At 42.8% G+C, this 144,179-nt stretch overlaps 1 protein-coding gene across 1 annotated transcript; it reads left to right on the forward strand.

Moving 5' to 3' along the window:
* Window positions 1-11,232: 11,232 nt before the first annotated feature.
* Window positions 11,233-72,209, forward strand: LOC308512431 (centriole and centriolar satellite protein OFD1-like; the record flags this gene model as incomplete). The annotated part of the gene is given in 20 exon segments (XM_081082185.1): window positions 11,233-11,304; window positions 11,908-12,006; window positions 16,020-16,067; window positions 19,145-19,244; window positions 20,485-20,621; window positions 21,247-21,327; window positions 21,331-21,368; window positions 21,370-21,409; window positions 36,018-36,124; window positions 41,726-41,799; window positions 43,379-43,473; window positions 44,414-44,603; window positions 46,032-46,162; window positions 46,690-46,785; window positions 51,733-51,848; window positions 53,308-53,420; window positions 54,417-54,530; window positions 62,320-62,471; window positions 63,127-63,279; window positions 72,144-72,209. Coding segments are annotated over 20 exon segments (2,022 nt in total).
* Window positions 72,210-144,179: the final 71,970 nt, after the last annotated feature.

The raw sequence follows: 144,179 nt of genomic DNA on the forward strand, positions 1-144,179 counted from the left end.
CAACTTAAATAATTAGAAAGAGTGCAACAATAAAAGCCCATATTACCAAAAAAGAAAGAGATAATAAAGATCAGAGCAGAAATAAAAGCCATAGAGACCAAAAAAATAATACAAAAGATCATGAAAGCAAGAGCTGGTTCTTTGAAAAAAAGAAAAAAAAAATGATGAACCTCTAGGGAGGCTCACCAAGAAACTAAGAAAGGGGACCCAAATAAACAAAATCAGAAATGGAAGAGTTGAAGTAACAAATAACCCGGCAGATATACAAAGGATTGTAAAAACTATAAGAACTCTACTCCAACAATTGGAAAACCTGGACAAAATGGACACATTTCTAGACAAATACAAGCTTCCAATACTCAATCAGAAAGAAGCAAAAAACCTGAACAGGCCGATAACTACTGATAAAATTGAAACGGTAACCAAAAAGCTTCCGAAAAACAAAATCCCTGGACCAGATGGCTTCACAGGGGAGTTTTTCCAAACATTCAAAGAAGCACTAAAACCAATCTTTTTCACACTATTTCAAATAATTCAAGAGGACGGCATACTTCCAAGCTCTTTTCATGAAGCCAGCATTACCATAATCCCAAAACCAGAAAAAGACACCACAAAGAAAGTGACTTACAGGCCAATATTCCAGATGAACATTGATGCTGCAATCCTCACCTAAATTCTACAATCCGGATACAACATTACATTAGAAAGATCATACACCATGACCAATTGGATTTATTCCAGGGATTCAAGGATGGTACAATATCCACAAATCAATGCACATGAAACATCGCATAAACAAATTGAGAGAGAAAAACCACACAATCATATCATCTGGTGCAGAAAAAGCATTTGACCAAGTGCAACAGCCTTTTCTGATAAAAACAGTCAGCAAAGTAGGAATAGAAGGATCATCCTTCCACATAATAAAAGCCTTATATGACAAACCTACAGCCAACATCATACTCAATGGGCAAAAACTAAAACCATTTCCCTCGAGAACAGGAACAAGACAGGGACACCCACTTTCACCACTCCTGTTCAACACAGTACTGGAAGTCCTAGTCACAGTGATCACACAAGAAAAGGAAAGAAAAGGTTCCCAAATTGGAAAAGGAGAAGTAAATTGTCATTATTTGAAGATGACATGATACTGTACATAGAAAACCACAAACACTCCTTCAAAAACTTAGTAAACTTAATAAATGAATTCGGCAATGTAGCAGACTACAAAATTAACGCCAAGAAATATATGGCATTTTTATACACCAATAGTGAACTTACAGAAAAGGAGATTAAAAAAAGAATCCCATTCATCATCCCACCAAAAAAATTAAGATAACTGGGAATAAACTTAGCTAAGGAGGTAAAAGACCTCCAATCAGAAAACTAGAAGATGTTGAAAAAAGAGATAAAGGAAGACATAAACAGATGGAAGAACATACCTTGTTCATGGATTGGTAGAAACAACATCATTAAAATGGCTATACTACTCAAAGCAATCTATACATTCAATGCACTCCGCATTAAAATACCAACAGCATATTTCACAGACCTAGAATGAACTCTCCAAAAATCCATCTGGAATAAAAAAAAAAAGATCACGAATAGTGGCAGCAATCTTGAGTAAGAAGAACAAAGTAGGAGGGATCTCAATACCAGATATCAAGCTGTATTACAAAGCTACTGTGTTCAAAACTGCCTGACACTGGCACAAGAATAGACATATAGGCCAATGGAATTGAATAGAGAACCCCGAAACCAATTCAAACAACCAAGCTCAATTAATATTTGACAAAGGAAGCAAAAACATACAATGGGGATAAGACAGTCTCTTCAATAAATGGTGCCGGGAAATTTGGTCAGACAAATGCAAAAATGAAACTAGGCCACCAACTGACACCATGCATAAAAATAAGCTCAAAATGGATAAATAACTTGAACATAAAGCTGGAAACCATAAAAATAGTAGAGGAATCCATAGGCAGCAGAGTCTCAGATATATGCGGAAGCAATATCTTCACAGACACAGCTCCTGGGGCAATGGAAAATAAAGTTAAAATGAACAAATGGGAAGACATCAAAATAAAAAGCTTCTTCATAGTAAAAGAAACCATCAACAAGGCAACAACAAAGCCCACTGCATGGGAGAACATATTTGCCAATGTTCTCTCTGATAAGGGTTTCATCTACAACATTTATAGGGAACACATACTACTTAACAAAAGGAAGATAAACAACCCAATCACAAAAATGGGCAACGGACCTAAATAGATACTTTTCCAGAGAGGACAAAAGGAAGGCCAAGGGACACATGAAAACATGCTCAGAGTCACTAATCATCTGAGAGATACAAATCAAAAGGACAATGAGATACCACCTAACAGCTGTCAGAATGGCTATCACCAACAAAGGGCAAGTGCTGGTGAGGATGGCGAGAAAAAGGAACCCTCCTTCACTGCTGGTGTGAATGCAGACTGGTGCAGCCACTATGGAGAAGAGTATGGAGTTTCCTCAAAAAACTAAAAACGGAACTCCCATTTGACCCAGTGATCCCACTTCTAGGAATATATCCCAGGAACCTAGAATTACCAATCTGAAAGGATGCATGCACCTCTATGTTCACTGCAGCACAATTTCCAATAGCTAAGATTTGGAAACAGCCTAAGTGCTCGTCAGCAGATGAGTGGGTTAAAAAGCCCTGGTATATCTACATAGTGGAATAGTATGCTACATCAGAGCAAAAGCTGGCCCAGTATAAAAAAAAAAGGAGCGGTTGGGAGCTTCAGTCACCCGCCAGCCTGAACACAACCCTCAGCCCCTCACCCAGACTGGCCAGGAACCCCAGTGGGGACCCCCACCCTGAAGGGTGTGTGACCAGCTGCAAACAGCCATCATCCCTTCACCCAGGCTGGCCAGGCACCCCAGTGGGGATCCCCACCCTGATCCAGGACAGCCTTCAGGGCAAACCAGCCGGCCCCCACCCGTGCACCAGGCCTCTATTCTATATAGCAAAAGGGTTATTTGCCTCCCAGCACTGGGATCAGCGTGACAGGGCAGAGCGCCCAAACCCCCTGATCACCCAGCAGCTCTTTGTGTGACAGGGGGCGTGGCCCCACCCCCCTGATCAACCCTGCTCTGTTCATGACAGTGGAAGGCGCCCCAACCCCCTGATCGCCCTGCGGCTCTGTGTGTGACAGGGTGCGGCGCTCCAACCCCCTGATTGGCCCTGCTCTGTGTGTGACAGGGTATGGAGCCCCATATGGAGCCCCTCTGTGTGGGGTGCAGCACTCCAACCCCCCTTCTCTGTGTGTGATGGGGTAGAGCCATAACTTCCCCATTGACTCTGCCATGAGTGTGACAGGATGTGGTGCCCCAACCCCCTAATCCGTCCTGCTCTGTGTGGGACAGGGGGCGGTGCCCCAACTCCCCTATTGGCCCTACTCTGTGAGTGACAGGGGGGAACTCCTCAAACCCCTGATTGGCCCTGTTCTGTGCATGACAGGGGGGAGCTTTCCAAACCCCTGATGGGCCCTGCTCTGTGCGTGACATGGGGTGACTCCGCAACCACCCCATCGACGCTGCCTTGAGTGTGACAGGGGGCTGTGCCCCAACCCCCCAATCGGCCATACCCTGAGCATGACTGAGGGTGGTATCGCAACCTCGCAATCCACCCTGCTCTGTGCATGACAGGGTGCGGTGCCCAAACTCCCCAATCAGCCTTGCTCTGAGCCCGACCAGGGGCTGCACCTAGGGATTGGGCCTGCCCTATGCCACCCGGGAGCAGGCCTAAGCCTGCAGGTCATTATCTCCCAAGGGGTCCCAGACTGTGAGAGGGCACAAGCCAGGCTGAGGGACCAGCCACCCCCCCAGTGCACAAATTTTTGTGCACTGGGCCTCTAGTTCAAGTATAAGGGGCTTTCAAAGTTGCGGAGGGAGGTATGAGAGGAAATCAGGGGGAGATGTGACTTCAGTAGAGTCACAAGATGCAATATTCCTGGCTTTTAATGATGAAGGAAGCGGTCACCAGTCACAGAATATGGGTGGTCTGCAGAAGCTGGAAAGAAAGTCTCCCCAAGAGCCTCCAGAAGAGAATGCAGCCTCCTGATACCTGGATTGCAGCCTGGTGAGCCCCACACCAGACTTCTGTGCTAATAACTGTAACACATTTGCATTGTTTCAGGCCACTAAATTTGTGATAATTTTTTACGGCAGCAGTAGATAACTAACACACATGTCAAAGCTTAAAAAAACCTTGCAGGCATGAGGAAAAAATATTTAAAGAAGTGTCAGCAAAAAGGTAAAAGAAAGTGAGGATAGAGGGAGTTCATTTACTATGGCACATGGATTGTAAAACTTTGTCAGAAAGGTTGGTCTGAGCACAATGCTGCATCAACGTGGAGCTACTTACAGCAATATGGAGAAAGAGTATGGAAAAGAACAGCGTTGTGTTTTTTTCCAGCCTGATTCCCTAACACTGAGACCAGGATATAATAAGTGCTCAATGTTTGCAGAATGCAGCTGCAAGGAGGGGACTGTAATTTAGACAGTATAAGATGACCCTGAGATTAGGGCAGAGGTAATGCTGGCATGAAAGGCAGGGTGGGATTGACTAGCTCAGTTGAGGACCTTTGAGGGCATGGAGGAAAGGGGTGGTCTCAGGCCTGAGAGCTGAAGTCTGTGTTTGAACAATTATCACCACCTTTTTGAGAACCGGCTGAAGTTGTTAAGGTCCTTACATAAAGCAATCCTCATTACAAGGGACAGGGCCTGTTGCCTAAAGGTAGGGGAGCCCTGACTGGCTCCTGTGGGGAAGATAGCATCTGTCTCGAGTAGCTAGGGTGACTTTGTTAGGGGCAGAAATAGAACATTCAAGACTAGCTATCCTATATAATAAAAGGTTAATATGCAAATCAACGAAAAGGTGGAACAACAAGTTGCTATGACATGCACTGACCCCAGGGAGCAAATGCTCAATGCAGGAGCTGCTCTCTGGGGGTCAGTGCACTCCCACAGAGGGAGCACTGCTTGGCCAGAAGCCGGGCTCATGGCTGGCAAGTGCAGTGGCAGTGGCGGGAGCCTCTCCTGACTCCATGGCAGTGCTAAGGATGTCTGACTGATGGTTTAGGTCCACTCCCCAAGGGCTCCCGGACTGTGAGCTGGTGCAGGCCAGGCTGAGGGACCCCTCACCCCTGAGTGCCCAAATTTCGTGCACCAGACCTCTAGTTAATTATAAAAAACATTAGTCATGTTCTGCTCACTGTGATTGTTTTGTCCTGATTAAAGAAGGCACATTCTAACCTGGCTGGGAGTTGCAAGCAGGACCTAGGACCTCACTTGGAAAGACGGCCCATCCTCCACATCCAGTGATGCCTTCCCCAGGATATAAGTGACACATTTTCCCATGGAACTCTGAATTAGTACCTTTCCCTCTAACTTTCTTCAAATTAAGAGAATCTATGGAGTTCCCTATACTGCACAGTTTTAATGAAAGAAAATAAGACTTTCTAAGAGCATCAAATACATGTTTTTTTTTTAATTTATAAACATATATACTCCTCTCTCTCTCTCTCTCTCTCTCTCTCTATCTATCTATCTCTATCCTCTCTCTCTCTCTCTCTCTCCTCTCTCTCTCTCTCTCTCTTTCTCTTTAAAATATATTCTTACTGATTCAGAGAGGAAGGGAGAGGGAGGAAGATAAAAACATCAATGATGAGAGAGAATCGTTGGTCGGCTGCCTCCTACACACCCTGTACTAGGGATCAGGCCAAAACCTAGACATGTGGCCTGACCTGGAATCAAACTGTGACTTCCTGGTTCATAGGTTGATGTTAACCCACTGAGTCACACTGGCCGGGCTCAATTCTTATTTATAAATTCATTCCAAGGACATATACAGCTTGAAAAGCTTTGAAAGCAGTTTAAAAAAAACAACAACTAGCTTTTAAGTAGCAAGAAAACAGTTATAGAAGAAAGTTTAAATTAAAAGAAAAAATAATTGTTTTACTTTATTCAAGAGTGGGAACATCCTCCATGAAAATGTGTACCTTGACTGAGGATGGCTGGGTGGCCTTATCACACCTTAGGAAATCAAATGCTTTTTACAATGACAAGAAAGAGAGTTTCATCTAATTTCTCTCCCAGGGTAGATGTCTGTCAACAGAAGGTGGACATGAATAAAAGGAGGGGCTTGCACAATCAATCCAGAAAATCAGCAATCTATGAGTAATCCAGAACCCAGTATTTATCTCCTCTGCCACACACCCTCCCTCCCAGCCAGTGAGCAAGACAATTACTCTCAAGTCAAGCTAAGTGCCCCCCAGTCACAGTGGCCCAATGCTGACATACAAAGCATACAAATAATTCTCACTCTGGCATAAAAGTGACAACTTTCTTGGAAGAAAAGCAGATACTGTAAATTTCTCAAAGTCTTCCTGAAACATTTTCTAAAGTAATTTTTACTTCTTTAGAAAAAATGCATACCTGGCAAACCATCTGTAATAAAAGGCCCATTCTATAAAACCTTACCTGGTCCTACTCATATCTGCAATCATAATCATATTTACAGACAAATATATCTATACTAAGAAAAGAGCAATATGCTAATTAGACTGGGAGACCTTCCAGGAGACCTTCCAAATGTTCTTCTGGACAAAGCCATGGTGGTGGGGCCAAGGTAGAGGCGGTTAGAGGCCAAGAGGGGAGGGCAGTTGTGGGTGATCAGGCTGGTGGGGGGCGGGGCTGTTGGGGGTAAGCAGATCAGCAGGGGGGCCAGTTGGGGGCAAGCAGGCCATCGGTGGGGGTCAGTTGGAGGTGATCAGGATAGCGGGGGTGGGGGGCAGTTTGGAGTGAGCAGGCCAGCAGGGGGACAGTTGGGGATGAGCAGGCCAGTGGGGAGGGAAGGGAGGGACAAGCAGGCCAGCAGGGGCGGAAGTTTGTGGTGATCAGGCTCGTGGGGGGTGGGGGGGGCATGTGGGTGCAAGCAGGCCAGCAGCGGGGGGCGGGGGGAGGTCAGCTGGGGTCGAGCAGGCCGGCAGGCAGAGTGATTAGAGGCAACGAGGCAGGCAGGCAGGCAGGTGAGCGGTTAGGAGCCAGCAGTCCCAGATTGCGAGAGGGATGTGTGACTGCTGTAAACTGGCAGTAGGACATCCTTCGAGGGGTCCCAAATTGGAGAGGGTGCAGGCCAGGCTGAGGAACACACTGTCCCCCGTGCATGAATTTCATGCACCGGGCCACTAGTAAAAATATAAACAAACAGATAAAAACAAAGATAACATGCTAAAGACCACAAATTTATTATATGGCAAAAGTCAAGATTCAAAAATATCTCCCCTACTAGCAGAATTAGGTGGGAAATTAACAAAGTAGAATTTAATAGGATGCAAAATAAAGTCTCGTGCTAGGGCTTTAAAAAAAAAAAAACCTGCACAACAGGATAACCTAGTTTAAGACCAGTGCATCTACAAAAACACATTTTCCTTTATTGCAAGCTCAACAAGAGGCAGCAGTCTGAAACAGTGGTCCCAAAAAGCTAATGCAATTCTAAGTTGCATTAAGAGAAGACAATGTCCTCTTCACAAATAATATCATCCTGGGGACCATACTCAGTTCTGGGAATCACATTTTAAAAGAATCAATAACTGAACTGTGTGTTGGGAGAAGGGTGGGATCTAGCCTAGGGAATATTCTGCACAAAAGCTAGTGAAGGAACTGGGGATGTTTAAACTGTTTTATTTTGTTTTTCATCTCATCTGTAAAGAGGATATGCTGCATAATGGAAAAGGGAGTGGACTAGGAATGGCAAATGGGTTTCCTTTCCTGAGCCAGTTCTAATCAACTGGTAGTGACTCCCAGGACCTGGTGCTGAGAAAGATTCTGAGAGTAGAAAGGAGGGAGTGAGGGCGGAGAGAGAGACACCAACTGGTTGCCTCCCACATTATCCCAATCTGGGGATTAGGGGAGTAGAGGAGCAAACTGCAACCAAAGTAGGTACCTCTGACTGGGAATTGAACCCAGGACCCTTGGGTATGCTGCAATTCTCTAACCACTGAACAACACCCGCAAGGCTTCAGTGCATCTTAGTTCCTATACCATTCTCTGGCTATGTTTTTATTACCGTGTTAACATAAGAAACATTCAAACCTGTAAAGAATTTTGTGTTTATTTGAGCAAACTGTCGACAAGTGCCTGGAAGCAGTACCTCAACGGATTGGGAAAGTGCTCTGGAGAGTGGCGGGTTTTCTTCTATTTTTATACATTACAACCAAAGGAGGAGACATAGGTAGGTTACAAGAAATTCATTGGTGATACATTAGAGAGGCGGGAGAAACCAAAGGGGGCTTGGGGGTGAGGGAGAGAACCTGTGGGACTGGATAAAAAATAAAATGATAGACACATACTTAGAAGGGTGTAGGATAGCCAACAGTCAACAATAAACATGAGAACAATGAAGGAATTAGTGGTAACTGTCCGGGAGCCCAAGCACAGTAGGTTGTGCCACAAGGGGCCCAGAAAAAGGGAAGTTACAAGTTACCCAGATATTTCAAGGGTATCCTAGCTAATAAAAGACAAAAGGGTAATTAACCGAACCTCCGCTATGCTTCCCATTGGCTAATCAGGGCGATATGCAAATTAACTGCCAACAAAGATGGCGGTTAATTTGCATACATAGGCACAATGATGGGAGGCGAAAGGGGAAGGACAGAGGAAGCTGCCTGACGCTGACAGTGATCGGAAACCCAGGCAGCAGGCAAGAGCCGGGTGGCAGGGCAAAGGTGGAGTACCTCGGCTGCCTTTGCCCTGCATGAACTATGCAGCTGGGAGAGGGGTGTGCGGCCGCTGGGAGCAGGGTGGGAACTTCCCGGGGTTTGCATCAGGCAGCCGGGAGAGGGGCGAGAACTATGCAGCCAGGAGAGGGGCACCAGGTGGCTGGGAGCAGGGCGGGAACTTCCCTGGGTTTGCAGCAGGGAGCTGGGAGCGGGCGGGAACTTCTGCCGCATTGTCATGGCAATGCGGCAGAAGTTCCCGCCTCGTAGCTGCTTGCTCATTCACTTACTCGCTCATTCATTCACTCATTCACTCACCCATTATTCACTCACTCACTCACTCAGCAAACCATCTCAGGTCCCTGGCACCAGGCCAGGCACTGAAGTTGAAGCAGGATAAGACAGAGCAATGTCCTCAAGATGTTAGTAATTCAGTAGGGCGAAGCAGGCACATGAACAAGGCAGTTGTACGCACAGATGCAGTGTACTGGTTTCAGTGAGAGCAGTAACTAATGCCGACTTTGTTCTCTTGATACAATGGGGCCTCGGGAGCCAGGCCGCCCCAAGCCTGTAGGCCTGTGCCTAGGCCAGGAGTGGCTGGGGTCCAGGAACATGACAGAAGGCGCAGGTCGGGCTGAGGGGTCTGACCCCACCCCTCACCCTCACCCCCGAGTGCACAAATTTTTGTGCACCGGGCTACTAGTCTATCTATATAAAAGACTAATATGCTAAGTGTCCTGCCGTCAGGGTAATACGTTATGTCGCAATGCCCAGCTTCCTCTCCCTAGCGACTAGCCTCCTAGAAGTTTCTTCAGCCCAGGAACACAAGTTGCTTTATAGCCAGGTAGAAACATTCACAGTTAACCAAATGTCTGTGAAGTATTTTCCTGTGCCTCATCTCATTTGATCCTCACACAAGTCGTGGAGTAGGTAGATCGGAGACTTGGTAGAATCCTATTTTCTTTTCATTAAACAGAAAATGAAGATTTAGAAAGTTTAGAAACTCGACCCAACTGAAAAGAATTGAGAAATGGTGCCCCCCCCCAACCCCCCCTTCCCCCGCTCAAAAAGAAATAAAGAAAAGAAATGGTGGACCTTAAAAATGACTTCAGGTTTTTTCACTGCACAAAATATAGTCAAACACTGCTGCAAATTAAATATTTTACCCTTTGTTCTCCCTGCGTGATCTACAATAATAATGTGCTTCTTTGTGTTGATATTTACTGCTGTGTTGCTGACAATTACCTGAAAAGAAGTTGGAGTGCTTCACTGGGCTGGAAAAAGTTTAGCTAAATCAGAAACAGCTCTAATTAACAAGTTTGTTTTATATCTATAAAAGGCTAAGTTGACTCGCACATGGATGATACATATAAAGCTCTCATTGGCAGCAATCACATGCATTTCAATCTGTCATTGTCGATCATGAATTTGGTTGACACTTCTATTATTGAGAAAGGGTGAACAGGGATATTAAAATATTTCTTCTAATTAATTTCCTTTCAATGTGCACAAATTCATGCACCAGGCCTCTAGTGTTATTATAGATGCAAAAAGACAGATAGGCTCAGTGAAGATACTGTCCTAGAATGTAACTACCCACTATTACTGCTTTTGGTTAAAGTTTAATTTCCGATCGTCCTTTGTGGTTACTTCAGGTCTTTGAGTTTGCAAGACCATCATACAGGCCTTCCCTGAGCTTGTCAGGTTACCATGTGGCCCCTTTCACCCACAGCATCTTGGTAAGCCAGCTTACCTTTATCTTCCTTGGTATGCACAAGAGTGGGTACTTGCCATGGCCTGTGTTGCTCGGTGGTTAGAGCATCAACCTGAGCAGCAGAGTCACCTATTGGATTCCTGGCCAAGGGCACATACCTGGGTTGCAAGTCCAAGCCCACAGTGGAGTGGAATGGGGGTGCTGCAGGAGGCAACCTATAGATGCCTCTTTCACATTGGTGTTTTTCTGACTCCCCCCACCTCTGCTACCCCCCCTTCCTTCCAGTCTCTAAAATCAATGGAAAATATGTCCTTACTCCTTGGGAGAGGTACAAAGAAAACCAAAAACCAAAAAACGATAAAAAGGTAGATACTTAAAGTTTAGCTCACTGATTTTCAACCAGTGACTTTTGCCTCTCCAAGAACATCAGGCAATGTCTGAGACATTCAGTAAGGTCAGAACTGGTAAGAGGCGCTGCATTTAGTGGGCAGAGAGGCCAGGGATGCTGCTAATCACCCGGCGGTGCACAAGACGGAGCCCCCTACAAAGGGTTTTCGGGTCCCAAAAGGCAACAGTGCCGTGGTTACTGCGTGGCAAAGCCCGAGCTGGCGGAGCTCGCTGGGTGCAATGCCTGGGCTGTGATGGGACCAGCTGGCCAGGGGATAGCCAGGTTGGGTCCAGCGCCCTAGGCCCAACAGGATGAAGACACAGGGTTAACACCCAGATCCCGCAGGCCCCGGATGTGGTGCAGAGCACATGGCTTCTCCTCCAATCCCCGCTCTAGCCCAGCGGTCCTCGCGGGACTCGGAGGCCAAGCTCTCGCGAGAAGTGGGCGGAGCTTCCGGCGGTTGTTGGCATTGACTTGGCTGTAAAGCTCTGGGTTCCCGGATTCCCGGATTCCCGGATTCCCGTGCTGGGCTGGCTGGGTCTCGGGGAGAGGGCGGGATCGGCTGTGAGGCCCCCACCCGCCGCGAGGTGCCTCCACTTCCAGGGCCGCGGGTTTCACAGCCTCGCTCCGTATCTCTACTCTCCAGCCGCTGGTGAGAGTCGCGCCCGGTACACAACCCGCTCACCCGTGGCAAGCCGAGGGGAGGAAATGTGTTTATCCGCCATTTCCTAGTTCGAGTGGGCGGGAGAGCCTTGAGGTATACCCGTTCCTCTTGATTCCCGGCCCGCGGTTGGGCTCTGAGGACAGGTGAGGAAAAAGTACCGGGAGCACACGTGAGGAGATGTAGCATCTTGTTTGTTTCCGTTAAAGCACCAACCCGGTGCGCGGGTGAGGAGGCGAACCTTCTTGCTTGTTGTCGTGCAAGCGCCGTCCCCGCTGGGCTTTCGTGCTTTCCCGCTTTCCCGAAGGTCAGCCACTGTTCCGTCTTCAGAAATTCCCGTGCCCTCTGCCTGCCTGGTAACCGTTGGCATCTTCTCTTCCAGCTCACCGTGCCCCCCAAATATGACGTGTTGAGTCAAGACGAACTACGCACAAAGCTGTCCCAGACCTTCAAGCGCCGAGGTATCCTGGACTCCCTCAAGGTGTCGGCTTGAGGCATATCTGTTCTGTAACTTTTACAAGTGGAAGCGGTAACAGGGAGTCCGCATTTAAACCCACTGGGTCTTGGTTTTAAAAATAATATGATATGCAGGTGGTATTGGGGAGTGACGCTTTTATGTTTTGTAGAACTCGTTATCCTGGAGAGCATTCTCAAACGGTTGAGAGTTTGCCCGGTCTTCATATTCAAATAGATTTATTGACTGGCATTCAGGTAGGAGCGAGTAGCTGTATAAAATGAAAACATTTTAGCAACAAGGCAAGTTTTGTGAAACTGGTTTGTAGGTTCTTGAATTAATACGTGGTTTTGTAATAGTCATGTTTGGATGAAGGATATTGAGACAATATAATAAGCATTGTGTGCTGCTTACAGTACAATAGTCTGGAGAATGACAGCTTTTTTCTTTAAAATATAATGAAAGCTCTGAAGGTTTCACTTGGGCAGCACATACGTATTAGTATGAATTAACAGCAAGGAGTAGGGTTACCTCAAATGTGTTTTCATTACTATATACAGTTAGACGTGTATTTTACACTTATCAGGGGAAATACTGAGTTTTTCCTTCTCCCCCATTGTTTTCGTAACTTAAAAAACAAAACAGAACACTTTATACCTATCTGAAAAACCCATAAAAACATAGAGGAAGAGAGTCTTTTCTGATTCAGCTATTATTGGCACAGTGGTGTGTGTGTGTATTCTTAGTTCACTGTTGTATAGTGAGCATTTTCCTGTGACCCGAAAAGTTCCTTGAAACCCTCCATTTAAGTGTCCCATGATTGGATGTATGGGTAATTTATGTAGCAGTCCCTGGTGAATGTTTAATCTTGGCAGAGAATAATTTACTAATACACTTTACATGTAAAGTAACATCAGGAATAGAATTGGTTTAAATGTGTTTTCATTACTACATATATTTCAGAAGTATATCTGAAATATAAATGCTGAATAGGTTATAACCAGGTCTGTGCATCCTTCAGTTGCATTTCTCATTTTTGCCTAGGTTACGTGGCATTCTTACATTCTTGTATGACTTTATCTATATAGAAAAGGCTAATATGCAAAGTGTTTCCTTGGAGGTTAGCCCAGGAGACCGGGAATTCGATTGCTCGCTATGATGTGCGCTGACCATCGGGGGGTCGCACAGAAAATTGCAGGCAGCGAGCTGGTGTTGGCGGGGTACTGAGGGAGCAAGGAAACGGGGAAGCAGGAACAGGGGAGGGGGGAACCGCGTGGTGGTGGTGCATGAGGGAGCAGGAAAGCAGGGAACCTGATCAGCCGTGATTGCCAGCCAGGCCTAGGGACCCTACCTATGCACTAATTTCTTGCATCAGGCCTTTAGTCCTGGAAAATAAAAGGCCATAAGCATTTTTAAAAAAATACATTTTATTGATTTTTTAAAGAGAGGAAGGAAGAAGGGTAGAGAGTCAGAAACATCGATAAGAGAGAAACATCGACCAGCTGCCTTCCGCACACCCCCTACCCAGGTACATGCCCTTGACCAGAATCGAACCTGGGACCTTTCAGTTCTCAAGCTGATGCTCTATCCACTGAGCCAAACCGGTTAGGGCCGTGGTCGCCAAACTGTGGCTCGCGAGCCACATGCGTCTCTTTGGCCCCTTGAGTGTGGCTCTTCCTAAGCCTTAGGAGTATCCTAATCTACACTAATAAAAGAGAACAATGGTAATTGGCATACGGCGATACCGTTTTTATTGGCTAATCAGGGCCATATGCAAATTAACTGCCAAGAAAGATTGGCGGTTAACTGCCAACAAGATGGCGGCTAACTTGCATATGTAGGCACAATTCAGGGAGGCGAAAGGGAAAGCAGGAAGAAGCCCCCTGCCACTGACAGTGGTCGGAAACCCAGGGGGGAGCTAAGAACTGGGGGGCAGGGCAAAGGCGGCCCTGGGGCCGCCTTTGGCCTGCCCCCCAGCCATGATCGGAGAATCAGGCGCCTTTGCCGCCCTGGCCAGTGATAGCAGGAAGTAGGGGTGGAGCCAGCAATGGGAGCTGGGCACGGTCAAAGCTGGTAGTCCCGGGAGCTAGGGGTCCCTTGCCTGGGCCTAATGCGAAGCCCACGATCACGGCGCCCCCCGCTGCCACTGCAGGTCCCCGCTGCCCGGGACGGACGCCTAGGCCTGGGCAGGGGCGGAGCCTGCAACCGTGGGGAGCTGGGGTTCCCCTTCCCAGGCCTGACACCTCTGCCGGAGGCCTCAGGCCTGGTCAAGGGGCCGATCCGGTGATTTGTGATCGGAGGGTGATGAGGGTCAACTCCTCTGGCTGAGGCGTCAGGCCTGGGCGGGGGGTGGAGCAAGCGATCAGAGGGAGATGGGGGTCCCCTGTCCAGGCATGATTCCTGGGCCAGAGGCCTCAGGCCTGGGCGGGGGCCAGAGCCAGTGATCGGGGGGCAATAGGGGTCCCCTGTCCAAGCCTGACACCTCTGGCAGAGGCGTCAGGCCTGGGCAAGGGGCCGATCAGGCGATCGGAGGGTGATGGGGGTCAACGCCTGAGGGCTCCCAGTATGTGAGAGGGAGCTGGCTGGGCTGAGGGACACTCTCCCCCCACACACACACCCAGAGCACGAATTTCATGCACCGGGCCCCTAGTTACGTTAATAACAATGTACCTACCTATATAGTTTAAGTTTAAAAAGTTTGGCTCTCAAAAGAAACTTCAATCGTTGTACTGTTGATATTTGGCTCTGTTGACTAATGAGTTTGCTGACCACTGGGTTAGGGCAAAGCATTTTTTTAAGGCTCTTTGGCAGAGCATGTGTATTCTCAGTATAAATGTCTTTTGTACTATAGGATTTTTGATGTGTAAGTACTGTTCTGAACTTGCATTTATATACTCTTGTTCTTTTCAGGTGTAGGGTAGAAGATAGAGGTATAGCAACTCTATTTGTTTCCTGCTTGTATAGTATTGATATGAATACGTTGCGTGGATATAGGCAACATAGTCTTGAGCTCTGCTCAATTAATATGTTTCCAGATTATATGCAAAGTAGATTAGGACAATATTCAGTAGTTCAGTTAATTTAGAGGTTTTCTTAAAACTCAAAGGAAAACTAACACATTATAACCTTGAAGAAAATTACCCACTTTGAACCTAAGTTTTCATATTTATAAAATGTGGGAAAATTACTGTATTTCACAGTGCCTTGAGATGTAAATAATATATATGGAAGTGCATTTTTAAAAATATATTTTTATTGATTTCAGAGAGGAAGGGAGAGGGAGAGAGAGATAGAAAAATGAATGATGAGAGAGAATCATTGATCAGCTGCCTCCTGCACACCCTCAACTGGAGGTGGTGTCCTGCAACCTGGACATGTGCCCTTGACCAGAATCGAAACCAGCACCCAATATTTCTTCCAATATTATTTTCATATTCTTCATCAATCCACAGAGAGTTGAGGAAGCAACAGAATTTTCTCTTATACATGCTATCTGAATCAAAGACTGCTGAAATGGACTCATAGGGAAGATAGTTAGAGTCTTCATGTGTTCTGACTAAGCAGCAATTCACTTGGAAGCAGGTGAAAACAGCTTCTCTGGCCAGAATCCATGGGCTGCTTATCTCATAGAGTAAGACAAAGTGTGCAGCAGAGTAGTACTAACTTTTGGCCATGGATCTAAAACAACTCCCCCATCAGACCTGCCTTGAGTGTGACGGGGGGCGGTGCCCCAACCCCCCAATCGGCCCTACCCTGAGCATGACTGAGGGTGGCATCACAACCTCCCAATCCACCCTGCTTTGTGCATGACAGGGGGCGGCGCCCCAACTCCCAAATCAGCCCTGCTCTGAGCCGGACCAGGGACTGCACCTAGGGATTGGGCCTGCCCTCTGCCACCCGGGAGCAGGCCTAAATAAAACGATTCTAATAAAACGATTCTAATTTGTGTGGCAAATCTGTGTATTCCTAGTGCAGCAAACCTGAAAGTTTGTTCCCATTTGTTTTTTTTTTGTTTTTTTTCTTTTTTGTCATTGAGCTAGACACAACTGAGAAAGCAGGTCATTCACGAATTGATGCACCCTGTATTGAGTGGAAGTCCTCCACCATTTCAGTGGAAGGGAGTGCCCTCTTCTTTTTAAAACATATTTTATTGATTTCAGAGAGGAAGGGAGAGGGAGAGAGAGAAATATCAATGATGAGAGAGAATCATTGATTGGCTGCTTCCCGCATGCCCCCCTACTGTGGATTGAGCCCACAACTTGGGCATGTGCCCTTGACTGGAATCGAACCCGGACCCGTCAGTCCCCAGGCCAACGCTCTATTCACTGAGCCAAGCCAGCCAGGGCAGGAGCACCCTCTTAATAGGCAGGTATACCTGTGTCCCACATGAGAAACCAGAGTCTGCAGAAGTGGGTAATTTGCTTAAGGTCACAGGATTTCAAGATGGCAACACAGGGCAGTAAATCTAGATCTCTAAAATGTGCTCTTTAGATAAGAGAAATAAAGAATACATTAATTTTTTTTGAAACCTGTTTTAATCCTCAAGTATTAAAACATATGTTTACCACTTCTTAATTATTTTAACTGTATTCCTACACCATTGCCTTTGAACATATTAGTTACATTTTATCTTAAAGGCAGATATAGCAAACTTTCCATATATTTTTTAAATTGACTTAATATTTTAGAGCAGCTTCATAGCAAAATTGAACAGAACGGAGAGTTTCTGTATGTCTCCTCCTCCTTCATGCACAGCCTTCCCCATGATCAACATTTATACAGTCAATGAGCCTACATGGTGGCATCATTGTCACCTAAAATCCATAATTAACATTAGGGTGCACTCTTTATGTTGTCCCTATGTTTTAATTCTCTTTCTATTAGCTGTAGTTGTCCAAAAGTTTCTTATTCAGAAGTTTTAAGAAATCTTGAACAGTGTTAGTATTTGAAAAACTTGAAACTTAAATATGCTGTATTTAAGTTTGCCTGAGCATTAGTCAATTACATAGTTACTAGAGGCCGGATGCACAAAAATTTGTGCACTCGCGGGGGTGGGGGGTGTCCCTCAGCCCCACTTGTGTCCTCTCACAGTCTGGGACCCCTCGGGAGATTACGACCTGCTGGCTTAGGCCCACTCCCGGGTGGCAGAGGGCAGGCCCAATCCCTAGATGCCTGCACCGCAGCTCCTGGTCGGGCTCAGAGCAGGGCAGACAGGGGAGTTGGGGCGCCGCCCCCTGTCATGCACAGAGCAGGGCAGATCAGAAGGTTGCGATGCCACCTCCAGTCACGCTCAGGGTAGGGCCGATTGGGGGCTTGGGGCACTGCCCCCTGTCACGCTCAGAGCAGGGCCCATCAGGGGGGTTGGGGCTCCGTACCCTGTCACACACAGAGCAGGGCCCATCAGGGGGTTAGGTAGCTCCCCCCTGTCATGCACAGAGCAGGGCCGATTGGGGGGTTGGGGAGCTCCCCCCATCATACTCAGAGCAGGGCCGATCAGGGGGTTGTGATGCCACCCTCAGTAACGCTCAGGGTAGGGCCGATTGGGGGGTTGGGGTGCTGCCCCCTGTCACACTCAGGGCAGGGCTGATGGGGAGGTTGCGGCTCCACCCCGTCACACACAGAGCAGGGCCCATGTGGGGGTTGGGGCGCCGCACCCTGTCACACACAGTGCAGGGCCCATCAGGGGGTTGGGGCGCTGCCACTGTCACACTCAGGGCAGGGCCAATGGGGAGGTTATGGCTCTACCCTGTCACACACAGATTAGGGCCCTGCTCTGTGCGTGACAGGGGGCAGCGCCCAAAGCCCCTGATTGTCCCGGCTCTGTGCGTGACAGGGGGTGGCGCTGCAACTTCCCCATCAGACCTGCCTTGAGTGTGACGTGGGGTGGTGCCCCAACCCCCCAATCGGCCCTGCTCTGAGCCGGACCAGGGACTGCACCTAGGGATTGGGCCTGCCCTCTGCCACCCGGGAGCAGGCCTAATCCAGCAGGTTGTTATTTCCCGAGGGGTCCCAGACTGCGAGAGGGCACAGGCCGGGCTGAGGCATCCCCTCTTCCCCCCCAACCCCCCCCGAGTGCACAAATTTTTGTGCACCGGGCCTCTAGTACTAATATAAGGGTAATACGCTAATCAGACTGGATGTCTTCCAGACATCCTTCTGGACAAAGCCATGTTGGTGAGGGCCGAGGCAGAGGCAATTAGGGGCAATCAGGCCAGCAGGGGAGAGCAGTTGGGGCAATCAGGCAGGCAGGTGAGCGGATAGGAGCCAGCGGTTCCAGATTGGGAGATGGATATTGGACTGCCGGTTTAGACCCATTCCTGGCAGTTGGACATTCCCCGAGGGGTCCTGATTTGGAGAGGGTGCAGGCCAGGCTGAGGGATCCTCCCTCACCACTCCCTTACCCCACTCTTTCCCCCTACCCCGTGCATGAATTTTGTGCACCGGGCCTCTAGTATTATATATTTAAATGAATTAATCATGAAGAGCATAGTTAATTAAGCACCTGTTGATTGAGATTTTGTTGTTTTATTGTTTGGGTTTTGCCATTAGAAGCGGTGTGCAGTGTACACTCTTTGTTTCCCTGTGGAAGTGTAGCTGTGTGAATTCCTAGAGGTGAAAAGACTAGGTTAAAGAACACATGTCTTTTTGAATACACAAACACTAACAAATTTCCCTCCTGAGTGATTGAACCTGCCGACTTCCCCGCTTTCTTGCCAGCACTTCACGTATGATCAGAGTTTTAATCTTAGCAGTCTTATTGGGAAAATAGGACCCCTTTGTTTTAGTATTAACTTGCATTTTCTTAGGATTTTGTTTATCGACATTAAATTGTCTTACTGATTTATTAGATCTCTTTAATATTATGAAAGTTAGTGTGCTTTCTCCTCATTATAGCAAATATTTTCTTCCAGTGTGTCATTTGTCTTTTGACTTTATTTCATGCCATATATAAGTTCTTAGTTTTTATGTTATTAAATATTTCTCTTTATCACTTCTAGATTTTTGTATCATGCTTGGGAAGGACTTCCTTCAGAAATTATTCTTAAGAGATATATAACGTACAACAGGATAATGTCATAAGTCCAAAACTTATAAAGTGACTGAGTAATGGTTGAATGAAAGTTGTGAGACAAAACTATGTACATTGTGTTTTTTAGGTTTTCTCGTGGAGTTTTTAAAAGAAATGGCAGAATATCATCAGGCTAAAGAGACTTGTGACATGGACCCTCAGACAAGTGCAATTTTGCCTAGCAAAGACTCTCTTGGTAATTTCAGGCTTTTTTCCTGATTCCAGGTTTCTATTTTCTTTTTGAATGAAGAAAAAGATCTGCTTTCCTATGTTGTGTGTGTTCCTAAACTGTGTGCAGGTGGAGTGCTCATTTCCCATTGTGTCAGCACAGTCCTACCTTCAGTGCTGCCCCTCCCTCTGTGATCACCAGGTGGATGCAAAGGCCCATGTTCTTGTTTGTTGGGTCAACCCCTCAACTGGCAGGCTCTTCCCTGTGACTCATCTAACTTTATCGTATAGCCATTAACGTGAGAAGATCCTAGACTATTTGCATTGCGGAAAACTAGAGAAGTCAGTGGCCCGTCACTTCATGTTATAGTTGAGGAAACCAAGGTCACCAGATGAAGGAAAAGTGATACTGGAGTCCAAGTTTTCTGGTCCATGATCCAGATCCTTTTCCATGGGACAGCCTTTCTACATACAGTACCATCCTGCCTTTAGGCGTATGCTCAGAAGGGAAACAGGTGGCTAAAATGCTGTGATTAATCCTGGCTCCTCCTTACTCATTAAAAGCAATAACTTGTTAGACAATAAATTCAAATATCTTAATCTGATTCTGCCAGTCTTTTTTTCCTGTGCATACTTTTTAGTGGGCACTGGTGTTTACATGATTGAGATTGCACTCTCGTGTGGGTTTTGCACTCTGTTAATGTTTGATTCTAATCCACATTTGGTTTGAGGGCTTCGGGTCTGCTGCAGAGAGCACTGGAATGAGAGGAATAGCAGACCTGGCTTTTGTCCCAGTTATGCCGTTGTGTAGTTGCTAAGCCCTCTGGGAGTCACCTACACTGTGTGGGCACCTGTGTCCTCTGTAAAATGGAAGACTTAAAACTAAGAATCTCTGATTCATTTTAAGATCAGTGTTTTGAACATGTGACTCAGCTTTCACCAAAGACCATAAAAGAACTCTTTGGCACTTGGAGACTGGAAAAAGATGCCATTGTTTTCTGACCTACCTTTTGCTTTCTTTTCCCCTGACTTTTATGATGGAAATTTTCCAGCATTCAAAAAAGTTGAAAGTTTTACAGTTCACCAGTAAGTTTGTATTATGTTTGCTTGATCACTTTCTGTTCATCCAGTAATCTATCTCAATTTTTTGAATTGGTTCAGAGTAAATTGCAGATGCCCCCTGTCCGTATCCCTGTACTCTTTGCTTTTGAACAGACTTCTTGCTCACCTACCCTGAGTCCTCTGCCCTGTTTGTGTTTTTTTAATAGCTGAGAAGCTTCAACATATTGATGATCAGTTTTCAGGTGCTTACCCTCAGCATCCAACATTAGGAACTTTAGAAATAAAGTTAAATGAATATAAGAGAGAACTAGAACAGCAGCTTCAGGCAGAAATGCATGAAAGGGTAAGTTTATCTTGTTGCTGTTAACAAAAGTGATATTTTTGCTTATCTTTTCATTCTTAATCTTAGGTATATAGGAAAATATCTAGAATCTTTAATAAACTAGAGGCCCAGGGCATGTGTAGGTTCCCTAGTAGCTACCTGCTGGTGGGGCCTCCCTTTCCCTGGCCACCTGCTGCCAGGTGGGGCTGGTCTCAGGGGACGGGCTGCAGGTGGTTGGCCAGCCCCGCCCCTGCTTGAACTCCCGGTGAAGGGGACAATTTGAATATATGGCTTTTATTATATAGTTAATATGATATGTACTCTTGTGCATGTTATTATTTTTCTTTCCACTTGCTGTTGTTTCTTTTTGCCTTTTGAATGAGTTTTACAGGAACAGTTAATGAGACCAAAGATGAATTAAACTATAAATATAGGGTGTCCCAAAAATATATAAACACACCTTGAATAATTATAAAGGCAGTGTATATTAAACATCATTTTCACAATTGAGCTATCGGCTGTTAGAGTGTATATACATTTTGGGGGGGATACCCTGTATAATTAATGAATATTGAACTTAAACATGGAGAATTTGTTACTAATTGTTTAGTATTATTATTTACAATGATTTGTAGTTAATTTGCAGTTGAAGCATTTTAAAAATACTGAAGTAGTACAAATTAAAATGGAAGAGAAAGGAAAGTCTGAGGAGTTAGTGGTTTGGGAATGATGTTGGAGAGCTTGTCAAGCAAGATCGGAAGCCTTCTTGGGAAAAGATGTTCCTTGAGAGAATTCAAAAGCACCAGAAGGCAATATTTTAAAATCATTTACTGGATGGCTCCTTCCTGCAGCTGCTTGTAGATTTGCTAAAAGTCCAGGGGTGAGATGAGACATTTGCTGGAACACTTGAGGACCTAGATCAGTGATGGTGAACGTTTTGAGCTTGGCGTGTCAAAAATTTTGAAAAACCCTAACTTAACTCTGGTGCCATGTCACATATAGAAATATTCATATATTTTTTTGATATTTGCAACCATAATAAAAAAAGATTTATATTTTTGATATTTATTTTATATATTTAAATGCCATTTAACAAAGAAAAATCAACCAAAAATATGTATAAAATGAACAAAAACAGAAAAACAATGTACATTTAAGAAAAAATAATAATAAAAACAATGATAATCATTACCATTTGCAACGTCATGGATGGAACTGGAGAGCATTATGCTAAGTGAAATAAGCCAGTCAATGAAGGAAAAATACCACATGATCTCACTCATTCATGGATAATAGAGACCATTATAAACTTTTGAACAATAATAGATACAGAGGCAGGCCTGCCTCAAACAGATTGTCAAACTGCAGCGGGAAGGCCGGGGAGGGTTGGGGGGCAGGAGGTAGGGGGGTAAGAGATCAACTAAAGGACTTGTATGCATGCATATAAGCATAACCAGTAGACATAAGACATTGCGGGATAGGGGAGGCTAGGGGACTGTCTAGGGCGGGGGAATAAAATGGAGACATATGTAATACCCTTTGGAATACTTTAAGCAATAAATTAAAATAAATAAAATAAATAAATAAATAAATAAATTAATAAATAAATAAAAAATTAAAAAACAAACAAACAATGATAATCAAATGGTACGAAAACTAGAAATTAGTGACTTTTTTGGTGCTGAAGTTTGTCTGCTAATTCTTCGATTGCAGGTTCATACTTGGTGCACTTCAAAGCCAAGCAAGCGCCACTAACATCATGCTAGCCGGTTCCTTTTGTTCATTTTAATATTATTTAATGCTGAGAACAAAGTCTCACAAAAATATGTTGATGAAAAAATTGTTAGCAAAGCCATCGCTAGGTTTTTTATATTGCTAAAAGTGTCAGGAACTCTGTTGCAAGCACTCAAAATTTCTTCTTCATAGTTGCACTCTTCATGTTTCAGACGATTTCGTTCCAGATTTTCAAGTTTCGACCTTAAGTCGACAAACACATGAGTCCAAATGCTACCTTGAAAATCTGCAAGTTGCATCTCTAAATCATCAATTTGCATCCATTGGAAATTATTCAATTCCAAAGTACTGTAAACTACATCCAGATACTTAATTATTTTAATGGTCTGTTCTAGGCTTCTAAATTGGTTGAATCTTTCGCTGAACTTTTCAAAGAACGTGTTTACTATATTCTGGTACATAAGTATAGACTCCATTACACTTGTAGTAGCCTTCTCGAAATACTTTTTCATCTGAGGAAAATACGAGTTTTAGTTTCAATATCTCGCTTGAAAATTTTAAGTTTACTTTCAAAAGATTTGATGTATCCAAACATAACGTCAATATTTTTGCCAAAACCTTGTAATTTTAAGTTCAGTTCATTCATATGAACAGAGAGATCTGTAAAAAACATCAAATTGCTGACCCACTTATGATCATTGATCTGAGGAAAGTTTGCCAGATCCTTATTCTCAATAAATACCATAATTTCTTCAAAGCACTCCACAAATCGCTCAAGTAGTTTTCCTTGACTTAGCCATCTCACACGATTGAACATCAGTAGTCCACTGTAGGTTGAATCAACTTCCTGTAAAAGTACAGAAAATTCTCGCTTGTGAAGGGGTCGAGAAGCTATAAAATTCACAATTTTTGTTACAACTGACATTAAATCATTCAATTCAGAGAATCCCGATTTGGCACACAACACCTCCTGATGGATAATGCAATGAAAAGTTGCAAGTGGATGTTTAATAGCTTCCATAAACAATTTCAGGAATCCCACTTTTTTCCCACCATTTTGGTGCCCCGTCTGTCGTGACTGACACAATTTTAGAGATATCAATGTTTAGGACACTGAATGTTTTTATAACAACTTTACATATTTGGTTTCCTGATGTACTCATTGGCACTTAATCTAACTTTATCAACTCTTCTCTCATAGTGAGACCATCAGAATATCTAGCAATAATGGCCAACCGAGCATATGATGTGACATCAGTAGTTTCCTCAAGAGAAATCAAAAAATATTTACATCTATTTAAGTCTTTTTTTTATTGACTTTGTACGTTTTTGTCAAGATCTGTTATTCTACCTTTTTTTTAATTAAATCTTTATTGTTCAGATTATTACAGTTGTTCCTCTATTTTCCCCCCATAGCTCCCCGCCACCCAGTTCCCACCCCACCCTCTGCCCTTACCCTCACCCCCTACTGTCCTCACCCATAGGTGTACGATTTTTTTTTTCTATGTCCCTGATTCTATTAGGATCACCAGATTATTTATTCACTTGATTCTTAGATTCACTTGTTGATAGATGCATGTTTGTTGTTCATAATTTGTATCTTTACCTTTTTCTTCTTCTTCCTCTTCTTAAAGGATACCTTTCAGAATTTCATAGAATCCTGGTTTGGTGGTGATGAACTCCTTTAGCTTTTCCTTATCTGTGAAGCTCTTTATCTGACCTTCAGTTCTGAATGATAGCATTGCTGGATAAAGTAATCTTGGTTGTAGGTTCTTGGTATTCATCACTTTGAATATTTCTTGCCACTCCCTTCTGGCCTGCAAAGTTTCTGTTGAGAAATGAGCTGACAGTCCTATGGGTATTCCCTTGTAGGTAACTGAGTTTCTTTCTCTTGCTGCTTTTAAGATTCTCTCTTTGTCTTTTGCTCTTGGCATTTTAATTATGATGTATCTTGGTGTGGTCCCCTTTGGATTCCTTTTGTTTGGGGTTCTCTGTGCTTCCTGGACCTGTAAGTCTATTTCTTTCACCAGGTGGGGGAAGTTTTCTGTCATTATTTCTTCAAATAGGTTTTCAATATCTTGGTCTCTCTCATCTTCTGGCACCCCTATAATTCTGATGTTGGTACGCTTGAAGCTGTCCCAGAGGCTCCTTACACTATCTTCGTATTTTTGGATTCTTTTTTCTTTTTGCTTTTCCTGTTGGGTGTTTTTTGCTTCTTCGCATTTCGAATCTTTGACTTGATTCTTGCGCTCCTCTGGTCTGCTGTTGGGTGTCTGTATAGTATTCTTTATTTCAGTCAGTGTATGCTTAATTTCTAGTTGGTTCTTTATCACATCATCGAGGGTCTCATTAGATTTCTTGAGGATCTCACTACATTTATCGGCGGTCTCACCAGTCTTTTCGAGGGCCTTACTAAGTTTATCGGCAGCTTCTAGACAGTTCTTGAGAGACCTTAAAAGTGTGGTTTTGAGCTCTATATCTTCCATTTCTGACATTTGTGTCCTATTTCTTTGTCTCCGCATTTTTTTTATCTTTTCTTGGTGCACCCCCTAGTGGTCTTTGTGCGCAGTCTTGTTGTAGTTAAGCCTTGATTGTTGTCAGCAATACCGGGGGTGATTTGGCCTCCAGGCTAACTGGCTATGAGAGCTATTCTGCCTTTGGTAGTATTTCTACTGAGTGGTAACTTAGAAATTCTTTTAATAACATCATCTTTTTTTTCATATCGTGAAATAGAGCTGGTGCATCTCTTAGAAATGTTTCCTTACTAAATTCTCCGTCACTGAGGGCTTTTTCCATGCTGAGCTATGGAGAGAGCAATATAGTAACTTGCTGATATTAAATTTGTAGAGCATCTTACAAATTTAATGATGGAATTTGATTGACTTTTATAGAGGTGTAGCTGCCTAGAAATGCATTCCTTCCTCTCATCAATACTTTTTTTCAAGAACTGACAATGATTAGTTTCAAAATGTCTCTTTACATTCCACGTTCTGCTTACTACTGTTTCATTAAACAGTATGCACAATGAATTGTTGTTTCTGTTGACAATCCCGTACATCTCGGTGCATATGTCTTGAAAGGGTCGGCTACTGCTACTTCCACTTCCCTTATCATTCAATCTTGCTTTTTTATTTTTTTGATTCTCCATCACAAGGCTGCAAAAATAAATATAAATGACGGCATTTTTTATAAAAGGTTGATAGTTTTCTTACCTGTTAACTTTTTGCAGTGTTGTTGCACTGACTCCTGGTGCAAAACAATTCAAAAACAGTATGTATAACCAACAAATATATGGTGCTGTAATCAATTATCTGACATGCAGAATGTCTCGTCGAGCACTGTTGCACTGTATATCTTTTTGTTTTTTTTTATTAAGGTATTACAAATGTGTCCTCTTCCCCCCCATTAACCCCCAACCTCCCCAACCTCCCCGCACACTCGTGCTCCCATCCCCCTGTTGTCCATGTCGATTGGTTTGGCTTATATACATGTATACAAGTCCTTCGGTTGATCTCTTCACCTTACCCCCGCCCTCCCCTACTTTCCTTCTGGGGATTGATACCCTGATTGCTGTTTCTCAGTCTTTGGATCTGTCCCTTTTCATCAGTCTATGTTGTTCTCTATAATCCACAAATGAGTGAGATCACGTGGTATTTATCTTTCTCTGACTGACTTATTTCACTTAGCATAATGCTCTCCAGTTCCACCCATGCTGTTGCAAAAGGCAAGAGTTCCTTCTTTTTTACCACAGCATAGTATTCCATTGTGTATATGTACCACAGTTTTCTAATCCACTGATCTGCTGATGGGCTCTTAGGCTGTTTCCAAATCTTAGCTATGGTGAATTGTGCTGCTATGAACATAGGGGTGCATATCTCCTTTCTGATTGGTGTTTCTGGTTTCTTGGGATATATTCCTACCAGTGGGATCAGTGGGTCAAACGGGAGTTCCATTTTTAGTGTTTTGAGGTGGCTACATACTGTTCTCCACAGTGGCTGCACCAGTCTGTATTCCCACCCGCAGTGCAGAAGGGTTCCTTTTTCTCCACATCCTCTCCAACACTTGTTGTTTGTTGATTTTTTGATGATAGCCATTCTGACAGGTGTGAGATGATAACGCGTTGTCGTTTTGATTTGTATCTCTCCTATAATTAGTGACTTTGAGCATGTTTTCATATGTCTTTCGGCCTTCTGTATGTCCTCTTTCGAAAAGTGTCTATCTAGGTCCGTTGTCCATTTTTTTATTGGATTGTTTATCTTCCTTTTGTTAAGTTTCATGAGATCCCTGTAAATGTTGGAAATTCAACCCCTATCGGTGGTATCATTGGCAAATATGTTCTCCCATACAGTGGGTGGTCTTGTTGTTTTGTTGATGGTTTCCTTTGCTGTGCAAAAGCTTTTTATTTTGATGTAGTCCCATTTGTTTATTTTCTCTTTAGTTTCCATTGCCCTAGGAGCATTATCAGAGAATAAATTCCTTCGGCATATGTTTGCAATTTCGCTGCCTGTGGATTCCTCTAGTATTTTTATGGTTTCCCATCTTACATTGAAGTCTTTTATCCATTTTGAGTTTAATTTTGTGTATGGTGTGAGTTGTTGGTCTAGTTTCATCTTTTTGCATGTATCTGTCTAATTTTCCCAACAGCATTTATTGAAGAGACTGTCTTGACTCCATTGTATGCTCTTGCCTCCTTTGTCGAATATTAATTGGGCATAGTGGTTTGGGTCGATTTCTGGGGTCTCTATTCTATTCCATTGACCTATATGTCTGTTCTTGTGCCAGTACCAAGCTGTTTTAAGAACAGTGGCTTTGTAATACAGTTTGAGATCTGGTATTGAGATCCCACCTACTTTGTTCTTCTTTATCGGGATTGCTGCAGCTATTCGGGATCTTTTTTTTATTCCAGATGAATTTTTGGAACGTTCGTTCTAGATTTGTGAAATATGCCATTGGTAATTTAATGGGGATTGCATTGAATCTATAGATTTCTTTGGGTAGTATGGACATTTTGATGATGTTGATTCTACCAATCCATGAACACGGTGTGTTCTTCCATCTGTTTCTGTCTTCCTCTACCCTCTACCTCTGTTTTCAGTGTCCTGTAGTTTTTTGCATATAAGTCTTTTACCTCCTTAGTTAAGTTTATTCCTAGGAATTTTAATTTTTTTGGTTCAATGGTAAATGGGATTGCTTTTGTAGTTTCACTCTCGGTAAGTTCACTTTTGGTGTAAAGAAATGCCATGGATTTCTTAGCATTAATTTTGTATCCTGCTACATTGCTGAATTCATTTATTAAGTCTAATAATTTTTTGATGGAGTCTTTTGGGTTCTGTATGTACAGTAACATGTCATCTGCAAATAAGGACAGTTTTACTTCTTCTTTTCCAATCTGGATGCCTCTTATTTCTTCTTGTCTGATCGCAATGGCTAGTAATTCCAGTACTGTATTTAACTGGAGTGTTGAGAGGGGGTATCCCTGTCTTGTTCCTGATTTTAAGGGTAATGATTTTAGTTTTTGCCCATTGATTATGATGTTGGCTATTGGTTTGTCATATATGGCTTTTATTATGTTGAGGTATGATCCCTCAATTCCTATCTTGCTGAGAGTTTTTATCAAGAAAGAGTGTTGGATTTAGTCAAATGCTTTTTCCGCATCAATTGATATGATTATATGGTTTTTTTCTCTCAATTTGTTTATGTGATGTATCACATTTATTGATTTGCGGATATTGTACCATCCTTGCATCCCTGGGATAAATCCTACTTAGTCATGGTGTATGATCTTTTTGATGTACTGCTGGATCCGATTTGCTAGGATTTTGTTGAGGATTTTGGCATCTATGTTCATGAGGGATATTGGCCTATAATTCTCTTTCATTGTGTTGTCTTTATCTGGTTTTGGTGTTAGGGTGATGCTGGCTTCATAGAATGAGATGGGAAGTGTTCCTTCCTCTTGGATCTTTTGACATAGTCTGAGGAGGATAGGTTTTAGTTCTTCCTTGAATGTCTGGTAAAACTCCCCTGTGAAGCCGTCTGTCCCCGGGCTTTTGTTTGCTGGAAGCTTTTTGATTACTGCTTCGATTTCCTCCATAGTTATTGGCCTATTGAAATTTTTAGATTCTTCCTGATTAAGTTTTGGAATGTTGTATGTTTCTAGGAATATGTCCATTTCCTCCAGGTTGTCTAGTGTGTTGGAGTAGAGTTCATAGTATTTTCTAACAATCCTTTGTATTTCTATGGGGTCTGTTGTTATTTCTCCTATTTCATTCCTGATTTTGTTTACTTGGGTCCTCTCTCTTTGTTTCTTGGTGAGCCTGGCTAGAGGTGTATCAATCTTGTTTATCCTTTCAAAGAACCAGATCTTGGTTTTGTTGATCTTTTGTATTGTTTTTTTGGCCTCTATGTTGTTTATCTCCGCTCTGATCTTTGTTATTTCCTTCCTTCTGCTTAGAGTGGGCTTTTTTTGTTGCTCTCTTTCTAACTCTTTGCGTTGTAGAGTTAGGTCATTTATTCTCATTGTTTCTTGTTTCTTGCAGTAGGCTTGTAGAGCTTTGAACTTCCCTCTCAAGAGTGCTTTCACTGTGTCCCATAGGTTTTGGATTGTTGTGTTTTCATTTTTGTTTGTTGCCATGATGTTTTTTATTTCTTCTTTGATCTCTCTGGTAACCCAGTCGTTGCTTAATAGCATGCTATTTAGTCTCCATGTGTTTGATTTTCTTGGATTGTTTTTGTTGTAGTTGATTTCCAGTTTTATGCCTTTGTGGTCTGAGAAGATGCTGGATATGATTTCAGTTTTCTTGAATTTGAAGAGACTTTATCTGTGACCCAGTGCATGCTCTATCTTTGAACATGACAAATGTGCAGTTGAGGAGAATGTATATTCTGTGGCTTTGGGGTGAAATGTTCTGAAGATGTCAATTCCATCTGATCTAGTGAGTCATTTAGGATTGATGTTTCTTTGCTGAGTTTTTGTTTAGAGGATTTGTCCAATGGTGATAATGGGGTGTTAAGGTCCCCTACTATGATTGTATTGCTGTCAATCTCTCCCTTGATCTCCTCCAGAAGTTTTCTTATGTATTTGGGTGTTCCTATATTGGGTGCATATGTATTTACCAGAGTTATTTCTTCTTGTTGGACTCCTTCGTTTAGTATTATGAAGTGGCCTTCTTTATCTCTTTTTATGTCCTTCACTTTGACATCTAATGTGTTAGATATAAGTATTGCTACCCCGGCTTTTTTTTTTTTTCACTTCCATTGGCCTAAAAAACCTTTTTCCATTACTTCACCATCAGTCTGTGTGCATCTTTTTTTCTGAGTTGGGTTTCCTGTAGACAGCAGATATATGGGTCATGTTTTCTTATCCACTCATTTACCCTATGCGTTTTTACTGGGGCATTTAATCCATTTACATTTAAAGTTATTATTTATAGAAACTTGTTAGTCACCATTTTTGATCTTTACCGCTGCATTCCTTCTTTGTTTCCTATTTTTTCTTTTTACAGCAGACCCTTTAGCGTTTCTTGCATTGCTGGTTCGGTTGTAATAAACTCCCGTAGACCGTTTTTGTCTGTGAAGCTCCTGATTTGACCCTCAATTTTGATTGATAGCCTCTCTGGGTACAGTATTCTTGGATTCAGACCCTTCCTTTGCATGACTTTGTATATTTCATTCCATTCCTTTCTTGCCTGATGTGTTTCTGTTGAGAAATCGGTCTCTAGTCTGATGGAGGATCCTTTGTAGGTAACTTTCTGTCTCTCTCTGGCTGCTTTTAATATTCTTGCTTTGTCGTTGGTGTTTGCCAATTTAATTATTATGTGCCTTGGTGTCGGTCTTTTTGGGTTCATTTTGTTTGGGACTCTGTGAGCTTCTTGGATTTGTGTGAGTTTTTTCTTCCCTATCTCAGGGAAATTTTCCGTTATTATTTTTTCAAACAGGTTTTCTATTCCTTGCTCAGTTTCCTCTCCTTCTGGGACCCCTGTTATTTGGATGTTGTTTCGTTTAGTGTTGTCCCAGAGTTTTCTTAGGCTGTCCTCATGCTTTTTAATTTTTTTTTCTAGAAGCTGCTCTGTTTGGGTATTTTTTCCTACCTTGTCTTCTAGCTCGCTGATGTGGTCATCTGCTTCTTCTAGTCTACTGTTGATGCTTTCTATTGAGTTCTTTATAGCAGTGATGTCATTTTTCATTTCTTCTTGGTTTTTCTTCATTTCCTCTTGGTTCCTACACATATTGGTGAATTTGTCTTCCATTCTTTTCATCCACCTTATGGCCATTTCTCTGAATTCTTTCTTTGACAGGGTGCTTGCCTCCATTGCCTCCATTTCATTTACTTCCTTTTCTGATGATGCCTGTTTTTCTTTCATATGTGGGTTGGTTCTTTTTTTCACCATGATCTCTCTTCTCCAGGTGTTTGGTTATGTAGTTCTCTTTCTGATGCGTTGATTTAAAGGCACAAAATACAACACAACAAGGCACAACATACAAGGCACCGAAAACAAATGTATTTACGATATTAATAACCCCAAATAAAGGTGACCACTGAGCGAAGAGAATTAGGGGAAAAAGAAGAAAAAAAGAGAAAAAGATTAAAGAGAAAAAGAAAAAACAAAAATGAATGCCGAAATGCGATTGGGAAAAGGGAGAGAAGAAAGAAGAAAAAAAAAAAGTGAGAGAATGAATTAGAGGTGGGGAAGAGGCTATTTGTATGGGGAGAAAACTCTAATAGAACCACAACTAATCCCAATGAATTCCAGCAGCAGATCCCTGGAGATTAATGCAAACTACAATCAACCACTAATATCAAGCGAGGCAAGGGAAAACAGAAACACAAAAATAACCAGAGAAAGAAAAAGCAAAACAGAAAAATAAAAATGAAAAACAAAACAATCTCCCAAACAAGCATAAAAAAAAACAATATACTCAAAATCAAGCAAACACTAGCAAAACGACAGAGAAAAAAAATTGGATAGTGAAGAACGGTAAGAGAGAGGTGTATATGGATTTAGAGCAAGGGATTGGAAATTAGGTATATAAGTAGGGTGAAATTTAGACAGTGAGTAAAAAGAATGAATAGGGAAAATCTAAAGCAGGAATAGGGTAAGAGAAACAGGACAACAAAAGGGGAAAAGTGAGGAAGAGTTATGGCTTAAGGGTAAAGGTGAGATAGAGAGAAATGATGCTAAAGGAACGATGAAAATAGAGTGTAGAACACTAATTCCAAAATAAAATAACGAGAAAAAAAAATGACACTTGAAAAATGGTAAAATGATAGCAATAATACTGGTTAAAAAAATGTAGTAATTACAAAGGTAAAATCAGGTGATGAAAAAAAAATAATAATAGGTTTAATAATAGGTTCTTAAATGGTGAAAAAAGAATTAAAAAGAAAAAATGATAAAAATGTGCAGTAGTGAAGGTGCTTCAGATCTTCTACTCTTCTTTTTGGCACGCCTTAGTCCTGCCAGGCATTTAGGAGAGTGTTGAATTTCCCTGCGATACACTGTCCCTCCGTGCTGTAAACCACAATTCTGATTTTAAGGCAGGTTGTATTTTACCAGACTGCCTTTATTTGTATTTACAGAAGAGACAGTTCGTGGCTCTGCCTCTGGGTGGCAGTGTGTCTGGATTGACCTCCGAGGCTATAAGTCCTCTCTATCCAGTAGTTAGGGTTTATTTTCTCTATGTTACTTGAAACTGGTTTGGGAAAGTCCACTGCCCAGAGCTGGTTCTTTAATCATTACTCCCCGCTCTGTTTCCCAGGCTCCCCAAAAGAGCCTGAGAAGTTGTGCGAATTTGCAAGCCTCCACCTTCCAGGTCTGCGCACAGTCTCCATGCGCCCACTCGCCCCTGGCACCAAGCACCCGGCAGACTGGCAGAATCCGAGGCTGCTTTTTTGCATCCAGTCCAGCTATGTGCTTATTTTTATCGTTCCCTTCTGCCAGCAGCCCTGTGGGGCCCCTTCCCCACTTGAGGGTCACGCTGGTCCCAAGGGCCACGGACTCTGTGGGGCGCAGATTTCGCCCCGCGCGGTTCTCTCTCCAACCTGAATTGCAAACCGCACCTTTAGGGGAAGTCTAACCTTTCTGTGAGAAGAAGCAGTGCTCGTCTGAGTTCACGCAGTCACGCTGCTTGAGATCCCTTGTTTCCAGGTTAGTAGCTGATCTCTGGTTGTCTGTAACAGCCACTCAAGATGGCACAGTCTCCGCTGCTGAGCCGGCACACAGGGAGACGTTTCAGCCGCAGTCTCCAACCGTCCTTTTTTTTCTGGGAGTTCTCTGTCTTTCCCAGCTGCAGACTGTCTCTCAGCTGAATATCCTCTGCCTATTCGGGCTGTATGTTACCCGTTTCAGCTGCTCACCCTTATCTGCTCCAGGACAAGGCACAGGACACGTCCGTTTATACCTCCGCCATTTTTCTCCCCTTATATCTTTTTCTTCTAACCTTCCCACTCCTGTCTCCTAATGAACATGGCGATCAAGTGCATCCATTTGCCGAATGCACCGGAACGCACAGGAAGCTTACCCGAGGCACATGTTGACAATAATGAGGCCGTTTCCAGAATTGGGCATTTTGTCACTCGAGTAAAAATAAAGTGTCTTGAGTAAAGATTAATCTCTTTATAGTGCAATTCTTAACCTTTTCATATTAATGCCAATATTGGAACAGTGTATCTTGGATGTTTTCACAATGTATCTTTGCTACGCAACACTGATGTACATGCTTACATCTGGTTTTAGAATTGTGTAATTGATCATGAGTAACATGAGTAATAATATTACTCGAGTGATGCCCAACTCTGGCCATTGCGAGAGACAAATATATGAATACGCGATTTTTTGTCTCTGTCGATGCGTGTCACCCAAAATGGTACACGTGTCATAGGTTCGCCATCACTGGCCTAGAGGACTAGTAGGGACTGCGGTCAAGAATACACCTGGAAGAATCAGCTTTGAAAAGGATACTAAGACTTCTTTTTTCGAGATTACTGGAAGGAAGAGTGGAAGTGAATGTCCGAGTCAGGGGCGTGAGACAACCTCACTAAAATTGCAGCAGATGTGAGAATTAAGTGATAAGTGACCTTTGAGGAGAGGACCAGAGGTATGGAATGGCCACTGGGTGGCGGGGGGTTGCAGAAGGAGCAGAGCAGCTCTCTGAAGCTAACAGGATTCTCGAGCTGTTTTGAGGGTACTGCTGAAGTGGGCAACCTGGAATTGAAGTAGACCAGACCAAGTGCATGTAGGTCAAGAATTTCAAACACTAACACGAACCAAGTTTATGTGGGCTGAAAAGCTTCAATTTTCATAGAAGGTTTATTTCGGTAAAGACATGCTGAATACAAAGGGCTGAAATAAATGAGTAATCGTTAACAAAAAATAATAGAACGTTTTAATAAAAATTAGTATTTTGCATTGAACATTAACTTCCCAGACACTGAATAACTGGACACATTAATAAGCACAATGCAAATAAACCTACTTTTCTCATTCTCCAAAAGCAAAGTATTTCCTGTTGCACATACCAAACAAGTCAGTACAAGACTAATGATGTGGCCATCGGCTGCTAAAATATTGTCTGCTAGTATTAATGGAGAGAAATGGCACGCCTGCGCGTAAGGCGCACAAGGGAAATGAATGCAACACAATTATAATCAGTCATTAGCAAATGTAGTTAGTAATTAATAATTATGTAAAAAAGGTTATTGTAAAAATCAGGTTACGAAATTTTTATTAAAACGTTACATACTGTTATATTCGCTGAGCCACAAACATATTCATTGTGGGCCACGTGCGGCCTGTGGGCCATGCATTTGACATGCTTGTTGTAGGTGATTGTTCTGTTGCAGCTTTTGGGAGGATTTGGAAGGTCAATGAGGGCAGAAAAATGGTCGTAGTTGAGGAGTGTAGCTTTATAGAGCTGAATTTATTTCATTTGAGAAAGGCAGCCTGTTTAGTTGAAGACATTGGGGTTCAGCATGATGGTGAGCGGAACCAGAGCAGAGTGTGGATGACTAATAATCCAGGAGAGAAGGGAGAGCTACGTGGCAGTCTCAGACATCAAGGAGTAAGTCTGGGGATACAGACAGATGGAAGAATAAGGGTGGACCAACAGGACAGAGTTGCAGGTTGGGGTTCTAGGTGAAGTTGGAAACCAAATGCAATGTGCTTCCATCTGAGCAAAGGCAAAGGTCCCTGGAGTAGAAGGGTCTGGGGCTTATAAGTGTCATCCAGTGGCCATTTGATCTTGTCACCCAGAAAATGACTGGACAGGACATGAAGAGGTTGAGGAATGGTGGGGAGTGCATGCCAGCAAAAGAGATTGGATTGTTTCTTTTGGAAAAACAGTTCCTTTCCCAAGGGTTGTCAGACCTAACTAGGTTGGGGTCATGGTTTCCTCAGCCAGGACTACTGATACCAGGAGATGGTTGAAGTTAAAAGGCTTCCTCCCAGTGTCAACCTTTCTTGAAGCTTCTCAGTAAAACCCAGTTATTAATGGTGACCACACCCCCTCTACAATTTTTTCTGGCATTTCTGGGAATTGGGTTAATTTTAGCTATAAAAATAAATGGAAGCACTGGTCTTTGAGATGATGGGTTGTGTTCAGACTAACACTTTGAACCTTAAAATGAGTGACTGACTAGATCAGATCAACCAGTTGACAGCCTGTCTCCATTTAGTCAGATTCTCTGAAGGCACTGGAGAAGCTTGGCATCCTCATAAAAGGCACCATACTTTTACTCTGCCACCCGACTGTTCACCCCCTTCTCTCCCTGATAAAACTGTCCTGTCCTTCAAACTTTAGCTTCAATGATGCTTCCTGGTGACGCCTTCCCTGAATCCCATTGATAGACTCATTTAGGCATCATTCCTGCCGTGGAGACTGGACTCTGGTTGTGAAATTATCACATTGTAGTATTATTTCTCTCTCCCTAAGTAAATTGTGAATTTTTTAAAAGATGGGGACTGTAGCTGTTCATCTTTTCATATCCAGCTCACTGTGCTTTTTGACATGATATTCAGTAAATCCTTGCTCAGTGAACACACAAATGTAAGTGTGATCTATTTTTCAAAGTTTCATTCCAGCTTGTTCATTCTGAGTCAGAACCGCCCATGAATTGAAACTTTCAGACGACTATTGAACCATGGGGATTCTACTTTGTTAAGTTCCCCCATTTTTTTTTTTTGTTTTTTTTTTTCTGGAGAACTTACAAAAATGTTAAGGAAGTGTCAGGATATTCTGCACAAGGGATATTAGGGTAATATAGCGTAACAGTCATTGGGCTAGGGAAGCCATGGGCAAACTATGGACCGCGGGCCGGATCCGGCCCCTTTGAAATGAATAAAACTAAAAGAAAAAAAGACCGTACGCTTTTATGTAATAATGTTTACTTTGAATTTATATTAGTTCACACACACACTCCATCCATGCTTTTGTTCCGGCCCTCCGGACCAGTTTAAGAACCCATTGTGGCCCTCGCGTCCAAAAGTTTGCCCACCCCTGGACTAGGAGGTAAATTCTTGTGTAACTAGAATAGGCAAAATGCATACCTTGAGATGGAATGTTTTAAAAGTGAAATTGTTCCTCTAAATGTCTGTACTTTGTTCTCTGGAATGTAGGAAGCAGTCCATTAGCTCAAACCTGTCTTATTTTCCTCAGCTTGCTTGCTACAATTAATGCTTTCCTCTACAGATGGAAACAAAAGAAATTTATGCTCAAATACAGCTTCTGCTGAAAGATACCGATTTCCTAAGAGGCAGAGAAGCAGAACTGAAGCAAAGAATTGAAGCTTTTGATTTGTAAGTAATGTTTTCATTTTGACTATTCAGAGTCTGTGAGTTTAAAACAAATACTACTAATTATTCTAATGCTAATTGCCAAGTTGAGTTCTTGGTTGTAAAGGTGCATTCGGCTAGTTTTAAAAGGCATAAGTTGAGAGAAACAAAGACTAGGATTTTGCTTTTGAAATATTAGTTATTGGGATGAAAAGCAGTGAGACACCATCATCAGGCTACAGTAAAACCAGACCAGTACTTTGGAGAAGCTAACAACTGTTAACAAATTATGTTCAGTCACACACTTATGTTTAGTCATTGAGATCTAACGGTTCCATGTGCATGTAGTAACTCAATGCAGTGGCTCTGACTTGATTTGTACTGGGTGATGGATGTGTGTGTACTAAGTGCTCACCACTATTTCATTCTTCACATTGTACCTGCCATTAATGGCAAGCTCACCAGTCTAGTTTATGAAACAGGTTTCATTTCCATTAGTTTCTACTATTAGTTGACTCTTACTTCCTTAGTGGATTTGTCCTGGTCTTCGTTAATGTGGTTAGATCATTTATATAGGCTTTAATTCATTTTATTTTTCATCTCTGCTACATTACTCTGTTCTAAGCAGTACTGAAGTGGTAAATTGATCATGACAGAAAAGGAAAGTGACAAATAAGCCATCGATTTTCAACTGGTGTGCTGCAAGAATATATAAAACATGACATACCTGACTGTAGTCAAGGGCATTAACCTCTTTTTCCTTAGATTTTCAAATAAAAAAAAAAAAGACAACAGTCAACACAAAATAGCGGTTCATTGTGAACGATTCAAAAATATACCTGTTGTGTTTTTTTTTTAAATGGGCAACTATATTTTTGGCATGCTGCAGAATTTTAGTAGTTTATGTGTGTCAGAGATAAATAAGGTTGAAAATCGCTGATATCTTACGTAATAAAAGCCTAATATGCAAATTATTCACTCTACTGGAGTTCCACTGTGAGTTTGACCACTGGATCAGTCGATCAGTCACTATGACGTGCACTGGCCACCAGGGGGCAGACGCTCGGACCAGTAGGTTAGCTTGCTGTGGGCACTGGTGGGCTGGACTGGAAAGTGAGATGTGAGGTGAGAGCTGTCAGGAAGTTCCTGGGGTTTGTCTTGAGCCCTGGGCAGAGGCAGGTGGGGGCGGGAGCCAGCAGGGACCGGGTGGCTGGGGAGGCTTCTATGCTGAGAGCCTGGACTATGCAGCCCTCTGCAGCCTGTGGCCTTCTCAGTGCTCAATTTATAATCTTCAGAGATGCCTATATTTATTTGTTAAGTTTCACTAACTACTCCAGGAGAGTGGGTAACACCATTATAGGGGGCAGGCCAGGCATAGCTGCCCAAAGCCAAGGTGCAGCCTCAGGCTCCTGGAATGCAGCTGAGAGGGGGGTGGGGCTGAGTCAAAGAAACTGAGTCCAAAACTTGAGGCGGAGGCAGCAAGAGGTGGAGGATGATAGCTGTGCAGGGGCCTAGAAAAGCTGCTGTGTGGGGACAGCCAAGGAACCCAGTGCCTCTCCCACGGGACAAGGTCTACCTCCCTCCCTCCTCCTCCCGGTGACCTGTCACCCCAGCTCTTCTCCAAAGGTTGGACTTGGCCCACAGAGCTCTCCACCACTGCACACCCTGTACTGCCTTGTCTGCCCCACCCCACTCTGCACAGCCCACTCCATTCCCACACAGCCTTTGGAGAGCTCTGCCCCCAGAGGAGAAAGTGGGAGGCTGCGGACAGGAGGTCACATGAGGAGGGGTCAGAGCAGGGTCCACCAAGTTAGATGGAGGGGAAGGAGGGAGAAACCCCACAGGACTGGGGGCAAAGACAGTCGGGGAAGGAGGGCCATGTGGAAGCTTTGCCCTTGGTTGAAGTAGAAATCCTGACCCCATTTTACAGACCGCAGCAGAGTGTGTGTGTGGGGCGGGTCAAAGACTAAAGAGGGTTTGAGGGGACTGGATGGAGAGCAGCAACATTTGATTAATGGCCTACTTACTCTTTTTATTGATTTCAGAGAGGAAGGCAGAGTGAGAGAGAGAGAGAGAGAGAGAGAAACATCAATGATGAGAGAGAATCCATCGCCTCCTGCATGTGCTCCATACTGGGGATTAAGCCCGCAATCCAGGAATGTGTCTTTGACCGGAACCAAACCTAGGACCCTTTAGTTCGCAGGCTGCGGCTGTACCTACTCTACCAAACCATCTAGGGCGACCCATGGCCTATTTAAAAACCACTGCAGTAGGCTGAGCAGGGGTCTTACCATGATGGTGTTACCTGATAATGAGGGTGTCTGTCTTTATGTTGGAGTAATTGGAACTGCAACGAAGTAAAGACACAGCAATGGAGCCTTCAAAGGGTTTCCACGCACACAATGCAATTTACTTCATGTGGCAGCTGAATTTGGTGAGCAGAGCCTTAGAAGAACATGCGGTCTCCAAGACCAGGGGCAGGGGAAAGTTCATGCTGAACATTCTGTGCTGTGAATTACAACCTATATATATAAAGGCATGATATGCTAAGTGTCTGACCGAGTGGTCAACTGACTGGTCGCTACGACTTGCACTGACCACCCGGGGGCAGATGTTCCAACCAGTAAGTTGCTTGCTGCTGGGGTGGGGCCCATCAGGACCAAGCAAGACAGGACCAGACTTGCTCTGGAGCCCTCCTGTGATCCCACCCCAGCCCCAATTGGGACTGGGTGAGAAGATCAGGACTGTGTGAGACCACCGTGATCAGCCAGGTGGAGGGACCCCTGCCATTCATGAATTTGTGCACCAGGCATCTAGTAAGCTAATAAGTATAGTTTACTGCTCCTTTGCTTTACATGTTAGTCAGCAGAGGGTGCTAACACATAGAGCTTTTATCCTTTGCTTGGAATGGTCAGCATTCCCTAGCACTTACCTGGCTCGATCAAAGGGAAGACCATTCCATTCTTCAGTATTTGGAAGTTCTGATTGACCTATCTATCTTTTTCTATTGTTCAGCACTCTTCAGTATTCAATCACTAGATTATTAAATATCAGAAACAAATCTTTTGTCTTTCATACCTATGGGCTGATCAGTTAAACCTCACAGAAATAATCTTACTGAAGAAATAAGTACTAAAGCAAAAGTACACTAACTTAAGTTTGGTATGTAGCTTTTCTCTGAATTTATTATGGCCATTTATTACCTGCAATCATTTTTTAAGTGTTCATCATCTTCTATGAAAAGCACTTTGGTCTTGAAACTTGCACACTCCCTGCAGCCTGGTGCACCATGCTGCTCCATCTGCTGCTTCAGATCCCACATAACTTGGTCAGTTCATAAAATAGATGGAGAACTCCAGCTCTTTCCAGTTACTTCCCAGCAGTGACAGTCACATAACAGTTTTAGCTTGTGGAGCTAAAATTATGTTATTTTTTTCTCCTAAAGTCTTTACTTCAGCAATTACAGTTTTATTTTTTTTGCTTTTTATATTTTTGCTAATATCAGAGGCTACAGAAGAAAATCATAAAAGTGTGGCTGATGCACTTAGGAGACAGGATCCTGAATATAAAGAGCATGGAGGAGACCTGTGACCAAAAGCTCAAGAATGAAATTCTAAAGAAATTGTTTGGTGTTCTTAAACAAGTAATAGATTTGGAATAAGTTGATGGAAACACAGCAATACTAGTGAAGTAGATAAGACTTAACATTTTATGGTGATAGTGTTTAAAAAAATACGTGTTTTTTATTGACAGTCAAGCCTTTCCCATGAATATTTAAGATAATTTTACAGAGTTACAGTATAGGGAATAGCATCCTCTGCTCTTTCTTACTCATAGCTTTTCTAACATGTATTGATGGTCTGTGATTTGCTTTCATTTTATGGCACATTGTGAGTTGCTCAGCTCACATTGTAGATAAACTATAAAAGTGGTTGATCTAAGGCAGTTGTTCTCAACCTTCTGACCTTTTAAATACGGTTTCTCATGTTGTGACCCAACCATAAAATTATGTTCGTTGCTACTGCATAACTGTAATGTTGCTACTGTTATGAATCGTAATGTAAATAGCTGTTATGCAGGATGGTCTTAGGCGACCCCTGTGAAAGGGTTGTTCAACCACCAAAGGGGTCGCGACCCACAGGTTGATCAACTTTTTAAAAAATCACTTTTTTTAAAAAAAAATAATAATTTTAGGGAGGAAAGGAGAGAGACAGATAAAAATCAGCATGAGAGAGAAATATTGATCTGTTGCCTCCTGTATGTGCCCTGATCAGGAATTGATCCCATGGCCTTCCAATGCACTGGACAGTGCTTCAACCATCTGAATCAGGCTGACCAGGGCTGGAATTATAATCCCTTTTAGTTCTCTTTTCCTCTCCCGCCTCATACTTGCCACTACGATGGAGGTATCTATCCATTTATAAATTATTCTGCCTAGTGGTTTTAGTGCTTATCAGGTAACATGTGCCCTGTATTCCTTCAAGATTCTGCAAAGCCAGAATCAAAAGAAATAAATGGAAATTAACATTGGAGCAAAAAAATTATACAGGAAAAGGAAAATATGATAACTATGGTTACTATGACTTCCCTATAATCTGAGTTTTAATGTGTTGCAGTGATTAACTACTCAGTGCAGACATCAAGCCCATATGGTAACTTTTCTCTACAGTGCTCAGTAGTGTCTAGCACACAGGTGTTCATATAATATTCATTGAGTAAATGAATTTGTGGTGAAGAGATGACTCAACTAACTTTTGGTATGTCTTAATAAGTGGTCTCTTTTTACTGCCTTGCCCGTAATTTGTCATGAGATTACATTACATAGTACTTACATTACATAGTACTGAGCTTATTCTTTAAAAGAATTCTAATTAAAATATAGTACCTTTCCATGTATAGATTTTGAAATGATGACATACATATAGTATGTCAGCTTCTCGAGTATAATAGCAAATGCTGACATGTCTGTAGTTGTTAAACCCTTAGGACTAAATGAATGAGTAAATGTGTATGTTAATTTTCCCACTGCTTCGCAGATCATGTACTGTTTGATGTTGTCTGGTTTGGGTATCCTCTATGACTTGAGCAAGGGTGGGAATTCACAGGATACTCACCATCTCTCTCAACTGAAACGTCTGCTAGTGGCAGTTGGTGGAGATAAGTAAAACTTGAAAGTGTGCTTTTGGTATTGCTAACCCAGATATGAGGGTGGTCGAAGTTGGCCCCGAACCCTATGCCCAGCCCTTGAGGGCAAAAGTTCTTTGGGGTGGGGATGGGGTGCAAAGCAAGGCAGGTGGATGTGACTGACTTCTTGTTCTTGGGATTTAGAGTCAGTTGTACCAGTGTAAATTGAACTTAATTTACTTTTGTGTGCCAATCCAGACCACCATGGAATAATTGTTCTCAATAACCTCACAATAACGAGTTTTGGGGACCAAATTAAAGGATTGTAGCAGGTTTTATATTCAGAATTTGGATCTCTGGGCTTTGGTACTGATAGTCCTTGAAGTTATGCATGGCCATGTTCATGCCCTTAGGTGCCCGGGTGCCACAGAAACCCATACATTGATAGGAATCTGTTCAGGAAAGTGACAAGAAAATCATTTTGGTCATTCTTATTCTCAGGTATCAACTTGAGCTAAAGGATGACTACATCGATAGATCTAACAGACTGGGTGAAGAGGACAGGAAGAATAAAGGTGATTCTTGTGGAGAAGAAAGCTGCATTTGTAAATTTCTGGTATAGGTTATTAGCTTCCTAAATTGGGCCTGTTCTAAATTTATATGTGTGTGTGTAGCTTACATTTTACTTTTACTACAAAATTAATCATTATTTTGTTCTTTTAATTTTACGTATCAAAAATGACCTTAACCTGAGAGAGGTAGGGTATTCAGGAGGTTTTTCTTCCCCCATCTACTTTCCTCCCTCCCCTTTGACCACCACTTGCTTGTTATCTATATTTATGGGCCTGTCTGTTTTGTTTTGTTTATTTTTATTTCTTAAGATTCCACATGTAAGTTAAATCATAGGGTATTTGTTTTTCTCTGTAACTTATTTCATCATAATATCCTTTAGATTCATCCATGTTGTCACAGGTGGCAAGATTTTATTCATTTCAGTGGCTGAGTAATATATCACATCTTCTGTATCCACACATTCATTTATTGATGGTAGTCTAGGTTGCTTCCAAATCTTGTCTGTTACTAGTAATGCTGCAGTGAACATGTGGGTGCACATGTATGTCTTTTCAAATTGGCATGTTGTTGTTTTTTACATATACTGAGAAGGAGAATTATTAGAACATATGGCCGCTCTTATTATTATTTTTTGGGGGGGTGTGGGGGTGGGGAGAGTGACTTCACACTGTGTTTCCATAGTGGCTGCACCAATCTGCATTCCCACCAACAGTGTATGAGGATTCTCTTTTTTCCACATCTTGGCCAGCACTTGTTATTTATCCATTTATTGATGATAGCTGTTCTAACAGGTGGGAGGTGATATCTCATTGTGGTTTTAAGCATGAGAGACTTCATTTTTTACTTATGGAAAATTTTAACTTCTCCATTCCCTGTGACCTGTTTCCTTATTTCTTTTACTTGTAACATATGTTTATGCCTCATGATATTTTTACCTGACATATAACTCCCTAAACTGTTTTATAACTAACCCAGGAGTAGGAAAGTTGAATAATTTTTCAATCTCTTGATATTTTATGTCTCAGTATATTTGTAGAAACTTGTCTATGAAAAGAAGTGAACTTAAGTAGAAATTTCAAAGGAACCAGAGCTGGGTACTTGATAAAGACCCATAAGGTCACCCAGTGTGTGGCTGCTCCTCTGTGACTATCTTGTGAAAACTAGACTAATACTTCTTAGGAATTAGTACCATCATGTAGTCAGCTAATTTTTTTTTAATGATATATCTGCATAGACTCATATTGAATGAAGTGAAAATGATGAAATAGACACTAAAATCATAAGACAAATCTTTGTATTTAAGGAAATTCAGATCTTTGGGTATGAGGGCTCTGAGCAGCAGGTGCAACTGGTTGGTATGTGTAGTGGAAGAAAGTTCACAATATATGTGACCATTAATACTTCCCATCACCTGTTGGGTAATAGGACTTATTTCTTACTTTCCCTACTGATTTTTGACTCTGACACCTGCTATTTTAGATGATGAAATAATCGTCATTAGGTCTGACATTGTACATAAATTCTTAAATGAGTTTTTATTCACTAGAAAAACATCTTTAATTGGTTGGCTTTCTCTTTCAGTAAAACCTATTCTTTTGCAAGAGCAGTCCATGGCTACCAATTCAAAACAGGAAGAAGAATGCAATCATTCTGCAACTCGTGTGAAAGAACTTGAGGTAATTGCTAAGCCTACTGTTTTTTGAAGTCGGTAAAACTTCAAGGCAGTAGATGAAATTTTAGTTTCAGTCATACATTATTTTGGCAGTAGATGAAATTTTAGCTTCAGCCATACATTATTTAGCTTGATGTGTTTAGACTGTTTATTTTATGACTAAGAAGGCCCAACTTAAGTTAATTTAGTAGTTCTTCCTTTTAGTCCTTCCTGCTTGTTGCCTCGAACAAGTTCCTTAAACATTGGGGTGGTTGAGGTTCCGTGGTGAGCTGACCTATGTGCCTAGCCCATAGCAGGTGGCCAGTGCTTTTAGTTTCTGCCTTAGCCTCTCCTTCCTTCCCATCAGCAGAAGGTGAACATTCCTGTCATTACATTGGGATCTTACAGGATAAAACAGAATGAGATGTGTTTTTCACATGCCATTTATTTTCTTGCTGTTCATCACGTGTGCTCTCTGAAGGACAGAGCTGGAACTTGATGTACCTGGATATATCCTGCACATAAAATGTATTTTTGCAGCTGTAATGATCTATTTGAGAACATTGTAGACTTTTGTATGTAAACATGAAATGTATAAAAAAAGGAAAGCACCACAGCATGTTTGTGATAGCTCAGCTTTTCATTTTTATAAACATTGCTGCAGTCTGTGATTGCTATTGGGACCTTAGTTGTATCTGGAAAATGGGCAACAAACTTAATCTGAAGCACTTGCTTTGTAGGCCAGGGTTCTTCTGCATAAGTATAAGGTTGGATGAACTTCCCCCGCCCCTTCTAGGGCAAAGATGAGCTTCCATGTTGGAATCAGGTTCTTCTTACTGCAGAGAATGAGTCCTCTGTCCAGTGACCTTACTTACTATGACACCCAGTTTATAGCAGCCTGCCAGTTTTTGCATAAGAAGTACTGCAGTAACTGTTCAAATGCAAGTTTTTTTTTTCAATTCCAGCTTGAACTCGAATCTCTCAAGGCCCAGTTCTTGGCAATAACCAAGCAAAACCACCTGCTGAATGAAGAGATGAAAGAGATGAGTGGCTATTCGCTTCTAAAAGAAGAGAAATTAGAGCTTCAGGCTCAAAATAAATTACTTAAACAACAACTGGAAGAGAGCAGAAATGAAAACTTGCATCTTTTTAACCGTATGTCTTTTTCCTGATTTGCATGTCTTTGTAATTCATATTAGCTTAATATTATGAAACTATGCTTTGTATCTGTAAGGAAGGCCTCAATCAGGAAAATTTTTATAAAATTTAGATTCTCAATTTGAAGTTACTTCCTTTTTTTTTGCTTGCTATTACTATAGTATATTATTAGTGTCACTAAGAAGTATCTTTAAACTACAAATCTGCCTTCTTGGTTGTACAAATCTCCCCTCACTTTCTGCTGCTCAGATTTGGCCATTGAGAAGGAGGAATGAGAGTGAGGTTGAGGTTATTATTCCCTCTCCACCATTGCATCCTCACCCCCACTGTATATATTGGCTGTGGGCTGGCCCTGTGCCTCTCAGCAAGGCAAGATCCAGTGCTTACAGGATGACCTCTCACCATTGCTCTGTGCCTGTGCCAGATCTTTCTCTCCCAATTCTGGGAATTCTTCCCTCCCTGATGGTTTAGGCCAAGTGTGGAGACTGTCCTGCCCACAGGCTATAGAAGACCCATAAAATCTTTTGATCTGGCCCTGCCAAGGCATTAGGGGTGAGTTAATTAAATGTTTGACCAAATATAGGAGGCTAATTAAGTTGATAATTTTGTATGACCTGCAAATGATGTTATAAATATCCATGTCAAAACCGGTTTGGCTCAGTGGATGGAGCGTCGGCCTGCAGACTGAAGGGTCCCAGGTTCGATTCCGGTCAAGGGCATGTGCCTGGGTTGCGGGCACATCCCCAATGGGGGATGTGCAGGAGGCAGCTGATCGATGTTTCTCTCTCATCGATGTTTCTGGCTCTCTATCTCTCTCCCTTCCCCTCTGTAAAAAATCAATAAAATATATTTAAAAATAAATAACTAACTAAAAATAAATATCCCAATGGCCCTTGGCAGAAGAAAGTTTCCCCACTCCTACTTTGGGCCCACGGAGTTAACAGCATGGCCCCATTACTAGCCCAGAGAACTATACCACCCTTAGTGGCTAACCTACATGAATCACCCTTTAGTGGTTCTTCAGTGACTGAAATGGTGGAACTCCATCTGATGTCTGCTTGAACCCTGAGTGTTGCTGACTGGTGCACAGATCAGATTAGACCTAGGGGTACTTAACAGGTTTTGATGGAGAACTCCTTTTATGCCTCCTGTGTGTGATAGAGGAAAGAGGTGGGCTTTCAGGTTAGTTAAAGGATTTGAAAGAATTTCTTTCATTTGCATTAGAAAAGAGTAGTGAACTTTGCCTCTGCATGCATTAAACTCTTCTGAAATTTGTGCTCTTAGTCCATTCCATAGAATTAATATGGTATTAACTACATGTGTACAAAGAAAAGAAAGAACAATTTAAAATATCTTTAGCTGCTTTTGCTAAGTGAGATGGGAAAACTTACTGTTGATAATCACCAGGCTTTTTTACCTTCTTAGTTATAGCTCAACCACCTCCTGAACTGGTAAATTTGCAGAAACAGTTGAAGGAAGCAAGAGCTGCTTTCGTGTTAGGGCATAAGAAGTTTGAAACTCACAAGGAGGCTCTGCAGAGACAGCTGCAAAGTGAAGTGAGTACTGATCTTTATTTGGTCGGGTGTTAGTCTGATCCACTGTGTACACATGTAAGCCTTGTGTGTGTCACACCAGTGTAAATCAGATTGGTTTTAACATCAAAAATTATCCCCCCACTATTCTAAGGTAACCTTCTCACCTGAGAAATTCTTGGGTGATGATATAACTATATTTATAACAGTAATAAAATCCCAAGGAAAGCGCACTCATAAACAAAAATTGTCCCAGTCTCGATTGTGCCCTCTAGTAATGTCTCTTGATTCTTGCCCTGTGACTTAGAATTGTTGACACTCTGGTGTCTGCCTCATACCTTATAGAACTGTTCTTAGAGATGAGTGCAAATGGAGGTGGCAAACTTGTTTGTGTGCTCTATTGTTTTCTAGGGACCTGTGGACTACATGCATGAAGCTGCTCAGAATGGGCAAAATGGAAAAGAGAATAAGCCCTATAAAAGACTTGTTCCTTTTGAAGTGAACTGGGATTTCTTTTACATTGATTTCTTCCCTTCTTTAAATCTTTTCAGATTGAGCATTCTGCAAAGCTGAAGGCCCAGATATTAAATTATGATGCTTTTGTAAGGAGGTTAACTATGCAGGTGGCTGATTTAAAATTGCAACTGAAGCAGATTGAGACAGGTTAGAGAGATTTTTAACTTACAAATGTGTATGTGTAAAACTTCCAGTATATATGGAAATGTAATGATCATTACTTAAGTTTCAGTAATTCTCATAGTAGGGGAAAAGCCATAGAAATATGTCATCTTAGAAGTAAAAACTCTGTCCATTTCAGGAATACCAACCAGTCAGTCATCAGCTAACGTGACTTGCTTTTATAGGTTCCTTTGGCTTGGAAGAGCCTTGTACCCCAAATAAGAAATGTGTAATGGCACAGAGGTTCCCAAATTCATGGACCTTGGTTTTTCTTTTATATTTGTTACCTTGATAATAAGATCAATCTGACCCTTCAGGGTTTTTACGTGTTCCTTGAGAGATGAGTAAAATATGTGAGAAGCAGGGTGACTTATGTCACTCTAGAGGCCTGGTGCATAAATTTGTGCATGGGTGGGGTCCCTCAGTGTGGCCTGTGGGGATTGTGCTGAAACTGGCAGTCCAGCGCCACCTGCTGCTACTGCCTACCACTCTCGCTCATCCTGATCCTGCTGCACCTGCCGCAGGCTCATGCCCAGTCAGTCCTGATCAGGAGAAGCTCCTCTGCTGCAGTGGCGCTTGCCTGCATCTGGCGCCTGTCCCAAAGGGTATGGGATGGAGGGGCGGTGGGGGGAGAACGCAATCTGCCCTTTGGGCAGGTGGTGGGATGCCCTTGCCTGCCCAGGATCCAGATCTGTCCCTGACGTTCGCAGGGATTGTCAAGATTTCTTCCTTGCAGAGTGTCTAGGGAGGGGAAGCAGCTGCGGTGCCTGAGGCCAACTTTCAGGAGGCTAGTGGCCCTGTGCTGGTGGTACTGGTCTGTTGGTGCCTGGCCTGTTCTCTAGAGATTGGACCTGCAGGACTACTGAGGGAGTGAGTGGCTACTGCTGCTGGCTGGTGGGCCTCCAGGAACAGGTCAGTCAGCAGAGCGGCACTCCCCCTGTGGGAGCGCACTCACCACCAGGGGGCAGCTCCTGCGTTGAGTGTCTGCCCCCTGGTATCAGTACATGTCAGAGTGACTGGTGGACCTGTCATTCAGTTGCTTTAGATAGAGGTTAGTATATATCACATTGATTATATACAGTGTTTATGTTTTTGCACCTCAATTTTGAAGTTACTGATTAACCTTGGTTGGACACATTTAACTTCTTTGTGATAACCATTATAATAACCTGGTTATTAACAGGGAAGGAGTAAAAGGAAGATTAGGTAATAGAGACATGCCATTTATACAGCTTTGCCAGGGAATTGCAGTTAATAGTCTCCAAGTTTATTACCTAAAGATCACTGTGGGAAGGCACTAGACAATGGACCCATGCCCAGTGAGGTCTGCATGACGTGTGATGTTGCTTATCTGTTAGTCTGTCACACCAGGGAATAAGTCAGTAGCCAGAAATAGGCATGCCACCGCAAGTACAGGAATATTTAATTTTTAAGCTCCTGAACAAAGAAGCCCCTCTCTCTCGCTGCTCACCTCAGATTCCCAGCTTATGGTGTTCTTACCTCCCTCTACTCACCCTGTGACCCACAGCCATGTAGACTTCACACAGTGTACTGATGTACTAAATGTAGCCTGACACTAAATCATGCCCTGCTCCACCATGGAATGGACACTCTGGATACTGGCCCTACTCTTTGATTCTGCTGGAGCCCCGTCTGCACTCTTTTCAGGACTAGGCTAAGGGACAGTGAACCCTGCAGACCAGAAAATATAATTACACACCAATAAAATACATTCATTCTCCCATGGGAGTCTTAGAAAAGTCTTTTTCTAAAGATACTGCAAGAGCCACCCACTACCACTAAAGTCGGAAAAATTTGACCCAGTGATTTCTCCAGCTACAGTTGGACCTCAGTTTCCTCATTTGCAATGGGGATATGAATATCTACTTTGCCATGGTGAAGAAGGCAAAATGAGATGGCTCTCAGTTGAGTGCCTGCAACACATCAGATACTCAGAAGGATTACTGCTATCATGTTACTGCATGTTTGCCCTGAGGATGCATACTGCCTGCCTCTTCTTCATAACAGGTGTACTGAAGCTGAGATACAAAGCTCAAAAAGAAAGTTTCTGTGTGTTAGCAGTTGAACTGGTTTCCACATTTCCTGGCCTGGAGCCTTCCTCAGTTCCTATTTGTACTCACTCCTCCTCAGTTCCTTTTCCCATCTTCCACACTAGTTTCATTTTTATCTCTTGACTCCTTCCCTGTTCCTTATTTTCTCTCACGCCTATTTGCTAAACTGCCCACAGCTGAAATCACAGTGATCTCGAAAGATGAATAGTTTGAGGATGGAACCTTTTCAAACACATGCATTGCCCTGGAGGCATTGCTGGAGAGTAGCGGCCACAAGACTGGCTATGCATGTTCAGGTTTTGCTTAGGGAGTCCCAGCATCTGTACACCTCCCTACCTGTATATCCTAGCCTTAGCTCCCCAGGTGTAATGTGGGAGGAGCAGAGTTGTTAGTCTTGTTGTGGCTGCAGGTCCTCATACCCTTATCTGAAAACTAGAGGCCTGATGCATGAAATTTGTGCACTCACCTTCGGTGGCTCGCCTCGGACCTCGCAGCTGTGGCTTTGTCTGGAAGGTTGTCCAGAAGGATGTCTGGAAGGTCATTCGGCTGTCCGGTCTAATTAGCACATTATGTTTTTATTATCGACTAGAGGCCTGGTGCACAAAATTCCTGCAGTCAGGCGGAAGGGGCCCCCCAGCCTGGCCTGTGCCCTCTCAGTTCTGGAGCCCCACGATAGATCGCCCCAAAGATGTAGGCTCCTGGATGAATTGCCCCAAAGAGGTAGGCTGGAGTAGGGTCCCTGCCTGCAGGCATGTAAAGCCTCGGGACCCCCAGTGCTAGAAGCTAAGACCAGCAGGTCATAATAAATGCGAGAAGTTCACCAGAAGGCTGATGGGCTTCGATATTCAGCAGGGCTGAAAATCTGCAAATTATTACCTGCTGCTAGAGGAAAGGCCAAAAGCAGTTCCCCTAACCTGATAATTTTTTCCTGTTTATCAAACCTGACCTTTGATATGCGTGTTTATTTTGCTAAAGGGAAAAATGTGTAAATAAAAAGCCATGGGTCCAGAAATTCGGCAAGCCACTCCACTAGAGAGCTGGTTTCCGCCTGGCTTTCCCCCATGCCTTCCAAATTTATACTTCTTGTCCAGTGTATCCATTTATGTGTCAGCCCCTTCTCCAAATTCCTGAACCCTTGATGCAAAAAGACTGCGGCACCCCAGGCCACGCCATGTGAAGCTAGCTGCCAGGCCCCACCTCCGTGCACACAGCATCAAGTCTGCGCCCACCTGTGCACGCAGCCTCCTGATGATGGATGTGATGGGCATGAGGGCATTGCGGCGTGAGGGCTTAACAACCACATAAACTTGTATTAGCATAGATAGATTGGGCCCTATAGTGGTTTTGCCACAGCCCTGGGAGTTCTGGGGCAGCATCCTTTAGTGAACCATGTTTGCAGTCAAATATGTGACTATCCATGCTGGGTAGAATAAATAAAGGTAATGAATGGATTTGCATCAGTTCAGGTAAAGTTTATCAACAGTGAATTCAGGTCTGCTTAGGCTTTGTTACCAAATTTATGAATATGATTGTGGATCGTGGGTTGTGAAATAATATCATGCATTAAGAAGGAAGGCCTAGCTCTGGCTAATTTTATTCAGTGGTTAGAGCAATGGCTTGCAGACCAAAAGATGGTGGGTTCCATTCCTATCAACCACATATACCTCAGTTGTGGGTTTTCTCACCATCTTTGGTTGGGGGTGCATGTGGGAGGCCAAGTTGAGGTGTCTCTCACATCAGTGTTTCTCTTCTCTCTCCCTATTCCTCTACTCTTCCCTTTCACTCTTCAATGGAAAATACATCTTTAAATGAGGACTAAAAAAAAAGGCCTAAAAACAAGGTCTATGAAGTTATAACTGGTACATAAAGCTCTCAAAAAAATGCTAATAAATAAGAATTGGCTTCAGAAATTGTTTAGTGTGCATATTTGTTCTTATTAATACCTCTCTCTTCATTTAAAAAAAATATCAAGCATATTTGAATTTTTTTTCCTGCTCATTGGTCACATTATTTTCATTTAGCCCCCAGCCCTAGAAAATGAAGTGTACTGCAAGCCAAAGCCATCTCTGTTTCATCATTCTGCCAGCAGATTTATGGTGTCTCCTACTGGTGAAACAAGCAGGGATTTCTTGAAAAAAACCATCTCAAACAGGAAAAGCTGATGGGAGAGACAGTTACACCAAGGATCATAAATCATCCAAATACAAGCACAGTTGTTTGCTCCCACAATTCTGATCTTTAGTTTGTAATCATACCAAGGCAAGAATGAAAGAGCTAGAGCAAGAGATTGATTGCTTAGAAAAAGCTTTCTTTGGTATTCTGTTGCTAGAAGCCCACTAGCATCTAAGAGTCTGCCTCCACTCATTTAGGTAAGCTTCTGCAGAAAGGGTTTCAGGACTTTCATGGTCCTTTTATCTGAGTACGAGTGAGTGAGCTGTAGAGAGCAAGAAGGAGGAGAAGTCTATGCTTGCTGTACCTGGGAAATCTTTAGCCTGAGTAGCTTCATCCTCACTGCACCTATGGTTGCCTGCTTACCAGAGACTTCTCCCCTGTGACATAACATTGTGGGAGGCAACGGGTTAGAGCAAGTTCAGCATTTTGCTTGACATGCAGACGTGTTCAGAGAATGGTAATCAATGGCTTTTCCCTTACTGCTGATTAGTTTTATTATTAATGCTGAATCCTTAATAATGTGGGTCAGTTATACATCATACTCAACTATTTGCAAGGATAATAGAATTTCTTTTCAAATTAAACTCCTTAGGAACCATGTTGCTGTTTTCACTGTGTAATTTGTAATACTCTTGTCCTGATACCTTTTGCCCTTTAGGTCTGGACCAATCCCAGGCCTTTGCTTTTCCCAGTCCTTGTCCTGAAAGAATGCTTCCGCCTTCAGCAACTGAATCTAGGCACAGCCTTTCCATCCATTCACTCTCAAGCCTTCTGGAGCAGAAAGCCAAGTAAGTTCCACATTCTGATTGGCCCAGCCAAGTCTGGTTAGCTGAATGGCCCTGACTTTGCGTTGTTTTAAAGTGACGCTCAAGACCATGTGGAGTGTAGAATCAGATTGTAAGATGATGTGTAATCTTCAAGAATCATCTGAATTATTTGGGGAAAATTCCTTTTAGCAAATAATTTTTCCTTGTTTGCTAAACCTGATGTGTACACAGTGCACTATGGTAGCAGTAAGCATTTTCATAGTTCTATGAATAGACTTGGTTTATAGAAATAAAAAAGCAACATACAAAATCTACAAAAGCAAATTCAGTTTATTTTTAAACTTGAAGTAGTTTCACACATTTTAATTTTAAAGTCCTTCAAAAAAAATAAGTCAGTTAAAAAATATTTGGGCATTTAGTCCAAACAAAAGTCTAATTTGTCTATTGAGATAAATACTGAATTGGTAGTGGGTTGTAGGGTCTGATTGCTGAAGTAGAATGGCGTATGTAGAAGTTGGGTGGCGGGTCACCCAGGCTGGGATTGAGGCGCATAGGAGACTCCTGTCTGTGCTTGATCCATATGGACGGCACTCTGACTCCTTAGTTCTGGGCTCCAGGCTGGACATCTGTCTGCATATTTTGATTCACTCCCAGTGTACAGAGTTGAAAACTGCCACATGTGTCCATCATGGTCCTAATGCGTGTAATGTGCATTTATTTATATTGCTTTCTCATGATAAAGCCAAGAGGAGAAACAGCACACCCATGTGGGAGTTAGGGCACTTGGATGCACATGGGGCTTGTAGTTTTGCATCTTCAGCTGACTCATACTGATGCTGTGCAGAATTTGTTCTTTTCAAAAACGTTTTGTGGTTCTTGAAAATATAAAAGCATTGAGAGTGCCACATTATTTCTTGTCAGCAATATAATACCTGCCTCACAGTGTAAGGTGGTTCTGCAGAGTGCCCAAGCTAATGTCTTGATTACTTGGAATGATGCCAGTTGCATGGAGCGTGCCCAGTGCAGGACAGCTTTCATTTTCACAGAGCACAGTTCATTCTCTAGAGCAGCGGTTCTCAACCTGTGGGTCGAGACCCCTTGGGGGTCAAATGACCCTTTCACAGGGGTCGCCTAAGACCATCGGAAAACATATATATAATTACATATTGTTTTTGTGATTAATCACTATGCTTTAATTATGTTCAATTTGTAACAATGAAAATACATCCTGCATATCAGATATTTACATGACGATTCTCAACAGTAGCAAAATTACAGTTATGAAGTAGCAACAAAAATAATTTTATGGTTGGGGGTCACCACAACATGAGGAACTGTATTAAAGGGTCGCGGCATTAGGAAGGTTGAGAACCACTGCTCTAGAGCCTTTTCCAGAGTCACAAAGGCTTTTCATAGCCCTGTGCTCTTGGTTTTACCTTATTACAACTTCACACTCATGAATTTTATTCTTTCAACCCAGTCTTTATCAAAGACAAACTGAAGTTCAAGACAGACATAAATTTTCAAATGTGGATGAACTATCTTTTGAGGATAATGAGGAATTTGGATCATCTTTTGAACGTAAGTTTAAATGTAAGTACCAGTTTTTAACAGTTGAAAATGTAGAAAGCTAAGTCTTGGTAAAATATATCCATTGTTAAATCAAAGGCCTTAAAAATTACAACATTTGTATTTTGTGATAAAAACATGGATACAGATGTATTACCTTTTTTATATCACAGATTTTGATGGGTCTATTTGAGTGTTACTTTTTTTTAATTTTCAAGATAACCAATAATTTCAAAGTTGGAGCTAAGCTCACAAGTGAACCCTTAACTTAATTTACCAAGTTTGGGATTGCCTCAGATTAAAATACCTGATTCTTAATTTTTTTTTCTTTTGATGGAATATGAAGATGCTAAGTTATTTAAGTTATACAGATTCTGATGACTGCATCAGATGTAGAAACCTCATTCTTAGTGAATGAATGGAGGTGGAAGTATATTAGCTTCCTTATCTGAAAACTGGAGGCCTGGCTCTGGCTCTGCCTTAGATTGTTCTCTGGGAGCATACTGCTTAAGTATAAAATTAGGATATAGAAGTCAGTCAGCTCTAAGGTTCTCTCTAGCCTAGGAAATCTTTATATTTGTATATAATCTGTAGTTTTGCATTGTGAGCTTCATTGTCAAATCTGAAAGTACTCTACTTTGAACAGTTAAATGAAAGAGCTTAGTAAAATTGGTAAATTCTTTGCAACTAACTTTTTAACAATTTTGTTAAGGCTTTACTATCTAAATGGAGTTCATATAATTATCAGCAAGTCAGGTGAATTCTGTCACTTTCCTGTTGGGTTATAAATCTAGTTTTGGAAACAAATCTAATTCTTTTAAGTGTAATAACACTTTGAGAAGCAAATAGATTGTCAAGTGGTATGCTGAAAGTCTTAGGATTAATTCTGTAGGAAAAGATCTGGCTTGGTTGCTTTGGCTGAGACTTGAGCGCAGCCAAAGTTACCGCCATACTGCCCTGCCTTCTTTTGCTGTTGTTAAGGACTCCTGGGACACTCATTTGTACCTATTATAGATGCAGCAGACATGCCGATACAGTTTGAAGTGAATGGCCTCCATCCTGCTGGTGACATGCCTCTCTTGGGAACTGCCTTGGGTGCTCCTCCTGCCAGACCTATCTCCTCTCATTACCCAAGTAAGTTTTCCTTGGTTGTAACTACAGATAGTATGATAGCTACTAAATGCCAGCCTGTTCCTAGTGAGTTATTTCATTTATTGAGGGAGGACCTTTATAAGCATAAATTATTCAAAGTCTTAGAGTTGAGTATTGCCATTGTTAATACATTTCTGAAATAAATTTGAACATGTAAAGAGGAGAAAATTAAAGGAGTTGCTTCTCATTAATCTTCCCCAACAGTGGCTTTTTTAAAAAAAAATCTTTATTGTTGAAACTATTACAGAAGTCCCCTTCTTTCCCCCATTGACCTCTTCCAGCCTGCTCCTGGCACACGCCCGCCCCCCCACCCCCACCCCACACACACAGGCCCTCACCATCCCATTATTTGTGTTCACTCATTATGCATATATGCATACAAGTTCAATGATTGAGCTCTTCCTACCCACCTCCCCTCCCCTGACTTCCCTCTGAGGTTTCACAGTCTGTTCCATGCTTTTATGTCTCTGGGTCTATTTTTGTTCATCAGTTTATTTTGTTCATTAGATTCTACACATGAGGGAGATCATGTGATACTTATCTTTCTTTGACTGGCTTACTTCACTTAGCATAATGTTCTCCAGGTCCATCCATGCTGTTGCAAATGGTAAGAGTTCTTTCTTTTTTACTGCCACACAGTATTCCATTGTGTAAGTGTACTATAGTTTTTTTTATCTACTCATCTGCTGATGAGCACTTAAGGCTCATTCCAAATCTCAGCTACTGTAAATTGTGCTGCTATGAACATAGGGGTGCATTTATTCTTTCTAATGAGTGCATTGGGTTTCTTAGAATATATTTCTAGAAGTGGGATCACTGGGTCAAATGGGAGTTCCATTTTGAATTTTTTGAGGAAACTATACTGTTTTCCACAGTAGCTACACCAGTCTGCATTCCCACCAGCAGTGTACTTTTCTCCACATCCTCGCCAACAGCTGTCATTTGATTTCTTGATGATAGCCACTCTGACAGGTGTGAGCTGGTACCTTATTGTTGTTTTGATTTGCATTTCCCAGATGATTAGTTACTTTGAGAATTTTTTCATATGTCTCTTGGCTTTCTGTATGTCCTCTTTGGAGAAGTGTCTATTTATGTCCTTTGCCCATTTTTTAATTGGACTGTTTACCTTGTTTTTGTTAAATTGTATGAGTTCTCTATATATTTTGGAAACTGACTCCTTATTGGATGTATCATTGGCAAATATGTTCTCCCATGCAGTAGACTCTCTTGTTATTTTCTTTTTAAAAAAATACTTTTATTGATTTTTTACAGAGAGGAAGGGAGAGGGATAGAGAGTTAGAAACATCGATGAGAGAGAAACACCAATCAGCTGCCTCCTGCACACCCCCCACTGGGGATGTGCCTGTAACCAAGGTACATGCCCTTGACCAGAATCGAACCTAGGACCCTTCAGTCCACATGTCAACGCTCTATCCACTGAGCCAAACCATTCAGGGCTCTTGTTATTTTCTTGATGGTTTCTTTTGCTGTGCAGCTGCTTTTTATTTTGATGTAGCCCCATTTGTCTATTTCCTTCTTAGTTTCCTTTGCCCTAGGCATTGTATCCATAAACATGTTGCTGTGTAAGATGGCTGAGATTTTGGTGCCCGTGATTTCTTCTAGGATTTTTATGGTTTCCCAACTTAAATTTAAGTCTTTTATCCATTTTGAGTTTATTTTGTGTATGGTATAAGTTGGTCTTATTTCATGTTTTTGCATATATCTGTCTAATTATCCCAACACCATTTCTTGAAGAGACTGCCTCTGCTCCATTGTATGCTCTTGCCTCCTTTGTCAAATACTAGTTTCGTATAGTGGTGTGGGTCAATTTCTGGGTTCTTAGTTCTGTTCCATTGCTCTGTATGCGATACTTGTACCAGTACCAGGCTATTTTGATTACAGTGGCTTTCTAGTATAACTTGATATCTAGTATTGTTATTCCTCCAACTTTTCTCTTTCTCAAGCTTGCTGCAGCTTTTGAGGTCTTTATTGGTATAATTTTTAGAGTATTTTTCTAAGTCTGTGAAATATGCCATTGGTATTTTAATAGGTATGCATTGAACCTAAAGATTGCTTTGGGTAGTATGGACATTTTGATGGTATTTATTTCTGCCAATCTATGAACATGGTATATTCTTCCTCTAGTTTATATCTTCTTCTACCTCTTTTTTCAATGTGCTATGGTTTTCTGAGTATAGGTATTTTACCGCTTTGGTTAAGTTTATTCATAAGTCTCAATTTTTTGTTGTTGTTGCAGTGCTAATTGGGATTGTTCTTTTATTTCTCTTTCTGAGCGTTCAATATTGGTATATAAAAATGCCATAGTTTACTGGGTGTTAATTTTATATCCTGTTATGTTGCATCCCTGTCTTCCTATTCTTAGGGAAAATGGTTTTAGTTTTTAGCCATTGAGTATGATATTGGCTGTAGGTTTGTAATATATGGCTTTTTAATATGTTGAGATATGATCTATTTCTACTTTACTGAAAGTTTTTATCAAAAAAAGGGTGTTGGCCGAGGCCGGTTTGGCTCAGTGGATAGAGCGTCGGCTTGCGGACTGAGGGGTCCCAGGTTCGATTCCGGTCAAGGGCATGTACCTGGGTTGCGAGCACATCCCCGGTGGGGGATGTGCAGGGGGCAGCTGATCGATGTTTCTCTCTCATTGATGTTTCTGACTCTCTATCCCTCTCCCTTCCTCTCTGTAAAAAATCAATAAAAATATATTTTAAAAAAAAAAAAAAAAAAGGGTGTTGGATTTTGTCATGCTTTTTCTGCATTGATTGAAATGATCATGTGATTTTTGAGTGTTGCAGTCTGTTAATGTGATATATCACATTTATTGATTTGTGGATATTGTACCAGCCTTGCATTCCTAGAATAAATGCCATTTGGTCATGATGTATGGTCTTTTTAATGTATTGCTGGATCTCATTTGCTAAAATTATGTTGAAGATTTTAGGGTCTGTATTCATCGGGGATAATTCTCTTTCTTTGTAGTGGCTTTATCTGGATTTGGGATTAGGGTAATGCTGTCCTCATAGAAAGTGTTCCTTTCCCTTGGATATTTGGAATAGTTGAGGAGATTAGGTATTAGTTTTTCTTTGAATGTTTGATAAAACTTCCCTATGAAGCCATCTGGACCAGGACTTCTGTTTGCTGGAAGTTATCTAATTACTGCTTCAATTCCATCAGTACTTACTGGCTTATTCAGGTTTTCTGATTTTTCCTGATTGAGTTTTGGAAGATTGTATTTTTCTTATTTGTCCATAGTCTGACAAAGCAGTTACCTTTTTGCTTAAGACAGTTCTTCAGAAACTATTCCATTTTGGGAAATCATAGTATAAAATTGAAATGGCGGTTAATACCCATATACATCTTCAATGTGATTGTAGTATGTTAATAATTCTTTGTTTCCTTCATGTCTTTAAAAAAAAATAAGGACAGAAGAACCTTTATATTTCAGTTTTCAGAAGAGCTGATGACATTGGAGGAAAACTCGTCATCAAACTTGTCTGGCCCACTTTCTCTTTCTTCTTACTGTCTCTAATTTACACACTTCCCTCCCCTGTGTGGAATCAGGGAGGAAAGCTCTAGGGGGAGATTAGAGCTTTGTCTCATACTCCAGCCAGATCTTTTTCTCCTTGAACTAAAGAGTTTAAGCCGCAAGCTTGAAAGGAGATTTCTTAAGTAAAACCACCTCTTGTTTTTCCAGTGTTTGGATGGGACTATCATGTTCAACGCCTCTTGTAAGTAGTTTCTTGGTTCAAGTCAGCATACTCAGGGAGATGAGGAATTGCCAAAGGAAACAAGACTTTGAAAGGATTGTTCTCACTGATTCCAGGGTACACCATCCTGTAAAGCACTCATTCAGCGAGACTTCATTGAGAACCTTCACTTCATATATGAAAACTCTATCACCCAATATCACCTCATTGATTTAATTGTGAAAAAAGAAAAACAAACACCTCCTGTGTGCTGGGTGCTGGGCATACTGCAGTGGGACAACCCAAGCCCTTTCTTCATGGAGCTTCTAGTGGGAAAGTCAGCAGTCAGCTAGCCATCACCAAGACCTCTGATGGGATAGATACTGAGTAGGGGCAGTGGCCACCCAAGAGTGGCTGTGATAGGTTGTTTCGCAGAGACCTGGGTGAGTAGGAAATAAAAATAATACAATAAAGGAAACCAACTGAGTTCATAGGTGTTCTATCTCAGAGATAGAATGAAAATTATAACAATGGCTTTTAAAATTATTCTTAAGTAATGTTTACATTGATCATTGAAAAATTCTCTTATAATCATCATTTCCCCTCTTCGTTTGGATACAAAGGGAAGTGAAAAAATCCAAAACTTGATATCTTTGAGATGTCCAGTGGAAATACTAATTAGGTAGCTACAAAGTACAGTCATGCACCTTTTAATAGCAGGTATATATTCTAAGAAATGTGTCCTTCGGGAATTCATTGTTGTGTGAACATCAGAGTGCACTTTTGTAAATCTAGGTGGTACAGCCTCCTGTACATCCAGGTAGCCTATTGCCCCTCCGGTGCAAGCACATACAGCATGTTACTGTACAAAACAAGATTAAATCAAGCACAGGAGAAAATGACGCCATCGAGAGATGTAATAAACATGAGGTATATGAAGTTGCTGCCCATATAACATGGGATGCTGTTTCACAGCACACTTTTCTTTATCATTAGAAAAAAAAAAAAAAACCACTATAAAACAGTGATTAAAAGGGTAGTGTAGTAAATACATAAACCAGTGACATGGTCCTTTATTATATTTATTAAGTATTAGGTACTAGACGTAGTTGTATGTGCTGTACTTTTATATGACTGGCAGCACAGTGGGTTGGTTTACATTAGCATCTCCATAGACACGGGAGTAATGCATTGTATTACATTACCATGTGGTGATAGCCACACCACTTAGACAGTAGTGATTTTTCAGCTCCATTATAATCTTACCAGAGGCCTGGTGCATGATTTTGGGGGGTCCCTTGGCCTGGCTGGTGAACAGGGCCATCTTGTCCACTCCTGATCGGGGCCTACTGGCAGGGGTGGGGTCGCGGGAGCAACCATGGGAAGTTGTCTGGTCATGGGAGCTTGGCTGTGGGAGCACACTGACCACCAGGGAGCAGATTCTGCCTTGAGCATCTGCCCTCTGGTGGTCAGTGCACATCATAGCTACCGGCCAGTCTTAACCGTTGCTTGGACTTTTATATAGAGAGAAGATGGGACCACTGTCATATATGTGGTCTGTTGAACGAAATGTTGTTATGCAATGCACAGCAAAGATATAGTCCTTTTTTCTTCTTTATTGTTTAAAGTCAGCAACCAAACAGCATTTCTATTTTGAGATTGCTATTCCATGTGATAAAGTGATGGCATTTAGGTCTGCAAGCAAGAAGAAGATTGCATTTCTGCCTGTGAAAATGATCAACTGCCTCCTCTGGTATTTGAATTTCATGACCAGGAGTATGAGTCCGAAATGACTGTGTTGTTTCTGTCCTGTTAGCAAAAACCTTCAAAATCCTTTGGTGAACCTATGAATTTGTCTCTTAGCATTGCTGGGGGGAAAGTGTAGCCTACAAAAGTTTAGGCTCTTCCAGAGCCAGAGGAGAAAGGCAAGCATAGCCATCTGTGGGATTGACATTGAGTTAAACCTGTGACAGGTGAGGACTTTTGCTTTGAGCTACAGGGAATAGACAAATAAAGCCTGGAACAATAGATGTAGAACAAACAGATTCATGTGGTTGTGAGAAGGCAGGTACAAAATACTGTGTAAATGTGGTGGTGGAGAGGTGTCACTTTAGGAATACTGTTTTTCTTAGTGGCTGTATCTTGTATTCCTTAGCCAGAAGTGTGCTAAGGTTCCTTCTTATCCACAACCTCACCAGCACTTATTGTATGACTTATTAATGGTTGCTATTCTGGCTGGTTTGCAGTGGCACCTCATTGTCATTTTAATTTGCATCTCTCTAATAATTAGTGACATTGAGCCTATCTTCATGTCTCTTGCCATTTGTATGTTGTCTTTGGAGAAGTATCTATTTAGATTTTCTGTCCACATTTAATGGGGTTGTTTTTCTTTTGGTGGGTTATCGGAGTACTTTATGTGTTTTGGAAATTAACCCCTTACCATATGTATTATTGGCAAATATGTGCTCCAATACAGTGGATTCCCTTTTCATTTTGATGCTGATTTTTTTTTGCTTTGCAGAAGTTTTTTTAGTTCAATGTAGTCTCATTTGTTCCTGTTTCTCAAGAATGTTGAGGCTAGGGGACCCTACCCCCCTCCCTATGTGGGAGTCTGTTCTGTGGTACTCTTTCCCCCTCCCTACTTTGGAGTCTGTACTTGTTCTTTAACAAATCTCCGCCTTTGCTATACCGAAAAACAAAAAACAAAAACAAAAACAAAAACAAAAACAAAAACGAATGTTGTGGCTATTTTGGGGTCTTTTTCAGTGTTCTGTATCTCATTTGAATGTTCAGAACATTCAAATTTATATGCAAATATAAATTTTTTGCATATTTCTAGATCTGTGAAATATGCACTTGGCATTTTAATAGTGATTGCATTGAATCTAAGGATTGCTTTGGATAGTAGGCACATTTTAATGATATTAATTCTACCAGTCCATGAACATGGTATATTCTTCTGTTCGTTTATCTCTTTTTTCAGGGTCCTGGGCGCTTGCTCAGTGGTGGGGTTGTGTGGGAGAGGTGGGAGGAAGTGAGTATTAGGTTAGGGAGAGATTGAAAGCAAAGCACAGAGCAAGGGAGGCACAAATATACCCAGGTAGCATGAGTCTGCTGCTGGAGGTGCAGTGTTCCCAGTGCAGAAGTAGTGTACTATTTCAGGTCAGTCCGGAAAGAAGGTGTGGACACCACCAGAGCAGAGACAGCAACAGAAATCCAGGTCTTATTTTCAGGAAATGAAGGGTGCTGCTGATGGTGGTTGCTTGAAGGCAGAGAGACTGATGTCAGGGTGAGCACATTGATTAGGTTATTTCAGCTCAGCTGTCCAGGTAAAAGGTGAGAGGTAGTCTTATTGCAGTATCTGGGGGAGTTAGAGCCTGTAAGCCCTGGTGGATGAGTGAATGTAGTGTAGAAAGGCATGATAAAAAGGGACAGGAATGATAACTTCAGGTCTGAAGCTGATGCTGTGGGATTTCCAAGTGTTGATGGTAGGGAACTGGCCAGAAATGCGGATGAGACTCGGGGAGAGATCTGTGCTAGAGAAAAAGATGTGATAATGATCAGGGCAGAGGTAATAGCTAAAACTCCAGGAAGGGATCGGCCCAGGGCAAGTGGGAAATGTTGGTAAGATAACTAGGGGGGTTCAGGGGCGGGGTGCTGGTTTTGTACTAATTTTGTACTGTTCTGGGCGGGAGAGGCTCGATTGCTTTTGTGGGAATTAGGGGAAGAGTTATACAACTGCTGTATAAATACAGACTAATGTTTAAGTTAGAATCCTAAATAGAGAGTTACAACTGAGGATAGAGGCAGAAATGCAAGGCTGGCGAAGGGCAGAGTACAGAAGAAGGGGTGGGGAAGATAAGGAAATGTGTTGTGGCAGGAGGACAGTTGAAGTTGTTCATGGCAAGGGTGACTTGTTTTCATCTAAGTAAAGTAAAAGGCAGATGCTGTGCCAGGTGTGGGGCTGGAGGCTGCGAGACCATGAAGATGGATCAGCAGGCCAACACAATCAACTGAGAGTCGAGCAGTCTCCCTGGGCCTCTGCTCTTTATTTTCTGTCTCTTTAGGTGCAGATGAGAAAGAAGTTAGAGAAGAGAGTGAAGAAGCAAGAATATGGAACCTGCTGAAAGAACAGAAGCTGAGAGAAGAAAGAAGGCAGAATGAACAGAAAGCTTTGGAAAGAGAACGGAGAAAACTAGAAAAACTGGATCGAGAAAAGGTATAATAAGCATAGCTCAGTTCTCCATGCTAGTAGGTAACTTTTAAAAAGCTTGCTGCAGGCATCCCAATCCTCTCCTGTGCTTAAGCCCACTGAAAAGGGCTGTACATGGGCATAATAGGAGTCTCATAGGAAAAGGGAGCTTTGCAAGTCTGTGAGCATGCATTCTCATGTTCCTGAAAACACACTCGGAAAGGAGATGGACTCTGCTTTGCTGTAGAACTTCCCTGTGTAAGGGGTTTCAAGGTCAGCTGGCTAGGACCAGAAGAAACTGGGGGAGGTGGCTGCCAATCTGGTGGCTTCCTCAGGCTGCCCTGCCCTCCTCCCTCCTCATTGTCTTTGACTTTCTATGTCCTGATTCTGGTCCCAGGCAGATGGATTACCCTGCTACTTCTCATGCCTGCTGGACCTTACGTAGATTAATCTTCTGTATCATGTTCCTTGAATTCCTGGCTCATTTGATCTGGAACACAGACACTTTAGGCACAGTAATTCCTGTTCTTCATTACATGATATATTTGTGCCACTTTGATAGTAGCAACGAATGAAACAGTTTTCTGTCATGCACATGTCACATAAAGAAACAGAGTTATAGTACTATGTGTTTTTAAAATGTATATGTGTATCTCCTATTTTGCTGGTCATCTATTTACAGCAGATTATTGAAGAGTCTTTCAAGACGGAAATGGAGAAAGAATTAGAAGTGAGTGCTCAGGAAATGAAAGACAAATCTGTTTGTGGTGAATATGCTTTAAAGAAATACATGCATATCACCCAAAAGGACCAAGACCTGAAGAAGGTGGATAAGGTACTGATGCTATGGACCAGTGGTCTGTATGTGAGGATGTGAGGGCTTCTGTGGTTTGTTAGAAAACCTTGGGACAGGAGTTGGAGACAAAAGGTAACAGCAGAGGAAATCCAAAATTCAAATGGAGCCTCAAGTCGTATGTATATTACACTTCTGACAAAATGTTATCTCCTTTGCTTGGGCCAAAGAGTGAACAGATCTTGATTGGTAAGGTTTGTAAAATTGGAGCTATCTCATTATTTTCAGAACAAGAATGAAAGTGCTATCAATGAAAAACAAATGGATTGGTACTATCTGAGACATGAATTCTATATAATAAAATCCTAATATGCAAATGGTTGAACCGCAGAATGACCAGTCATTATGATGGGCACTGACCACCAGGGACAGATGCTCAATACAGAAGCTGCATCCTGGTGATCAGTGCGCTCCCATAGGGCTCATGGCTGGCGAGCGCAGCGGTGGTGGTGGGAGCCTCTCCCACCTCTGTAGCATCGCGAAGCGATCAGTGGGACATCCCCCGAGGGCTCCCAGAATGTGAGAGGGTTCTGGCCGGGCTGAGGGACCCCCTGAGTGCACGAATTTCATGCACTGGGCCTCTAATATATTACATAAGTCTAGAATACTATGGCTATTGAGAATGCGCACAGGACAGTTAGAGTGCTTGGTAAATTTCACATCTAAAAGTCAACGTTTTGGACTCAAATTATATTCAGGCAGTCCTCGGGTTACGTTGAACTCGATGTATGTTGTTTTGCGGTTACATCACTATCTCCCATTTACAGTGTTAATAAAAAAAAGTCCCGTCATTTCGACATATGTACATATGTGCTTTGTTTTTTATTATCTGCCACAAGTAAAGGTCAGGAATTGCTATCTTGCTTTATTTTTTTTTTTTTTTACTCTTTCACTTCATTACTGCTGTGTATGTGCTCCATGTGAGTGATATAGGTGATTCTATAGGTGGGTTCCGACTTAACGGGGAAAATCGCATTATGTCGCGATATAACCCGAGGACCTACTGTATATTTCAAAAAGTTTTCAGCCCAACCAGCATGGTCAGTGATTGAGTGTTGACCTATGAGTCAGAAGGTCACAGTTTGATTCCTGGTCTGGACACATAACCCAGGTTGCTGGCTCGATCCCCAGTGAGGGACGTACAGGAGGCAGCCAATCAATGATTCTCATTGTTGATGTTTCTATCTCTCCCTCTCCATTCCTCTCTGATATTTTATTTTATTTTATTTTTTATTTTAGTATTTTTTATTGTTTTATTGCTTAAAGTATTATAAAGAGTATTACATATGTCTCCTTTTTTTCCCGCCCTTGACAATCCCCTGGCCTCACTTACCCCCAGTGTCTTATGTCCATTGGTTATGCTTATATGCATGCATACAAATCCTTCAGCTGATCTCTTGTCACCCCTCTCCAGCCACCCAGCCCTCCCCGGCTTTCCCGCTGTAGTTTGACAGTTTGTTTGAGGCAGCTCTGCCTCTGTATCTATTTTTGATCATACGTTTATAATGGTCTTTATTATCCATAAATGAGTGAGATCATGTGGTATTTTTCCTTCATTGACCGGCTTATTTCACTTAGCATAATGCTCTCCAGTTCCATCCATTCTGTTGCAAATGGTAAGAGTTCCTTCTTTTTTACAGCAGCATAGTATTCCATCGTGTAGATGTACCACAGTTTTTTAACCCATTCATCTACTGATGGGCACTTAGGCTGTTTCCAGATCTTACCTATGGTGAATTGTGCTGCTATGAACATAGGAGTGCATATATCCTTTCTGATTGGTGTTTCTGGTTTCTTGGGATATATTCCTGGAAGTGGGATCACAGGGTCAAATGGGAGTTCCATTTGTAGTTTTTTGAGAAACTCCATACTGTCTTCCATAGTGGCTGCCCCAGTCTGCATTCTCATCAGCAGTGCACGAGTGTTCCTTTTTCTCCACATCCACTCCAGCACTTGTGTTTTGTGGATTTGTTGATGATAGCCATTCTGACAGGTGTGAGGTGGTACCTCATTGTTGTTTTGATTGGCATCACTCGGATGATTTCAGTGACTTTGAGCATGTTTTCATATGTCTCTTGGCTTTCTGAATGTCCTCTTTTGAAAGGTGTCTATTTAGGTCCTTTGCCAATTTTTTGATTGGATTATCTCCCTTTTATTAAGTTGTATGAGTTCCCTAGTTGGAGATTAAAAACTTATCGGTGATAACATTGGCAAATATGTTCTCCCATGCAGTGGGTTTTCTTGTTGTTTTGTTGATAGTTTCTTTGCTGTGCAGAAGCTTTTTATTTTGATGTAGTCCCATTTGTTTATTTTCTGTTTAGTTTCCAATGCCATAGGAACTGTATCGGTGAAGAAATTGCTTTGGCATATGTCTGAGATTTTGTTGCCTTTGGATTCTTCTAATATTCTAATGGTTTCTGGTCGTATATTTAAGTCCTTTATCCATGTTGAGTTTATTTTTGTGTGTGGTGTAAGTTGGCGGTCTAGTTTCATTTTCTTGCATGTATCTGTCCAATTGTCCCAACACCATTTATTGAAGGGACTATCTTGACTCCATTGTATGTTCTTGCCTCCTTTGTCAAATATTAATTGAGAATATTGGTTCGGGCCCGTTTCTGGGCTGTCTGTTCTATTCCATTGATCTATATGTCTGTTCTTGTGCCAGTACCAGGCAGTTTTGAGAACAGTGGCTTTGTAATACAACTTGATACCTGGTATTGAGATCCCACCTACATTGTTCTTTCTCAGGATCGCTGCAGCTATTTGGGGTCTTTTTTTATTCCAGATGAATTTTTTGAGAGTTCGTTCTAGGTCTGTGAAATATGCCATTGGTATTTTAATGGAAAGTGCCTTGAATTTATACATTTCTTTGGGTATTATGGACATTTTAATGATGTTGATTCTACCAATCCAAGAACATGAATATTTTCTGAATAGAGGTCTTTTACCTCTTTAGTTAAGTTTATTTCTAGGTAGCTTAGTATTTTTTGGTGCGATGGTAAATGGGATTGCTTTTTAAGTCTCTCTTTCGGTAAGTTCACTATTGGTGCATAGAAATGCCATAGACTTCTTGGCAGTAATTTTGTATCCTGCTACATTGCCAGATTCATTTATTAAGTCTAATAGTTTTTTGATGGAGTATTTAGGTTTTTTTATGTATAATATCATATCATCTGCAAATAAAGACAGTTTTACTTCTTCTTTTCCAATTTGGATGCCTTTTATTTCTTCTTCTTCTTGTCTAATTGCAGTGGCTAATACTTCCAGTACACTGTCAAACAGGAGTGGTGAGAGTGGGCATCCCGGTCTTGTTCCTGTTCTTAGGGGAAATGGTTTTAGTTTTTGCCCATTGAGTATGCTGTTGGCTGTGGGTTTGTCATATATGGCTTCTATTATGTTGAGGTATGATCCTTCTATTCCTACCTTGCTGAGAGGTTTTATAAAAAATGGGTGTTGAATTTTGTCAAATGCTTTTTCTGTATCAGTTGATATGACTGTGTGTTTTTTTTCTTTCAATTTGTTTATGTGGTATATCATGTTTATTGATTTGCGGATATTGTACCATCCTTGCATCCCTGGGATAAATCCTACTTGTTCATGGTGTATGATCTCTCTTATGTACTGCTGGATCTGATTTGCCAAGATTTTGTTGAGGATTTTGGCATCTATGTTCATGAGGGATATTGGCCTGTAATTCTCTTTCATTGTGTTGTCTTTACCTGGTTTTGGAATTAGGGTGATGCTGGCTTCATAAAATGAGCTTGGAAGTGTTCCTTCCTCTTTAATTTTTTGTAGTAGTCTGAGGAGGATAGGTTTTAGTTCTTCCTTGAATGTTTGGTAAAACTCCCCTGTGAAGCCGTGTGGTCCTGGGCTCTTGTTTGCTGGAAGCTTTTTGATGACTCTTCAATTTCTTCCATAGTTATTGGCCTTTTGAGATTTTTAGATTCTTCCTGATTGAGTTTTGGAATGTTGTATGTTTCTAGGAATATGTCCTTTTCCTCCAGGTTGTCTAGTTTGTTGGAGTGGAGTTGTCCATAGTATTTTTTAACAATCATTTGTATTTCTCTGGGGTCTGTTGTTATTTCGCCATTATCATTTCTGATTTTGTTTATTTGGGTCCTCTCTCTTTATTTCTTGGTGAGCCTGACTAGAGGTTCAACAATCTTGTTTATCCTTTCAAAGAACAAGCTCTTGGTTTCATTGATTTTCTGTATTGTTTTTTTTGTCTCTATGTCATGTATTTCTGCTCTAATCTTTATTATCTCCTTCCTTTTGCTCCTTCTGGGCTTTCCTTGTTGCTCTCTTTCTTATTCTTTGAGAGGTAGTTTTAAATGATTTACTACCATTTTTTCTTGTTTGTTGAGATAGACCTGTAGAGCTATAAAGTTCCCTCTCAGGACTGCTTTCATTGTGTGCCATAGGTTTTGGATTGTTGTGTTTTCATTGTCAGTAGTTTCCAGGATGTTTTTAATTTCTTCTTTGATCTCATTGGTAACCCAATCAATATTTAATAACATGCTATTCAGCTCCTAAGTGTTTTTATTTCTAAGTGTTTGAAAATGTTGAGTTGTTTTTATTCTAGTTTATTTCTAGTATTATGCCCTTGTGGTCTGAGGAAATGCTTGGTATGATTTCAATCTTCTTGAATTTGGGGAGACTTTGTTTGTGACCCAGTATGTGGTCTGTTTTTGAATATGTCCGATGAGCACTTGAGAAGAACGTATATTCCGTGGCTTTGGGGTGAAATGTTCTGAAGATGTCAATTAAGTCCATCTGATCTAGTGAGTCATTTAGGATTGCTGTTTCTTTACCATTTTTTTTTTTTTTTGTCTAGAGGATTTATCCAGTGATGTCAATGGTGTATTAAAGTCCCCTACTATGATTGTATTGTTGTCAGTCTCTCCCTTGATATCTTCCAGGAGTTTTTTTTTTTATGTATTTGGGTGCTTCTGTATTGAGTGCATATATGTTTTTCAGGGTTAAATCCTCTGTATATTCAATCCTTTAGTATTATGAAGTGGCCTCCCTTATCTCTTATTATGGCCTTCACTTTGAGGTCTATTTTGTCAGATATAAGTATTGCTACCCCAGCTATATTTTCATTTCCAGTTGCCTGAAAGATATTTTTCCATCCCTTCACTTTCAGTCTGTGTGAGTCCCTGATTCTGAGGTCAGTCTCTTGTGGACAGCAAATGTATGGGTCATGTTTTTTGTTTTTTTTTTTGTTTGTTTTGTTTGTTTTTTCTTTTTATCCATTCAGCCACTCGATGTCTTTTGGTTGGAGCATTTAGTCCATTTACCTTTGAAGTTATTATTGAAAGGTACTTGTTTGTAGCCATTTCTATTTTTTCTGTGTGTTTTCTTTCTGAGCTTTTTATTTCTTCTTTTTACACTGATCCCTTTAGCATTTCTTGCATTGCTGGGTTGGTATTGATAAACTCCCTTAGCCTTATTTTGTCTGTGAAGCTTCTTATTTCCCCTTCAATTTTGAATGATAGTCTTGCTGGATAGTGTATTCTTGGATTCATTGCTTTGCTTTGCATCACTGTGTAAATTTCCGTCCATTCTTTTCTGGCCTGATGTGTTTAGTTGAGAAATCATATGATAATCTAATGGGAGATCCCTTGTATGTAATTTTCCGTCTCTCTCTTGCAGACTTTAAGATTCTCTCTTTGTCCTGAACATTTGCCATGGTAATTATGATGTGTGTTGATGTGGGTCTTTTAAGGTCACCTTGTTTGGGACTCTCTGTGCTTGTGTGACTCTTTTTTCTTCCCCTCCTCAGGGAAGTTTTCTGATATTAGTTCTTCAAATAGGTTTTCTAAGTCTTGTTCCTCTTTCTGTTGTTCTGGCACCCCTATTATTCGCATGTTGTTTCGTTTCATGTTGTTCCATAGCTCCCTTAGGCTCTCCTCCTGTCTTTTATTTTTTTTTCACCAATTGCAATTCAGTTTGGGAGTTTTGCTTCCCTGTCTTCTAATTCGCTAATTTGGTCCTCCGCTTCTCCTAGTCTACTGTTGAAACTTTCAATGGTGTTTTTTATTGCAGCTATATCACTCTTCATTTCTTCTTGGTTCTTACATAATTTATTGATTTTTTTTATCTGTTTCTTCTTGCTTCTTGCATAAGTTGTTGAGTTTTTCCTTCATCCGGTTTATGCACTCTAGGACCCTTAATCTGAATTCTTTTTCTGTCATGCATGCCTCGGTTTCACTTAGCTGCTTTTCTGGTGAGTCCTCCTTCTCTTTCTTTCGGGGGTTTCTTTGTGTACCCATGTTTGATCTCACCGACATATCTAGATGTTGAGTCATTCAGCGACTGCTCCTTGGGTGGCAGTGGCTCCTCGGGCTGTGGTTGCTCCTCTGGCGGTTATTGTAGCAGCTGCTCCTCAGTTGGCAGCAGCTCCTCTGGTGGGTGCTGTTCACAGTTGTGGTGGCTCCTCTGGCTGGTGGGGGGAGGCTTCACACACAGAATCTGTTCCTGAGACAGAGGATGTGCTGATCACGAAGCTGCTGTTCCTTGGTTGGGGCTGGCTACGCACGCAGCTGCTACTCCTTGACCTGGGGCGGACTGCTCACGTGGCCGCTGAACCTTGATTGGGGGCTGGCTGCATGCTGCTGTTGTTCCTCTGTGGTGGGCTGCTTGTGGGGCTACTGCTCCTAGTATCGGCTGCTCATCAGACAGGTGCAGGCTGTTGTGGCTCTTCTCCTCCGGTGCATGCTGTGTAGAGCTGCCACTCACCAGATGTGGCCGGTCTGCTCATGTGGTTGCTGTTTCTTGGACCGGGTTCGGCTGCCACTGCTCCTCGAATGGGGCCAGGCCACTTGCAGAACTGCTGCTCCTCGGATGGGCACACAGCTGCTGTTCCTTGGATTGGGCAGGCTGCTTGTGCGGCTGCTGCTGCTTGGACAAGGGCAAGATGCTTGTTCAGCTGCTGCTCCTCGGACAGGTCAGACTGCTCATGTGGTTGCTGCTCTTCAGACGGGGAAGCGGGCTGCTCACACAGCTGCTGCTCCTTGGATAGGGGCAGGCCACATGAGGCTGCCTCTCTTTGGCTCGACGCAGGCTGCTCACGGGGCTAATGCTCCCTGGACAAGAGTGCACCGCTCACATGTCTTTTGCTCACGTGGTTGAAAAAATAATGTGTACAGAAGTAGGAAATAAAGGAACAAACAACAAAAAAAGAAGAACAAAGAAAGAAGAAAGAATAAAAGCAACAAACAAAAAAAAGGGGTGGGACGACAAAAAAGAAAAACAAAAGCTAACAAAATAATAAATAAAATTGAAAAATTGAAATGTCATTCCTTTGGCTGGGTTAAGATCCCAGTTTTCTGGAATGTCTGTGATCTTCTGATATTTTCAAAATCATTTTTTTAAGAGTTTCAGAGAAATCAAAATCTACACTAATAAAAGAGAAAAATGGTAATTGGCGTACGGCACTACCCTTTTCATTGGGTAATCAGGGCTATATGCAAATTAACTGCCAACTGAGATGGCAGTTAACTGCCAACAAGATGGCGGCTAATTTGCATATGTAGGCACATGCAGGGAGGCGAAAGGGAAAGCAGGAAGAAGCTCCCTGCCACTGACAGTGATGGGAAACCCAGGGGGGAGCTAAGAGGTGGGGGGCAGTTCAAAGGTGGCCCTGGGGCCACCTTTGCCCTGCCCCCCAGCCATGATCTGAAAATCAGGCGCCTTTGCCACCCTGGCTAGTGATAGCAGGAAGTAGGGGTGGAGCCAGCAATGGGAGCTGGGCACGGTTGAAACTGGCAGTCCCGAGAGCTAGGGGTCCCTTGCCTGTGCCTAAAGCGGAGCCCATGATCGCGGGGCCGCTGCAGCTGCGGGTCCCCGCTACCCGAGCCGGATGCCTCAGCCTGAGGCGTCCTGCAGGGGCAGGGGCGGAGCCCGCGCAATGGCGGCGCCCCCCGCTGCCACTGCGGGTCCCCGCTGCCCGGGCCGGACGGCTAGGCCAGGGGTGTTAGGCCTGGGCAGGGGCGGAGCCTGCAACCACTGGGAGCTGGGGGTCCCCTGCCCAGGCCTAATGCTTCGGCCAGAGGTGTTAGGCCTGGGCAGGGGCAGAGCGGGGGATCACGGCGCTGCTGCCGCTGCGGGTCCCCGCTGCCCAGGCCGGACGCCTCGGCCAGAGGCATCAGGCCTGGGTGGGGGGCGGAGCCTGGGATTGGGGGGATATGATGGTCCCCTTGCCCAGGCCTGAAGCCTGGGTCAGAGGTGTCAGGCTTGGGCAGGGGGTGGAGCAAGCGATCAGAGGGAGATGGGGGTCCCCTGCCCAGGCATGATTCCTGGGCCAGAGGCCTCAGGCCTGGGCGGGGGGTCAGAGCCAGTGATCGGGGGGAGATGCGGGTCCCTTGTCCAAGCCTGACACCTCTGGCGGAGGCGTCAGGCCTGGGCAAGGGGCTGATCAGGCGATCGGAGGGTGATGGGAGTCTACACCTCTGGCCGAGGCATCAGGCCTGGGCAAGGGGCAGAGCCAGCAATCGGAGGGGTCTGGGGGTCCCCTGCCCAGGCCTGACGCCTGGGCCAGAGGCATCAGGCCTGGGCTGGGGGCAGAACCAGTGATGGGGGGAAATGTGGGTCCCCTGCCCAGGCCTGACGCCTCTGTCAGAGGCGTCAGTCCTGGGCAAGGGGCCGATCCTGCGATTGGAGGGTGATGGGGGTCAACGCCTGAGGGCTCCCAGTATGTGAGAGGGGGCAGGCTGGGCTGAGGGACACTACCCTCACACACACACCCGGTGCACGAATTTAGTGCACCGGGCCCCTAGTTGTTTAATAAAATTAATACATTAATACACCTCTAATTTCAAAATTATTCTTTCTCCTCTTTTCAGAGTTCAATAAAGAGTGTCAGAGAAGACTCACAAGTGGACAAGCTGCTCCCTAGTGATAAAAATTAAAGGTATGCTTTCCCCAACATTGTGTTCTTATGCAAATCATTCATCACATTGCTGACTTTGTTAGCCCAAGAGCATTGTTCATATGTTGAGGTCTGCCTCTAAGAAACTATTGAATTAATCAAAATTACTGACTGCCAAAAGAATCTTTTACATTTTGAAGTTATGATATGGCTACTGATTAGGAAAGGAATGAGAACATTAGAAAGGTCCCCTAATGAACTGACAAGAATTTAACAAATTTTTAAAATTTTTGTCTTTCTCTAATTTAGTTTCACAGGGCTGTCTCATGAAGAACCAGATGACTTCTGGTAACCACCTGTGTTGCCCAGCTTTTTTCTCATGTAACACAATGTAATAAATACAATTCTCAATAAAAAATGTTTGTTTAATACAGGGTGGTTTCTTTTTCATCATTTAATTTGGTACTCTAGTGTATAAAATTAAAAATAATCAGAATTCCTCATACTTAGACCTTTCATTACACTAGAATGAGCTGTTACGTGTTTTTTTCCTCATTTTTGTGTTAGATATTTCTTTGAAAATCATGTTATTGGTCAAATTTCCGGACTGCATTTTGGTCGTTTCTTCTGTGTTCCTTGCTCTCCAGAGTTGGGCTATTGCCTGTCAAACCAGAGGCCATCTTCCCCAGCACCATCCTTCTGATTTGTCCCTCAAAATAAAGACAAAGGTTTTTCATTCTAGGTGCCAGAAACAGCATAGTACACTGGGCTTTATTTCTGACATCTTTGTCTTGAGAATGAACCCAAACCCTGAGAAGAAAAGGTAACAGTTACTGAGCACTTACTGACTGTGTGTCAGGTATTCTTTAAACTTGTACCTGTATTAACTCACTTAATGCTCATATCAGCCATATGAAGTGTGACTGCCTGCATTTTATAGATTAGGGAACGTGGGACACAGAGGTTAGAGACTTGACCAAGGTCTTGTGACCATCCAGTTGTGCAGCCAGGACCCAGGTGTCTAGACCAGCATCGCTGCCTCTAGCCTGGGCTGTGCTGGAGCTGCTTCTATGGAATACATCCCAGGACTGGGAATGTCTCAGCCCCTAGAAGCTCTTCCAGAATGGCCTTTAGAAAATGCACTTCACCCAAATCCAGCCTAACACAGGAAGGATTTATCTGGTCAGTCCTTCCATGAAAATCCTGGAGTGGATCATCTTCCTTTACAAATACAAGCTAAGCTGAATTGTTTTTGCCATTAATACTTGTCTAGCCCTTGAGTTCTACAACAAAATGATAAGGCTTTTTAGTGTTATTCTTTAGGCTTTAAGAAATTTATCTTTGAAGTATTTTTAATCCTTGACAATATGTTTTTCATTTCTTAGTTTTTTTAATTTTAGAGACGGGGACAGAGAGAGACATCAATTTGGTTGCCTCCCCTACGTGCCTGACCAGGGATCAAATCTGCAACCTGGGTATGTGCCCTGACAAGAAATCAAACCTGTGACCTTTTGGTGCACTCCAACCAAGTGAGCCACATCAGCCAGGGCTATTGAAGAATATTTTGGAAAGTAATTGAAAGAATTTAAGCACTATTTTTTTTGTCACAATTAGCATAAGCAAAACATTTACTCATGTTGCCACCAAGAATTTGACATCTCTTGCAACAGCTCTTAGATAACATTATTTTTCTTCCAGCTTTATTGAGATAAAATTGACAGAAGATTGTGAGTTTAAGGTAAGGTATATAATGTGTTCATTTGGCACACTACTGCAGAATGTTTGCCACCATGGAATTCAATGACACCTGCATCATATCATATAATTATCAAATATTTGTGGTGAGAACATTTAAGACCTGCTCTCATCAATATTCAATTATACAACATAGCATTATAACTATAGTTACTATAACACATAATAGACTTCCCAATCTTACTCATTCCCTAACAGGGAGTATATGCTTTTTGGCCAACATCTCTTTTTGCCCACTACCCAGCCTCTGGTAAACCCTTACTTTAGTCTCTGTTCATATGAGTTCTCTTTAAGATTCCACATATAGAGATTTAGCATTTGTCTCTGTAATTTATTCACTTAGCATACGAATCATCCATGTTGTTGCATATGCGAGGATTTCCATGTCTTCTCATGGCTGTGTTTCTAGGAATTTATCCAGGATGTTCAATTGTTGGCCTATAATTGTTCATAGTAGTCTCTTACACACACCCACACATATTTTTCTCCATTCATCCCTTATAGACACTAGGCACTTAGGTTGTTTCTATATCTTGGCTATTGTGATTAATGCTGCATTATATCTGCTAACATTGGAGTGCAGAGTCTTCAGTATTCTGTTCTCATTTTCTTTTGATAATACCCAGAGGTGGAATTGCTGATCATATGGTAGTTCTATTTTAAATATTTTGAGGGACCTCCATATTGTTTTTCATAGTGGTTGGACCAATTTACATTCTTACCAAGAGTGCACAAGGGTTCCCCTTTTCTCCATATTATCACCAACATTTGTCTTCTTTATGATAGCCAACCTAAATGTGTGAGGTTATAGCTCATTGTGGTTTTGATTTTGCATTTCCCTGATTAGTGATTTTGAACACATTTTCATGTACCTGTTAGCGATTTGTATGTTTTCATCGGAAAAACGTCTTCAGTTCTGCCTATTTTTTGGATTAATTGTTTTTTGTTTGTTTTGGCTTAGGTGCATTTTATTGGTTTTCTGTCAGAATCCTTCTACAAAAGGGCAAAGTTAAAATCCAAGTCCCTAGTAAGGCAGTGAGAACCCTCCCCTTTACCCAGAGCCCTCCACCCTTCTCATGTTCATGGAGGTGGAGAGGGGGCTAATTCCATCCCACTTAGTGGGCTCCGTTAACGTCATAGGTAACATACAAGTTTTACATTTGTCACAGACGTGTTAGAAACCCCAAAAGGGGAAAGACCTTCCCCCTAACTCACCCTGCCCCTCAACCCCACCCCTCACACGTTGGTCCTGGCTGCAGGAGCCTGTGGTTAAGAACTGGTGCCATCCAGCAGGAGTTCTAACCCCAAGAAGGCCACGGCCAGGTTATAATCCAGGAACATCTGTCCTCCAGCAGCACTGCGGAGCCCAGCACCATCTCACTCCCGGAGGCCGGTTATGTGCAATCTGGGCCAGGGAGAAGCCGAGGATGGGCAGGGAGAAGCCGAGGATGGGGCCGTGTCCGGGAGCTGGTGCAGGTAAATGCAGTCAGACTTGAAGGGGCAGCGGTCATTCCCCTGCGCAAAGTACCAGCATCGGATCTGGCTGGTCCGAGCCTTGAAGTTCCTGATGATTTGCACCTTCTCTGCCCCCCTCACTCACCCAGAATTTGTGGGGGATGATGTAGCTGGAATAGACACGGCACTGGGGACAGGCCTTGATGACATTCAGCGGGAAGTGCTGGCGGCTCATCCGCCAGGTGCTCAGGCAGCCCAGGCAGTGGGCTTGTGTGGAGTTGGGCAGGATGCCGAAGATCCGCTTGCCCTCCGGCTTGTCCCACACCTTGTCCATGCAGATGCCACACACGACATCGCGGCTGTCTTGCTCGCTCGCAAGGTCCGTGCTCTGAAGTGGGGCCCAGAGCCCCTGGGCAGGGTCTGACTTAGGCCGAGACTTCTGGGAGTAGCCGTGATCTCCATCAGGTGATGTCAGCCACCAAGCTCCTCATTCCGGCTGGCCAGCCCCTCGAGGCCAGGCTCCGTGTCCCAGATGGCCTCAGCCTCGGCCTCAGCCCCTCCCTAACCCACAGCCACTGTGGGCAAGTAGGTGGGCTCGGAGCCCCTGCGGGTCAGCCCCAGCGGGGGTCCTGGCTGGGTGACAAGCGGCTAGGAATGGCGGCGGCCCCCACTGCAAGTGGCCCGGGGGCTGCGGGTGCTGATAGCTGCACCAGTCTCCATGGAAGCAGAATCCTCGCTGAAGTACCTGCAGTCCTGGGACGCCTTCCTGTCTTGAGCAAAATGGCAGCTGGATCCCGAGTGATGGGCCCGTCAGGTAAAGGTCCTGAATGGCCACTGGGAGTGGGGTCTGTCCTCACCATGGCTGCCGCCACCGCCACCGCCATCCAGCCCTGCAGGGTCCATGCCAGCTGTAGCTCCTAGTGCCTGGATTAATTGTTTTTAATGTGTTTTGCTGTTGAGTTGTATGAAAGGGACAGAATATATACTTTGGATATTAACCTCTTATCATATAATAGTAGATGAATTGTGAATACTTCCTCCCATCCTATCTAGTTTGCCTTTTTATTTTGTTGATGATTTTCTTTGCTGTGCAGAAGCTTACTTTGATGTAGTCCCACTTATCTGTTTTGGCTTTGTTAGCTTTGCTTTTGGTCTTAACCCCCCCCCCCCAAAAAAAAATAATAATTGCCAAATCTGTTAAGGAGCTTGCTTATGTTTTGTTCTAGGAATGTTACTGTTTCAGGTCTTACATTCAAGTCTGTATTCCATTTGGAGTTGATTTCTGTATAGGGTGTAAGATAGCGGTCCAATTTTTATTCTTTTGCATGTGCCTACCCAACTTTCCTGATAAAATTTGTTGAAGAGACTTCTTTCCTTATTGTACATTGTTGGCTGCTTTGTCATAACTTAATTGACCATATAAGCGTGGATTTATTTCTAGGATCTCCATTTTGTTTCATTGATCTATGTATATTTTTATGCCAATACCATACTATTGATTACTATATCTTTGTAACATATTTTGAAATCAGAAGTGTGATGCTTCCAATTATGTTCTTAACATCATTTTAGCTATTCAGATTTTTGTTGTTTTGTGATTTTATACAAATTTTAGGATTTTTTTTCTATTGCTATGAAAAAAAATGACTTTGTAATTTTGATAAGTGTTACATTGACTTTTTAGATCTCTTTGGGTAATATGAACATCTTACCAGCATTCTTCCAGTTGAGCATGGAATATTTTCCATGTATTTGTGTCTATAGTTTCTTTTATCAGTGTCTTACAGTTTTCAATGTATAGATGTTTTATCTTTGTTAAATATACTCCTAAGTATTTTCTTACTTTTACTAGAGGCCCAGTGCACGAAATTCTTGCACTGAGGGTCTGGGGTCCCACAGCCCAGCCTGCCCCTTCTTATAGTCCGGGAGCCCTAGTGGATGTCCTACTGACAGGGAGTGGGCCTAAGCCACAGTCTGGCAGCAGAGGCTCAGAGCAGGCCCTCTGTGTGTGTGTGTGTGTGTGTGTGTGTGTGTGTGTGTACGCTGGGGGTCTGCCCCCAGCCGTGTCGGAGGCTTGGCGAGCAGGCACCCCGTGTGTGTGTGTGTGTGTGTGTGTGTGTGTGTGTGTGTCCGTGTCCACTGGGGGCCTGCCCCCAGCCACACTGCTGAGGATTGGAGCAGGCACCCCTCTGTGTTGATCTCTCAGGCTCTTGGCCGCGGCTGCGTGTTGTTTCCTCCCTTGAGCGTGGCCAGGGTAGGGGGGAAGCTTGGCTTCCTCCATCACCGGGGGCAACTCAAGCCTCCTGCTCCATGGCTGCTGGCATCTTTGTTGGGTTAATTTGCATACTCTCCTTGATTGGCTGGTAGGTGTAGCTTAGTGACACCAATTTGCATGTTTCTCTTTTATTGGTGTAGATACTGTTGTAAATGATAGTTTTCTTAATTTTTCTTTCTGAGTTTTCATTGTTAGTGCATTGAATTTTATATATTGGTTTTTCATTGTTTACAGATTTTTCTTATTGGTTCCAACAGTAGTAGGGTACTTAGGGATTTCTATATATGATACCATGTCATTTTCAAATAGAGACACTTTTACTTCTTTCTGATTTGGATAGGTGGGTTATTTATTTCCTAATTGTTTTGGCTGGGTCTTTCATTCTGTGTTGCATAAAAGTTACAAGAGTACACATCCTTCTGATTTTAGAGGAAAAGCTTCTGGCTTTTCACTGTTGAGTATGATGTTAGTTGTGGATTTGTCATATATAGCCATTGTTGTGTCTCAACAAACTGGTATTGGCACAAAAACAGGCATAGATCAGTGGAATAGAATAGAGAGCCCAGAATTCAATCCACGCCTTTATAGCCAATAAATATTTGACAAAGGGGGCAAGAGCATAGAAGGGAGTAAAGACAGTCTCTTCAGTAAATATTGGGAAAACTGGACAGATACATGCAAAAAAAAAAAAATGAAAATAGACCACCATCTTAAGCCAATCACAAGAATAAACTCAAAATGGATTAAAGACAAATATAAGTTGTAAAATAATAAAAATCTTAAAAGATTACAAGTAGTAAAATTTCAGACATCTCTTGAAGCAATATATTTTCTTATTTGTCTCCAAGGAAAGAGAAACAAAGGAAAAAGAGACAAATGAGACTACCTAAGAGCAAAAAGCTTCTGTACAGCAAAAATGTGGCAGAAATCATGGGAGAACAATCAGTTAACACTCTGAGGGAGGAAAGTTTAACCTTTATTTCACAGATCTGCTAGTCCAAGGAATTCCAGATTCAAAGCCAGAACTGAACTAGTGGGGAGGCTCTGACCTATATATCTCCTCCTGTGATGGGCCCCAGAGTCCCCGCAGCTCTGCCTGTCAGTCTTGGCTCCGCCCAAGTGGGCTGTGGCAGGGACCTGGGATTAGGCTCTGCTGCTCCACCCAAGTTCAATACTCATTCTGCAATCAGAGGCATCAGATACTGAAAGCATGTTCTAGTAGAGTCAATATTAAAAGGCAGAAGAAAAGTTATACAGATATAATGCACTTGGAAAAATGGCCAAAGTTATTAAGAAAAGGCAAATATAAAACAAGGGGGTGCTTTTACCATAGAGTAATTTCATAAACTAATGCAGAAATTAAGAAACATTGTGGTTATTTTCAAGTAACTGTAGAGCAAATATCTTTCCTATGAAAGGTCTTTTACACAATAAAAATCAATTACACGAAAGACCTAAAAAATGTAAACAATGTTTATTTTGGGTAAATAATAACTACATAATTAACATAAAATAATTAAGTGAATTTCAAAATCAACCTTAAAAATTACAAGCAAAGCATGCAGTCTGTGTTAACTAATTTCTAGTAGTAAAAATACATTTTTCATTTTATAACTATTTCATTCCAAAAAAGTAAAAATTCTGATTGGGAATTTTTACAGTTGATGTGGCAACACTTTTTCACATTTATTTCCCTCATCTTTCCTACAAAATCTACATTTCAAGTTCCTTATATTTCAACATATTTAACACTTTCAGATCCAGGAACAGTTTTTCTTCCCATAAAAATCTTACATGTAATTTGAGAACTGGCTTTGATAAATCAGCTACTACTCAAAAAGAATTTACAGTTACCAATTTTGTGGGCTCTGCAAGGAAAGACTGTGTTGGGGGAAAAACAGGCCCGCCCATAAAAGTCCTTTATCACAGAAAATAAATGGGTGGTCTTTATTTTACTTCAAATCTTTATCTGATTTATTCAAGGGGCATTTATTTGGTAGTGATCCATGTAATCAAAGAGCTAAGTAATATTGAGGCAAACAACTTATCTGACAGTTCAGGAAAAGGTTATAAGGATGCTCAAAGAACTTAGAACCACAAGGTACTTAATGAAAACTACAACCACATGAAAGAGAATATAGAAACCATAAGAAATAACCAGTCAGAAATAAAGGATACAATATCTGAACCTGGCCAGTGGCTAAATTAGTTGGAATATTGTCTCATAAACTAAAAGTGGGTTCAATCTCCAGTCGGTACATTTGAAGGAAATCAATTATTTTTCTTTCACACTGACATTTCTCTCTCCTGAAAATACATTTAAAAATACCTCACTTTTAACTGCTCATTAAAAAAAAAGAATACTAGTATGATATTTGAAATGAGGAATACACTGAAAGGAATAAATGGTAGGTTAAATGAAGCATAGGTTTGATTCACCAATTTGGAAGATGGGGTATAAAAAAACACAATCAGATGAACAGAAAAAATGATAATTAGCCCTGGCTGGTTATCTCATTGGTTAGAGCATCAACCTGCACACCATGTTCCTGGTTGAGGACATGGGCCTCGGTTGAGGGTTTGTCCCTGCCCCTGTTTAGAATGCATGCAGGAGCAATCAGTTGATATGTCTGACATTGATCTCTCTCTTTTCCATGCTCTGAAAAGCAATGGGAAGAATACTATTAGGTGAGGATTAACACAGAGAGGAAGGGAGGGAGAGAGAGAGAGAGAGAGAGAGAGAGAGAGAGAGAGAGAGAGAGGAGAGAAGGAGGAAGAGGATAATTCAAGGGAACTTAGGGACAATATAGAATGTACCAACATCTGCATCACAGGGGAACCAGAAAGAGAAGGGATTGAGTAAGGGAATGAGAACCTATTTTCAGAAATAATGAACAAAAACTATACTAGCCTGGTGAAGAAAAACAGCACAGTCATGAAGCATAGTCCCAAACAAGAGGAACTAAAGAAGCCCACACCAAGACTTATAGTAATTAAAACTGCAAAGGTTAAGGACAAATAGAATATCTTAAAAGCTCCAAGATAAAGATAGTTACCTAAAAGGAGGGTCCCGTAGGACTATCAGCTGAAACACCAGGTCAGATGGGATTGGCATGAAATAGTCAAAGAGATGAAGATAAAGGACCTACAAACAAGGCTACATTATCAAGAAATGCAATTATTTAAAACTAGTGGCCTGGTGCACGAAATTCGTGCAATGAGTAGGGGGTGTTCCTCATCCCAGGCTGCACCCTCTCCAATCTGGGACCGCTCGAAGGGATTGGGCCTAAAATGGCAGTCGGACATCCTTCTCACAATCCAGGACTGCTGACCCCTAACTGCTCACCTGCCTGCCTGCCTGATTGCCCCCAACTGCCCCCTCTGCCAGCCTAGTCACCCCCAACTACCCTCTGTGCCAGTGTGCTTGCCCCCAACTTCCTGCCCTGCCAGCCTGCTCACTCTCAACTTCCCCCTCTGCGGGCCTGCTTGTCCCCAACTTCCCTCCCCACTAGCATGCTTGCCCCCAACTGTGCCCCTGCTGGTCTGCTCACTCCAAACTGCATTCCCCCTCCCCCGGCACTGTCCTGATCACCTCCAACTGACCCCCACTGATGGCCTGCTTGCCACAACTGGTCCCCCTGCTGGTCTGTTACTACCAATAGCCCTGCCCCCCACCAGCCTGATCACCCACAAATGCCCTCCCCTCTTGGCCTCTAACCACCTCTACCTCAGCCTTGCCACCATGGCTTTGTCCGGAAGAATGTCCAGAGGTCTCCTGGAAGGTCTCCCAGTCTAATTAGCATAGTACCCTTTTATTAGTATAGACTAGAGGCCCGGTGACAAAAATTTGTGACCTTGTGGGGGGAGGTCCCTCAGCCTGGCCTGTGCCCTCTTGTAGTCTGGAACCCCTTGGGGGATGTCCACCTGCTGGCTTAGGCCCAATCCCCAGAGGATCAGGCCTAAGCTGGCAGTCAGACATCCCGCTGGCAACCCGGGAGCCCTAAGGGGATGTCCATTTGCCAGTGGGGAGCAGGCCTAAACTGCAGTTGGACATCCTTAGCGCTGTTGAAGAGGTGGGAGAGGCTCCCACCACCACCGCTGTACTGGCAGCCATCAGCCTGGCTTGTGGCTGAACAGAGCTCCCCCTGTGGGAGTGCACTGACCACCAGGGGACAGCTCCTGCATTGAGCATCTGCCTCCTGGTGGTCAGTGTGTGTCATAGTGACCAGTCATTCCCAGTCATTCTGCTGTTAGGGTCAATTTGCATATTACCCCTTTAGTATATAGGATAGAGGCCTGGTGCATGGGTAGGGGTTGTCTGGTTTGCTCTAAAGGGTGTCCTAGGTCAGGGTGGGGGTCCCTATGGGATGCCTGCCAGCCTGGGTCAGGGGCTGAGAGCCGTTTTTAGGCTAGCCACACCCCCTTCAGGGTGGGGGTCCCCACTGGGATGCCTGGGCAGCCTGGGTGAGGGGCTGATGGTTGTTTGCAGGCTAGTCAAGCCCCCCAGTGGGGACCTTCACCCCATGGGGGTTTGGCCAGCCTGGGTGAGGGACTGATGGCTGTTTCCAGGCTGGCCACGGCCATGGCTGGAAGCAGGTATCTGGGATTTATTTATCTTCTAGAATGGAAACTTTGTAGGCTTGAGCAGAGCTCAGGGCCGGCAGGGCAGGCTGGAAGCTTGGCTTCCTCCATTGCCGGGGCCAACCCAAGTCACCTGCTTGCCCCAGCTCCGTGGCCGCTGCCATCTGAGTCGGGTTAATTTGCATATTTGCTCCTGATTGGCTGATGGGCGTGGCTTGTGGGTGTAGCAGAGGTACAGTCAATTTGCATGTTTCTCTTTTATTAGATTAGCTAGAGCCCTGGTGCATGGGTGGGGGCCTTCTGGTTTGCCCTGAAGGGTGCCCTGGATCAGGGTAGGGGTTTTCTTCATGCATGGGGCAGCCTAGGTAAGTGGCCTGTGGTGGTTTGCAGGCCGGTCATGCCCTCATGGAGTGAGGATCCCTGCTGGGGGAGTGTGGCCAGCCTGGGTGAGGGGCTGAAGGCTTTTTTAAAGCTGGCCACATCCCCTTCAGGGTGGGCGTCCTCACTGGGGTGCCTGGCCAGCCTGGGTAAGGGCCTGATGGCTCTTTGCAGGATGGCCATGGCCCCAGTGACCCAAGCTCCTAGCCCCTTCTTGCCGGCTGGAAGCAGGTATCTGGGATTTATTTATCTTCTATAATTGAAACTTTGTAGCCTTGAGGGAGGCCAGGGACTGTCAGGGCAGGCCAGAAGTTTGGCTTCCTCCATCACCAGGGGTAACCCAAGCCTCCTGCTCATTCCAGCTCCATGGCTGCCACCATCTTGGTTGGGTTAATTTGCATACTTGCTCTTGATTGTCTGCTAGGCGTGGCTTGTGGGTGGAATGGAGTGATGGTTAATTTGCATGTTTCTCTTTTATTAGATAGGATTAAAGGAAAAAGAGCTTCCCAGGCAAGGAAAATCAAAAGGAGTTTGTTACCACTAAGTATTACAAGAAATGTTAAAGGGGCTGCATTAAGAAGGAGGGGAGAAAGGGAAGAGGAAGAGGTAAAGAAGAAAAACAAAGGAACATAGTTAAAAGACTCAAATGGCAATATATATGAAACATAATATTTACTTTAAATGTAAATAGCTTAAAAGTTTCAAACATAAGACATAAGACAGCTGAATAGATAAGAACAGAAAAAGTATACATATGTTGTCTACAAAAGATACATACACTAAAAGCAAAAAAAAAAAAAAGATATTTCACACAAATAGAAAAAATTGCTGGGTGGCAAAACTTATATCTGATAAAATATATTTTAAAGCAAAAGTTATAGTTAATACAACTAAAACACTATAAAATGATAACAATAACAATCCAACAAGAGGATATAATCCTTGTAAATATTTATGTACCAAACATAGGAGCACTAAAATATGTAAAGCAAATCTTGATGGACATAAGGCAGGAGGTTACCAGCAATACAGTCACAGTAGGGGATTTAAACACCTCATAGATATCAATGGATAGATATTCCAATCAGAAAATCAGTAAGGATATGGTGGCTTTAAATGACACACCAGATCAGATGGATTTAATTGATATCTTCAGAAAATTTCACCCAAAGCAGTACAATATACATTATTTACAAGTGCACTTGAAATATTTTATAGGTCAGACACATGTTAGGACACAAAATAAGCCTCAATAAATTTAAGAAGATTGAAGCATATCAAGCATCTTCTCTGACCGTAATGCTATGAAACTTGACATTAATCACAACATGAAAACTAAAAAACACAAAAAGATAGATGCTATAGGCCTACCTCAAGAAACAAGAAAAAACACTAATAAACTCTTTAACCCGCAATACATAATTAGAAAGAGAACAGCAAGAAAACCCAGTGCCCTGACCGGTTTGGCTCAGTGGATAGAGTGTCGGCCTGAAGACTGAAGGGTTCCAGGTTTGAATCCTGTCAAGGGCATGTACTTTGGTTGCAGGCACATCCCCAGTTTGAGGTGTGCAGGAGGCAGCTGACTGATGTTTCTCTCTCAACAATGTTTCTAACTCTCTATCCCTCTCTCTTCCTCTCTGTAAAATATCAATAAAATATATTTGAAAAAGAAAAGCCCAGTGGAAGTAGAAGGAAGGAAATAATAAAGACCAGAATGGAACTAAATTATGTAGAGAATAAAAAAAAACAGTACAAAAGATTAATGAATATAAGAGCTGGGTGGTTGGTGGTTTTTTTTACAAGATAAACAAAGTTGATGAAAATCCTTAAACTCATCAAGAATCAAAGAGAGAGGATCCAAATAAATAAAATCAGAAATGAAAGTGGTGGTATAATAACAGACACCACAGATATACAATGAATGGTAAACAAATACTACGAACAATTATATGCCAACAAAATGGACAAATCCCTAGAAACATACAGTCTTATAAAATTCAATCAAGAAGAGCCAGAAAAGCTGAGTAGGCCAATAACTATTGATGAAATAGAAGCAGTAATAATAATAAAAACACTTCCAGCAAACAAAAGTCCTAGGCCAGATGGATTTACAGAAGAATTTTACCAAATGTTCAAAGAACAAACACATATCCTCCTCAAACTATTCAAAAAAATTCAAGAAGAAGGAACACTTCTAAGCTCTTTTTACAAAGCCAGCATTATATCAATTCCAAAACCAGAAACTACAAAAAAAGAGAATTATAGGACAATAACCCTAATGAACACGGATGCTAATATCCTCAGCAAGAGGAGAATCAAGATGGCAGGTTAGGTAAATGCCTGTACTTGCTGCCTCCCACAACCAAATCAAAATTACAGCTAAAATACAGAACAACCATCCTCCAGACCATGAGAAAACTGGCTGAGTGGAAATACTACAACTAGAGAGGTAAAGAAGAAAGTGCATTGAGACTGATAGGAGGTTCAGAGGCATGGAACGGGCTGGTCTGGCACCTAGGTGTGCCACTTTGTTAATCAGGAGGGAGATTGCCTCTGCAGAGGCCACCTGAAGGAGCAAGAGGTCCCAGCCCCATATCAGACACCCAGCTCAGGGTTCCAGAGCTGGGGAAAGAGGTCCCTACAGGAAGTAAGAAATATGGGCTGCAAAAACCAGTGTGGATTGGGGCTGAGTAACATACAGGTTGCTGGAGACCTAGCTGCTCCTCTTAAAAGGCTGACACCACAAACTGCATTTATAAGCTCTGAGCTCCTCTGCTGGATGAGGCTGTCGTGGTCCCAGACATATACGGAGAGAAATGGGACTGTTTAGCAGCAGGGCAGGAACTCGGAGGTGGCTTTCTTCCAGATGGAGGAGCTCTCAGTGGTCATTGTTCCCAAGCTGAGACCTCCCTGGTGCAGAGCTGACTGGCAGCCATTTCTCTTTGCTCCACCAAGGTGAATACCTAAGACCCCACCCCACCCAATTTATAACACCACCCAAGCTCTGTGCAGCAGCTTTTGCATATGAATGGCCTGTTCTTTCTCAGGCTAAAACCTGTCAAACAAGCTGCAGCTGGGTCAGGGAGTCCCAAACTTATAAATAAAAGGCATCAAAACTGGCATCAGAACCAGCCTGCCTTGCTTCACAGCTGGGCCTCCTCTGGACACTTCCAAACCTGATTCAAAGAGGAGGAATCTGCATATGTCTCTGTAGCTCCTGCTGGATGGCTCCAGGCAGAGGCTGTCTTTGCACCGCCCTGGAGACCCAAGAACCAGTGTACCCAGTAGTCAGTGTGAGACCATACCAGATTACAACGTTTCACATCCATAAGAGATACACTCAAGGGGCAGACTCAGTGAGCACCAAAGTCCCACTAAAGCAAGTCCTGCTCCATAAGGGTGTCTCCTGCACACCAGCTCTCCCACTCTAGTCACAGCTGGTCCCTACAGCCAATTGGCCTGGAGGTCAATTCCTCTAAATAACACCAACAGCAATTAAGGCTTAACTGCAACAAAACTGTGCGCACAGCATACAAAGGATGTCCATATCAGGTGATTGGGTAGGCTGAGCCACTGGGCCCTATAGGACACCTACTACACAAGGCCACTCTACTAACTCAAGGAGACTTAGCAGCAACCTAATACATAGAAACAAACACAGGAAAGCAGCCAAAATGTGGAGACAAGGAAACATGTCAAACATGAAAGAAATGGAAGAAAACAAACTATTAGATATAGAGTTCAAAACCACAGTTATAAGATGACTCAAGAATCTTCTAGAAACCTCTGAGGAACTTTGCCAGAAGCCGGTCCATCCTGGCTGCTTGACACAGTCGCTGCAGGATAGAAACATCTGCACAGCATATGTTTCAAGGGACCTGGCGTACATAGCATACTGTTCTTAATATGTTTGCTCCCCTTAGCGCTGTGTGTTTTAACCAAGGTCACCTCTCCAAGACAGGTTGTTTCCCCAGGTAGGGATTTTTCCCTGAAGTTAGGGAGGGGATGAAACTCCTTAACTAAGTGCCAGGCGGGTAGTTAATCACTTTAACTACAAACAATCATGCTTAAGCTACATAATCTTTACTCCCTGGAATGGAGATAAGAAACACCCTAACCTTTGTAATAGAAATTGACAGGATTGAAATCAACTGGTATAAATACGGATGTAACAAGACAATAAACAGCAGAACCTCTCTGGAGATCCAGACCAGAAGTTGGCTGGAGATCCTGGCTGGAGATCATGGCTAGGCTGCTGATCAACTGAACACCGTCGCTGTGTCCTTCCGTCTTCGCCGACTCCGTCTTCGCCGACTCCGTCTATGCCTTTGGGAACCCCTGGACCTGCTGGGGTTGGACCCCGGCATCTGGCGCCCGAACAGGAACCCTTAGGTAATTCCCCCTATACTTGGGACGGATAGGACTGCACCTTAGGGTGCTGCAGACCCCCCACCCCCCAGAGGATAAGTAGGGTAAGTGGGTAGTTAGTACAGAACTTAGATTGACAGGATGGGTCATACTGAGTCTAAAGAAAAAAGACTCTGTATTAATCTTTTAACGCATATGCTTGCTAGCAGAGGAGTTAAGGTTACTCCCAGTCAGACAGAAAGTTTTATAGAAGACGTATGTCAATGGCTTCCTGAGGATGGAACTGTTAATTTAGAAACTTGGACTAAAGCAGGAAAGCAATTAAAGAACTATTACAGCTACCATGGATCTGAGAAAGTCCTGCCAAATGTCTTTTCCCTCTGGAATTCAATCTGTGACACCTTGGCACCAGAGGCAAAAACGGTTGAACTTTCTCAAATTTTAAATAGTCCCTCGGCTCCACCCAGAGAGGACACATCATCATTGTCTTCAGCTCAATCTAAAAGCAATTTAGCTATGCCTACTGATCGGGAGGAGAATAAATATCATAAACATGACCATTGGTCCTTTCCAGTCAGTAGAGAGGAGAGAGGCCATCCCATTCAAAACAGGCTCCCCAAATTAGAAAGGAAGACTGTGGCTCCTAAGAGCTCCATGTCTAAATTTCAAAGGGCGATAAGAGAAGCTGAAGCTAATGGAGATCTTGAATTCTCACTCTGCTTCCCAGTTGCATATGAGAATGAGTCTGGTGGGGACGGAAACCCCACCTGGGAGCCTATACCTTACAAAGTACTGAAAGAATTAAAATTGGCCTGCTCTGAATATGGACCTCTAGCTCCTTACACACAAACCTTGGTAGAAACCCTAGCCAGTAAATGGATGACTCCTTATGATTGGTCACAGGTTTGTAAAGCCTGTGTCTCAGGAGGCGATTACTTATTATGGAAAACTGAATATGATGATCTTTCTAAGAAAGCTGTAGCCACTAGCAAAAAAAAAAAAAAAAAAAAAAGAAAAAGAAAAAGAATAACCCTAGACATGATATTAGGAGAAGGTGATTTTAACATGGCTCAGGAGCGAATGAATATGCCCACAGGGGCACTTACCAAAGTAACCAGTTGTGCAGGAAATGCCTGGAAATCCCTACCTTATACAGCAGGAAAAACAACCACCCTTACAGAGGTTAAACAGAAGGTCGAGGAACCATATCAGGATTTCCTTTCTCACCTCATACAGGCAGTCAAGAGAGTAACCAATAACAAAGAGGCAGCCGATATCCTAATCAAACAACTGGCTTTTGAAAATGCTAATAATACCTGTCAGGCTTTATTAAGGCCGATTCGCAGAACAGGAACTATAAATGATTTTATAAAACAGTGTGCTGATGTAAGTCCAGCATTTATACAGGGTGTAGCTATAGCTGCAGCTCTCAAAGGGGAGACATACCCTCAATATGTACAGGGTATAGGACAAGCCAGCAATACTACAGGTAATAAAAGAAATATGAACTGCTACTCTTGTGGCTTATCTGGGCACTTTAGCAGAGAATGCCCAAATAAAAATAATAATACTCAGGCCAGATGGCAAGCTCCTCGACAGCCTGGAAATACATTAGGGAATAATATTAACCCTCCAAAAACCGTTTGTCCCCGATGTCAGAAAGGATTCCATTGGGCAAAGGAATGTAGATCAAAATACCATAAAAATGGTTGGCCAGCCGAAACCGGTTTGGCTCAGTGGATAGAGCGTCGGCCTGCGGACTGAAAGGTCCCAGGTTCGATTCCGGTCGAGGGCATGTACCTGGGTTGCGAGCACATCCCCAGTGGGAGATGTGCAGGAGGCAGCTGATCGATGTTTCTCTCTCATCGATGTTTCTAACTATCTCTCTCCCTTCCTCTCTGTAAAAAAATCAATAAAATATATTTTTAAAAAAAATGGTCGGCCTTTAAACTCTACAAATAGCTCCCAAGGAGGTTATATCCCATCACCTCAATTGGGAAACTTGAGAAGGGGCCAGCCCCAGGCCCCTGCAATAAAAGGGGCATCAACCTTCAACCCCTCTGCAAATTTCGATCAGTCAGTGACCTCTTCAGGGCAACCCCAGGCAGTGCAGGATTGGACCTGCACTCAACCACCCATGCAATACTAACCCCAGACTCACCAGTAGCAGCCATTCCTACAGGAGTGTCTGGGCCGCTGCCTGAGGGAACTGTAGGTTTAATATTAGGACAGAGCTCCACCTCGTTACAGGGGATCTTAGTCATCCCAGGAGTTGTTGATGCAGACTACACAGGAGAAATACAGATTTTACTTTCCCCACCCACCACAGCTATACAGATTCAGCCCAACCAGAGAATTGCCCAATTACTCCTGTTACCAATACATAAAATAGGGACAGCTGTTACCCAGAAAGCTAGAGGGGCCAGAGGCTTTGGATCTAGTGATGCAGCATTTTGGATACAAGAAATCCATGCTACTAGATCTACAAAAATTTTACAAATTCAGGGAAAACCAATTGAAGGTCTATTGGATACAGGAGCAGATGTGTCCTGCATAGCAGGGAAGGATTGGCCCTCTTCATGGCCCACGCACACCACCTCCACTTCCCTAGTAGGCCTAGGCAAGGCATCTAATGTAAAAAGGAGTTCTCAGATTTTAACTTGGGCTGATGAAGATCAACATTCAGGAACATTCTGTCCCTATGTAATTACGACTATCCCGTTTACATTATGGGGAAGAGATATCTTATCTCAAATGGGAGTTCTATTATATAGCCCCAGCGGTGTTTGATTTACTCCTGTTACAAAATATTACAAGAAAATGAGTTTAAATATTCCTCTCCTCATCATGTTCTACAACATACTCTATTTGTAATTAATATACTAAATGTAGATTCTGAGGGAAATTCCCCGATGTACAGGCATTGGAACCCTGATTTAACTAAACCTAAAGCCCTCGTCAAATGGAGAGACTTGCTTACAGGAACCTGGAAGGGACCTGATGTACTTTTAACCTGGGGGAGAGGATATGCTTATATATTTCCACAGGACGCAGACTCACCTGTGTGGATTCCAGACCGTCTAGTCCAACCTTATGTCTCACCGCCCTCCATCTCTGCCTCACCATAGCACACCTGACCAGTGCCCGTCTGCAGCAGATGTGCAGCCCTGAGCTGGAACAATCTGTCCGTTGGGAGGATCACATGTGCCTCCTTTTTGTCTTTCCACATGTTCCAGCTTTGCCCCACATCTCCTTTCCTTTTTTCCTTCTTTTAAAACCTAACTACTTGTTTGATGGTTCTTTGGCCTTTCTCCTTCTTTCCTGAACACAGCCTTTTCTAGAATCTCCCTACCCTACTGTTCCAGGAAGGGCACCTCTCTTTTACGCCGTGACTAGGGGTGTTTGGTATATGTCCCATACATGGAGTTGCCTTGTGCCAAGAGCCTGACATCCTGGGCTGAGAAAGCCCTGTTCCTGGACTCTCCTTTGTCCTGTATTGGCCTCTCTTACCCTTGTGCCAAGAGGGACCCTCTTCTTACAATCCAATTGCCCATAGCTATTGCTTGAGCTCTCTGTTCATGCTGAGGTTGAAGCCTCATGGTGGCTGGTACCGTGGATCTGTCTCTCACCCAATAGCGTGAGCTGGGCCCTCCCTGGAGAAGAAACCCGGGTTCCCCAAGATATGTGATCAATGTCGGGGCCCCGCCAGCAGGCAAGGGGATCCCAAGGCAGTTGCTGGGCATGGAGGCCAGAGGGACATAGGCTACCAAGGAGACAGAACTGAACCTCACATCACCCTACTTGGCCCAGAGATGGCTGGTAGTCAAAGACGGGTAAGACCCCAAGGGGTGGGGCAACCTAAGACAGGCACAGTTCGGAGGGCCAGTAGGAGAGAACTTGGGGTTCAACAGAGGTGGGGCACAGATCCTCACCCCCCACCCTATGGTTCAGGGGCTTGAACACTCGCCCCTTCTGAGGAAGGTCTCCTGTCGCCATGGCTGCTTCCTGCTTCCCACACCCAGCTCAGATCAGGACCCAGGTAAAGACAGAGACTGGCTGACAGCAGCTGCCCTCTCACTGCAACAGGACTTGTTTCCCATTTTCTACCTTGGACCACGGGGAAAGGGTCAGCGGAAAGTAAGGGCTGTGTCAGGATGCTGCCTTCTTCCCTGTCTTCTCCCTCTTTTTTCTAAACACTTCCATGCCTTGTAGTTCTTTTGCTTTCTCTTCTTTTTCTCTCTATTGCCCTCCATCTTCCATATCAGCTGACCCAGAGGGCACAGCTTACTCCTCCTCGGACACTGGCACCACCATCAACCACGGCCCTGATGGACGCTTTGATGCAGCCCTTCAACTCGCTGATGCTTCGGGAAGCCCGTCGCCAGTGACGCCGCCCGCTAGCCAGACCAACAAAGACAATCAAAACAACAACTTGAAGACAGCTGAAATCCCTTGACTGAAGAGGCCGGCAACCTTCTACAGGAATGGGGCTCCTTGTGCACTCCATCCACTATGTTTATAGTTATGCTCACTGTCATTGCTTGCCAGTCTTCTTCCGAGTTTTAAATGGTCCAATCTGAGAGGTGGCCAGTGATTTGCATGTGCTATCATTTGAAAAACAAGAAAGGGGGAATTTGCCGGAAGCCGGTCCATCCTTGCTGCTTGACACAGTCGCTACAGGATAGAAACATCTGCACAGCATATGTTTCAAGGGACCTGGCGTACATAGCATACTGTTCTTAATATGTTTGCTCCCCTTAGCGCTGTGTGTTTTAACCAAGGTCACCTCTCCAAGACAGGTTGTTTCCCCAGGTAGGGATTTTTCCCTGAAGTTAGGGAGGGGATGAAACTCCTTAACTAAGTGCCAGGCGGGTAGTTAATCACTTTAACTACAAACAATCATGCTTAAGCTACATAATCTTTACTCCCTGGAATGGAGATAAGAAACACCCTAACCTTTGTAATAGAAATTGACAGGATTGAAATCAACTGGTATAAATACGGATGTAACAAGACAATAAACAGCAGAACCTCTCTGGAGATCCAGACCAGAAGTTGGCTGGAGATCCTGGCTGGAGATCCTGGCTGGAGATCATGGCTAGGCTGCTGATCAACTGAACACCGTCGCTGTGTCCTTCCGTCTTCGCCGACTCCGTCTTCGCCGACTCCGTCTATGCCTTTGGGAACCCCTGGACCTGCTGGGGTTGGACCCCGGCATCTGGCGCCCGAACAGGAACCCTTAGGTAATTCCCCCTATACTTGGGACGGATAGGACTGCACCTTAGGGTGCTGCAGACCCCCCACCCCCCAGAGGATAAGTAGGGTAAGTGGGTAGTTAGTACAGAACTTAGATTGACAGGATGGGTCATACTGAGTCTAAAGAAAAAAGACTCTGTATTAATCTTTTAACGCATATGCTTGCTAGCAGAGGAGTTAAGGTTACTCCCAGTCAGACAGAAAGTTTTATAGAAGACGTATGTCAATGGCTTCCTGAGGATGGAACTGTTAATTTAGAAACTTGGACTAAAGCAGGAAAGCAATTAAAGAACTATTACAGCTACCATGGATCTGAGAAAGTCCTGCCAAATGTCTTTTCCCTCTGGAATTCAATCTGTGACACCTTGGCACCAGAGGCAAAAACGGTTGAACTTTCTCAAATTTTAAATAGTCCCTCGGCTCCACCCAGAGAGGACACATCATCATTGTCTTCAGCTCAATCTAAAAGCAATTTAGCTATGCCTACTGATCGGGAGGAGAATAAATATCATAAACATGACCATTGGTCCTTTCCAGTCAGTAGAGAGGAGAGAGGCCATCCCATTCAAAACAGGCTCCCCAAATTAGAAAGGAAGACTGTGGCTCCTAAGAGCTCCATGTCTAAATTTCAAAGGGCGATAAGAGAAGCTGAAGCTAATGGAGATCTTGAATTCTCACTCTGCTTCCCAGTTGCATATGAGAATGAGTCTGGTGGGGACGGAAACCCCACCTGGGAGCCTATACCTTACAAAGTACTGAAAGAATTAAAATTGGCCTGCTCTGAATATGGACCTCTAGCTCCTTACACACAAACCTTGGTAGAAACCCTAGCCAGTAAATGGATGACTCCTTATGATTGGTCACAGGTTTGTAAAGCCTGTGTCTCAGGAGGCGATTACTTATTATGGAAAACTGAATATGATGATCTTTATAAAAAAGCTGTAGCCACTAGCAAAAAAAAAAAAAAAAAAAAAGAAAAGAAAAAGAATAACCCTAGACATGATATTAGGAGAAGGTGATTTTAACATGGCTCAGGAGCGAATGAATATGCCCACAGGGGCACTTACCAAAGTAACCAGTTGTGCAGGAAATGCCTGGAAATCCCTACCTTATACAGCAGGAAAAACAACCACCCTTACAGAGGTTAAACAGAAGGTCGAGGAACCATATCAGGATTTCCTTTCTCACCTCATACAGGCAGTCAAGAGAGTAATCAATAACAAAGAGGCAGCCGATATCCTAATCAAACAACTGGCTTTTGAAAATGCTAATAATACCTGTCAGGCTTTATTAAGGCCGATTCGCAGAACAGGAACTATAAATGATTTTATAAAACAGTGTGCTGATGTAAGTCCAGCATTTATACAGGGTGTAGCTATAGCTGCAGCTCTCAAAGGGGAGACATACCCTCAATATGTACAGGGTATAGGACAAGCCAGCAATACTACAGGTAATAAAAGAAATATGAACTGCTACTCTTGTGGCTTATCTGGGCACTTTAGCAGAGAATGCCCAAATAAAAATAATAATACTCAGGCCAGATGGCAAGCTCCTCGACAGCCTGGAAATACATTAGGGAATAATATTAACCCTCCAAAAACCGTTTGTCCCCGATGTCAGAAAGGATTCCATTGGGCAAAGGAATGTAGATCAAAATACCATAAAAATGGTTGGCCAGCCGAAACCGGTTTGGCTCAGTGGATAGAGCGTCGGCCTGCGGACTGAAAGGTCCCAGGTTCGATTCCGGTCGAGGGCATGTACCTGGGTTGCGAGCACATCCCCAGTGGGAGATGTGCAGGAGGCAGCTGATCGATGTTTCTCTCTCATCGATGTTTCTAACTCTCTATCTCTCTCCCTTCCTCTCTGTAAAAAAATCAATAAAATATATTTTAAAAAAAAATGGTCGGCCTTTAAACTCTACAAATAGCTCCCAAGGAGGTTATATCCCATCACCTCAATTGGGAAACTTGAGAAGGGGCCAGCCCCAGGCCCCTGCAATAAAAGGGGCATCAACCTTCAACCCCTCTGCAAATTTCGATCAGTCAGTGACCTCTTCAGGGCAACCCCAGGCAGTGCAGGATTGGACCTGCACTCAACCACCCATGCAATACTAACCCCAGACTCACCAGTAGCAGCCATTCCTACAGGAGTGTCTGGGCCGCTGCCTGAGGGAACTGTAGGTTTAATATTAGGACGGAGCTCCACCTCGTTACAGGGGATCTTAGTCATCCCAGGAGTTGTTGATGCAGACTACACAGGAGAAATACAGATTTTACTTTCCCCACCCACCACAGCTATACAGATTCAGCCCAACCAGAGAATTGCCCAATTACTCCTGTTACCAATACATAAAATAGGGACAGCTGTTACCCAGAAAGCTAGAGGGGCCAGAGGCTTTGGATCTAGTGATGCAGCATTTTGGATACAAGAAATCCATGCTACTAGATCTACAAAAATTTTACAAATTCAGGGAAAACCAATTGAAGGTCTATTGGATACAGGAGCAGATGTGTCCTGCATAGCAGGGAAGGATTGGCCCTCTTCATGGCCCACGCACACCACCTCCACTTCCCTAGTAGGCCTAGGCAAGGCATCTAATGTAAAAAGGAGTTCTCAGATTTTAACTTGGGCTGATGAAGATCAACATTCAGGAACATTCTGTCCCTATGTAATTACGACTATCCCGTTTACATTATGGGGAAGAGATATCTTATCTCAAATGGGAGTTCTATTATATAGCCCCAGCGGTGTTTGATTTACTCCTGTTACAAAATATTACAAGAAAATGAGTTTAAATATTCCTCTCCTCATCATGTTCTACAACATACTCTATTTGTAATTAATATACTAAATGTAGATTCTGAGGGAAATTCCCCGATGTACAGGCATTGGAACCCTGATTTAACTAAACCTAAAGCCCTCGTCAAATGGAGAGACTTGCTTACAGGAACCTGGAAGGGACCTGATGTACTTTTAACCTGGGGGAGAGGATATGCTTATATATTTCCACAGGACGCAGACTCACCTGTGTGGATTCCAGACCGTCTAGTCCAACCTTATGTCTCACCGCCCTCCATCTCTGCCTCACCATAGCACACCTGACCAGTGCCCGTCTGCAGCAGATGTGCAGCCCTGAGCTGGAACAATCTGTCCGTTGGGAGGATCACATGTGCCTCCTTTTTGTCTTTCCACATGTCCCAGCTTTGCCCCACATCTCCTTTCCTTTTTTCCTTCTTTTAAAACCTAACTACTTGTTTGATGGTTCTTTGGCCTTTCTCCTTCTTTCCTGAACACAGCCTTTTCTAGAATCTCCCTACCCTACTGTTCCAGGAAGGGCACCTCTCTTTTACGCCGTGACTAGGGGTGTTTGGTATATGTCCCATACATGGAGTTGCCTTGTGCCAAGAGCCTGACATCCTGGGCTGAGAAAGCCCTGTTCCTGGACTCTCCTTTGTCCTGTATTGGCCTCTCTTACCCTTGTGCCAAGAGGGACCCTCTTCTTACAATCCAATTGCCCATAGCTATTGCTTGAGCTCTCTGTTCATGCTGAGGTTGAAGCCTCATGGTGGCTGGTACCGTGGATCTGTCTCTCACCCAATAGCGTGAGCTGGGCCCTCCCTGGAGAAGAAACCCGGGTTCCCCAAGATATGTGATCAATGTCGGGGCCCCGCCAGCAGGCAAGGGGATCCCAAGGCAGTTGCTGGGCATGGAGGCCAGAGGGACATAGGCTACCAAGGAGACAGAACTGAACCTCACATCACCCTACTTGGCCCAGAGATGGCTGGTAGTCAAAGACGGGTAAGACCCCAAGGGGTGGGGCAACCTAAGACAGGCACAGTTCGGAGGGCCAGTAGGAGAGAACTTGGGGTTCAACAGAGGTGGGGCACAGATCCTCACCCCCCCCCCCTATGGTTCAGGGGCTTGAACACTCGCCCCTTCTGAGGAAGGTCTCCTGTCGCCATGGCTGCTTCCTGCTTCCCACACCCAGCTCAGATCGGGACCCAGGTAAAGACAGAGACTGGCTGACAGCAGCTGCCCTCTCACTGCAACAGGACTTGTTTCCCATTTTCTACCTTGGACCACGGGGAAAGGGTCAGCGGAAAGTAAGGGCTGTGTCAGGATGCTGCCTTCTTCCCTGTCTTCTCCCTCTTTTTTCTAAACACTTCCATGCCTTGTAGTTCTTTTGCTTTCTCTTCTTTTTCTCTCTATTGCCCTCCATCTTCCATATCAGCTGACCCAGAGGGCACAGCTTACTCCTCCTCGGACACCGGCACCACCATCAACCACGGCCCTGATGGACGCTTTGATGCAGCCCTTCAACTCGCTGATGCTTCGGGAAGCCCGTCGCCAGTGACGCCGCCCGCTAGCCAGACCAACAAAGACAATCAAAACAACAACTTGAAGACAGCTGAAATCCCTTGACTGAAGAGGCCGGCAACCTTCTACAGGAATGGGGCTCCTTGTGCACTCCATCCACTATGTTTATAGTTATGCTCACTGCCATTGCTTGCCAGTCTTCTTCCGAGTTTTAAATGGCCCAATCTGAGAGGTGGCCAGTGATTTGCATGTGCTATCATTTGAAAAACAAGAAAGGGGGAATTTGCCGGAAGCCGGTCCATCCTTGCTGCTTGACACAGTCGCTGCAGGATAGAAACATCTGCACAGCATATGTTTCAAGGGACCTGGCGTACATAGCATACTGTTCTTAATATGTTTGCTCCCCTTAGCACTGTGTGTTTTAACCAAGGTCACCTCTCCAAGACAGGTTGTTTCCCCAGGTAGGGATTTTTCCCTGAAGTTAGGGAGGGGATGAAACTCCTTAACTAAGTGCCAGGCGGGTAGTTAATCACTTTAACTACAAACAATCATGCTTAAGCTACATAATCTTTACTCCCTGGAATGGAGATAAGAAACACCCTAACCTTTGTAATAGAAATTGACAGGATTGAAATTAACTGGTATAAATACGGATGTAACAAGACAATAAACAGCAGAACCTCTCTGGAGATCCAGACCAGAAGTTGGCTGGAGATCCTGGCTGGAGATCATGGCTAGGCTGCTGATCAACTGAACACCGTCGCTGTGTCCTTCCGTCTTCGCCGACTCCGTCTTCGCCGACTCCGTCTATGCCTTTGGGAACCCCTGGACCTTCTGGGGTTGGACCCCGGCATCTGGCGCCCGAACAGGAACCCTTAGGTAATTCCCCCTATACTTGGGACGGATAGGACTGCACCTTAGGGTGCTGCAGACCCCCCACCCCCCAGAGGATAAGTAGGGTAAGTGGGTAGTTAGTACAGAACTTAGATTGACAGGATGGGTCATACTGAGTCTAAAGAAAAAAGACTCTGTATTAATCTTTTAACGCATATGCTTGCTAGCAGAGGAGTTAAGGTTACTCCCAGTCAGACAGAAAGTTTTATAGAAGACGTATGTCAATGGCTTCCTGAGGATGGAACTGTTAATTTAGAAACTTGGACTAAAGCAGGAAAGCAATTAAAGAACTATTACAGCTACCATGGATCTGAGAAAGTCCTGCCAAATGTCTTTTCCCTCTGGAATTCAATCTGTGACACCTTGGCACCAGAGGCAAAAACGGTTGAACTTTCTCAAATTTTAAATAGTCCCTCGGCTCCACCCAGAGAGGACACATCATCATTGTCTTCAGCTCAATCTAAAAGCAATTTAGCTATGCCTACTGATCGGGAGGAGAATAAATATCATAAACATGACCATTGGTCCTTTCCAGTCAGTAGAGAGGAGAGAGGCCATCCCATTCAAAACAGGCTCCCCAAATTAGAAAGGAAGACTGTGGCTCCTAAGAGCTCCATGTCTAAATTTCAAAGGGCGATAAGAGAAGCTGAAGCTAATGGAGATCTTGAATTCTCACTCTGCTTCCCAGTTGCATATGAGAATGAGTCTGGTGGGGACGGAAACCCCACCTGGGAGCCTATACCTTACAAAGTACTTAAAGAATTAAAATTGGCCTGCTCTGAATATGGACCTCTAGCTCCTTACACACAAACCTTGGTAGAAACCCTAGCCAGTAAATGGATGACTCCTTATGATTGGTCACAGGTTTGTAAAGCCTGTGTCTCAGGAGGCGATTACTGATTATGGAAAACTGAATATGATGATCTTTCTAAGAAAGCTGTAGCCACTAGCAAAAAAAAAAAAAAAAAAGAAAAAGAAAAAGAATAACCCTAGACATGATATTAGGAGAAGGTGATTTTAACATGGCTCAGGAGCGAATGAATATGCCCACAGGGGCACTTACCAAAGTAACCAGTTGTGCAGGAAATGCCTGGAAATCCCTACCTTATACAGCAGGAAAAACAACCACCCTTACAGAGGTTAAACAGAAGGTCGAGGAACCATATCAGGATTTCCTTTCTCACCTCATACAGGCAGTCAAGAGAGTAACCAATAACAAAGAGGCAGCCGATATCCTAATCAAACAACTGGCTTTTGAAAATGCTAATAATACCTGTCAGGCTTTATTAAGGCCGATTCGCAGAACAGGAACTATAAATGATTTTATAAAACAGTGTGCTGATGTAAGTCCAGCATTTATACAGGGTGTAGCTATAGCTGCAGCTCTCAAAGGGGAGACATACCCTCAATATGTACAGGGTATAGGACAAGCCAGCAATACTACAGGTAATAAAAGAAATATGAACTGCTACTCTTGTGGCTTATCTGGGCACTTTAGCAGAGAATGCCCAAATAAAAATAATAATACTCAGGCCAGATGGCAAGCTCCTCGACAGCCTGGAAATACATTAGGGAATAATATTAACCCTCCAAAAACCGTTTGTCCCCGATGTCAGAAAGGATTCCATTGGGCAAAGGAATGTAGATCAAAATACCATAAAAATGGTTGGCCAGCCGAAACCGGTTTGGCTCAGTGGATAGAGCGTCGGCCTGCGGACTGAAAGGTCCCAGGTTCGATTCCGGTCGAGGGCATGTACCTGGGTTGCGAGCACATCCCCAGTGGGAGATGTGCAGGAGGCAGCTGATCGATGTTTCTCTCTCATCGATGTTTCTAACTCTCTATCTCTCTCCCTTCCTCTCTGTAAAAAAATCAATAAAATATATTTAAAAAAAAATGGTCGGCCTTTAAACTCTACAAATAGCTCCCAAGGAGGTTATATCCCATCACCTCAATTGGGAAACTTGAGAAGGGGCCAGCCCCAGGCCCCTGCAATAAAAGGGGCATCAACCTTCAACCCCTCTGCAAATTTCGATCAGTCAGTGACCTCTTCAGGGCAACCCCAGGCAGTGCAGGATTGGACCTGCACTCAACCACCCATGCAATACTAACCCCAGACTCACCAGTAGCAGCCATTCCTACAGGAGTGTCTGGGCCGCTGCCTGAGGGAACTGTAGGTTTAATATTAGGACAGAGCTCCACCTCGTTACAGGGGATCTTAGTCATCCCAGGAGTTGTTGATGCAGACTACACAGGAGAAATACAGATTTTACTTTCCCCACCCACCACAGCTATACAGATTCAGCCCAACCAGAGAATTGCCCAATTACTCCTGTTACCAATACATAAAATAGGGACAGCTGTTACCCAGAAAGCTAGAGGGGCCAGAGGCTTTGGATCTAGTGATGCAGCATTTTGGATACAAGAAATCCATGCTACTAGACCTACAAAAATTTTACAAATTCAGGGAAAACCAATTGAAGGTCTATTGGATACAGGAGCAGATGTGTCCTGCATAGCAGGGAAGGATTGGCCCTCTTCATGGCCCACGCACACCACCTCCACTTCCCTAGTAGGCCTAGGCAAGGCATCTAATGTAAAAAAGAGTTCTCAGATTTTAACTTGGGCTGATGAAGATCAACATTCAGGAACATTCTGTCCCTATGTAATTACGACTATCCCGTTTACATTATGGGGAAGAGATATCTTATCTCAAATGGGAGTTCTATTATATAGCCCCAGCGGTGTTTGATTTACTCCTGTTACAAAATATTACAAGAAAATGAGTTTAAATATTCCTCTCCTCATCATGTTCTACAACATACTCTATTTGTAATTAATATACTAAATGTAGATTCTGAGGGAAATTCCCCGATGTACAGGCATTGGAACCCTGATTTAACTAAACCTAAAGCCCTCGTCAAATGGAGAGACTTGCTTACAGGAACCTGGAAGGGACCTGATGTACTTTTAACCTGGGGGAGAGGATATGCTTATATATTTCCACAGGACGCAGACTCACCTGTGTGGATTCCAGACCGTCTAGTCCAACCTTATGTCTCACCGCCCTCCATCTCTGCCTCACCATAGCACACCTGACCAGTGCCCGTCTGCAGCAGATGTGCAGCCCTGAGCTGGAACAATCTGTCCGTTGGGAGGATCACATGTGCCTCCTTTTTGTCTTTCCACATGTCCCAGCTTTGCCCCACATCTCCTTTCCTTTTTTCCTTCTTTTAAAACCTAACTACTTGTTTGATGGTTCTTTGGCCTTTCTCCTTCTTTCCTGAACACAGCCTTTTCTAGAATCTCCCTACCCTACTGTTCCAGGAAGGGCACCTCTCTTTTACGCCGTGACTAGGGGTGTTTGGTATATGTCCCATACATGGAGTTGCCTTGTGCCAAGAGCCTGACATCCTGGGCTGAGAAAGCCCTGTTCCTGGACTCTCCTTTGTCCTGTATTGGCCTCTCTTACCCTTGTGCCAAGAGGGACCCTCTTCTTACAATCCAATTGCCCATAGCTATTGCTTGAGCTCTCTGTTCATGCTGAGGTTGAAGCCTCATGGTGGCTGGTACCGTGGATCTGTCTCTCACCCAATAGCGTGAGCTGGGCCCTCCCTGGAGAAGAAACCCGGGTTCCCCAAGATATGTGATCAATGTCGGGGCCCCGCCAGCAGGCAAGGGGATCCCAAGGCAGTTGCTGGGCATGGAGGCCAGAGGGACATAGGCTACCAAGGAGACAGAACTGAACCTCACATCACCCTACTTAGCCCAGAGATGGCTGGTAGTCAAAGACGGGTAAGACCCCAAGGGGTGGGGCAACCTAAGACAGGCACAGTTCGGAGGGCCAGTAGGAGAGAACTTGGGGTTCAACAGAGGTGGGGCACAGATCCTCACCCCCCCCTATGGTTCAGGGGCTTGAACACTCGCCCCTTCTGAGGAAGGTCTCCTGTCGCCATGGCTGCTTCCTGCTTCCCACACCCAGCTCAGATCGGGACCCAGGTAAAGACAGAGACTGGCTGACAGCAGCTGCCCTCTCACTGCAACAGGACTTGTTTCCCATTTCTACCTTGGACCACGGGGAAAGGGTCAGCTGAAGGTAAGGGCTGTGTCAGGATGCTGCCTTCTTCCCTGTCTTCTCCCTCTTTTTTCTAAACACTTCCATGCCTTGTAGTTCTTTTGCTTTCTCTTCTTTTTCTCTCTGTTGCCCTCCATCTTCCATATCAGCTGACCCAGAGGGCACAGCTTACTCCTCCTCGGACACCGACACCACCATCAACCACGGCCCTGATGGACGCTTTGATGCAGCCCTTCAACTCGCTGATGCTTCGGGAAGCCCGTTGCCAGTGACGCCGCCCGCTAGCCAGACCAACAAAGACAATCAAAACAACAACTTGAAGACAGCTGAAATCCCTTGACTGAAGAGGCCGGCAACCTTCTACAGGAATGGGGCTCCTTGTGCACTCCATCCACTATGTTTATAGTTATGCTCACTGTCATTGTTTGCCAGTCTTCTTCCGAGTTTTAAATGGCCCAATCTGAGAGGTGGCCAGTGATTTGCATGTGCTATCATTTGAAAAACAAGAAAGGGGGAATTTGCCGGAAGCCGGTCCATCCTTGCTGCTTGACACAATCGCTGCAGGATAGAAACATCTGCACAGCATATGTTTCAAGGAACCTGGCGTACATAGCATACTGTTCTTAATATGTTTGCTCCCCTTAGCGCTGTGTGTTTTAACCAAGGTCACCTCTCCAAGACAGGTTGTTTCCCCAGGTAGGGATTTTTCCCTGAAGTTAGGGAGGGGATGAAACTCCTTAACTAAGTGCCAGGCGGGTAGTTAATCACTTTAACTACAAACAATCATGCTTAAGCTACATAATCTTTACTCCCTGGAATGGAGATAAGAAACACCCTAACCTTTGTAATAGAAATTGACAGGATTGAAATCAACTGGTATAAATACGGATGTAACAAGACAATAAACAGCAGAACCTCTCTGGAGATCCAGACCAGAAGTTGGCTGTAGATCCTGGCTGGAGATCCTGGCTAGGCTGCTGATCAACTGAACACTGTCTCTGTGTCCTTCCTTCTTCGCTGACTCTGTCTACGCCTTTGAGAACCCCTGGACCTGCTGGGGTTGGATCCCAGCAGAACTTAGTGATACTTACAGGGATCTTAGGGAGAATGCCAAGAAAATTGAAAAGGACCATACACTGAAATAAAAAATAATATACAGGGATTCAACAGTAGACTAGTGAATCCGAAGAATCAAATCAATGATTTGAAACATGAGGAAACAAAAAACACCCAACCAGAAGAGAAAAAAAATTATTTATTTATATTTTAATTAAATCTTTATTGTTCAGATTATTACATTTGTTCCTCTTTTTCCCCCCAGAACTCCCCTCCTCCCAGTTCCCGCCCCACCCTCCTCCCTCACTCCCCACCCACTGTCCTCATCCATAGGTGCACGATTTCTGTCCAGTCTCTTCCCGCATCTCCCACACCCCTTTCCCTCCCAAGAATGGTCAGTCCATTCCCTTTCTATGTCCCTGATTCTATTATAATCACCAGTTCATTCTGTTCATCAGAATATTTATTCACTTGATTCTTAGATTCACTTGTTGATAGATGCATATTTGTTGTTCATAATTTGTATCTTTACCTTTTTCTTCCTCTTCCTCTTCTTAAAGGATACCTTTCAGCATTTCATATAATCCTGGTTTGGTGGTGATGAACTCCTTTAGCTTTTCCTTATCTGTGAAGCTCTTTATCTGACCTTCAGTTCTGAATGATAGCTTTGCTGGATAAAGTAATCTTGGTTGTAGGTTCTTGGTATTCATCACTTTGAGTATTTCTTGCCACTCCCTTCTGGCCTGCAAAGTTTCTGTTGAGAAATGAGCTGACAGTCGTATGGGTATTCCCTTGTAGGTAACTGAGTTTCTTTCTCTTGCTGCTTTTAAGATTCTCTCTTTGTCTCTTGCTCTTGGCATTTTAATTATGATGTGTCTTGGTCCTCTTTGGATTCCTTTTGTTTGGGGTTCTCCACGCTTCTTGGACCTGTAAGTCCATTTCTTTCACCAGGTGGGGGTAGTTTTCTGTCATTATTTCTTCAAATAGGTTTTCAATATCTTGGTCTCTCTCATCTTCTGGCACCCCTATAATTCTGATGTTGGTACGCTTGAAGCTGTCCCAGAGGCTCCTTACACTATCCTCGCATTTTTGGATTCTTTTTTCATTCCGCCCCTCCGGTTGGGTGGTTTTTGTTTCCTCGCATTTCAAATCATTGACTTGATTCTTGCGCTCCTCTCGTCTGCTGTCGGGAGTCTGTATAATATTCGTTATTTCAGTCCATGTATGCTTAATTTCTAGTTGGTTCCCCATCATAACATCGAGGGTCTCATTAGTTTTCTTGTAGATCTCAATAAGTTTATCGGCGGCTTCTAAACAGTTCTTGAGAGACCTTAAAAGTGTGGTTCTGAACTCTATAGCTTCCATTGACAATTTTGTCCTGTTTCTTTGTCTCCGCATTTTGTTATGCTTTCTTGGTGCACCCCCTAGTGGTCTTTGTGCGCAGTCTTGTAGTTAAGCCTTGATTGTTGTAGCTAATACCAGGGAGGGTTTGACCTCCAGGCCAAGTGGCTGTAGAAAAAAGAATTAAAAAATATGAAGATAGAGTAAGGAGCCTCTGGGACAACTTTAAGTGCACCAATATCCAAATTATGGGGGTGCCAGAAGATGAAAGGGAGAGCAAGATATTGAAAACTTATTTGAAGAAATAATGGCAGAAAACTTCCCCTACCTGGTGAAAGAAGCAGACTTTCAAGTCCAGGAAGCTCAGAGAACCCAAAAGAAGAGGAATCCAAAGAAGACCACATCAAGATACATGATAATTAAAATGCCAAGGCTATAGATAAAGAGATAATCTTAAAAGCAGCAAGTTAGTTACCTACAAGGGGTGCCCATATGACTCAGCTGATTTCTCAACAGAAACTATGCAGGCCAGAGGGAGAAGCAAGAAATATTTAAAGTGATGAATAGCAAGAACCTATGACCAAGTTTACCCAGCAAAGTTGTCATTTCGAATTGAAGGTCAGATAAAGAGCTTCAGTCAAGAATAAGCTAAAAGAGTTTATCACCACCAAACTAGTATTATATGAAATGCTGAAGGGTATTCTTTAAGAAGAGGAAGAAGCCAAAACCGGTTTGGCTCAGTGGATAGCGTCGGCCTGCGGACTGGAGGGTCCCAGGTTCGATTCCGGTCAAGGGCATGTGCCTGGGTTGTGGGCAGGAGGCAGCTGATCGATGTTTCTCTCTCATCGATGTTTCTAACTCTCTATCTCTCTCCCTTCCTCTCTGTAAAAAATCAATAAAATGTATTTAAAAAAAAAAAGAAGAGGAAGAAGAAGGAAAGGGTAAAGATAAAAAATATGAGCATCAAAGTGACAACAAAGATATATCTATCAACAATTGAATCTAAAAATCAAATGAATAAAAAATCTGCTGAACAAATTAAACTGGTGAATGGCATAGAATTAGAGGCATGGAAATGGGACAGACTGACAATTCTTATAGGCAAGGGGATTTGGAGGGATGGTGGGAAGAGATTAGACAAAGATCTTATATGCATTACCTATGGACACAGACAATAGGATGGCGAGGGCCTGGAGTAGGGTGGGAACTGGGTGGAGGTAAATTATGGGGGGAAAAAAGATGGGCATCTGTAATAATCTCAACAATAAGTATTAATAAATGAAATAAATAAAAAATAAATCCTCAGCAAAATATTAGCATATCAGATCCAACAATATTTTGAAAAGGCTAGAGACCCAAGCACAAAATTTGTGCAAGGGGCTTGGCCCTTGCAGCTGCCTTGGCTTGCCTAGGCCTCACAGTCCTGGCTTCGTCCAGAAGGCCATCTAGAAGGATGCGAGGAAGGTTGTTCAGCTGTCCAGTCCAATTAGCACATTATGCTTTTATTATTAGAGATCATATACCATGATAAAGTGGGATTTATTCCAAGGTTATAAGGCTGGTACAATATTTGCAGATCAATAAGTGTGATACATCACATAAATAAATTGAAAAATAAATACCACATGATCATATCAATAGATGCAGAAAAAGGATTTGATAAAATCAAGCACTCTTTTTTGATAAAAACTCTCAAAAGAGTGGAAATAGAGAGATCATATCTCAACATAATATAGGCCACATATAACAAAACTACACACAACATAATACTGAATGGACAAAAACTAAAAGTGTTTCCCTTAACAAGAGGTATAAGAAAAGGATGTCCACTTTCACCACGCTTACTCAACACTGCCTGAATCCATGCATGGTTGGGGTCCCTCTGCCTGTCCAATGATTGGGGCTGATCAGGGCTCTCTCACCCACTTCTGATTGGGGCCAGTAGCTGGAGAGAGACCAAGGGAGGGCTCCAGGGCCTGTCTGGCCTAATCTCACCCAGTCCTAATTGGCGGGACTCAAGCTGCAAATTAACCTAGTGGTCCAAGCATCTGCCCCCTGGTGGTCAGCACATGTCATAGTGACTAGTCGGCCAACTACACAGTCCGACACTTAGCATATTAGGCTTTATATATATACTAGAGGCCCTGTGCACAAAAATTTGTGCACTTGGGGGGAGGGGGGTCCCTCAGCCCGGCCTGTGCCCTCTCGCAATCTGGGACCCCTCGGGAGATAACAACCTGCTGGCTTAGGCCTGCTCCCAGGTGGCAGAGGGCAGGCCCAATCCCTAGGTGCAGCCCCTGGTCAGGCTCAGAGCAGGGCTGATTAGGGAGTTGGGTTGCTGTCCCCTGTCATGCACAGAGCAGGGCGAATCAGGAGGTTGCAATGCCACCCTCAGTCACGCTCAGGGTAGGTATGATTGGGGGGTTGGGGCACCGCCCCCTGTCACACTCAAGGCAGGGTCAATGGGGAGGTTGCGGCGCCACCCCCTGTCATGCACAGAGCAGGGCCAGTCAGGGGGTTGGGGAGCTCCCCCCCTGTCACGCACAGAGCAGGCCCATCAGGGGGTTGGGGCTCCGTAACCTGTCACGCACAGAGCAGGGTCGATCAGGGGTTTGGAGAGCTCTCTTCTGTCACACACAGAGTAGGGCTGATAGGGGAGTTGGGGCGCCACACTCTGTTACACTCAGGGCAGGACCGATCAGGGGGTTGGGGCGCCACACCCTGTCACACACAGAGCAGGGCCGATCAGAGGGTTGGGGTGCCGCACCCTGTCACACACAGAGCTGCAGGGCGATCAGGGGTTTGGGGAGCTCCCCCAATCAGGCACAGAGCAGGGTTGATCAGGGGGTTGGGGCGCCTTCCCCTGTCACAAACAGAGCAGGGCGGATAGGGAGGTTGTGGTCCCGCCTCCTGTCACACACAGAGCCACACAGCAATCAGGGGGTTTGGGCGCTGCCCCCTGTCACGCTGATCCCGGTGCCAGGAGGCCTCGCGGCTCCGCTGATCCTGGTGCTGGGAGGCATATTACCCTTTTACTATACAGGATAGAGGCCTGGTACATGGGTGGGGGCCAGCTGGTTTGTCCTGAAGGGTGTCCTGGATCAGGGTGAGGGTCCTGCTTGGGTGCCTGGTCAGCCTGGATGAGCAGATGATGGCTGTTTTCAGCTGGTCACACCCTGTTCAGGGTGGGGGTCCCCAATGGGGTGCCTGGCCAGTCTGGGTGAGGGGCTGAGGGCCATTTTCAGACTGGCAGGTGACTGAAGCTCCAAACCTCTCCTTTTTTTCTTTTTTCTTTTTTAAATTCTGGGATTTATTTACCTGCTATGGCTGTCACTGGAGCTGAGAGCCGGCTTTAGCTCGGAGGCTTGGCTCCAGCTCTGAGACCTTGGCTGCTGAAAGCATTTATCTGGGTTTGTTTGGGTTCTATAATTGTAACACTTTTGCGGTCCTGCTCGCTCCAGCTCTGACACCTGAAATCAGGTTTCTGGGGATTTTTTAGCTTCTATAATTGCAACATTGTTTCTTAGAGTGCAAGCTCAGAGGCTGGCAGCAGCAGGCGGGGAACGTTGGCTTCCTCCTTCACTGAAGCAAGCCTCCTGTTTGCTTCAGCTGTCCGGCTGCCGGCTGCCATATTGGTTGGCAGTTAATTTGCATATCTTGCTGATTAGCCAATGGGAAGGGTAGCGAAGTTACTGTTAATTACCATGTTTCTCTATTATTAGATAAGACTAGAATCCCAGTGCACAAAATTCATGCAAGGGAGGGGGGTCCCCTCAGCCCAGCCTGCACCCTCTCCAATCTGGGATCCCTTTCACAATCTTGGACCTCTGGCTCCTAATCGCTCATATGCCTGCCTGCCTGGTTGCCCCTAAATGCCTCCTACTGCCGGCCTGGCCACCCCCAACTGCCCCCATGCTGGCCTGGTTGCCCCCAACTGTGCCCCCTGCCAGCCTGGTCACCACTGATGCCTCCTCCCCCACTGGCCTTGTCGCCCAACGCAGCCTGCTGTTTATTTATTTGGTCATCCCTCACTAACCCCCCTGCCGACCTGGTCACACCATGCAACTGCTTGTTCAGTTGTTTGGTTGTCCCTCACTATCCCCCCTGCTGGCCTGGTCTTGTGAGGGTGTGAGGGTTAATTTGCATATTACATCTTTATTATATAGGAATAGATAGTAACTCAAGGTGCGGAATGCCCCGCATGCACTTTCTCCTGCCCCTGGTCTTGGAGACCGCATGTCTTTCCAAGGCTCTGCTCACCATCATCAGCTGCCACATGAAGTAAATTGAATTGTGTGTGTGTAAACCCTTTGCAGGCTCCATGAATGTGTCTTAACTTAGCTGCAGTTCCAATTACTCCAACATAAGGAGAGACACCCTCATTATCAGGTAACACCATCATGGTAAGACTCCTCCTCAGCTTACTTCAGTGGTTATAAATAGGCCATGAGTTTCCCTAGATGGTTTGCCTCAGTGAATAGAACCACATCCTGTGGACTGAAGGGTCCTGGGTTTGATTCCAGTCAAGGGCACATTCCTGGGTTGCAGGCTTAATCCCCAGGAGGTGGTGTGTGGGAGGCAGATCGATTCTCTCTCATCATTGATGTTTCTCTCTCTCTCTCTCTCTCTCTCTCTCTCTCTCTCTCTCTCTCTCTCTCTGCCTTCCTCTCTGAAATCAAAAAAAAATATATTAACAAAAATAATAAATAGGCCATTAATCAAATGTTGCTGCTCTCCATCCAGTCCCCTCAAACCCTCTTTTGTCTTTGACCCTCCCCACACACACACTCTGCTAGGGTCTGTAAAATGGGGTCAGGATTTCTACTTCAACCAAGGGCAAAGCTTCCACATGGCCCTCCTTCCCCGCCTGTCTCTGCCCCTAGTCCTGTGGGGTTTCTCTCCTTCCCCTCCATCTAACTTGGTGGGCCCTGCTCTGACCCCTCCTCATGTGACCTCCTGTCTACAGCCTCCCACTTTCTCCTCTGGGAGTGGAGCTCTCCAAAGGCTGTGTGGGAATTGAGGGGGGTTGTGTAGAGTGGGGTGGGGTAGGCAAAGCAGTGTGGGGTGTGCAGTGGTGGAGAGCTGTGTGGGGCAAGCCCAAGCTTTGGAGAAGAGCTGGGGTGACAAGTCACCGGGAGGAGGAGGGAGAGATGTGGTGCTTGTCCCATGAGAGAGGCATTGAGCTCCTCAGCTGCCCCCACCCATTAGCTTTTCTAGACCCCTGCACAACTATCACCCTCCACCCCTTGATGCCTCCACTTCAAGTTTTGGACTCAGTTTCTCTGACAGCCCCACCCCTCTCTCTGTTGCATTCCAGGGGCCCAAAGCTGCACCTTGGCTTTGGGCAGGTATGCCTGGCCTGCCCCCTGTAATGGTGCTACCCACTCTCCTGGAGTAGTTAGTGAAACTTAACAAATAAAAATAAGCATCTCTGAATATTATAACTCGTGCACTGAGAATGCCACAGGCTGCAGAGGGCTCTTGAATCAAGTGTAGCAGCCTCCCCTCCCGCTCCATCCCTCTTGGCTCCCACTGCCATCCTCATCCATCCAGCGGCCAAACCCTGGGAGCTTCCTGACAGCTCTCTCCTCACACCTCACTTTCCAGTCCAACCCACCAGCGCCTGCAGCAAGCTAAGTTACTGGTCCGAGCGTCTGCCCATTGGTGGTCAATGCATGTCATAGAGACTGGTTAAGCTGTCAAACTCCCAGCCAAACTCTAGTCGAGGAAACAATTTGTATATTAGGCTTATGTTATATAGGACTAGAGGCCTAGTGCACAAAAATTCATGTATTTGGGTGGGAGGGTTACCTCAGCCCGGCAAATCCTGACCTTTACTTGTGGTAAATAAATAATAAAAAACATAAAGCACATATGTACATACATCGAAATGACGAAACATTTTTTTATAAATAAATGGGAGATGAAGACTAACCACAAAACGGTAAGTCGAGACCTACATAACCCAAGGATTGACTGTATTTAGGTCCGTTCCCCATTTTTTGATTGGATTGTTTATCTTCCTTTTGTTAAGTTGTATGACTTCCTGTAAACTTTGGAGATTAAACCCTTATCTGAAATAACATTGGCAACTATATTCTCCCATGCAGTGGGCATTTTTATTGTTTTGTTGATGGTTTCATTTGATGTGCAGAAGGTTTTTATATTGATGTAGTCCCATTTGTTTATTCCCTTATTAGTTTCCATTGCCCTAGGATCTGTATTGGTGAAGACACTGCTTTGATTATGTTGAGCTATGATTCCTCTATTCCCACTTTGCTGATGGTTTTTATCAAAAATCACGGCATATGTCTGAGATCTTGCTGCCTGTAGATTCCTCTAAGATTTTTATGGTTTCCCATCTTACATTTCAGTCCTTTATCCATTTTCAGTTTATTTTTGGGTACGGTGTACGTTGGTGGTCTAGTTTCATTTTTTTACATGTATCAGTTCAATTTTCCCAACACCATTTATTGAAGAGACTGTATTGATTCCATTGTATGCTCTTGCATCTTTTGTCAAATATTAATTGAGCATACTGGCTTGGGTAGAATTCTGGGTTCTCTATTCTATTCCATTGTTCTATATGTCTGTTCTTGTGCCAGTACTGGGCAGCTCTGAGAACAGTGGCTTTGTAATGTAGCTTGATATCTGGTATTGAGATCCCACCCACTTTGCTCTTCTTTCTCAGGATTGCTGTGGCTATTTGGAGTTTTCTTAATTCTATATGAATTGTTGTTTTCTCTAGGTTGCAAAATATGCTGTTGGTATTTTAATGGGGATTGCATTGAATCTATAGATTGCTTTGAATAGTATGGACATTTTAATGGTGTTGATTCTACCAATCCATGAACAAAGTGTGTTCTTCTATCTATTTATGTCTTTATCTATTTTTTCAATGTTCTATAGTTTTCTGAGTACAGGTCAATTTCCTCCTTAGTTATCAGCCTGTTGAGATTTTTTGATTCTTCTTGGTTGAGTTTTGGAAGGTCTTATTTTTCTAGAAATATGTCCATTTCCTCTAGGTTGTCTAGTTTTTCATAGTATTTTTTTTAACAATCCTTTGTATTTCTGTGGGGTCTGTTGTTATTTTGCCTCTTTCATTTCTGATTTTGTTTATCTAGGTCCTATCTCTTTGTTCCTTGGTGAGCCGCCTAGATTTTCATCAATTTTGTTTATTCTTTCAAAGAACCAGCTCTTGGTTTCATTGACCATATATATTTGGTCTCTAAGTCATTTATTTTTGTTTTGGTCTCTATTATCTCTTTCCTTCTGTTCACTCTGGGCTTTCCTTGCTACTCTCTAATTCTTTATGTTGTAGAGTTAGATAATTTATTAACATTTTTCCTTGTTTATTTTGAGGTAGGCCTGTAGAGCTATAAACTTCCCTCTCAGAACTGCTTTCACTGTGTCCCATAGATTTTGGATTGTTGTGTTTTCACAACAATGGATTGTCATTTGTTTCAAGGATGTTTTTAACTTCTCTTTGATCTCTTTGGCAACCCAATCATTATTTAATAGCATGCTATTCAGCTTCCAAGTGTTTGAAATTTTTGATTGTTTTTATTGTAGTTGATTTCTTTTTTTAAAAAATTCTTTATTACTTAAGGTATTACAAATGTGTCTTCGTCCCCCCATTAAACCCCTTTTCTCCTCCTCCTACTCCCACTCATGCTCTCATCCCCCTGTTGTCCGTGTCCATTGGTCTGGCTTATATGCATGCATACAAGTCTTGCCCCCTCCCTTGCCTACTTTCCCTCTGGGGATTAATAGCCTGATCGCTGTTTCTCAGTCTTTGGATCTGTCCCTGTTCATCAGTCTCTGTTGTTCTCTATATTCCACAAATGAGTGAAATCATGAGGTATTTATCTTTCTCTGACTGGCTTATTTCACTTAGCATACTGCTCTCCAGTTCCATCCATTCTGTTACAAAAGGCAAGAGTTCCTTCTTTTTTGCCGCAGCATAGTATTCCATTCTGTAAATCGACCACAGTTTCTTGATCCACTCATCTGTTGATGGGCACTTACACTGTTTCCAAATCTTAGCTATAGTAAAATGTGCTGCTATGAAGATAGGAGTGCATATATCCTTTCTGATTGGTGTTTCTGGCTTCTTGGGATATATTCCTAGAAGTGGGATCACGGGGTCAAATGGGAGTTCCATTTTTAGTTTTTTGTGGAAGCTCCATACTGCTCTCCACAGTGGCTCACCAGTCTGCATTCCCACCAGCAGTGCACGAGAGTTCCTTTTTCTCCACATCCTCTCCAGCACTTGTTGTTTGTTGATTTGTTGATGATAGCCATTCTGACAGGTGTGAGATGGTACCACATTGTCGTTTTGATTTGCATCTCTCATATAATTAGCGACTTTGAGCATGTTTTCATATGTCTTTGGCCTTTTGTATGTCCTCTTTCGAAAAGTGTCTCTTTAGGTCTGTTGTCCATTTTTTGATTGGATTGTTTATCTTCCTATTGTTAAGTTTCATGAGTTCTCTGTAAATGTTGGATATTAAACACTTATCCGTGATATCATTACCAAATATCTTCTCCCATGCAGTGGGTCTTCTTGTTGTTTCTTTTATTTCTCTGCTTTTCTTTTTTTTTATTTTTTTAAGTTGTTTTATCGCTTAAAGTATTACAAAGAGTATTACATATGTCTCCTTTTTTCCTGCCCTTAACAATCCCCTGGCCTCCTGTACCCCCCACTGTCTTATGTCCATTGGTTATACTTATATTCAAGTCCTTCGGTTGATCTCTTACTCCAACCCCTTCTGCCCCACAACCCTCCCCGGTCTTCCCACTGTAGTTTGACAATCTGTTCGAGGCTGCTCTGCCTCCATATCTATTTTTGTTCATAAGTTTATAATGGTCTTAATTATCCATAAATGAGTGAGATCATGTGGTATTTTTCCTTCATTGACCGGCTTATTTCACTTAGCATAATATTCTCCAGTTCCATCCATGCTGTTGCAAATGGTAAGAGTTCCTTCTTTTTTACAGCAGCATAGTATTCCATCGTGTAGATGTACCACAGTTTTCTAATCCATTTTTCTACTTATGGGCACTTAGGCTGTTTCCAGATCTTAGCTATGGTGAATTGCACTGCTAAGAACATATGGGTGCATATATCCTTTCTGATTGTTGTTTCTGTTTTCTTGGGATATATGCCTAGAAGTGGCATCATGGGGTCAAATGGGAGTTCCACTTTTAGTTTTTTGAGGAAACTCCATACTGTCTTCCATAGTGGCTGCACCAGTCTGCATTCTCACCAGTAGTGCACGAGAGTTCCTTCTTCTCCACATCCACTCCAGCACTTGTCATTTTTTGATTTGTTGATGATAGCCATTCTGACAGGTGTGAGATGGTACATCATTACTGTTTTGATTTGCATTTTTCTAATGATTAGTGACTTAAGTAACTTCACAGCTACCTCTTTATCCGAGAATAAAGGCCAATATGTATATAATGGTCTATAAAATATTTGACCCACTTACTTTTAAAATCTCATCTTCTATAAGTATTCCTGTGCTTTTTGTCCACACTAATTCAGTGTTATTCTTGGAACACCCAGTTATCTTCCTCTCACAGGGACCATGCTTTTTATGTTCTTACTAGAGGCCTAGTTCATGGATTGATACACCACTGGGGTCCCTCAGCCTGTCTCTCAGGTATCAGTGGACTTCCATGCTTCTACTGCCTGGTCTTATCTGCCAGCTCATCAGGCCCTAGCCTGCTGTCTGCATCAATCCTGCAAAACATGAAGTAGTGTGTGAAGCAGCAGGTGGCTGGGGAGGAGCCCAAGCCCAGGCTGGGTGCCATGCTATTCCTGCTCATCCCAGCCCCACTTCACCGGCCACCGCCAATTGGGCGCACATGGGGAGTGTCGGCAGGAGAGGCTTGCACTGCTGCAGATGTGCTCATCAGCTGTGAGCTTGGCATCTGGCTGAGCAGTGCTACCCATGTGGAATGCACTGACGACCAAGGGGAAGCTCCTGTGTTTAGCATCTGCCCCTGGTGGTCAGTGCATGTCATAGTGACCAGATGACCAATCATTCAGTCGTTTGGTCACTTAGGCTTCTACACTAAGAATAGACAAATATGTAAATTGACCATACCTTCATGATGTCCCACAATCAAGCAGGTGTTAGTCTGTAAACCCAACAAAGATGGTGGGCCTGTGAGCAGCACTCACATGTGTAGGCACCAATTGGCCAGGGGGTGGGGCAGGGCACTTGCGTCATCACCATGGCATTCTGCACCATCTCAGCTGCTCCGGGCCTCTGGGCAGTGTGGGAAGGTAGAAAGGTGGCTCTGGGCTGGAGCAAAGATGGAAAGGTGGTTCCAGGCTGAAGCGAAGGCAGAAAGGTGGTTCGGCTGGAGCGAAGACGGTGCCGGCATCCAGGGGAAGGAAGTCCCATTCTTGTACGAATGCTCATGCATTGGGCTTCTAGTTTATATGCATACTAGAGGCCCAGTGCACAAAAGTCTGTGCTCTTTGGGGGGTCCCTCAGCCCTGCCTGTGCCCTTTCACAGTCTGGGAATCCTTGGGGGATGACTACCTGCTGGCTTAGGCCCACTGCCTGGGGGATTGGGCCTAAACTGGCAGTCAGACATCCCTCTGGCAGCCTGGGCGCCCTCAGGGGATGTCCACTTGCCAGCAGGGAGCAGGCCTAAGCTGCAATCAGACATCCTTAGTGCCACTGAGGAGGCAAGAGAGGCTCCCTCCACCACCGCTGTACTGGTAGCCATCAGACTGGCTCGTGGCTGAGCAGAGCTCCTCCTGTGGGAGCGCACTGACCACCCGGGGGCAGCTCCTGCATTGAGCATCTGCCCCCCTGGTGGTCAGTGTGTGTCATAGTGACCAGTCATTTCCAGTCATTCTGCTGCTAGGGTCAATTTGCATATTACCCTTTTATTATATAGGAGTGCCTGGCCAGCCTGTGTGAGGGGCTGATGGCTGTTTTCAAACTGGCCACAGCCCATTCAGTGTGGGGGGTCCCCACTGGGGTGCCTGGCCAGCCTGAGTAAGGGGCTGAGGTCCATTTTCAAGTTGGTCACACCTCCTTCAGGGTGGGGGGGTCCTTCTTGGCTGCCTGGCCAGTCTGGGTGAGGGGCTGATGGCTGTTTGCAGGCAGGCCAAGACCCGCAGCGGGGGCCCTCACCCCATGAGGGTGTGGCCATCCTGGGTGAGGGGCTTATGGCTGTTTGCAGGATGGCCACTACCCCCAGCTACCCAAACTACCAGTGGAGGCTGGCTGGAAGCAGGTGTCTGGGATTTATTTGTCTTCTATAATTGAAGCTTTGTTGCCATGAGCGGAGGCTGCAGCCAGCTCAGGGCCTGTGGGAAGCTTGACTTCCTCCATCACCCGGGCAACCAAGCCTCCTGCTTGCTACAGCTCCATGGCTTCCAGCCACCATCTTGGTTGGGTTAATTTGCATATAGTTGCTCTGATTGGCTGGAGGGCATAGCTTAGGGCATAGCGAAGGTACAGTTAATTAGCATCTTTGTCTTTTATTAGTAGATAGATTTTTTTAAGTCAATATTGAGGCAATAGCAATGGTCTCCTAATTAGTGTCTCACTCTTACAATTCTGTTACAGATCTCTTGATTCACCTATGCCAGTGTTATGGTAGATAGTTCTGAGAGTGCACATGAAGTTGTACAGGAAGAATACAATTTTACACATATTCAAGGAGCTTCTTACTTTTTCACAGTGTTCTTATAAAAAGATAGCTCATAAGGTGAAAGTTTACAATTGCAAGAACAAGTTTCAACCAATAGGAACAAAGGCCTGTGAAAAAAGCTTTAGCTATCCTTTCTAAGGGCCAATTCTAAAATGCATTATTTCACTGTGCAAGAACCTGAGTAATTTGAACCCGCATTGACTTTGACAATGACTATGATAATGTACTCTTTTTAAAATTTATTTTCATTGTTTACACTATGTCCTCATTTCCTCCCCTTCACCCCCTTTACACAGCCCCACCTCCCTTTCCTTTGGCTTTCACCATACTGTTTGTTGTATGTGTCTATGGGTATGCATGTATGTTCTTTGTCTAATCCCTTCTTCTTTCATGTGGTATCTTCTCCCCAAAATCCTTCCTCTTTGACAGCTGTCAGTTGTTCTGTTTTTATGCCTCTGTGTTGTGAGAGTGAACCAGTGATCTTTTCTGTCAAAGAAAGGAGCTTACTGCCATATTAGATCCCACTATTTTGATCTGACCTTCAGGCTATCAGAGTGCCACCATCTTAGCTCCGCCTTACCCCTCCTCTTCCTCTGAATTAGCCGATCATGAAATAATGTGAACCTGAGCTCTGAGCCCTGACCAATCAGGTCAGAGTTCAGAGTGAGGCACAGGGCAGACCCACATCAAGAAACAAAAGCCAAATGGACTTCACATTCATTGTTTTCTGCCCCTGGTTTCCAGCTGGCAAAATCACCCTTTGGCACAGGAGGGTGCAATGAAGTTTTGAGTGTCTGTCTCATTCCAGTGACATTGTTGAGAGCATTTCTAACAGTGTCCATTTTATTAATCAGTTCATTTTGATCATTAGATTAACACATACAACTGAGATTATATGGCATTGACTCGGCATAATAATCTCCTCTGATATTGGCTTTTCCCCTTCCCTGTCTTATTTTCTAAGCTCTCTCACTTCTGTTTCCTTAAATTATGTCACAAATAAACTTTCCAGTTTTTTTTTTCTTTAATTAGTTCCATGTAAACTAATGGCACTCAAATTCTTATTTTCATATTTTATCTAGAGAACGAGAGGCCTGGTGCATGAATTCATGCATGTGTGAGGTCCAGCTGGCTCGGGGGGAGGGGCTGGGACAGCAGGGGCAGAGGGACCAAGAGAGTTAGAAGTGGGTGCTGATCGGGCCCCAATCAGGCTGGTTGGCTGTTGCAGTGTACATCATAGGGACTAGTCATAGTGGTTGTTCCGTCATTCCAGTCACTTGGCTATATATGTGTAGATAATCCATGGCAACAGAAGCTAAAATACATATTTATAGATATTCACATTGAAGTCAAGGATATATTTCTAAAATAGATATCTCCAGTCATTCCCTAACCAAATAATTTTTTAATTCTCTCTCACCTAGCCTAAAATCTACCATATTAAGGACGTCTATAAGACTCGAATAAGAGGCTTGTGTAGCCTGCACCCATCCAAGGAAGAGCAGCCTCGTGATCAGCACACCCTCAGTCTGAGAAACAGCAGCTGTGTGTGAAGCCTCCCCCCACCAGCCAGAGGAGCCACCACAACTGTGAACAGCACCCACCAGAGGAGCTGCTGCCAACTGAGGAGCAGCTGCTACCACAACTGCCAGAGGAGCAACCTCAGCCTGAGGAGCCACTGCCACCCAAGGAGCAGCCACTGAATGACTCAACATCTAGATATGTCGGTGAGATCAAACATGGGTAGACAAAGAAACCCCCAAAGGAAAGAGAAGGAGGACTCACCAGAAAAGCAGCTAAGTGAAAAAGGCATTCAGCATGACAGAAAAAGAATTCAGATTCAGGGTCCTAGAATGCATAAACCAGATGGAGGAAAAACTCAACAACTTATGCAAGAAGCAAGAGGAAATGGATGAAAGAATAAACAAATTATGTAAGAACCAAGAAGAAATGAAGACTGATATAGCTGCAATAAAAAACACCATTGAAAGTTTCAACAGTAGACTAGGAGAAGCGGAGGACCGAACTAGCGAATTAGAAGACAGGGAAGCAAAACACACCCAAATTGAACTGCAATTGGAGAAAAAAATTAAAAGACAGGAGGAGAGACTAAGGGAGCTATGGGACAACATGAAACAATACAACATATGAACAATAGGGGTGCCAGAACAACAGAAAGAGGCACAAGGGTTAGAAAACCTATTTGAAGAAATAATATAAAACTTCGCTGAGGTGGGGAAGAAAAAATCACGCAAGCACAGAGAGTTCCAAACAAGGTGAATCGGAGAAGATTCACACCAAATCACATCATAATTACCATGGCAAATGCTCAGGACAAAGAGAGAATATTAATGGCCACAAGAGAGAGACAGAAAGTTATATTCAAGGGATCTCCCATAAGATTTTCAAATGATTTCTCATCAGAAACACATCAGGCCAGAAAAGAATGAACAGAAATTTACAAAGTGATGCAAAGCAAGGGACTGAATCCAAGAATACTCTATCCAGTAAGCCTATCAATCAAAATTGAAGGAGAAATAAGAAGCTTCACACACAAAAATAGGCTAAGGGAGTTTATAACCACCAGGCCAGCAATGCAAGAAATGCTAAAGGGACCAGTGTAAAATGAAGAAATAAAAAGCTCAGAAAGAAAACAGACCCCCCCCCCAAAAAAAAGAAATGGCTACAAACAAGTACCTTTCAAGAATAACTTTAAAGGTAAACGGACTAAATGCTCCAATCAAAAGACATCGAGTGGCTGAATGGATAAAAAAACATCATCCATACGGTTGCTGTCTACAAGAAACCCATCTCAGAAGAAGGGACTCACACAGACTGAAAGTGAAGGGATGGAAAAATATCTTTCAGGCATATGGAAATGAAAAGAAACACAAAAAAAACAAAAACAAAACAAAAACAAACAAACAACAACAAAAAAACTATGGGTAGCAATACTTATATGGGAAAAAATAGACCTCAAAGTGAAGGCCATAACAAGAGATAAGGAAGGCCACTTCATAATACTAAAGGGATCAATACAACAAGAGGAAATAACCCTGATAAACATATATGCACCCAATACAGGAGCACCCAAGTACATAAAAAAACTCCTAGAAGACATCAAAGGGGAGATTGACAACAATACAATCATAGTAGGGGACTTTAATACACCACTGTCATCACTGGATAAATCCTCTAGACAAACAATCAGCTAAGAAACAGCAATCCAAGATGACTAACTAGATCAGATGGACTTCATTGACATCTTTAGAACACTTCACCCCAAAGCCACGGAATATACATTCTTCTCAAGGGCTCATGGGACATATTCAAAAATAGACCACATATAGGGTCACAAACAAAATCTCCCCAATTTCAAGAAGATTGAAATCATACCAAGACTCTTCTCAAAACAGGATGGCATAATATTAGAAAAAACTACCAAATACTAAAACATTTGGAGGCTGAATAGCATGTTATAAAATATTGATTGGGTTACCAATGAAATCAAAGAAGAAATAAAAACATCCTAGAAACTAATGACAATGAAAACACAACAATCCATAACCTATGGGACACAATGAAAGCAGTCCTGAGAGGGAAGTTTATAACACTACAGGCCTATTTCAAAAAACAAGAAAAAATGATAGTAAATCATCTAATTCTACAACTCAAATAATTAGAAAGAGAGCAACAAGAAAAGCCCAGAGAGAGCACAAGGAAGGAGATAATAAAGATTAGAGCAGAAATAAATGACATAGAGAGCAAAAAAAACAATACAGAAAATCAATGAAACCAAGAGCTGGTTCTTTGAAAGGATAAACAAGATTGATACACCTCCTGCCAGGCTCACCAGGAAGCAAAGAGAGAGGACCCAAATAAACAAAAGCAGAAATGATAGAGGCAAAATAACAAGAGACCCCACAGAAATACAAATGATTGTTAAAAAATACTATACTATCCTCCTCAGATTATTCCAAAAAAATTCAAGAGGAAGGAACACTTCCAAGCTCATTCTATGAAGCCAGCATCACCCTAATACCAAAACCAGATAAAGACAACACAATGAAAGATAATCATAAGCCAATATCCCTCATGAACATTGATGCCACAATACTCAACAAAATTCTAGCAAATTGAATCCAGCAATACATCAGAAAGACCGTACACCATGACCAAGTAGGATTTATCCTGACGATGTAAGGGTGGTACAATATTTGCAAATCAATAAATGTGATACATCACGTAAAGAAATTAAGAGATAAAAATCATATAGTCATATCAATTAACTCAGAAAAAGCATTTGATAAAATCCTACACGCTTTCTTGATAAAAGCTCTAAGCAAGTTAGGAATAAAAGTATCATAACTCAAGATAATAAAAGCCATATATGAGAAACCCACAGCTAACATCATACTCAATGGTCAAAAACTAAAACCATTTCCCCTAAGAACAGGCACAAGACAGGGATGCCCACTCTCACCACTCCTGTTCGACATAGTACTGTGAGTACTAGCCATTGCAATCAGACAAGAAGAAGATACAAAAGACATCCAGATTGGAAAAGAAGAAGTAAAAGTGTCCTTATTTGCAGATGACATGATACTGTACATGAAAAACCCTAAAGACTCCATCAATAAAATTATTAGACGTAATAAATGAATTTGGTAATGTAGCAGGATACAAAATTAATGCCAAGAAATCTTTGGCATTCCTTTACACCAATAGTGAACTTACAGAAAGAGAAACTAAAAAAGCAATACCATTTACCATCATGCCAAAAATATTAAAATACCTAGGAATAAACTTAACTAAGGAAGTAAAAGGTCCATATGCTAAAAACTACAGAACACTGAAAAAAGAGAAAGAGGAAGACATAAAGAGATGGAAGAACATATCGTGTTCATGGATTTGTAGAATCAACATCATTAAAATGTCCATACTACTCAAAGCAATCTGTAGATTCAATGCAATCCCCATTAAAATACCAATGGCATATTTCACATATCTAGAACGAATGTTCCAAAAATTCATCTGGAATAAAAAAACCTTGAATAGCTACAGCAATCCTGAGAAAGAACAAAGTAGGTGGGATCTCAATACCAGATATCAACCTGTATTACAAAGCCACTGTTCTTAAAATATCTTCGTACTGGCACAAGAACAGACATATAGATCGATGGAATAGGATAGAAAACCCAGAAATCGACCCAAATCAATATGCCCAATATTTGAAAAAGGAGGCAAGAGCATAAAATGGAGTCAAGACAGTCTCTTCAATAAATGGTGTTGGGATAATTGGATTGATACATGCAAAAAGATGAAATTAGACCACCAACTTACACCATACACAGAAAAAGAACTCAAGAGAAACTAAGATGGTGGCATAGGTAAACACCAGAAATTGATGCCTTGCACAACCACTTCAAAAATACAACTAAAAGACAAAACGGACATCATCCAGAACCACAGGAAGGCTGGCTGAGTGGAAATTCTACAACTAGATGGAAAGAGAAAAGCACACTGAGACTCAGAGGATGTGCAGAAGTAAAGTGCAGAGGTACAGAGGCACCCACTGAAAGGGCTGGCAACTAAGGACGCAGCACTGGTGGAAAGGGCTCGCAGCTGAGGATGCAGCACATGTGGAAAGGGCGCAGCTGAGGACGCAGTTGTCTTTTTCAATTGGGAGGGAGTCTCAAGCTCCCGACTGCTCTGAACTCCAGTTCCAGGTGAGTCTTTGGGGACCCAGACTCATAGGGGGAGATACTGAACTGCCTGGCATCAGGCAGAATTCGAGGGCGACTTTTTTTCAGAGGAGCTTTCAGTGATTACCACGAAACACTGAGACCTAGGGCCTCTTGGGGTACGACTGGGGACCAGCCATAGCTGCTTGCTCTTCCCTGTTGATCCCTTGAGACCCCGCCCCACCCAAGCTGTGCTCAGAGGCTTTTGCATATGAAAGGCCTAGCCCTTTGCAATTTAAAAATTACCTAACAAATTGCAGCTGGGTCAGAGAGACCCAGAACTTCCAAAAGGCCCAAGGCCCCACTGCAGCTTGCATTGATTCACAGCTGGGCCTCATTTGAACACCTCCAAACCCCAAACAAAGAAGAGGAATCTCTCCATAGCTCCTTCTGTGTAGTCTCAGGCAGAGGCTAAATTCGCACCTCCTTAGAGATCCAAGAGCCAGTGTACCCAGTGGTCAGAGTGGGACCATCCAGATTACAACTCCTCAGATCCATAAGGGACACACTCAGGGGGCAGACTCAGTTGCCAGAAGCCGGTCCATCCTCGCTGCTTGACACAGTCGCTGCAGGAAAGAAACATCTGCACAGCATATGTTTCAAGGGACCTGGCGTATATAGCATACTGTTCTTAATATTTTTGCTCCCTTTAGCGCTATGTGTTTTTCCCAAGGTCACCTCTCCGAGAAAGGTTGTTTCCCCAGCTAGGGATTTTTCCCTGAAGTTAGGGAGGGGATAAGACCCCTTAACTACGTGCCAAGTGGGTAGTTAATCACTTTAACTACAAATAATCACACTTAAGCTACATAATCTTTACTCCCTGGAATGGAGATAAGAAACGCCCTAACCTTTGCAATAGAAATTGACAGGATTAAAATCAACTGGTATAAATACAGATGTAACAAGACAATAAACACCAGAACTTGGCTGGAGATCTTAACCAGAACTTGGCTAGAGATTCTGGCTAGGCTCCTGATCAACTGAATGCTGTCTCCATGTCATTCCTTCTTTGCCGACTCTTTTTACACTTTCGGGGACCCCTGGACCTGCTGGGGTTGTACCCCAGAACTCAGTGAGCACCAAAGCCCCACTGAAGCAAGTCTTGCACCATAAGGGTATCTCCGGCACAGAAGTTCTCCTACTGCAGACACAGCTGATTCTCACAACCAATTGGTCTGGAGATCAATTCCTCCCAGTGATACCTACAACAATCAAGGCTTAACTACAAAACTGTGCACAAAGCCCACAAAGGGGTGCACCACGAGTGTCCACCTCAGGTAATTGGGGAAGCTGAGCCACTGGGCCCTGTTGGACACCTAGCACAGAAAGCCACTCTATCAACACAGGGAAGCATAAAAAATGTGGAGACAAAGAAACAGGTCACAAACAACAGAAATGGAGAAAAGCAAACTACTGGATATAGAGTTCAAAACCACACTTTTAAGGTTTTTCAAGAATTTTCTAGAAACTGCCAATAAATTTAGTGAGACCCTCAAGAAATCTAGTGAGTCCCTCAAGGTTATGAAAATGGACCAACTAGAAATTAAACATACACTGACTGAAATAAAGGATATTATACTGAGTTCCAACAGTAGACTAGAGGATCCCAAGAATCAAGACAAAGATTTGAAATACAAAGAAGCAAAAAACAACCAACTGGAAAAACAAAAAGAAAAAAGAATCCAAAAATACAAAGATAGTGTAAGGAGCCTCTGGGACAGCTTCAAACGTACCAACATCCAAATTATGGGGGTGCCAAAAGAAGAGAGAGAGCAAGATTTTGGAAACCTATTCGAAAAATGACAGAAAACTTCCCCTACCTGGTGAAAGAAATAGACTTACAAGTCCAGGAAGCGCAGAGAACCCCAAACAAAAGGAATCCAAAGAGGACCACACCAAGAGACATCATAATTAAAATGCCAAGAGCAAAAGACAAAGAGATAATCTTAAAAGCAGCAAGAGAAAAACAGTCAGTTACTTACAAGGGAGTACCCATAAGATTGTCAGCTGATTTCTCAACAGAAACTATGCAGGCGAGAAGGGAGTGGCAAGAAATATTCAAAATGATGAATAGCAAGAACGTACAATCAAGATTACTTTACCCAGCAAAGCTATCATTCAGAATTGAAGGTCAGATAATGAGCTTCACAGATAAGAAAAAGCTAAAGGAGTTCATTACCAACAAACCAGTATTATCTGAGAGGCTGAAAGGTATCCTTTGAGTAGAGGAAGAAGAAGAAAAAGGTAAAGATACAATTATGAACAACAAATACACATCTATCAACAGTGAATCTAAAAATCAAGTGAATTAATAACCTGATGAACAGAATAAACTGGTGAATATAATAGAATCAAGGGCATACAAAGGTAGTGGACTGACTATTCTTGGGGAGAAAGGAGTATGGGAGCTGCGGGAAGAGACTGGACAAATTGTACACCTATGGATGAGGACATTGGGGGTGGAAGGGCAGAGGGTGGGGTGGGAACCAAGTGGAGGGGAGCTATGGGGGGAAAAAAGAGGAACAACTATAATAATCTGAACAATAAAGATTTAATTTTTAAAAAAAGAACTCAAAATTGATAAAGGACTTAAACATAAGATGGGAAACCATAAAAATACTAGGCGAATCCACAGCCAACGAAATTGCAGACATATGCTGAAGTAATTTCTTCACTGATACTGCTCCTAGGGCAATGAAAACTAAAGAGAAAATAAACAAATGTGACTACATCAAAATAAAAAACTTCTGCACAGCAAAGGGAAACCATCAACAAAACAACAAAGAAAGCCCACTGTATGGGAGAACATATTGGCTAATATTATCACTGATAAGGGTTTAATCTCCAGCATTTACAGGGAACTCATATAACTTAACAAAAGGAAGATAAACAATCCAATCAAAAAATGGGCAATGGACCTAAATAGACACTTCTCGAAAGAGGACATACAGAAGGCCAAACGACATATGAAAAAATACTCAAAGTCACTAATTATATGAGAGATGCAAATCAAAACGACAATACAGTATCATTTCACACCTGTCAGAATGGCTATCATCAACAAATCAACAGACAAGTGTTGGAGAGGATGTGGAGAAAAATGAACCCTTTTGCACTGCTGGTGGAAATAAAAACTGGTACAGCCACTGTGGAGGACAGTATGGGGTTTCCTCAAAAAACTAAAAATGGAACTCCCATTTGACCCAGTGATATCACTTCTAGATATATACCAAGAAGCTAGAAACACCAATCAGAAAGGATTTATGCATCCCTATGATCATAGCAGCACAATTCACCATAGCTAAGATTTGGAAACAGCCTAAGTGCCCATCATCAGATGAGTGGATTAAAAAATTGTGGTACATATATACCAATGGAATATTACACTTCAGTAAAAAAGAAGGAGCCCTTACCATTTGTAACAGCATGGATGGAATTGGAGAGCATTATGCTAAGTGAAATAAGCCAATCAGAGAAAGATAAATTTCACATGATCTCACTTAGTTGTGGAATATAGTGAACAACATAGGCTGATGAACAGGGTCAGATCCAGAGACAGAGAAGCAGCGATCAGACTGTCAAACCTCAGAGGGAAAGTAGGGGAGAGTGGGGGTGAGGGGGGAGATCAACCAAAGGACTTGTATGCATGCATGTAAGCCCATCTAATGGATACAGACAACAGGGTGGTGAGGGCATGAGTGTGTGTGTGTGTGGGGGGGGGTGTTATGGGGCAATGAAGTTACATATGTAATACCTTAATCAATGAAGAAATTAAAGATTGAAAAAAATTAGAATAAAAAAATATATTGAAAATGTTTAAAAAGTCATATAATCATATCAATTAGGCAGAAATGGCATTTGACAAAATCCAGTACCATTTTGTGATGAAAGCTCTCAGGAAAGTGAAAGTAGAGGGATGATACCTCAACATAATAAAAGCCTTGTGTGACAAACCTGCAGTACATCATACTTAATGATAAAAACTAATACCATTCCCCCTAAGAACAGGAGCAAGACAGGGATGCCCACTTTCACCACTTCTGTTTTACATAGTACTGGAAGTGCTCGCCATTTCAATCAGACAAGAAAAAGAAATAAGGGCATCCCAATTGTAAAAGAAGAAGTAAAATTGTCATTATTTGCAGATGACATGATATTGTACATAGAAAACACTAAAGACTCCATCAAAAATAACTACTAGAACTAATGAATTTGGCAGTGTAGTAGTATACAAAATTAACACCCAGAAATCTATTGCTTTTTTATACACCAACAATGAACTCACAGAAAGAGAAACTAATAAAAACAATTCCATTTACCATTGCAACCAACACATTATGATACCTAGGAATTTAACCAACGAGATAAAGCACCTGTTCTCAGAAAATTACAGGACGCTGGAAAAAAAAAAAAGAGAGAGAGAGAGAGAGAGAGAGAGAGAGAGAGAGAGAGAGAGAGAGAGAGATACAGGGAGACATAAACAAATGGAAGAATACACCATGTTCATAGGTTGGTAGAATCAACATCATTAAAATGTCCATACTACCCAGAGTAATCTATAGATTCAATGCAATCCCCTCTAAAATGCCAACGACATACTTCAAATACCTAGAACAAACTCTCCAAAATTTCATCTGGAATAAAAAAAAAAAAGACCCCAAATAGCTGCAGCAATTATGAGAACAAACAATGTTGGAGGGATCACAATACCAAAATACTACAAAGCACGAGAACAGACATATAGACCAATGAACATAACAGAGAACTCAGAGATTGATCCAAGACATTATGCTCAATTAATATTTGACAAAGGAGGCAAGAGCATACAATGGAGTGAAAAACGTCTCTTCAATAAATGGTGTTGAGAAAATTATACAGATTAGAAGCAAAAAAATGAAACTAGACCACTAACTTAGACTATACACAAAAATAAACTCAAAATGGGTAAAGGACTTAAAAGTACAACCAGAAACCATAAAAATACTAGAGGACTCTAAAGGCAACAAAATCTCAGACATAACTCATAGCAATATGTTTACTGATAAAACTCCTAGGACAGGGAAAACTAAGGAGAAAATAAACAAATGAGACTACATCAAAATGAAAAGTTTCTGCACAGCAAAAGAAACCATCAACAAAACAACGAGAAAGACCACTGCATGGGAGAACCTACGTATTTGCCAATGTTACCTCTGATAAGGGTTTAATCTCCAACATTTACAGGGAATTTATACAATTTATCATAGGAAAGATAAATAATCCAATTTAAAAAATGGGCAAAGAGCCGAAACTGGTTTGGCTCAGTGGATGGAGCGTCGGCCTGTGGACTGAAAGGTCCCAGGTTCGATTCCGGTCAAGGGCATGTACCTGGGTTGCGGGCACGTCCCCAGTGGGGGATGTGCAGGAGGCAGCTGGTCGATGTTTCTCTCTCATCGATGTTTCTAACTCTCTATCTCTCTCCCTTCCTCTCTGTGGAAAATCAATAAAATATATTAAAAAAAAAATGGGCAAAGGACCAAAATAGACACTTTTCAAAAGAAGCCGTACAGAAGGCCAAGAGACATATGAAAACATGCTCAAAGTTACTAATCATCTGAGAGATACAAATCAAAACAATAATGAGGTACAACCTCACACAAGTCAGAATGGCTATCATCAACAAATCAATAAGTGACAAGTGCTGGAGAGGATACGGAGAAAAAGGAACCCACTTGCACTGCTGCTGGGAATGCAGATTGATGCAACCAGTCAAAACCAGTATGGCATTTTGTCAAAAAATTAAAAATGGAACTCCCATTTGACCCAGTAATCCCACTTCTAGGAACATATCCCAATAAATCTGAAACACCAATTAGAAAGGATATATACACCCCTGTGTTCATAGCCGCACAATTTACAATAGCTAAGTTTTGGAAACAGACTAAGTGCCCAGATGAGTGTATTAGAAAACTGTAGTACATCTACACAATGGAATACTACACTGCTGTAAAAAAAAAAAAAAAGGAATTCTTACCATTTGCAACAGCATGAATGGAACTAGAGAGCATTATGCTAAATGAAATAAGCCAGTCAGAGAAAGATAAATATCACATGACCTCACTCATTTGTGGAATATAATGAACAACATATACTAATGAACAAAAATAGAGCCAGAGTCATAGAAGCATCGAACAGACTGTCCAACCTATAAGGGAATGCAGAAGGTGAGGAGGTAAGAGATCAACCAAAGGACTTGTATACATGTATATGAACATAACCAATGGACACAGACGGGGTGGCGTTGAGGGCAGCTAAGGAGAGGTCAATGGGGGAAAAGGGAGACTTATGTAATAGTTTAAACAATAAAGAATTTAAATGAAAAAAAGAAGAGTTATTGCTGGACATGGACTGGCCCAGAGCAGGTTTGCATCAGACCAGCCATGCAGGAAAGATTTCACAAAATAAGTTCAGGTGATTTTGAGATTACATTTATTAAAGCTGTAAATATTGAAATGAAGGAAGGACTCTGGGTAAAAGAAGCAACAGGAGAGAGCCCAGGCAATTCTTTTCTTAGCTCTCTAGAAATGTTATAGGAAAGAAGTGAGCCAAGGCGGGGCTGCTTTTATCCCACTGAGAAGTCAGAAAAGAAGGGGCCTTGGAGACACGATCAGTGGGTAAGCCAAGGATGAGCTGCCACTGCCCACTGATCTCTCCATTGCAGGTCTCATGAGGACACTTAGAGTTTAGGAGGAAGGAAAAAGTTTTTGGCAGACAACAGCATGGGCTTTCTCTAGTCTAGAGCGAACCCACACATATCATTGGATTGATTGTTTAATTTTCCTTTGGGGGTGAGAATCTTAGGGGGGATTTCATCAAAATATTCATTAGCTTTTCAGGTGCTTTACAAATATGCTAGTGCATTAAAATGACCCTATATGGATTATTCTTTCGTCTGCTTTACTATTTTACTTTTATCTTGGGTCTACCTGGATCTAATTGGGATTTTGTTATTGTCCCCATGACTTTATTTGTCCTTAAGTTTAGATAGAACAAAGTCATTAATTGACTTTCTATTCTCTATTTTCCTGACCAGAGTGATTTAAGCTATGTATTACCTATTTGTGGAGGAGAGGTATAAACCATTGGTTCTCAAGTGTCCTTGGTTGGGGAAAATATGGTCTTAGGATTTACTAGCTGGCTTTAAGTTGTTCAAAGTGTTTGGCCCATTTAATCTTCTTATCTCAGTTTTTCTATTCCACCTGCCTGGGGATTTTCCTGCCTCTGTATGAGCAAATATGCGCTGACAAACTGGGTAACTTAGGTAAAATGGACAAATTCCTATAATCAGAAAAATTACCAAGACTATACCACAAAGAAATAGAAGATCTGAATAGACCTATAAATAGTAAGACTTTTCAATCAGTAATAAGAATATATCTCCCAATAAATCAAAGCTCTGAATCTGATGGCTTCACCAGAGAATTCTACAAAGTCTAACACCAATTTCAAAAACTAACACCAGTCCTTCTTAAATGTTTTTAAAACTTGATTAGGAAAATCACTTCCTAACACTTCCTAATTCATTCTATGAATCTTACATCACCCTGACACCAAAGGCAGACAAAACCACAACAAGTAAAATCACAGACCAATAGCCAATATTTACAATGATACAAAATTCTTAACAAAATTCTAGCAAACTGAATTCAGCAACATATTTTAATCTTTTTCACCATGATCAAGTGGGATTGATTCCTTGAATGAAAATAAGGTTCAATGTAAGAAAATCTACCAATGTAGTCTACCACATTGACATAATAAAGAGGAAATAAATATAATCATTAAAAGGACATGATACAAGGAAAGGATTTTTAAAAAGTCAACACTGATGACATAAGAATTATAAAAGTAGGAATAGAAGAGAACTATTTCAACATCATAAAGGCTACGTATGACAAACCTTTATGTAATATCATACTCCATGGTGAAAGTTGAAGTGTAAGACAAGGATTCCCTCTCTCACCACTTATATTCAACATAGTATTTGAGCAATTAGGCAGTAAAGGGAAATAAAAGGCATCCAAATTGGAAAGTATGAAGGAAAGTAATCTCTCTTCATATATTATGCAAATAGACCAAATGGCGAAGGACTGGCAGAATGACTGGTTGCTATGACATGCATTGACCACCAGGGTGCAGATACTCAATACAGGAGCTGCCACCAGCCCATAGGCCTCAGGCCAGCCAAGGTGGGTGCCATCAGGCCCCGCGACCCCCGATTGCCCTGCTGGTCACTCCATTGATAGGCCTGATCACCAGTCAGGCATGGATTTCATGCACCAGGCCTCTAGTAAAAATATAAATGACAACAAAAAAGTACCTATCAATAATAACCTTAAATGTAAGTGCTCCAACCAAAAGACATAGGGTAGATTAATGGATAAGAAAACATGACCCATATATATGCTCTCTATAAGGACCCACCTCAGAACAAGGACTCACACAGGATGAAAGTGAAGAGATAGAAAAAATATTTTCCAAACAAATCAAATTGGGGGAAAAAAAGATGGGGAGCAATATCCATATCTGACAAAATAGACTTCAAAATAAAGGCCATAAAAAGAGACAATGAAGGCCACTTCCTAATACTAAAAGGAATGATTCAACAAGAGGATATAACCCTGGAAAACATATAAGCACCCATTATAGGAGCAGCCAATTTATGAAAAAAAAAAAAAGAAAAGAAAACTTGTGAAGGATTTAAAAGGAGAGTGTCAACAGCAATACAATCATAGTAGGGGACTTTAATTCTCCACTGACAACACTAGATAGATCTTCTAGACCAGTGGTTCTCAACCTTTGGGTCACGACCACTTTGGGGGTCAAATGACCCTTTTACAGGGGTCGCCTAAGACCATCAGAAAACACATAACATAATTTTTTTTTTAAATTTTTTTATTGCTTAAGGTATTACAAAGGGTATTACATATGTGTCCATTTTATCCCCCCGCCCTAGACAGTCCCCCAGCCTCCCCTATCCCCCAGTGTCTTATGTCCATTGGTTATGCTTATACGCATGCATACAAGTCCTTTAGTTGATCTCTTACCCCCCTCCCTCCTGCCCCCCAACCCTCCCCGGCCTTCCCACTGCAGTTTGACAATCTGTTTGAGGCAGCTCTGCCTCTGAATCTATTATTGTTCAAAAGTTTATAATGGTCTCTATTATCCATAAATGAGTGAGATCATGTGGTATTTTTCCTTCATTGACTGGCTTATTTCACTTAGCATAATGCTCTCCAGTTCCATCCATGACGTTGCAAATGGTAAGAGTTCCTTCCTTTTTAGAGAAGCATAGTATTCCATCGTGTAGATGTACCACAGTTTTCTAATCCATTCATCTACTGATGGGCACTTAGGCTGTTTCCAGATCTTAGCTATGGTGAATTGTGCTGCTATGAACATAGGGGTGCATATATCTTTTCTGATTGGTGTTTCTGGTTTCTTGGGATATATTCCTAGAAGTGGGATCACAGGGTCAAATGGGAGTTCCATTTTCAGTTTTTTAAGGAAACTCCATACTGTCTTCCATAGTGGCTGCACCAGTCTGCATTCCCACCAGCAGTGCACAAGTGTTCCTTTTTCTCCACATCCTCTCCAGCACTTGTCGTTTGTTGATTTGTTGATGATAGCCAGTCTGACAGGTGTGAGATGGTACCTCATTGTTGTTTTGATTTGCATCTCTCGGATGATTAGTGACTTTGAGCATGTTTTCATATGTCTCTTGGCTTTCTGAATGTCCTCTTTTGAAAGGTGTCTATTTAGGTCCTTTGCCCATTTTTTGATTGGATTGTTTATCTTCCTTTTGTTAAGTTGTATGAGTTCCCTATAGATTTTGGAGATTAGGCCCTTATCAGATATGACATTGGCAAATATGTTTTCCCACACAGTGGGTTTTCTCGTTGTTTTGTTGATGGTTTCTTTTGCTGTGCAGAAGCTTTTTATTTTGATGTAGTCCCATTTGTTCATTTTCTCTTTAGTTTCAAGTGCCCTAGGAGCTGTATCAGTGAAGAAATTGCTTCGGCATATGTCTGAGATTTTGTTGCCTTTGGATTCTTCCGGAATTTTTATGGTTTCCTGTCGTACATTTAAGTCCTTTATCCATTTTGAGTTTATTTTTGTGTACGGTGTAAGTTGGTGCTCTAGTTTCATTTTCTTGCATATATCTGTCCAATTTTCCCAACACCATTTATTGAAGAGACTATCTTGGCTCCATTGAATGTTCTTGCCTCCTTTGTCAAATATTAATTGAGCATATTGGTTCGGGCCGATTTCTGGGCTCTCTATTCTATTCCATTGATCTATATGCCTATTCTTGTGCCAGTACCAGGCTGTTTTGAGAACAGTGGCTTTGTAATACAACTTGATATCTGGTATTGAGATCCCACCTACTTTATTCTTTTTCAGGATTGCTGCAGCTATTCGGGGTCTTTTTTTATTCCAGATGAATTTTTGGAGAGTTCGTTCTAGATCTCTGAAGTATGCCGTTGGTATTTTAATGGGAAGTGCATTGAATTTATAGATTGCTTTGGGTAGTATGGACATTTTAATGATGTTGATTCTACCAATCCATGAACACGGTATGTTCTTCCATCTGTTTATGTCTTCCTCTATATCTTTTTTCAACGTCCTGTAGTTTTCTGAGTAGAGGTCTTTTACCTCTTTAGTTAAGATTATTCCTAGGTAGCTTAGTTTTTTTGGTGCGATGGTAAACGGGATTGTTTTTATAATCTCTCTTTCTGAAAGTTCACTATTGGTGTATAGAAATGCCTCAGATTTCTTGTATCCTGCTACATTGCCAAATTCATGTATTAAGTCTAGTAGCTTTTTGATGGAGTCTCTAGGGTTTTGTATGTATAATATCATGTCGTCTGCAAATAAGGACAGTTTTACTTCCTCTTTTCCAATTTGGATGCCTTTTATTTCTTCTTCTTGCCGAATTGCAATGGCTAACACTTCCAGTACTATGTTGAACAGGAGTGGTGAGAGGGGGCATCCCTGTCTTGTTCCTGTTCTTAGGGGAAATGGTGTAAGTTTTTGTCCATTGAGAATGATGTTGGCTGTGGGCCTGTCATATATGGCTTTTATTATGTTGAGGTATGATCCTCCTACTCCCACCTTGCTGAGAGTTTTTATCAAAAATGGTTGTTGAATTTTGTCAAATGCTTTTTCTGCATCAATTGATAAGACCATGTGGTTTTTTTCTTTCAATTTGTTTATGTGATGTATCACGTTTATTGATTTGCGGATATTGTACCATCCTTGCATCCCTGGGATAAATCCTACTTGGTCATGGTGTATGATCTTTCTGATGTACTGCTGGATCCGATTTGCTAAGATTTTGTTGAGGATTTTGGCATCTATCTTCATGAGGGATATTGGCCTGTAATTCTCTTTCATTGTGTTGTCTTTACCTGGTTTTGGTATTAGGGTTATGCTGGCTTCATAGAATGAGCTTGGAAGGGTTCCTTCCTCTTGAATTTTTTGTAGTAGTCTGAGGAGGCTAGGTTTTAGTTCTTCCTTGAATGTTTGGTAAAACTCCCCTGTGAAGCCGTCTGGTCCTGGGCTTTTGTTTGCTGGAAGCTTTTTGATGACTGCTTCAATTTCTTCCATAGTTATTGGCCTGTTGAGATTTTTAGATTCTTCCTGATTGAGTTTTGGAATGTTGTATTTTTCTAGGAATTTGTCCATTTCCTCCAGGTTGTCTAGTTTGCAGGAGTAGAGCTGTCCATAGTATTTTTTAACAATCATTTGTATTTCTGTGGGGTCTGTTGTTATTTCACCTCTTTCATTTCTGATTTTGTTTATTTGGGTCCTCTCTCTTTGCTTCTTGGTGAGTCTGGCTAGAGGTTTGTCAATCTTGTTTATCCTTTCGAAGAACCAGCTCTTGGTTTCATTGATTTTCTGTATTATTTTTTTGGTCTCTATGTTATTTATTTCTGCTCTAATCTTTATTATCTCCTTCCTTCTGCTCACTCTGGGGTTTTCTTGTTGCTCTCTTTCTAATTCTTTGAGTTGTAGAGTTAGCTGATTTACTACCATGTTTTCTTGTTTTTTGAGATAGGCCTGTAGAGCTATGAACTTCCCTCTCAGGACTGCTTTCATTTTGTCCCATAGGTTTTGGATTGTTGTGTTTTCATTGTCATTAGTTTTCAGGATGTTTTGAATTTCTTCTTTGATTTCATTGGTAACCCAATCAATATTTAATAGCATGCTATTCAGCTTCCAGGTGTTTGAGTATTTTGGGTTGTTTTTATTGCAGTTTATTTCTAATATTATGCCATCGTGGTCTGCGAAGACGCTTTTTATGATTTCAATCTTCTTGAATTTGGGGATACTTTGCTTGTGACCCAATATATGGTCTATTTTTGAATATGTGTCATGAGCACTTGAGTAGAATGTATATTCCGTGGCACTGGGGTGAAGTGTTCTGAAGATGTCTATTAAGTCCATCTGATCTAGTGAGTCATTTAGGATTGCTGTATCTTTGCTGATTGTTTGTCTAGAGGACTTATCCAGTGATGACAGTGGTGTATTAAAGTCCCCTACTATGATTGTATTGTTGTCGATCTCTCCTTTGATATCTTCCAGAAGATTTTTTATGTATTTGGGTGCTCCTGCATTGGGTGCATATATGTTTATCAGGGTTATATCTTCTTGTTGTATTGATCCTTTTAGTATTATGAAGTGGCCTTCCGTATCTCTTGTTATGGCCTTCACTTTGAGGTCTATTTTGTCCGATATAAGTATTGCTACCCCAGCTTTCTTTTCTTTTCCATTAGCCTGAAAGATATTTTTCCATCCCTTCACTTTCAGTCTGTGTGAGTCCTTTCTAATGAGGTGGGTCTCTTGTAGACAGCAAATGTATGGGTCATGATTTTTTATCCATTCAGCCACTCGATATCTTTTGGTTGGAGCATTTAGCCCGTTTACATTTAAAGTTATTATTGAAAGGTACTTGTTTGTAGCCATTTCTTTTTTTGTGTGTGTGGCTGTTTTCTTTCTGGGATTTTTATTTCTTCTTTTTACACCAGTCCCTTTAGCATTTCTTGCATTGCTGGCTTGGTGGTGATAAACTCCCTTAGCCTTTTTTTGTCTGTGAAGCTTCTTATTTCCCCTTCAATTTTGAATGATAGCCTTGCTGGATAGAGTATTCTTGGATTCAGTCCTTTGCTTTGCATCACTTTGTAAATTTCCGTCCATTCTTTTCTGGCCTGATGTGTTTCTGTTGAGAAATCATTTGATAATCTAATGGGAGATCCCTTGTATGTAACTTTCCGTCTCTCTCTTGCAGCCTGTAAGATTCTCTCTTTGTCCTGAACATTTGCCATGGTAATTATGATGTGTCTTGGTGTGGGTCTTTTCGGGTTCACCTTGCTTGGGACTCTCTGGGCTTGTGTGACTTTTTTCTTCCCCACCTCAGGGAAGTTTTCTGATATTATTTCTTCCAATAGGTTTTCTAATCCTTGTTCCTCTTTCTGTTGTTCTGGCACCCCTATTATTCGTATGTTGTTTCGTTTCATGTTGTCCCAAAGCTCCCTTAGGCTCTCCTCCTGTCTTTTAATTTTTTTCTCCAACTGAAGTACAGTTTGGGTGTGTTTTGCTTCCCTGTCTTCTAATTCACTAATTCGGTCTTCCGCTTCTCCTAGTCTACTGTTGATACTTTCAATGGTGTTCTTTATTGCAGCTATATCGCACTTCATTTCTTCTTGGGTCTTAGTTAAGTTGTCGATTTTTTCATCTGTTTCTTCTTGCTTCTTGGATAAGTTGTCGATTTTTTCCTCCATCCGGTGTATGCACTCTAGGACCCTTATTCTGAATTCTTTTTCTGTCATGTTGTATGCCTCTGTATCACTTAGCTGCTTTTCTGGTGAGTCCTCCTTTTCTTTCCTTTGGGGATTTCTTTGTCTACCCATGTTTGATCTCACTGACGTATATAGATATTGCGTCGATCAGTGGCTGCTCCCTAGGTGGCAGTGGTTCCTTGGGCTGTGGTTGCTCCTTGGGCGGTTGTGGTAGCAGCTGCTCCTCTGTTGTTAGCGGGTCTTCTGATGGGTGCTGTTCACAGCTGTTGTGGCTCTGTTGGCTGGTGGAGGGAGGCTTCACCCACAGCAGCTGTTCCTCAGACAGAGCGTGTGGAGATCAGGAGGCCACTGTTGCTTGGATCTGCTGCGTTGATTTAAAGGCACAAAATACAACACAACAAGGCACAACGTACCAGGCACTGAACACAAATGAATTACGGTATTAATAACCCCAAATAAAGATGGCCACCCAAGCTAAGAGAGTTGGGGGGTAAGGAAGAAAGAAGAGAAAAAGATAGAGAGAAAAACAGAAAAAACAGAAAAAAAAAAGAAGAAAAAGAAAAAAAAAAGAAAAATAGAATGAAGTAGAAGAGGGGAGGAGACTATTCATATGAGGAGAAAACTCCGATAGAACCGCCACTAATCCCAACAAATTCCAGCAACGGATCTCTGGAGTGAATACAAACTACAAACAGCCAATAATATCAAGTGAGGCAAGGGAAAGCAGAAGCACAAAAATAACTGGCCGGGGGCGGGGTGGGGAGGGGGAATGGGAGACAGAAAAAGAAAAAGAAAAAGCAGAACAACCTCACATACAATCCTTAAAGAAAAGAAAAGAAAAAAAAAACACAATATACTCAACAATCGAGCAAGCAACAACAGAACAATAGAGAAAAGGAGAGAATAAAAAATTTGGATAGTGAAGAAAGATAAGGGAGAGGTGGATAAGGATTTAGAGCAGGTGATTGGAAAAGGGATATATAAGTAGGGTGAAATTTAGACAGGGCATATGAAGAATAGGAAAAATCTAAAGCAGGAATAGGGTAAGAGAAACAGGACAGCAAAAGGGGAAAAGTGGGGAAGAGAGTTTTAGCACAGCAGCACAATTGAGGTAGAGGAAAATGATGCTAAAGGAATGATGAAAATAGAATGGAGAACCTTAGTCCCAAAATAAAATAAAGAGAAAATAAAATGACACTTTAAAAAAAAATGGTAAAATGGCAGCAGTAATAATACTGGTTAAAAATAAAAATGTAGTAATTAAAAGGGTAATATCAGGTGATGAAAAAAGAAAATAAATGGTTTCTTAGTTAAAAGGTGAAACAATAATTAAAAAAAAATAATTAAAAAAAAATGGGCTGTAATGAAGGTGCTTCAGATCTTCTGCCCCTCTTTTTGGCACACCAGGTATTCAGGAGAATGTTGAATTTTCCTCTGATACACTGTTCCTCTGTGTTGTAAGCCACAGTCCTGATTTTAAGGCAGGCTACATTGGTTTCCCAGACAGCCCTTATCTGTATTTACAGAAGAGTCAGTTCATGGCTCTGCCTCTGGGTGGCAGTGCGTCGGGAATGACCTCCGAGGGTATAGGACCTCTCTGACCAGGTGTTCTCTATTGTACCGGAAGCTGGTTTGGGAATGTTCTCCGCCCAGAGCTGGTTTTCCAGTAGTCACTCCCCGCTCTGTTTCCCAGGCTCCCCCAAAACAGCCTTCCCTTACAAGCTCTGTGACTGCCCCCAACTGGGTAGTCCCTTGCACTGGGTTCAACAATCAAACGCACAGATTTAAGAGCCTGGGAAGTTGTGCGAACTCGCAACGCTTCACCTTCCAAATCTGCGCGAAGTCTCTGCGCGCGCTCTGGCTCCTGGCACCGAGTAGCCGGCAAACTGGCGTAATCTGAGGCTGCCCGTTTGTGTCCCGTCCAACTGTGGGCTTATTTATAGCGTTCCCTTCTGCCAGCAGCCCTGGAGGTGCCCTTCTACACTCGTGGGTCACGCTGGCTCCAACGGCCGCGGTCTTTGTGGGGCGCAGAGCCCCCACCCCCCTGCGCGCGTTCCACTCTCCAACCTAAACTGCAAACCGCACCTTTGGGGAAAGTCTAACCTTTCTGTGGGGAGAAGCCGAGTTCCTCTGAGTTCACGTAGTCGCGCTGCTTGAGAGCCGTTGTTGCCGGGTTAGTAGCTGGTCTCTGGATGCCGGCGACAGTCACCCAAGATGGCACGGTCTCCGCGGCTGTGCCGGCGCACCTGGAGAGGTTTCAGCCTCAGCCTCTAACCGTTCCCTTTATCTAGGATTTCTCTGTCTTTCCTGGCTGCAGACTGTCTCAGCTGAATCTCCTCTGCTTATTCTGCTACCCGTTTCAGCTGCCCGCCCTTATCTGCTCCGGGACAAGGCACCAACACGTCTGTCTAAACCTCCGCCATTTTCTCTAGCCCCCCACATAACATAATTACATATTGTTTTTGTGATTAATCACTATGCTTTAATTATGTTCAATTTGTAACAATGAAAATACATCCTGCATATCAGATATTTACATTAAGATTCATAACAGTAGCAAAATTACAGTTATGAAGTAGCAAAGAAAATAATTTTATGGGGAGAAGAAAATGGCAGAGGTATAGACGGACATGTCCTGTGCCTTGTTCCGGAGCAGATAAGGGTGAGCAGCTGAAACGGGTCACATACAGCCCTAATAAGCAGAAGATATTCAACTGAGAGACAGTTTGCGGCTGGGAAAGGCGGAGGACTCCCGGAGAAAGGGGAAAGTTGGAGACTGCGGCTGAAATCTCTCCCGGAGCACTGGCTCAGCTGCTGGAGACCATGCCATCTTGAGTGGCTGTTATTGGAAGCATATCCATCAAAAGACCAGGCATCCACAGCATCCAGATATCGGCTACTAACCCAGAAACAACGGATCCCAAGCATCGAGACTACATGAACTTAGAGGATCCCTGCTTCTCTCTATGGAAAGGTCAAATTTCCCCTAAAGGTGTGGTTTGCAATTCAGGTTGGAGAGAGGAACATGCATACGCGCAGGGGAAATCTGAGCCCCACAAAGTCCACGGCCGTTGGGGCCAGCGTGATCTGTGAGTGTGGGAGGGCTCCCGCAGGGCTGCTGGCAGAAGGGAAAGCTAAAAATAAGTCCATAGCTGGACTGGATGCAAAAAAGCAGCCTTGGATTTTGCCAGTGTGCCGGCTACTTTGCACTGGGGAAGAGAGGGTGTACGGAAGGGACTGCGCACAGAGCTGAAAGGTGGGGGGTTGTGAATTCGTGCAACTTCTCAGGCTCTTGTTCTCTCTCTTCCCCTTAAATCTTTGCGTTTGATTATTAAACCCAGTACATGGGATTGCCCAGTCAGGGTCACTCACACAGACTGCAGGGGAAAGTTGTTTTTGTGGAACCTGGGAAACAGAGTGGGAGTAACAATTAAAGAACAGGATCTAGGACAGTCGACGCTCCCAAACCAGTTTTAAGTGTGATCGGGAAAATAAACCCTAACTGCTGGACAGAGAGGACTTATAGCCTCGGAGGTCTATCCAGAAACAATGCCACCCAGGTGCTGATCCAGAACTGACTCTTCTTAAATACAAATAAAGGCAATCTGGGAAACAAATACAGCCTGCCTTAAAATCAGGACTGTGGTTTACAACACAGAGGAACAGTGTATCGCAGGGAAATTCAGCACCCTCCTGAAAACCTGGCAGGACTAAAGCATGCCAGAAAGAAGAGTAGAGGACCTGAAGCACCTTCACTACTGTACATTTTTATTTTTAGTTCTTTTTTCACCTTTTAATTAAGAAACTATTTTTTTTTCTTTTTTCATCACCTGATTTTACCTCTTTAATTACTACATTTTTATTTTAAACCAGTATTATTACTACTACCACTTTACCATTTTTTAAAGTGTCATTTTATTTTCTCTTTATTTTATTTTCATCGTTCTTTTAGCATCATTTTTCTCTACCTCAACTTTACCGTTATGCCAAAACTCTGTTCCTCACTTTTCCCCTTTGTTGTCCTGTTACTCTTACCCTATTCCTGATTTAGATTTTCCCTATTCCTTTTTTACCCCCTGTCTAAATTTCACCCTACTTATATATCTAATTTCCAATCCCCTGCTCTAAATCCATATATACCTCTCTCTTATCTTTCTTTTCTATCCAAATTTTTTTCTTCTCTCTGTTGTTTAGTTTTGTTTGCTTGATTGTTGAGTATATTGGGTTTTTTATGCTTGTTTGTGAGATTGTTTTGCTTTTGCTTTTTCTTCTCCTGTTGGTATTTTTTTCTCCGGTTATTTTTTTGCTTATGTTTTTCCTTGCCTCCCTTGATATTAGTGGTTGTTTTTAGTTTGCATTCATCTCCAGGGATCTGTTGCTGGAATTGGTTGGGATGAGTGGTGGTTCTATTGGAGTTTAATCTCTATATAAATAGTCTCTTCCCCTCTTCTATTTCATTCTCTGTCTTTTCTCTCTTACTTTTTTTTCTCCCTTTTCCCAATTCCATTTTTGCACTCCTTTTTTTCCCTTTTCTCTTTTATCTTTTCCTCTTCTTTCTTCCTTATCCCTTAATTCTCTTTGCTCAGTGACCACCTTTATTAGGGGTTATTAATATTGTAAATACATTTGTGTTCAGTTCCTTGTATGTTGTGCCTTGTTGTGTTGTATTTTGTGTCTTTAATTCAACACAACAGAGAGAGAACTACATAACCAAACATCTGGAGAAGAGGGATCATGGTGAAACAAAGAAGGAGCCCGCATATGAAAGAAAAACAGGCATCACCAGAAAAGGAAGTAAACGAAATGGAGGCAATGGAGGCAAGCAACCTGTCAGAGAAAGAATTCAGAGAAATGGCCATACGGTGGATGAAAGAATGGAAGACAAATTCAACAATATGTGTAATAATCAAGAGGAAATGAATGAAAACCAAGAAGAATTGAAAAATGACATCACTGCTATAAGGAACTCAATAGAAAGCATCAAAAGTAGACTAGAAGAAGCAGAGTACCGCATCAGTGAGCTAGAAGACAAGGTAGAAAAAAATACCCAAGCAGAGTAGCTTCTAGAAAAAAAAAAAATAAAAAAAAGGAAGAGAGCCTAAGAGAACCCTGGGACAACACAAAATAAAAGAACATCCGAATAATAAGGGTGCCAGAGGGAGGGGAAACTGAGCAAGGAGTAGAAAACCTGTTTGAAAAAATAATGACAGAAAACTTCCCTGACATAGGGAAGAAAAAACTCAAAAATCCAAAAAGCTCACAGAGTCTGAAACAAAATGAACCCCAAAAGACCGACTCCTAGGCACATTATAATTAAATTGGCAAACACCAATGACAAAGCAAGAATCTTAAAAGCAGCCAGAGACAGAAAGTTAACTACAAAGGACCCTCCATCAGACTAGTGACTGATTTCTCACCAGAAACACATCAGGAAAGAAGGGAATGGAATGAAATATACAAAGTCATGCAAAGGAAGGGTCTGAATCCAAGAATACTGTACCCAGCAAGGCTATCAATAAAAATTGAGAGTCAAGTCAGGAGCTTCACAGACATAAAAGGTCTACGGGAGTTTATTACCACCAAACCAGCAATGCAAGAAATGCTAAAGGGTCTGCTGTAAAAAGAAAAAATAGGAAACAAAGAAGGAACACAGGGGTAAAGAACAAAAAGGTGACAAACAAGTGTCTATCAATAATAACTTTAAATGTAAATGGATTAAATGCCCCGATCAAAAGACATAGGGTAACTGAGTGGATAAGAAAACATGACCCATATATCTGCTGTCTACAGGAAACCCACCTCAGAAAAAAAAGATGAACACAGACTGAGGGTAAAGGGATGGAAAAGGTTTCTCAGGTGAATGGAAATGAAAATAAAACCAAAAGCTGGGGTAGCAATACTTATATCTGACAAATTAGATCTCAAAGTGAAGGACATAAAAAGAGATAAGGAAGGCCACTTCATAATACTAAAGGGAGCAATCCAACAAGAAGAAATAGCTCTGGTAAACACATATGCACCCAATATAGGAGCACCCAAAAATGTAAGAAAACTTCTGGAGGAGATCAAGGGAGAGATTGATCATAGTAGGGGACTTTAACACCCCACTATCACCATTGGACAAATCCTCTAAACAAAAAATCAGCAAAGAAATATCAATCCTAAATGACTCACTAGATCAGATGGAATTAATTGACATCTTCAAAACATTTCACCCAAAGCCACAGAATATACATTCTTCTCAAGTGCTCATTAGTCATTTGCAAAGATAGACCATATATTGGGTAACAGGCAAAGTCTCCTCAAATTCAAGAAGATTGAAATAATATCAAGCATCTTCTCAGACCACACTGGCATAAAACTAGAAATCAACTACAACAAAAACAATCCAAAAAAAATCAACACATGGAGAATAAATAGCATGCTATTAAACAAGGACTGGGTTACCTGAGAGATCAAAGAAGAAATAGAAAACATCATGGCAACAAATGACAATGAAAACACAACAATCCAAAATGTATGGGACACAGCGAAAGCAGTCTTCAGAGGGAAGTTCGTAGCTCTACAAGCCTACTGCAAGAAACAAGAAACAATGAGAATAAATTACTTAACCCCACAACTAAAAGATTTAGAAAGAGAGCAAGAAGAATATCCCAGTGTAAGCAGAAGGAAGAAAATAATAAAGATCAGAGCGGAGATAAAAGACAAAAAAAAAAAAACAATACAAAAGATCAACAAAACCAAGAGCTGGTTCTTTGAAAGAATAAACAAGATTGATACACCTCTATCCAGGCTACCAAGAAACAAAGAGAGAGAACCCAAATAAACAAAATCATAACTGAAAGAGGAGAAATAACTACAGACCTCACAGAAATACAAAGGATTGTTAGAAAATACTATGAACAACTCTACTCCAACAAACCAGATAAAGATACCAAAACCAGATAAAGACAACACAATGAAAGAGAATTGCAGGCCAATATCCCTCATGAACATAGATGCCAAAATCCTCAACAAAAATCTTAGCAAATCGTGTCCAGCAATACATAAGAAAGATTATACACCATGACCAAGTAGGTTTTATCCCAGGGATGCAAGGAAGGTATAATCTCCGCAAATCAATAAACGTAATACATCACATAAACAAATTGAGAGAAAAAAAACCACAGTCATATCAATTGATGCAGAAAAAGCATTTGACAAAATCCAACACCCTTTCTTGATAAAAACTCTCAGCAAGGTAAGAATAGAAAAATCACACCCCAACATAATAAAAGCCATATACGACAAACCGAAAGCCAACATCATAATCAATGGACAAAAACTAAAACCATTCCACCTAAGAACAGGAACGAGACAGGGATGCCCCTCTCACCACTTCTGCTCAACATAGTAATGGAAGTACTAGCATTTGCGATCAGACAAGAAGAAGAAATAAAAGGTATCCAAATTGGAAAAGAAGTAAGACTGTCATTTTAGCAGATGACATGATACTGTACATAGAGAACTCTAAAGACTCCATCAAAAATTTATTAGACTTAGAGGGCATGCGCTGGGGGGTGGGAGCAGCTGGGGAGAAGTCAATGGTGAGGAAGGGAGACATAGGTAATACATTAGACAATATAGAATTTAAATTTAAAGAAATAAATAGGAGAGACAGAAGATGGCGGCGATATAGGCAGACGCGTCCCAGGTCCTGTCCCGGAGCAAATGGAGAGAGCAGCTGAAACTAATAGCATCCACCCCGAATTGGCGAAATTGCTCAGCTGGTGAGACGGTTTGCAGCCGGGAAGAGCAGAACTCCCCCGGAAAGGTAAAAAAAAAACCAGGGTTGTGGGAAGGAAAATTTGCCACACCTCTGAGCCCAGAGAGTCGGAGTGAGACCGTGTGGCAGACAGCCGCGTCCCTTGGGACAGGCACAGCCCCTGACGGGGGAAAGGAGAACCGCGGGATTCCTGGCGCCGCCTGGGGAATTGAGAGCTGGGTTCTGTGATCACGGAGGACTGAACCTAAAGGGGGTAGCCTGAAGAGCTGACCAGACCATGCAGTCCCGGTAAGAGAAGAAGCTTACAGAAACCAAGCCTTTCCCGTTTCCGCGGCCGGCATTTGTTTGTTTGTTTTCACTGAATCCTGTTCATGGGACATTTCGGATACAGACACTCACCTGTGCTGAAGAGAGGGAGAGTGTGCGGAGGAGTGGAATCTGGGGAGAGACTGAAGAGAGAGGGGGGCCGGGAGAGGTGGCAGCGAATTGAGTGCTGAGACACCCCTGGGCCCATGTCTGGGGCAGCCATTCTCTCCGGAGAGTGAGACTCCTCCTCCCAGCCCCCAGGCAAGGAGCACAGCCACACCCAGATTCCACCCTGTAGGAGATCAAGGATTAAAATAATCTGATCAATCCCTGGGAGTTAACAGGGTCTGGCCTATAGAGGGATTTTCAATCCCAGCAACAACACAGCGCCGGTAACTAACTATTACGCAGCCAGCTCTGAACAGTGAACTTCCACTGGACAGAGAGGCCCTATAGCCTCAGAAGCCAACCCCAGAACACTGCCACCCAGAGGCTGACCCACAAACTGACTCTTTGCTAAAAACAAAATAAGACAGTCTGGGAAACAAATGCGGCTTGCTTTAAAATAAGGACTGTGGTTTACAACACAGAGGAACAGTGTATCGCAGGGAAACCCAACACTCTCCTGAATACCTGGCAGGTCTAAGGTGAGCCACACTGAAGAATAGAAGAACCGAAGGACCTTCACTACTGCAATTCTTTTTTTTTTCCTTTTTTTTTTCTTTTTTCACCTTTTAACTAAGAAACCAATTTTTTTCTTCTTCTTTTTTTTCTTTTCTTTTTTTTTCTTCTTTTTCCATCACCTCATTTTACCCTTTTAACTACTACCTTCTTATTTTTAACCAGTATTATTACTGCTACCATTTTACCATTTTTTAAAGTGCCATTTTATTTTCTCTTTATTTTATTTTGGGATTAGT

The sequence above is a fragment of the Myotis nattereri genome (genome assembly GCF_964212035.1).
Source record: "Myotis nattereri genome assembly, chromosome: Y".
Lineage (NCBI taxonomy): Eukaryota > Metazoa > Chordata > Mammalia > Chiroptera > Vespertilionidae > Myotis > Myotis nattereri.